We start from the raw sequence: 127,500 nt of genomic DNA on the forward strand, positions 1-127,500 counted from the left end.
TAAAATTGCTGTTCAGACACTGCTTTTCTTTCTTGGAATTCTGTCATTGTTTAATAGAGTTTGGTGTTAGAAGTACTTTTTAACATTGCTTATTTATTATTTTTATCTCTTTCTGGATCACTGGGCCTCGGGGAGCACATTTCGTTCTGTCATGTGTTTCTCTCGCATGTTTGAATGACAAATAAAAGAACCTTGAACCTTGAACCTACTTTTTACTTCAGCCTAAAACCTTTCGGTCATGATCTTTGGAGTTGTACTCTATGTTTTATTTTGTTTTGCAGTGCTGCAAAATGACCAAATAAACTACTACTACTACTACTACGACTACTAGTTGAGTAATTTTTTGGACCACTACTTTGTACTTCTACTCCAGAAATATTTTTTGAAGTAACATTCTCATACGTTTTCTTATGTGAGTATTTTTCCCTGCTCATGATGGAAAAGTGTACCGGTGGCCCCTGCAGCCTGTCCGATCACACCAAGGGCAAACACGCTTAGTCATGGATCTTTGTGCTCGCTGATTGATGCTCCATAATCTATTAAGAGGATTTGAGCTGGTTTGAAATCGCGAGCAGCAGAATGAGCCTTCTTAACGTCAGCGAAGGCCGGACATCTTGGGCAGGAGGTGAGGGCAGATCTGTCGTCGGCAGAATGGTTAGCTCGCTCCGGTCGGACGGGTGCTGATAAGGCCCAAATAAGCAAAATAAGCACCGCATGCAGCAAATGATCAAGGGACATCAGGTGGACACGGGATTAAACGCATTAGTGGTGGTCTGGTGGCAAAGTCATGCTAACAAGGAGGGGCGTTGTCAGATATGGAAGGGGAATATTTAGTGTTAATTGTGTGCTGTTACTTGCCTGGGATGCAGAACACACACTACTGCGATACTTTACGTTTAAGACGTGAGTTTGGTCTCAGTAGGCCCTATTCACGCTCATGTCACAAACCAGGAAGACGTTTGGAAATACACGACGACAAGTTCCAGCAGGTTCTGTTCACGGTAGTAAGTCTGACAGAGGTGACGTTCAGACTGCAGCCTGAAGTGACCCGAATCAGATTTTTTGGCCCCTATGTGACCTGTATCTGATCTTTTAATGACAGTCTGAATGACACAGATCCGATTTTTTTTTCAAATGAGATCTAGGACACTTGGGCTACGTTCAGACTGCAGGGCTTAACGCTCAATTCAGATTTTTTTGTGAAATCCGATGTTTTTAATTTTTAATTTCCAATTAAATGTGACTTGTATGTGACTCCAGTGTGAACATAAAACATCCCAAAAGTGTCTCGCATGTGCACTGGAGGACATGATGACCTCATCCGCAGTGAGCGTGCTCTGTGTTTACAGAAGTTGTCCAAACATGGACGCAGCATTGAGCACCTGGAGATTTTAAAGTTCCTCTTGTACCGGAGCCAGAACATGAACAACTTACTTGTTTTAAGGAGGAGATTGAGAAGGAGAAGGACGAGGTTTTTGGCCTTGGTGTTTTGTGGGACAACATCTGTTGAAAGGAACGTGTGGATGTGGAGACGTAGCCAAGAGTGGTGAGTGGTGATGTGCTTCACTTCAGTGACATGGAGTTCATTAACAATTTTCACCTACTTCAGTGCAGAATAGTGACTTTTGTGTCTTGTTGAGAACGTGTAGGTCGGGTGAATGCGCTTTGACCGCTCAGACTGAAGTCGCATGTCAAAAGATCGGATATGTTTATTTGGGGCGGCAGTAGCTCAGTTGGTAGAGAGTTCGCCCACTAATCTGAAGGTTGGTGGTTCGATTTCTTGACATAAACATCACAGGTTGAGTGGTCAGATCCACTGACCCGCAGGTTGGCTGGTGTGATTCCAGCTCCCACAGATGAATGCTGTTGTTGTGTCCTTGGGCAGACACTTAACCCACCTTGCCCACAGTGTCTGTGAATGTGTGAGTGGTTCCTTGTTGTAAAGTGCTTTGAGTGCCTTGAAGGTGGAAAAGTGCTATAGAAAAATGTCACCATTTACCATATGTATCGGTTTTAGGAGCACATATCCAAGTGACCTGGGTCGCATTTGAAAAAAATCAGATCTGTGTCGTTCAGACTGTCATTAAAAGATCAAATACAGGTCACATAGGGGCCAAAAAATCGCATTTGGGACACTTTAGGCTGCAGCCTTGGATATGTGCTCCTAAAACCGATACATATCCGATCTTTTGACATGCGGCTTCAGTCTGAACAGTCAGGTCACATTCATCCCTCCTACACGTCAGGCTCAAAGTCTCATCAATGGATGGAAAGCGAGGTTAGTGAGTTCATTAATATTTGTATTCAGGCCAAATTGGAGGCGTCTTATCAGAACTGTTTTTTAAAATGTTTGCCAAAGAAATGTCCGAGCGCAGCTACAGACGGTCCTGACTCCAATGTCAATGAAAAATTAAAAACCTGGGAGCCAAATACAAGGAGGATAAAGACTCAAACAAGCAAAGCGGCCGTGGACGTGTAGCCTGTACATTTTACCAAGAACTGGACTGTATTTTAGGAGACAAGCCCAGAGTTTAGGCAACTTCCGTAAACACAGAACACGCTCGCTGCCTTTGACGTTGTTGTGTCCTCCAATGCACATGAGGGACACTTTAGGGACGTTTAAAGTTCACACTGGAGATCACATCCAAGTCACATTTAATTAGAAATGTGAACAAATCAGATTTCACAAAAGAAAAAAATCTGAATTGAGCATTAAGCCCTGCAGTCTGAAAGTTGCCATAATCTTGTGAAAATGGCACAGTTTTCTTCATCTCTGTGTTATTATAGCATTCCGTTATGTTCGGCTTATCAACCATACCTCAGTTTTCATAATTTCCCCCGATTAGAAGAGATGAGGTGCCAAATTCCAGATGATTCCAAACAGCACATATGTCTGCAGTCTTCATTTTACCTCTGATCACATTTACTTCAGTGGGTTTGATCACAGTCGTTCGGTGAGTCCAGTGTCGGGAACTACACCGGAAGTTGTCATCGCATGTTTCCAAATGTCTTCCTGGTTTGTGACGTAAGCGTGAACAGAGCCTATTGAGTCTCCGAGTTCAGATGGGCGTGATTGAGAGGTGGATCAGCCAATCAGGGACATGTACTGTATGCTCCATCTGTATCAAAACAAATATGGCTACGTACATGAAAAAAAAGAATGGCAAAAACGATCACGTAGGACCAAAAAACAAGGACTTTTGTAGAAGATATAAGTCAAACCTATTTTAAAAATAATAATAATATCTATGCATTTTACTGTTATCAAAATATTTTTCCATCTTTCTTGATAAAATCCACTATAAATTAGGGTTAGGTCGCTTTATTTTTACCCGTAGATAAATTTGCTTTGCAGATTTGAGAGGCAGGTCCCACATTTCACATTTCATTCATCCACATTATGTGCAATAAACACGTATAAAAACACAATTACAAAATAAAGTGTTACCGTGCTCCAGTGCAGAATGGTTTGTTCCATAAACAATTAGTTAAATTCATCCATCACGCTTGTCTAAAAACACAATAAATATTAAATATGTTAATAACACACAATCTTAGATAAATAGATTACAATTTATTCATGAGTACAATAGCAGCCGGAACGAAGCTCCTTTTAAAACGATTCGTTCTCGATCTTGAGACTAAACGCCTCTGACCAGAGGGAAGCAGCTGAAACATCCACTGAATTTAGTGGATGTTGCACGTCTCTTAAAATACTCTGGGACATCCTCTGTAACTGTCTCGAGTACTGAGAGTCCAGACTGCTTTGAGAATGGCCAATCACCGAACTCACCCATTTAACCAACTGAATCAGGTTCTTGTTTTTAGCAGAAATACTCCCAAACCATGAGACCAATGAAAACGTTAAACAGATTCCATAAATGTTATAGAAAACAGTGTCATCATGGTTTTCTCTACACGGTAAAAGGACAACTTTCTTAGACAGTAAAGGCGCTGGTGGCTTCTCTTACACACAGCAGAACAATTATCGTCAAAACTCAATTTTGAATCAATGACTGTTCCAAGATACTTATATGAGTCCACACACTCAACTGACTGCCCCTTTATCTCTGTGACATCATACTGAGGCGCTTGCTTTCGAAAGTCAACAATCATATCCTTCGTCTTGGATACATTTAGGTGCAGATATTACTCTTCACACCATTTTACAAAGCCACTCGCAATTATTGCCATTGATTGAAAAAAAAAGAAACAAAACAAGCAGAGAGAAAGTGGCATTAATGGCAGCCTGTGTCAGAATTCTTAAAAGAGAGGTGATTGGTTGAGAGGCTACTCAAGTATATCAAGCTGTGATTGCCTGATAATGACAGGTGACAGAAGGTACAGAAACTAGGGAGAAATCAACTAATAAAAAACTTTACATGAGGATTGGTCAGGTAGGGTACTTTTGAGGTGATTAACATCCCTCAGTACAAAAGTGTCCCTACTCTGGGTCCCACATCCTGGAAAAGGCATTCATCCAGCTTGAATATGGATGCAATTTATTTATTCAGTTGTTGATAATTACAGGGGTCGACTCGCATACTAACAGCTCATAATCCACCACCACCCTGATGCATTGTGGGGAATGATGAGTGAGGTGGGTTATTTTGTTACAAGCTTGAGAGCTGATTGTTTGAGAGGCTACTCAAGTATATCAAGCTGTGACAAAAACTGTTACATGAGACCAAAAAACATTGTGGATTTTTGAACAATAAATAAGTCAAACTTATTTACTTTTATGCAATGAAAATATTTTTCCATCCTTCCTGGTCAGGAATCAGAATGCACTGGATGGTTTGCAAGAACCCCGGAAGTTGTAGACTGCGCACCGGCCAATCAGCTGTGAGCTGTGAAGCCATGATGTCAAACTCGTCGTGCCTGTCTGGGTCCCTTTTGTGGTACAACACAACAGTAAACAAAGCAGTCAAGATGGATGTAGACAAAGACAGACATTCTGTGTTGGCAACGATTCCCGAGATCGAGGATTTAAATTCAGAACAAAGAGAATGTTTGGTGAATTTTATCACGGAGAAAGACGTTATTGCCCTTCTTCCTATGGGATTTGGCACATTACATATGTCACAACCAAATAACAGCGATTGGTTAATTAAAAAAGAACCTGCTTACCGTTGAGGGAACGAATCCTAATGCTTCGAGGTCAGACGGTTTCCATGAAGTGTAACCAGCTGATGAATCAGGCTAATAAAATCCACTATCCACTGACAAATTGACAATTTTTGAAAAGAGAGATCTGTTTTTGCTATAGAAATTTTAATTTATAAAAGAACGGAAATGCTGGCATTACATAAAATTCTATTTTAAGATCAGATTTAGTTCATCTGACTTGGTGGAGGAGCAAACCTGATATCTGTGACGGAGCTTATTTGGAACCATAAAGCATCACATTACCGCTATATTTACATCCCACCACAACAACCCCAGTGTAATAAGATACTTCACAGTGACATCATGCTGGGGGAGTTTTACATGTATCTGTTTTGACAGAATGTTCAGTAGTTGCCATGGTAACACAATGCATGCATTAGCAAACAGGCAAAAAAACAAAAAACTAAATGGAAGCCTGTGATCAATACGAGTTTTCATGGTCCTGTTTAGGAGTTCAACCAAAATGTGAAAGTGACTGACTGAAAAACTGTTTGCTGATGCTGCTTATCTTGTGACTGTAATTTTGTGTGTGAGACGTGTTTAACAGAACAAACCATCTCACATGTTTTAGTTCCAACCAAACCAGCTCATTTAGCTCAGGACTAGAGTGTGTCAGGGAGGGCACATGAAGCTCCACTGCTCCCGTCCCAAACCCAGATGCATGCTGGGAAGGTCGGTCATCTTGGATATCCAGGGCATCCGGGGCAGACCATAAAACCATGTCATCTTCTCTTTCGGAGCTAATTGGCAAATTCAGAATGAAAGTGAAATGAAATGACTGGCCCCGCTGGACTTTGAGGTGTCAGAGCTGTTGTAAAAGGAACGTTTCATAATTGTCTTAGGGTTAATGCAAGACTGATTTATTGATACTTTGCTGCTGATGTCATCAACGTTCCCTGGGGTGTGATGCTAACAGAAAGCACCGCTCTCTTAGAAGCTCTGTTACTCACGTTAGACTTAATCAGAGCAGCACAGAAGGTTCTAGGTCTGTCTCCCAGGACTTTCTTTAGGATTCTTCCCTCTATTCTGTTGGTTAATGCTAGTTACCTTGCGATTTTATGTGTAGGAGTCTTGTTTAACAGCACAAATCATCTCTCCTGTTTTAGTTCCAGACGAAAGTAGGTGTGCGCGCCTGCTGCTTTCTGCCACCAGGAGGCACTTGAGCTTATAAAAGGGCACTCCCCATTAGGGATGGGTATTCAATTACATTTTCTTAATTGATCGGTGAGCTACGAGGTCCCTGGCACCGTCACTGGACACCAAAACATATGTGCCTACTTTGTACATTGTGCACATGGCCTCACACTTGTCTTTAGTGGGACAGACAGTGGGGAATTTCTTATACAAGTCATTGTTAAATGTGCATTTGTGCCTCAGCATGTTGCAGACTGACTGACTGTGTCTGGTCACATGGTAAATGGTCACATTTTTCTATAGTGCTTTTCCACCTTCAAGGCACTCAAAGCACTTTACAATAAGGAACCACTCACCCATTCACACACCAGTGTACGCGGACACTGTGGGCAAGGTGGGTTAAGTGTCTTGCCCAAGGACACAAGGACAGCATTCATCTGTGGGAGCTGGAATCACACCAGCCAACCTGTGGGTCAGTGGATCTGACCGCTCAACCTGTGATGTTTTATGTCGAGAACTGGATTCGAACCACCAACCTTCAGATCAGTGGGCGAATGCTCTACCAACTGAGCTACTGCCCCCCCCCGTCTGCTCGCTCCTTCTGAGTGCACAGAGAGCTACGAGAGCCGCTGAATTAAATGGCCCAATGAAAGATAATGAAACCCCGGACATTTGCATCACTTTATAAAAAAAAAACCTGGACAGCCAGGACAGAACGAAGTAAACGGACATGTCTGGGGAAAAACGGACGTTTGGTCACCATACCATTCGGTTTGTCGATTAAAAATGAACATAATCGACGAAATTCTTAATGATCAATTATCGATTAATCAAATAATCATGCCCATCCCTACTCCCTCTAGCGTCTCGTCCTCTGACCTCTGCGCATATCCGGGTTAGGTTGCCGCCGTGTCGTGTACAGTGCCACTGCTCCTCAGATTGGAGTTATGACTCGTCATGTAAATCTCCTGCGTGTATCTGATGTTCATCATTACAAGCGCCACTGTCGCCCACTGTCCACTGTTTGGTTGGTTCTGCTGTCAGACGCCCTGACTGCTCAGCATTAAGCCTCGTGGTTGAGGAGCGTGTGTTCTGTGGGTCCAGGGTGGGCTTCAGCATGTCATCTGATGGAGCGGTGGCCCCGTGAATGAGCTGCTGCTTTGTTTCTTTCTTTGTTCTGAAACACTCAACTGGTATTTATGTCCTGTAGCGCACTCTTCAAGTCAATCCAACATAATGGTAATAATAAATAATTTCACGTTTTGTAAATCACTTGTCTTAATTTGTTAATTAACGAAACTATGAGCCTTATTTTAGTTTATTAAATTTTAGCCCAGTGGCGTTGTTTGGTTCATTTGAATTTGTATTATATTCAGTTACCCCCACTACTCTGCTTACCACACAAGTCAGTTCTTTAATGGTCAAATTGTGTTAAAATAAAGCTCTGATTAAGGCTACGTTTATATGATGACGGTCTGAACAGAAGACGCAAAAGTGGCATCGCGTCTTCACTTTTTATTACGCGTTTAGACGAGCATTTTTGGGAGGAAATGTGTGTGCATACCGTGATGCAAAAGTGTGTGGAATTGGATTGGGTATGCATGCCAGGTTTCTGTGTACTGTATGTATGTGACGTAAACGTGTACACAATGTGAGTTTTGTGTCTTGGGCAATGTAGATGGAAACACTACGGCGGAGTTTATTCACCTTTTCCACTCTGGAGGGTGGGTTCAGATTTTTGCGTTTGTAAGCCTCAAAAACGCCGTCACCGTCTAAACGAAAGGCACTTCTGATTAAATTGTAGCAGAGGGGGTGGAGGCTAAAAACACAGGTAAGTCTGACTAAAACATAGGACAAAGGCAGTAAAGAGTGGAAAAAATACAATTCTTTATTTAGTTAACAATATTAAAGAGTTCCTTTTACACATTCAAAAAAAAAAGTACACATTCACCACCACAATTTGGAGCTAAAATCTGAGACTCCACTAAACTACACAAATGAAATAAGCAATGTGAAAAAAATAAAGATTAATCAAACCAAAAGAACCAGTTGAATCTCAGATTTCAGGACCCAAAGTGCTAGTGCTGTGCAAACATATATTTAAAAAGTGCTGTAGTATTTTCTTTTATTTTTATGTAAAGAGCTAGGTGCGTGGTCTTAATGCTGAGAATTTAGATGTTTTAAAGTGCAAGGTGCTGCTACATTGCGCTATTCTCTATTGCACACACTACCCCAGCCAATAAATATACACACTACTACAACTACTACAACTACTCCACTAGCTCTACAGATAAAGGAATTTATGGGCGAACTCTGAGATCAGACTTTGTGAGAGAATTCATGATTTATGAGAGAATTTGAGAGCAGAAACAAACAGCAGCAGTGTCATCTGCTACATAGAAATACACTGATGACCACACACGCCATCAAACGCCACCACCCCCAAACATACACCACCCAGAGCCTCTACCTGGATTCTAGGAGAGTACTCTACATGGGGGTTAGGAGCAGCCGCCGTCACCACCGCTTGCTCCAGACCACACTTTTAAACGTAGTAAACAGAAACATTGCATTAAACAAGTTCTAAGAGAAACATTGATAAAGAAACAACTCTGGTACTTACACGCTTCACTTTCACTGGCCACCGAAAGCCCTGACTGCCTCTCCACGGCGTGTGCAACCTTTTCTAATCGCCAATCAGTGACGCAGGGAGCCACACACAGCGACGCATAGGAGGATGTATTCACTGACGTACCACGGTAGGACAAAAAAAACAAACTAGCGCCTGCTAATCACCCGGTTACAAAATATTTTTGTTGTTTTTACCTGCAAGTGTTCTCGTGTAAACAGGCCCTAAGTCTAACTTGAGTAATAGAGCTTCTGAGGCTATGTTCACACTCCAGTCTGAAGTGACCCAAATCTGATTTTTTGGCCCCTATGTGACCTGTATCTGATCTTTTAATGACAGTCTGAACGACACAGATCCGATTTTTTCAAATGTGACCTAGGCCACTTCGATATGTGGTCCTAAAACCGATACATATCCGATCTTTTGACATGCGACTTCAATCTGAACGGCCAAAGCGCATTCATCTGACCTACACCTTATCAACAAGCCACAAACATCACTATTCTGCGCTGAAGTAGGCGAAAATTGTTAATGAACTCCGGACTGCCCCACAAAATGCCAGGGCAAAAAAACTCGTCCTTCTCCTTCTCAATCTCCTCCTTAAAACAAGTAAGTTGTTCATGTTCTGGCTCCGGTACAAGAGGAACTTTAAAATCGCCAGGTGCTTAATGCTCGTTTGGATAATTTCCGTAAACACAGAGCACGCTCGCTGCGGTTGACATCATCGTGTCCTCCAGTGCACATGTGGGACACTTTCGGGCCATTTAATGTTCACACTGGAGATCACATACAAGTTGCATTTAATTGGAAATGTGAACGACCTCGCAAAAACATTGAATTTCACAAAAAAATCTGAATTGAGCGTTAAGCCCTGCAGTCTGAACGTAACCTAAGAGAGCGGTGTCGATTAAGAAAATGTAATCAAATGCCCATCCCTAATGGGGAGTGCCCTTTTATAAGCTCAAGTGCCTCCTGGTGGCAGAAAGCAGCAGGCGCGCACACCTACTTTTGGTTGGAACTAAAACAGGAGAGATGATTTGTGCTGTTAAACAAGACTCCTACACATAAAATCGCAAGGTAACTAGCATTAACCAACAGAATAGAGGGAAGAATCCTAAAGAAAGTCCTGGGAGACGGACCTAGAACCTTCTGTGCTGCTCTGATTAAGTCTAACGTGAGTAACAGAGCTTCTAAGAGAGCGGTGCTTTCTGTTAGCATCACACCCCAGGGAACGTTGATGACATCAGCAACAGAGTATCAATAAATCAGCCTTGCACTAACCCTAAGACAATTATGAAACGTTCCTTTTACAACAGCTCTGACACCTCAAAGTCCAGCGGGGCCAGTCATTTCATTTCACTTTCATTCTGAATTTGCCAATTAGCTCCGAAAGAGAAGATGACATGGTTTTGTGGTCCACCCCGGATGCCCTGGATATCCAAGATGACCGACCTTCCCAGCATGCATCTGGGTTTGGGACGGGAGCAGTGGAGCTTCATGTGCCCTCCCTGACACACTCTAGTCCTGAGCTAAATGAGACAGGAGGAGAGACAGGACCGGGCTGAGAGGTGAGTGTGGATCTCTACTGCCCCCCGATGGCAGTGCTGGAGAAATAAACACTGAAGCTCCATGTAGAAGAGAGATGGGATTAACTATATTGTATTACGAAAGGTCTTTGAGAGTTCAAGCCCAGATTATTATTATATGAACATTATTTGATCATTTCCGTAGCCTTTTAAAGAGAGGATATTTTACTTCTATAACTGCTAACACATATTTAGATCATCATGTTACCTATTATTGTTTTGAAAATGCTTTATTCACCAAAAAACAATGTTTAATTAGTTTCCATTTTTCACGGTTTACCCTCCCTTTGCTCTCCATGCTAAATTATCCCCACTTCAGAGCGCTATCACAACACAGTCAGCGCGCATCCCACTAATGAAACGACTGCACATCAGGTTTGGAAGTTAGAAGTTGTTGTGTACAGTTTTGCATTGTGTTTTTTGTATATTTATGGAGAATTGTCATTGGGGGTGTAGGCCTGTGGCTTGAGCATTGTATAAATATCGTGATATCGTATCGTCAAAGTACTCACAATAATATCGTGGACCATCACAATATATCGAATTACAAGTCTCTTTGCTTAAATTAAGAGTTATGGTGTGGCAATAGAAAAAGACAGAGGGAACATAGACATATGTACATAGACCATGATCCTTTGCTCCTTTGCTCCAGTTCTGTGTAAATCTGTGTATCATTCGTTCATTCGTTTTTTCCATATAAAACCAAAAATAAGAAAATGAAAAAACAACAGTTTTCTTCATTATTTGTCTCCAGAACCAAAATGAAAAAAACGGATAATGATTTGTTTTTTTCAGTTTTCGATTTTGTGTTTAAATGAAAAAATGGAAAAAAAAAAGGATAACGTCCATTTCCCGTTTACGTGACTTCCGTGACTGCAATGCCGGACTTTTGCACTGCATACGGACTGAACCAGAACTGATCCAGGTCCGGGACCAGACCAGAATCAGACCGGGACCAGAGCGGGACTAAGACCAGACCGGGACCAGACTGGGACCAGAGCAGGCCTGAGACTGAGACCAGACCGAGACTGACACCAGGACTGAGACCGAGACCAGACCGGAGGCTCAAAGCTCGGAGTCCGCTCTGGTCCCGCTCTGGTCTCGGTCTGGTCCCGGTCCCAGGCTGGTCCCGGTCTCGGGCTGGTCCCGGTCTGGTCTCGATCCCGGCCTGGTCTCAGTCTGGTCTCGGTCTCAGGATTAAGTCTTGTCAAGGCATTTTAAGAGGAAAAAGTAGCATATTAACAGTTTTGTTAACCTCCACAGAATAGCGCAATAAATATCATGTCGTGAGGTCCAAACCGTGATGATATCGTGTCGACTTTGATATCCTTACACCCCTACATTGTACAGAATCTTAAAATTAACCATAAGGAGGGTTCAAATAGGGCTTGGGAGAGATCGCTAAATTACTCAAACATGCATGGATGACATCTAAATCATGCATAATACCCCATCTTTGTACCCCTTTGTTTTATTCATTTAAATCATTCAAACTGCAGTTACACAAACAAAACAAAATCAAAAGTTAATAGTATGTTGAAGTAAGTTAGGTATAGGTGTAAGGTGGCTGAGAGCTGGACTTTAAAACACAGAAGGTTCCAGGTTTGACTCCCAAATTGCACAGACATTTCTTCATTTTTCTTGCTTCTGACCCAAAAACAAATAAACTCGTCCTCGGCCAAGGTAGTCCTGAGATCTTCGACTCCTTAGATCTGGAGATGGACCCGCGGGCATTGTTCCTTTAAAAAATACCAGGATCAAAAAAGTGTTGTTCACTCCTCTGTTCAGCCCAAACCTATTCACCCTATAGCAGTGTTTCCCCAACTTTTTTCTGGGGACCCATATTTTAAAAGTCACAGACCATCACCACCTAAATCAATACAGTGATCCCTCATTTATCACGGGGGTTATGTTCTAAAAATAACCCGTGATAGGTGAAATTTGCGAAGTAGTCAACTTTATATTTTACAATTATTATATGTTTTAAGGCTTTAAAACCCCTCACCACACACTTTATACACTTTTCTCACACAGGACAGTTACAACCCTTTTTGCATCCTTCTTAAAACTTATTGCTGCTGTCGTCCTTTTGTTATTTTCCTCCTTCTGTAATGAACCGAAGATTAATTTATTCCGTAATGGAGCCCTACAGCTCAGAGTCCTGCACGGGTCCATTTTTGGAGACCCTCACCCAAGCAGTACAACACCACACCTGCCCGTTAACCTGAGATTATATCAAACTGTTGCGCTGCATACGCCACGGGCTGAACCGAGAATAAACCAGGACTAACCCAGGACTAACCTAGGACTGACTCCAGGACTGAAGAGGAGGACTAAACCAGGACTGAACTAGGATTAAAACAGGACTAAACCAAGACTCACTGTCGGGACGGGCTCGGAGGTGAGTGCAGGAGAAAGGACCCGCGCAGAGCTCCACACTTCACGAAGGTAAGCGCGGCCGTCGCCCGAACGCGCTTTGTGGACACCCTACTCCGCGGGCTCGGGGTTCTGTCTCTTAAGTCCAGTATTAGTCCTGGTTTAGACTAATAATGAAATATTCAGCCGAAAACGGTAATCGAGCAGCAGGAAGAAAGTTTGGAGTGAGAAAGCAGAAAGCGGGGATGGAGAACACAGCTTCATGGCAACCGGGAGGGTGCACCATGCAACTTTCTTGGAAGTCACTGGATGGATGTACAAAGCCTGAACTTGTGTGACACTTAAACCATACTGTCGGGATTCAGAAAGGCTGGAATAATTCTAACTGGAACTGATGCTGAGTCTGACAACAGCTACACAGAAGAGGAAGCGGCGCTCTGTTTACCTCATGGATCTATGGTTTACCTCCGGAGGTCGCGCAGAAGTGACATCGAGGATGAAGAATTCAATGGATTTAGTGATTTGGAGTGAGATCATGAGTTTGGTAAACTTATGTTCTGTTGTTTATGCTATAATTATCTGAATAATTTTTCATTTATGTTATGTTAACATATTAACGCCTCTTCAGTCTGTTGTTCTCTGTTCTGTTGTTATTACTAAAACTTGAATTTCAAGATGAAATGTCAGTTCCTGGTCTCTGATTTTATAAAACACATTTCCCCAAAAAGTGTGAATTATAGTCCGGAGCGACTTATAGACAGACATACAGTATATGTATATCCTACATGCAGATCGTGACAATGCAAGCTGAGAGTACTTGACAATGACCCCTCAGTACAAAAGTGTCCCTGCATTCATCCAGCTTGAATATGTATGCATTTTATTTAGTCAGAGAGGTCGACTCGCATACCAACAGATCAGATGCATTCAGTGTGGCTGTGTCAGAATTCAATTTGCTGATTATTTTGTTACACACAGTAACACACACAGCACATACACATTCATACATCATAATGACCTGACATTTCCATAATGGACACTGTAACTACCATCCATCTACATCCGCTCTTGCAAACTCATAATTCATAAGCTCATTACGAAGGGTGAGAATTAAAAAGACTGCATGCGTTCTTTGTGTAATTTCCGGATCGGGAGCAGCCCATTTCTGAAAGTCAAGAGCAGTTTGAGTTCAGAAGTGATTGTTCTTGTTCTAACTTTGACAATTTTTCTCTCGGTGACTTTGAGGAGATGTTGTCCTCCAGTTTAAGAAGTTCAGATAAGTGGAGTGAGGGACCAGGCACGCTGCACTTAACCTAGACTTGTGTAAAAGTGAATGAGTCAGCTACTCCCCTGTGCAAAAAACAGAAATATGTTTTCAGTTTTGTTAAATTGTTAAACCCAATACGCACCAGTCCGCTCTCCAACATCTCCTGACCTAAGAGCACTTAAGACCTATTGTCGCTTAAAGGTCCAATATTACATGAAATTGACTCTTGTGAGCTTTAAGTTTTGTTTCATTCACCGGTTTGAGTAATCCTATATTGTGACCTACATCTCCAAATCTCCAAATCCTCTGTTCCACCTTGTGATGTCATGAAGTCCAGGGCATAGGTTTGCATAGGGATGGTGGGGACATGTCACAGCCAGTATGTGGGGAAGGCACATGATATTTGAGGTATCTGAACAGAGCTCAGGTGGTCACACCACTTGGAACTTATTTCAGGTTAAATAAGTGACATAATTAGTTCTGGATATTATGAGGATTTTAAATGTCTTCCACATGACACCTGATACAAATAAGCAGCTGTGGTTGGACCGTCTCAAGTTTGGACAGAGGATTTTCACCCTCTATTATCTAGTTTCACTCCCTTCTGGATTCGAACTCAACGTAGAAGGGACTCGCTGCTCAGGCAACTAAATTAATTCAAAATACGTATTTAGAATATGTATATCAGTACATGTAAACACGTACATGTTTACATGCACTGGTCACTGGTCACTCTGGTCACTGAGAGCAGGACTAAAACTTCAGAGCTGATCTGTCAAATGAAAGAAAAAACACAGAAAAACACATGACGAGAGTTTTGGTTGGAACATTTGCTCTTTAAAGGTGCAATTCCGCTTTAAAAAGACCATGTACACACTTAAACCTAATGAAAATGATTATTCAGAATTAAACTGATTTATAAGTGAGTGGTTTATTCCAATTTTAAAGCTGAATCAGTTTATTCCTCAATCACGTAAACGTTTATTCTTCTTAAAAATAATTGCGGTCGTTCAGCACAGGCTCCTTCGGTCGTCCTTCTGACGCGATCTGGATGATCCGGCTCCACCAGTCCTGGCTTTGGACTTTCATCCACTGCTCTTTGGATTTGTGAGCGGGATGCGGGAGTGGGCTGAGGTAGAGCAGCCGTTGACTCAGTTTGTCTTCTTCCTCCCTTCTCCGACACTCTTCCCTTCTCCTCCTCAGCTGACAGACCTAAAGCGTGATGAGAGAATTCGCCAGACGCTGCACAATTATCATTGGAACAAAATGCCAAAAAAAAAGTTTGGATCATGTTTGAGTCCGTGGCGTAACGACAAACCGAGATGACAAAAAAGTTGGTAGCAGCTGAAGTGTGTGTCTGTGTTTTCTTCCGGTCGACGTGAATACATTCGTGTCCCTGTCCAATCAAAACCTTCCCCAACCCCAGACGTTGAGCGGAATTAAATAAAGGTGATTTAACGTGTTTTCCATGTAAACTCAACAGAGAACATTTTAATTCAGAACTCATTAATTCAGAACAATTCAGAATTAAGAAAACATCATGTAAGCGTGGCCAATATGTCGGTAAACAACTTTACATTTATTCAATTACAACTGGTTTTATTGCTTAAAAATAGTTTTTTCTCATGCATCTCCATGAAGTAAAGCTTATGATGAACCCTTCACTAGGAAAGTTACACAGCACACCTTCAAGTTTTGGTTTATTTTTCTTTCTTTTTTTTTTTTGTCTGTTGATTTGACTACATTACATTATTCTAAAATATACACGCACAACCTATAACGAAATGTTTACTATGGTATTTTAAACACCTCAAATAATGCATAATACGAGACGGGTAAAGGTCACGTCAGTCTTTAAAGTCAGTGAATCGTGTGTTTTGGTTGGAGTCGTTCTGAACCTGATCTTTGCACAGCAGCGGTGTCAGAGCTGGCAGTCTCTCACTTGGCCTCTGTGTCTGGGCTCCATCCCATAATAGATCCTGGAAGACAGTCAAACCTATAATATCACCCCACGTTCCTGAACCTCGGCCAGAGAGAGAACGAGAGAAGGGAGGGGATATAGAAGAAGAAGAAGAAGGAGTGATAGACAGGGAGAGAGATTAAAGGGCCCATATTACGCTATTTTCTGATCTGTTATAATCAGTGTTGGGAGTAACGTGTTATAAAAGTTACAAGTTACTGTAATGTGTTGCTTTTTGCTGTAACGCAGTAATGTGGCATATTTTACTCAGGACAAATGTCAGTAACGCACGTCAAAATGCATTTTTAACCTGGATTGAAGTGGTGGGTTTGTCGTTTTTCTTCATACAAATTCAATAAAATCACGGCGATATCAGCAGCGGTGAAACGCCATTGTTACGGTTCCGAGTGTCGGGAAGGGCCCGGAGACCCGCCCGTGTAGCCCGTCGGGTGACCGCGGGCGAAAGGACCGATGCAGAGCTCCACGCTCCACGGGGCTAAACGCGGTCGACACCCGATCGCACTTTGTGGACACACTGCTCCATGGGCTCGGGGTTCTCTCAGGGGCGCTCCTAGATTCCAAGTCCTAGATTAGTCCTGGTTTGGTCCTGGTTTAGACCTGTTTTAGTCCTGGTTTAAGTCCTTGTTTAGACCTGTTTTAGTCCTGGTTTAAGTCCTTGTTTAGACCTGTTTTAGTCCTGGTTTAAGTCCTTGTTTAGACCTGTTTAGACTGGTTTAGACCTGTTTTAGTCCTGGTTTAGACCTGGTTTAGTCCGGGTTTAGTTCTGGTTTAGTTTTGATTTAGTTTTGGTTTAGTCCTGGTTTAGACCTGGTTTCATCCTGGTTCAGTTCTGGTTTAGTCCTGGTTTAGACCTGGTTTCCTGGTTTTAGTCCTGGTTTAGTTTGGTTTAGTTTGTCTGGTTTAGACCTTTAGTTTTGGTTTAGTCCTGGTTTTAGTTCCTGGTTTCTGGTTTAGTTTGGTTTAGTCCTGGTTTAGACCTGGTTTCAGGTTCAGTCTGGTTTAGACCTGGTTTAGTCCTGGTTCAGTCCATATACGGCACAAAAGTTTCGCACAGTTATTTTGGTGAGAGTAACTTAAAGTGCTGCAATATTTGTGTAATGTCTTACATTTTAAATAAGTAACAGAGGTGGGACTTGCAAATCATGACTTGGAGTCGAGTCAGACTTGAGCCACTATTTTTAGGACTTGAGACTTGACTTGATAAAATGGACTAAGACTTGGGACTTGACTCGGACTTGGGGCTTTTGACTTGAGAAGCACTTTTACATCTAAATTCTCTCTGTTCTGGCTGTAATGATTCACTCCAAGATCTTGTCAAGACATTTAAAAATTATAAAAATGTATAAATATACCATGAGTTTTTAAGAACAGTTTTGGAAGGAAGGAAAAGAAGGAAGGAAAAGAGAGAGAGTCAGAAGAAAACACAGATGATAAAACTGTGGGACTGAGAAAGAGGGAGAGAAGCAGGGAGAGAGACAGTGAAAAAGAGAGAGACAAAAACGAGAGAGCATGGAAGAGAGAGAGAAAGAGAGAGGCTGAGGCAGAATAATGATGAAACTGGGAGGAGAGGGAGAGAGAGACAGAAAATACAGAGAGAGAGAAAGGACGGAAGAAAGAGATAAGAGAGAGGCAGAGAAAGAAGACAGGTGATGAAACCGTGGGAGACAAGAGAGAGAGAAGAGAGAAAGTAAGAGGAGACAAGGAGAGAGAGAGAGAGAGACCGTGAATGCAGAGAGAGAGAGAGAATGAAGAGAAAGAGAGAGGCTGAGAAAAAGACAGATGATGAAACTGTGGGAGGATAAGAGAGAGAGAGAGGGAGAGAGAAAGTAAGGGGATTCAAGTAAAGAGAGAGAGAGAGCGAGAGAGAGCAAAAAACAAATAGAGAGAGAGAAAGAGTAAGAAAGAGAGAGAAGGAGAGAGAGAGGCAGAAGAAAAGACAAATGATGAAACCGTGGGAGGATAAGAGAGAGGGATAGAAGTGAAGAGAAAGAAGCAGAGACAGAGAGAGAGAGAGAGAGAGAGAGAGAGAGGAAGAAGACAGGAAGGGAATGAAATCATGAAAAGGGAGTGGAGAGAGAAACAGAAAGAGAACAGATGGAAGAGAGAGCGAAAGAGAGAGAAGAAGACAGATGAAGAAACCGTGGGAGGCGAGAGAGAGAAAGAGAAGAGAGAGAGAGAAGAGAAAAAGTTAAGGGGAGACAAGTAGAGAGAGAGAGACAAGAAGAGAGAATGAAAGACAAAGAAAGGAGAGAGAAAGAGAGAGGCAGAGGAAAAGACAGATGAAGAAACTGGGGGACGCGAGGGGAGAGAAGCAGGGAGAGAGAACAGAGAGACAAAAAAGAAAGGGAGGAAAAGAGAGACAGAGGAACTGAAATGAAGGGAGAGAAGCAGAGAGAGAGAGAGACAGACGGTAAAAACGGAAAGAGAGAAAGAAGGAGGAAGAAGAGAGACGCAGAAAGAGGCAGAAGAATACAGATGATGAAACTGTGCAAGGATGAGAGAGGGAGAGATGTGAAGGGAAAGAAGCAGGGAGAGACAAGAAAAACAGAGAGAGAGAAAGGAAGGAAGGAAGAGAGATAAAGTGAGAGGCTGAGGAAGAATACAAATGATGAAACCGTGAGAGAGGGAGTGAGAGAAGTGAAAGGAAAGAAGCACAGACAGAGAGAGGAAGAGAGGAAGGGAATGAAATCACGAAAAGGGAGTGGAGAGAGAGAGAGAGACAGAAAGAGAACAGACGGAAGAGAGGCAAAACGGAAAGAGAGAAAGGCGGAGAAAGAGGAAGAGAGAGAGAGAGACGCAGACAGAGGCAGAAGAAGAAAACAGATGATAAAACCGTGGGAGGATGAAAGAGAGAGGGATAGAAGTGAAGGGAAAGAAGCAGAGACAGAGAGAGAGAGGAAGAAGAGAGGAAGGGAATGAAATCACAAAAAGGGAGTGGAGAGAGAGACCCGGAAAGAGAACAGACAGAAGAGAGAGCGAAAGACAGAGGCCGAGAAAGAAGCCAGATGATGAAACCTTGGGAGGCGAGAAAAAGTAAAGGGAGACAAGTAGAGAGAGACAGAGACAGTGAAAATAGAGAGAGAGAATGAAAGACAAATAAAGGAGAGAGTGAAAGAGAGAGACCGAGGAAAAGAGGGGAGGGGAGAGAAGCAGGGAGAGAGATAACGAAAACAGAGAGACTAAAAAGAGAAAGTGAGGAAGAGAGACAGTCAGAAGAACTGAAGTGAAGGGAGAGAAGCAGGGAGAAAGAGAGAGAGATGGCAAAAATGGAGAGAGAGAAAGAAGGAGAAAGAGGAAGAGAGATAGAAAGAAAGGCAGAGGAAGAAGACAAATGATGAAACCGTGGGAGGATGAGCGAGAAGGAGAGAGAAAGTAAGGAGCAACAAATAGAGAGAGAGAGAGAGACAGAGAGCAAACATGGAAAGTGAGAGAAAAAGAAAGAAAAAGGAAGGAAGAGAGAGAAAAGACAGATGATGTAACCGTGGGAGGATGAGCGAGAGAGAGGAGAAGTGAAGGAAGAGAAGCAGAAAGAGAGAGAGAGAAAACAGAGAAAGGACGGAAGAGAGAGAGGCAGAGAAGAAAACAGAAACTGTGGAAGGATGAGAGAGAGAGAGAGGAAGAGAAGAGAAGGGAAAGAAGAGAGAGAGAGATAGAAAAAACAGAATGAGAGAGAGAAAGAGAGAGGCTGGGGAAGAATACAAATGATGAAACTGTGGGAGGATAAGAGAGAGTGAGAGAAGTGAAGGGAAAGAAGCAGAGACAGAGAGAGAGAGACGAAGAAGAGAGGAAGGGAATGAAATCAAGAAAAGGGAGTGGAGAGAGAGAGAGGAAGAAGAGAGGAAGGGAATGAAATCACGAAAAGGGAGTGGAGAGAGAGAGACCCGGAAAGAGAACAGACAGAAGAGAGAGCGAAAGACAGAGGCCGAGGAAGGAGCCAGATGATGAAACCGTGGGAGGCGAGAGAAAGAAAGAGAGAAAGAGAGACGACGACGGGCTCTTTACATTCATTCCGCTCCCACTAGCTGTTAGCATTAGCACGGGGCGCTCATTACGGCGAGCGCGCCTCCGTACGTTTTAATCAGCGAGGCCAATTACAGTCACACGTCAGCCCATTACAGAGATGTGTCATTAAAGATACATACCAAATTAGAATATGACAAGTACAGCGCGCGCAACAAATGAACATACAGCGTTTCCAATCCATCAGGCCGATTTTGACGTCTGAGAAATGGGATAATAACAGTGTGCGCGTGTGTGATCGTGTGTGATTGTGTGTGATTGTGTGTTATTGTGTGTGATTGTGTGTGATTGTGTGTGTGCCGAGCTCCAGTTGCGATAAAATACGGTTTCTATTAATGGCACTCTGAGATGTGTTTTTACATTACAGAATTAAAATGAAACGAGCTCGAGGTGACGCATCTCTATAATAATAACAATAATAATAATAACTATGTTTACGTGTTCATTTATTTTATTTTTTTCTCAAATTGTCTGTAAATGTCGTTCTGATAATTGCAATTTTCTGTTGTCTTTAATCGCATTTAAAGGGACCGTGTTGCGCTGTTTTCTCGGGGTCAGCTTTATGTTTCCTCAGCTCTATGTTTCCTCAGCTCTGTGTTTCCTCAGCTTTATGTTTCCTCAGCTTTATGTTTCCTCAGCTCTATGTTTCCTCAGCTCTATGTTTCCTCAGCTTTATGTTTCCTCAGCTCTATGTTTCCTCAGCTCTATGTTTCCTCAGCTTTATGTTTCCTCAGCTCTATGTTTCCTCAGCTCTATGTTTCCTCAGCTCTATGTTTCCTCAGCTTTATGTTTCCTCAGCTCTATGTTTCCTCAGCTCTATGTTTCCTCAGCTCTTTGTTCCATCAGTTTGTTTCCTCAGCTCTATGTTTCCTCAGCTTATGTTTCCTCAGCTCTATGTTTCCTCAGCTCTATGTTTCCTCAGCTCTATGTTTCCTCAGCTCTATGTTTCCTCAGCTTTATGTTTCCTCAGCTCTATGTTTCCTCAGCTCTATGTTTCCTCAGCTCTTTGTTCCATCAGTTCTGTTTCCTCAGGTCTATGTTGTCAAATGTCATTCTAATAATTGCAATTTTCTGTTGTCTTTAACCGCATTTAAAGGGACCATGTTGCACTGTTTTCTCAGGATCAGCTCTCTGTTCCCTCATTTCTAAGGTTGTTCTTATTTCTAAGATTTTTCTCAAAATGAAACTCTAAGTCAAGTAATTTTTAATAGCAGTTTTTATAGTTTTTAACTGTAGTGGGCCATCAGCGTCTGCAAGGCCTTCTCTCCTGGCCTAAAAAAATATCTTAATCACAGACTGATGTTAATGATATTATTATTAAATAATTCCAGATGGTCTGTGCTCTTCCTTTCAGAGCTTTTCTGATGCTTGTGCTGCTTCCACACATGCATTTTCATATTATAGCATTTGACCAATCACATTTCAGCCATCATTTGTTGCCAGGTAGAGTCAAAGTCAAAAAAGTGTCCCTGAGGCCTTCACAGTCCGTTCTGCAGGCTCTTGAACACAAATGTCCATGAAACTGTTGCTTCAACCAATCACATTTTGAGTTGGTGTCACCAGGGCCTTTAGCAGATGTACGACGTCACCGGATTCAGACCTGCTGATTGGACAGTCAGAGAACGAACCAGCCAAAGCAGCAAACTGCATCTGTAAGTAGCGACTATGCGAATCGAAATTATTATTACTGTGTATTACTGTTATTAATGACCAGTAGTGTAGTGGGGATTTTTTAAGCGGGGGTACATGATTCCTGACTGAACCAGGAGGACTAAACCAGGACTGACCCAGGATTAAACCAGGTCTAAACCAAGACTAAACCGGGACTACACCAGGTCTACACCAGGTCTAAATCAGGACTAAATCTTGGACATGAGAGAGTGAGAGAACCCCGAGTCCACAGAGCAGGGTGTCTGCAAAACGTGGTCGAGCAAAGGCTGCCCTGAGCCCCGCAGGACGCGGAACTCTGCACCGGTCCATTTCGCCTGCGGTAACTCGCGTCTACTCCGGGCCCGTTCCGACGTCCTGGTTTAGTATTGGTTTAGTCCTAGATTAGATCTGTTTTAGTCCTGGTCCCTCATGTCACACGTCACTATAGGACAGTACTGGTGATATCAGTGTTCCCGCAGCACTTTATAGGTAAAGTGGCCGCCTTTACAAAAAGTGGTCCCCACCTTGACTACGTCCCTCGGAACCATGTGAATCCTCACAAAAGTACAGTCTTCGCATTGGCGTACACCCCGCTTCTCACTTCTTCTCCATCCTACCACTACTATTTGTTTTTAATAACAGGCTCAGTGTAACTGATGACCAAATTGGGATAAAATCCGATGCAAATTGATTATAAAGGAAATGTGGGAACAAAAATAAATAATTAAATAAATAAAAACATAGAAATGAGGGATCATAGGCTGTGGGAACATGGGCACGCTCCCGTTTTCTGATCTATGTTGTAATGTTGTTTCTTCGTCAGAAACGTGCCTGGAGTTGTGTTTTGTTTGATTCACACAAGCTTGTTTTTTTTAGCTCTTTCAAATGGAAACACTCCACCTTGAGACGTCATGAAGTGGTACTTTTCAAGTTAACACCTACCTTTTACCTTTTCAGTAGAGACTGGAAATTCCAGAGCTGAAATTACACAGAGGGATTGAAATTGGATTTCCTCAGAACTCCAAATGTGCAGTTAAAAAACTAAAAACACACACATACCACATACATAGACATGGAATATACCATATTTTCCAGGCTATTAGACGCGCTCTTAAGCCTCCAACCCCATCAAAAAACGACCGCGTGCCCCGCAAGCCAGAGCGCCCTATACACGAATCCACTCGGGTGTCCCAGCACGACTTCAGTAAACTACAAAGCCGCACCACCCGCAGCGCACGCAAACACACACGGAGCAGACAGCGACCGCGCAGCAAAAAACACCCACAGTCATATTCATCACTCCACACGGACGAGGAACGGAGGAACAAACCGAAAAAGTGAGTGGAACGTGCCACTCTGAGCCACAGCTCAACAACTGAGTCACTGCGAACACGCCGACAATCCGTTGGTCCCAGACAGCACCCTCCCTACACGCCACAACTGAACAAAGCCCAGAGTCACCGTGAACTCGCCAAACAAAGTCCCACTGACCCATCCAACTGTTGTGTTTCATTTAAAGTCCAGTGCGGTTTATTTGTGAAAAAAGTTCGAAGATAGACCATTTAATGACAGTGTGCCTAATAATCCAGAGCGCCTAACAACCTGGAAAATACAGTACATAGATATCAATAATAAATAAACTACACTCAATATACAGACAGACAGAGTGTTTTCTGTTCGAGAGAGGAACTTCAGCCTAAATCTGCAGGGTTTGTGTGTTAAACATGTGTGAATGAAACAAAACACAACTCCAGGTCTGTTTTTGATGAGGTGGAAGTTACTGTACTCGTAATTTCAACTGTATATTTAAAAATAAAAATGTATAAAAAATATCACACACTTCTTTGGTTACACCTGTAAGATATCTCATTCTGTTACATTTACCTTTATCTTCCTTGTATTTGAAGAGTTCAGTTGTTCAGTTGCTGTTGCCTTGTCTTTTAAAAGGATTGCAATTGATTTTGGCACCAACTTGCCTGGAGCGGTTAGATGTCAGACTTGTTAAGAACGTTCTCCCAGGTGCAAGACAGCAGGTATGTCCCCTCGTCCCGGTTTATGAATAAAAATAGAACAAAATCAGGGCAACACAGCTGACACATCACAGTAACTTCACATGAAGAAGAAAACTGAATGGTTTCATTTCATTTCAGTTAAAGGTGCGTTGTGTAACTTTTCTGATGGAGGGTCTGTCAAATTCTATTTTCCGTGGAGATGTTATTGCTTTGTCTGGAACATGGTGCAGTGTGGTACTTAACCTTTCTATCTTCATGGAGACCAAAGCAGACTAAGTTACAGGTCAGATCTGTGGAAGGGCAACACCGCTCACAGTCACAATCCCTGTTTTTCTAGGACAGGAATCTCCAATTGGTGGCAACCAAAAAGTTACATAAGGACTAAAATAAAAGTGTGTTTTTTTTTTTTTGTTTGTTTGCTTTTTACGGAAGCCGAGAGGGGTCACAACAAACGCAAACGCCACAACAAATACAAATGCGACAACACAACAAAAAGCCACAACACACCAAAAAAAGCCACAAGGGAAATGACCGCGGGACTCTATTTTAATGCAAACGCCACAACACAAACGCAAATGCCACAACACATTAAAAAGCCACAACGGAAGTGGCAGTGGGACTCTATTTTCTGACGGACCGATCAAGCGGCAAGTGAAGAAGAAGAACTACAACGTGATACGAATAATGATAAAACAATCAATTACTTTTACTTACATTTCCAACTTCTCCGTTCCTTTACTTTTCACATTGTAGTTCTTCTTCTTCACTTGGCTTTTTGATGTGTTGTGGCTTTTTAATGTGTTGCGGCATTTGCGTTTGTGTTGTGGCGTTTGTATTAAAATAGAGTCCCGCGGTCATTTCCGTTGTGGCTTGTTTTGGTTTGTTGTGGCTTTTTGTTGTGTTGTCGCATTTGTATTTGTTGCGGCGTTTGCGTTTGTTGTGACCCCTCTCGGCTTCCGTAGTTTTTGCTTTTTTGTTGATACTTTGCAGCATTGCCATCAACTTTCTCTGGGGGTGTGATGCTAACTGTAGGTACTACTTAATCTGAAGGTCTGTGACACAATCTGACATGAAAGAATTAACTTAATAGAGCACACACTCACACTAGGACTATAGAACCGTGCTGGGCTCAAGCAAAACTGTGTAGGGTTCTATGGCCCACACTCACTTGCACAGCCAAACTGGGCCACAGCCTGATGATGTCATTACACGGCACTGTTTGTTTACATATGCTAATGCTTTTAGCTGAGAAAAAAATCCAGTGGCAGAAATATCTATTAAATAATGAGGTTGATGTGTGTCCTTTTATGATACGTGCTCCTCTGTGAGTTTATGGAGATAAAAACAGCGCAGAGCAGTGATGACATCCGGAGACGAGAGGCAGATAAACCTCTGTCACAGTCCTTACTGAAGGTGAGTGCGGGTTTGCCTTATGTTTTGGAGAAGATTTTATTCACTGTTTTCCTTGTATGAGTAACAGTGGTGTACCTGACAGGGCTCGTATAGTTAAGTCTTGTGCGTGTACATGAGCTCTGTGCAGTGCTTTGGCCCACCTCCTCCAAACGGACCAAAGTCCCAACCATGCAGCCCCTGAGCATGGTTCCATTGCGCTCACACTGGACAAATATACCACGCTTTAGGGCGGTTCTGAAGTCCTAGTGTGAGTGCACCCTAAAACTACAACATGTGAGATTTGTGCGCTTAAACAAGTCTCTCACACATAATTGATCATAAGCTCTTGAAAATGTATTGCTTAAATCCATTTTGTGTTTTTCCTTGAGTTCACAGACTATTTAAAAACTTTTTTAACGGCGTGTGTTCAGGTGTGCATTGCGTCACAGTCAGTGTTGGGAAGGTTACTTTTAAAATGTATTCCCCTACAGATTACAGATTACATACACCAAAATGTAGTTTGTAACGTAATCCATTAAATTACTTAAAGTGAGTAACGTAATCTGAATACTTTGGATTACTTGATTTGCTGTAGAGAAACAAAGACGAGGATATCGTAACATAAGATGTTTTGTCTGATAAAAGAAAATAAAAAGCCCAGATTTTACTGAACCAAATTAAAAATATTATTGATAGAAGAGGAGGAAACACGTCCAAACAGCATGGTTTAGTCCTGTTAAATCCTGTTTGAGACATACTGTAGTTTAGACCTGGTTTTAGTCCTGGTTTAGTCCTGGTTTGGACCTGGTTTAGTCTCAGTTTAGACCTGGTTTTAGTCCTGGTGTAGACCTGGTTTTAGACCTGGTTTGGACCTGGTTTAGACCTGGTTTAGTGTCCGGCAATGAGTGGAACTACTATTAAAAAAAAAGAAGGGATATAGCCCAAAATGTGAAAACAGAAAAATACTGCTGTGTAATCCATTTATTTCAACAAAGTAACTAGAATCTAATTACCACTCACTGAAACAGTAACTGGAACCGAATACAGTTACTCATAATTTGTACTCTGATTACGTAACTCCGGTACATGTAATCTGTTACTCCCCAACACTGGTCACAGTGGTAACTACTTTACATTTCTCCGTTAGAGACGCATATAGAACACCCCAGAGTGATGTCACTGCTAAGTATCCATTCTGAATATTCTTATTACACACACAAAAAAATAAAACATTTGGTGTTACTGTGAGTGGGTTTGCATTTCCACAAACTTGATGAGTTGGCCTTGGAGAAGAGCGTCCACCTGCTTGTTTCCATGGAAATGTTCCTTTGGCTATAATATTCCACATTATGGCATAAAACATATCTATCTCTGTGGAAAAGTGGTGGTTTTAACTTCTTACTTCTCTATCTATATCCAAGAAAGACAATCTTTTCAGGCGTCAACTGTCATTTTAAAACGGTGTAACTTCTCGGTGATTGCACTTCACTTTAATGACTCCATCAGAACAATACTTTGGGACTTCTTCATGGAGATAGACACATTTTACGCCATATGGTAGAGCATTTTATCCAAAGCAATGAAATTTCCATGTCAACAGGCTGGTCACGTTTGAGTTCAGTTTGTGCACTGCAAATTTCTCTGATCTGGCCAAGAATTTAAAACTTATATCAGGTTATTCATCTTGTTCTTAGATTTATTATCGACTTAATAGCTCAAAGACAGCTTAATTCTAGTCTAGAGGTAGTTTATTATAAGATAACTTGTCAAGTAAAATAATCTGTCCATGCAGCAAGATAATCTCACTATCTTTAAGTCATTTTCTGATAGATTTAAGTGTTTATATCTCAAGTTTTTATGCAGAGTGGAGATGCGTGCACAGTAAATATGCATGTTTTTCAAGGTTTACACAAAAAAAAAAAAAACATCCATAATAAACATATATACTTATTTTAGATTTCTTGAGAAAAGTTACTATAAAGACACCTTTTCACACAACTTTCCTGAGTCCAATCTCCACTTGGCGATCAATAACAGCGTTAGATCGTCGCCCCAGCTTTCCTCAGAGAAAAGATAGACCCAATGTAGCCATCTCACCATCCCTCAAATACTCCAGAGCTCAAATACAACAGGTGAAGCGCAGGTGAGGGAGAGAGACAGAGAGAGACGAGCGGCCGATCAATACCAAGTCACTGAGTCGTCCTAACTGGAGCAGACAGTTAATTATGGCATCTAAGAGACACAGATAACAGCATCAGAAGAGCACTGAAGATCCACAGAAATGCCTTTGACTCGATGTTCAAGTGAATCTATACCGACGGCGATGAGAGGGGCCGGCAGTAATGGACTCTGTCTGGGGGATTCATTATCCATCACAACGTCCTCGTAAACCACAAAAATAAGGTTATTAAAGGCGTTCTACCTGTTTCTTAAAAATGTAAGCGGCTTATTTGAAATGGTTTGCAGCAGCCAAAGTTATTCCTCACTAATTGTATGAATTCCCAGTTTAAGTAAGTTAGTAATGCATTAGGCCCACTATCAGAAATACAGGGTCCCAAAAAATTTGATATAATTTCACAGGCCAGTAATTTTGGCAATTCTTGTTGAAATAACCTCAAATTTTGACAGAGCGTATAGAAACAGATCAAGATTTTATATTTAATGTTTTATTTTTGTTCTGGTTTCAGGATAGAGAAGTCATTTTGCGTCATGGAATCTGCTCACACACACTCACCCAAAACTGTGCAGCCTTCAACGCAATATTTGGAAAAACTTCCCCAACTGGCAAACAAATTTGCACTACCAAAAATGTAAAGAGGAAGGCTGATTATGCAGGACTAAAGGATTACATATGTGTGTGAGCAGATTCCAAGACGCAAAATGAACGGCATGGCTCAACCCGAAAGCAGAACAAAAATAAATAAATGAATTAATAAATTAAATATAAAATCTTGATCTGTTTCTATACAGTCTGAAGTTATTTCAACAAGAATTGCCAAAATTATTGGCCTGCGAAATTATGTCAAGTTTTTTGGGACAGCCTGTACTTCTACAGTACGTTGGATGGATCAACAAAGCCTGGACTTCAGTGACACTGAAACCATCCTGTCATGATTCAGAAAGGCCGGAATAATTCTAACTGGAACTGATGCTGAGTCTGACGACAGCGACACAGAAGAGGAAGCGGCGCTCTGTTTACCTCCAGAGGTCGTGGAATTGCCATGGATATATAATTATTTATTATAGTTCTATGGCAGTTGCTCAGAAGTGACACTGAGGATGAAGAATTGAATGGATTTAGTGATTTGGAGTGAGATGGAGAGTTTTGGTAAACTTGTTCTGTTCTGTTGTTGTTTATTTAGTTATCTGAAGAACTGTTCATATGTGACGTTAACAGTCTGTTGTTCTCTGTTCTATTATTACTAGAACTTGACTTTACACAGGAAATGTCGGTTCCTGGACTCTGATTTTATAAAATAAATTTCCCCTCAAAAGTGCGACTTATAGTCCCGTGCTGCTTATATATGTTTTTTCTTCTTCATTATGCATTTTTTGGCTGGTGCGACTTAGACTCCGGAGCGACTTATAGTCCAAAAAATACGGTATTTCTGTTGACTCCCTATTGAGACCCAAGGACATGCTATATCACAACAGAAATCTGCAGTTGAAAATATTCATTTTAGCTGCCCCTTATCTCCCTTCTGTATTAAATAACATTGGCCAATAGAACGCTGTGATGTCATCTGAAACCAAGCTTGGAATGGTAATCTGTACAACCGGGAAAATGCCCCAATTGCCTGAATTGAGCGGGAGCGGGATTGTTGATCCGATGGTGGGCCGTTCTGAAAGAAAAATGCCAGGGCCGAATTTTGTTCCCAGTCCGACCCTGTCTGAAACCCAGCAATTTTAAGCATTCTAATATGTTTACAATATATTTTTTTCCATGTACAAGAGCAACGTTTGTCTTCCTGCAGTACAGATATACAGGATAAACTGGTCTTGCAGTAAAAAAAAAGTCTGTCTGCACCTATTTAGAAAGTGCTTTATTGTCTGATAATCAGGAAGTGCACATTAACATGCTATTTGTTAACACAGCTTTACTATCACGGCAAAAGTCTGGTCTCTGATAGTTGGGAAAAGCACTTCTAAACTCATCACAATGAAAAATTCAGAACGCAGAAGGTAAGTGATGAATAACTTTGGACCACTGCAAACTGTTTAAATTGAACTAGTTCTGTTTTTCATATTTTAAAGACGGTTAATATGAGGCACAGCGCCTTTAAGTGACTATTATGCAAATTTTTACAATCCCAATAAAATCACGCTCTTGGATAGTCCTCCCCTCAGGCTTTGTACTCTTACCTGCTGTTGTGTTAACGATATCCAACCCCATAATCTCGAAATTTGGATGCCACCCAGGTGAGATTATAGGGCCTCTGCCTTGGGCCATTTTTATATTATTTAAAAATTTACAGAGCTGCATTCCTGACGGCTCTGAGCATAAAACGTGGGAGGGCATGCTGCAACTGGCCAACCTATAGGCTACGAAAGAGAAGAGATGGAAAGCTTCTGTGACATTTAAAGAAAGTCAAACCTGCACGGGAAAACAGTTGACGCTGGGCTAGGAGATCAAGCAACAATGAAGTTAGCTGCTTGTTTTGCGCTGATAACAATCGCGCACGCAGGGTTACTGAGCAAAAGGGAAACCTGCCAGGAGATTTGCGACGCCAGCCAATGCCCGATCCCGCCTCCGGTTTGCTACTACGGACGCGTTAAAGACTTTTGCGGATGTTGTGTCGTCTGCGCGGCCGGAGAGGGGGAAGACTGCAGCGGGTTGGCCTGCGGAGAGGGGCTGCGGTGTGAGCGGAGGAGCCAGGAGAGGTCGGGGGTCAGAGTGTGCGTCTGCGAGTCCAACGGGGTGGTCTGCGGGAGCGACGGAAGGACCTACCCGAGCATGTGCAGGCTACGGGCGGAGAACAGGAGAGCGGAGATGGAAAACGTGCCGCTGGTCACTGTGGTGCAGAGGGGAGAGTGTCACATGTCAGGTAAGCTGGAATTCAAAACACAGGCTGGAAGATTTTGTAAAACTGTGAGCTGCTATTTTTTATTTATTTTTTTTAAGTGGAGGGCACAGTATTGGAGATTCTGCAGTCACTATGGTGCAGAGAGAAGAGAGTAGTAAACATTTTGTTAGCTATATTTTCATATATATGGTTACTGCAATTGTGGTAACATTTGTCTTAGAAAAAAGATTACCGTATTTTTCTGACTATAAGTTGCTCCAGAGTATAAGTCGCAACTGCCAAAAAAATGCATAATGAATAAAGAAGAAAAAAAAAAAACATATATAAGTCACACCGGACTATAAGTTGCACTTTTTGGGGGAAATTTATTTTATAAAATCAGAGACCAGGAACTGACATTTCATCATGAAAATCAAATTCTAGTAATATCAATAGAAGAGAGAACAGCAGACTGTTAACATCACATATGAACAGTTCTTCAGATAAACTATAACATAAACAACAGAACAGAACAAGTTTAACAAACTCTCCATCTCACTCCAAATCACTAAATCCATTCAATTCTTCATCCTCGGTGTCACTTCTGAGCAACTCCGTGATGTCCAGAGGTAAAAGGAGCGTCACTTCCTCTTCTGTGTAGCTGTCATCAGACTCAGAATCAGTTCCAGTTAGAATTATTCTGGCCTTTTTGAATCCTAACAGGATGATTTCGGTGTCACTGAAGTCCAGGTTTTGTTGATTCATCCAGTGACTTCCAAGAAAGTTTCATGGTGCATCCTCCCGGTGACACAAGTTTCTCACTCGCTCCAGACTTTCTTTCTGCTGCTTGATTACCGTTTTCGGCTGCATATTTTGCTACTTGCATCTTGTAATCTGCAAAATACAATTTTGGGGGTATTTGGGTTCAGTCGTCTTTATAAGTTTGTTTAAATAAAAAAATAAAAAAATTGTGCTACAGAAATAATGGTGTGCAGAAATGACAGTGGTATAGGAGTAATAGTATGATAGGAGCAGCAGATACAGAGGCTAGAGCGCCCTCTCGTGGATATCAGTGTGAAAATTTTAATAAGTCTTACCAGAGTATAAGTTGCAGGAAACACCCAAACCATGAAAAAAGTGCGACTAGTTCAAAAAAAAAAAAAAAAAAAGGTAAATGTGTTAAGTGTAACTTTTTTTTTATTTTAAAAAACACTGATGTTTAATTTGCAGTTCCTCCAAATGAGAACAGTCACACTTTGAACCCATTTCCCGTGATGTTGTTGTTCTGTTGATCTGTTCTTCTCAGAGTCACCTTGTGCACAAAGCGCAGCTTAAACTGTAAGCCTGAGTTTAGCTTTGGTCAGACTCAGGTTTATTTCTGTCATTAAACGAGTTGAGACCATAGAACTGGTTGAGACTTAAACTGTAGATGGAGCTAGTTTCAGCACAGGATTTTAGGATAAGCCTGGACTTGTTAAGTGACTTCGATGGAATACCCCCCTAGTATTGAATGTACAATAACTAAGATGTTGAAGACCCCTGGTTTAATGTCATACCATGGAACATTCCAGACAAAGCAATAACTCACTAACCTCAAGACAAGCAGGTGATGGAACCTTCCACCAGAAAAGTTGTGCAATGCACCTTTAATTAAACAGATTCAGTGAAAATAATAAACTTGACCAGTCCTTGGACCTTTACCTCCCACTTTCTAATGTCAGACTAAGGCTGCATTCAGACTGCAGGGCTTAACGCTCAATTCGTATTTTTTTTGTGAAATCCATTTTTGCGAGGTTGTTCACATTTCCGTTTAAACGCGACTTGTATGTGACTCCAGTGTGAACTTTAAACGGCCCAAAAGTGTCCCGCATGAGCACTGGAGGACACAACAACGTCGACCGCAGCGAGCGTGCTCTGTGTTTTCAGAAGTTGTCCAAACATGAACACGAGCATTGAGCAATTTTAAAGTTCCTCTCGTACTGGAGCCAGAACATGAACAACTTGTTTTAAGGAGGAGATTGAGAAGGTGAAGGACGAGGTTTTTGACCATGGTGTTTTGTGGGGCAGTCCGTTGAAAGGAACGTGTGGATGTGGAGACGTAGCCAAGAGTGGTGAGTGGTGATGTGCTTCGCTTCAGTGACACCGAGTTCATTAACAATTTTTGTATGACGAGAAGAACGTTTGTGTACATCTGTTGATAACATGTAGGTCGGATGAATACGCCTTGGCCGTTCAAACTGAAACCACATGTCAAAAGATCAGATATGTATTGGTTTTAGGAGCACATATCCAGTCGCATTTGAAAAAATCGGATCTGTGTTGTTCAGACTGTCATTAAAAGATGAGATATAGGTCACATAGGGGCCAAAAAATCGGATTTTGGTCACTCCAGGCTGCAGTGTAGCCTTGGTCAGCTGTGTACGGTCTGTATCTTATTATAAAGCTTTTTATTGTCTAAGAATACAGACGTGCGTGGGTTCTAGTTTTTGTTTAAAACAGTTATAAACTCATCGAGGTGAATTAATAGGATGCTCACAATGCATAAGGTGACTTTGGACCTATGTATTTTCTACATATGGAATAAATCAGGTACAGTACAATACACGACATGCAGTAGTTTTCACGCCTGTATGTTCAGCAGAGTACAAAACCCTCATTTCAAATCCTCTGACTTTGCTTGAACCTTCCCAAGGCCCTTCCTCTCTTTCTCTCTCTCCCTCTCTCCTCTATCTCTGTCTGTTTTTATAATGCATTTTCACTTCTCGTGTCCTCCCGCACACAAGAACAAATCCGCAATCGACGGCAGGTGCACACAATCACCGCGCGGCATCAAATATAAAAGAGGAGGAATAAAAATGGAAATGGAAAATCCCTTTTAGGAGCCGGGGCGCTGCGTGCTGCTGTTGTCATGTCGTTTAAGGCACACTAAAAGTTTACAGTGCCACCAGATCCAATAAGAGGAGTCTATGGGGGGAGCTTTCATTGAAAAGAGTGGGCAGATGGGGTTAGCTCGGTGCATATAGTGTTTGTTTAGTGCATAATACGACTGTCAATAAAGCGGATACCCAGATAGCTAATCAATGCTAAAACTAGTATGAAAACTAGATACACACTTGAGGTACTGATACTGAAATAAACAGGACAATACTGGACCTTTCTTCAAGAGTCTTAGTCTAGGAGTGTAATACCTAGTGTTGTAGTCAAGACCGCACTAGTCGAGACCAAGACCATAGTCCAATGAGATTCATTTGGTCTTCCGATATTTCACGTTATTAGGTTCTTTTTTCAGATCTAGAGTTTTGTTTCACGTGACCAGTCTGAGGAAGACCGCTAGTGAGCAGTCGAAACTGTCAGATATGAAACAAAACTCTAGGTCTGAAAAAAGAACCTAATAACATAAAAGAGACCAAGACCAGTCCGAGACCACAGGGTCCCAAGACCAAAACAAGACCGAGACTTTTAAAGGTCAAGACCGAGAAAAGACCGAGACCAAGGTCAATCGAGACCAAATCGAGACCATCTCTGTAATCTTCTATACTTATTTGTTAATTTGGTACATATACGTTGTTAGAATAAATAACTAGGCTTAGCTATTTTGTATAAACACTTCTATAGTTCATAATTGTACTGAGGTCATTTGAAGATAAGGGCTCTGATCACAGCTGTGAGACGCGTAGATATACCGTATTTCCCGGGCTATTAGGCGCTCTGGATTATAAGACGCACTGTCATGAAATGGTCTATTTTCAAACTTTTTCACAAATAAACTGCACCGGACTGTAAACGAAACACAACAGTTGGATGGGTCAGTGGGACTTTGTTTGGCACATTCATTGTGACTCTGGGCTTTGTTCAGTTGTGGCGTGTAGGGAGGGTGCTGTCTGGGACCGCGTGTTCGCAGTGACTCAGTTGTTCAGTTGTGGCTCAGAGTGACACATTGCATTCATTTTTTCGGTTCGTTCCTCGCCGGCGTGGAGTGATGAGTGTGGCTGTGGGTGTTTGCGTGCGCTGCGGATGGTGCGGCTTTGTAGTTTACTGAAGTCGTGCTGGGACACCCGAGTGGATTCGTGTATAGGGCGCTCTGGATTGTGGGGTGTGCTGTCGTTTTTTGATGGGGTTAGAGGCTTAAAAGCACATCTAACAGCCCGGAAAATATGGTATGTCAAGACAAATGCATGATATTCCAATCTGTCTAATAGCAAACTAACTAAATAGAACAAGAACTACTGATAGGGATGATGTCATGACTTGTTACTCAGATAACACCCGGATGGAGACTGATTGGACTGTGCAACATGCCAAGAGGTCTGTGCACCAACGAAGAGGCGCTAGGTCTAACCACAGTAGCCTCCCACTATAGTTTGCGTATAAAAGTCATTGTATAGGTGTAAAACATTGAATCTCTGCATGGGAATGTCAGCACAGACTCCTTGTACAAGTATGACTTTCTAATATTGGAATAAGTAAATTATCTGGACTTTATTTCTGTTTCAAGTGTATTTTTTATTTAAGCAGAAACTAAAGAACACATGAGGAAAAGGTTGTTTTCCTCAACAATATCAATGTTTCTATAGATCTATTTCCATTTGATCTAATTCAGGGGTGGGCAAACTACGGCCCGGGGACCAAATGCGGTCCTTTAATCTTTTTAATCCAGCCCGCCGCACTTGAATAAATTATAATAGTAAACGTAATGCTTTGTAATGATTTTCAATTGAAATTCAAGCATGTGTTTTCTACATATCCAATGTTATTTTTTTCTCTTAATGAGGCGGATTACCAAAACTCTTCATACATCTGCTCCTGGTCCGGCCCTTCCACCAAATTTTAGAACCTTTTGTGGCCCACGAGTCAAAAAGTTTGCTCACCCCTGATCTAATTAATGTTCATTTAGGCTTAATATAAGACAAGGAAACTATACTACACTTTACACCCCTTTTTTGGACCCTCACCCACAGTTTGAGAAGCCCTTCTTTAATCTGACTTCCACTGGCACTTTACAGAAAACTGCTTCAAAGTGAAGAAAGTGGGTAGGTTTTTTAAACCTGTTCTTTCATGTTCTTAACTGGAGTGACTTTCTTTTACTGGTTTTATTTAAAAGCCTCTGCACATTTTCCAAACCAAACGCCCATTATGACAAATATATGTAAATGGATTTGTGCACTTTTATTAGGTAAACTTCAACCCACATATCACAATAGGGCCACTCTATGCAGGAGTGGCGCGCTGACGTGAGGCAGGTGGGCAGGTAGCATCATGTTTTAAAAAGTTTAACCTGCCTTGAGATGAGAGCACACGCTGTTGCGGACAAGATGAGCGCTGGTTCCCTGTGTAGTGGTTGGCTACGCAGTGTCCGCGGGCTCCAGACGAGCTCACAAACTCCGGTGAGAATCCCTGTACGCTCCCGCAGACCGGTACAAGTAATGGCCGTAATAAAATACGATCACACTCGTCCGGTATCAGACCCCGAACCCAAAACAAGACCAAGTCCAAGTGCCTTCGAGACCGAGAAAAAATCGAGTCCAAATGCGCACGAGTCTGAGACAAGACCAAGACCGTAAAAAAAATGATCTTTAAGCCGGTCTCAACACAAGTAATACCAAATAATGATTAAACTCCTTTTGTTTTGTTCGAGACTCAATAGAGGCTGAAGGATATAAATAAAAAATCCAGAACAAAATATCAAATCGTGAGGTCCAGAAGAATTGCTAAAAAGACAAGAATACAAGAATCAAGAATGTTTGATGCAGAATAAAAAATAATGCCTTTTTTTGTGGAGAAAATGATGGTACTTAGAAAATGACAGTCTTTGCGATTTGCTTATTAGTAACTGATTGAAGTTGACCTTTTGATTTGATTGGAGTTTATCTTGCGTCCCTACTGTAGCTGTCGGTAATGTCAGTGTATTTGTTTTCATGATAATAAGTCTGATAATTATTATTATTCTATCACAGTGCTGTCATTTTGACCTTAGAACTGCTCTTATGACATCTGTGTCCGGGCAAAACAAATCTGCAGCTAATTGGTCAAGTGTTTGTTAAATCTAAAGATGCAATGATCCGATTCTGGTACCTAATATCGGGACAGTTTTCTGGATCAGATAGTATAGTTCTGTGTCGACTCAACGCGCCTTGTCACCGTCGTTTTTGATTTATGCATCTGCGTCGAAGCCTACGTTCCACAAAGTCATTCACGTGATGCAGACGGTTTGACGCTGGACCGTAAACTGGCCTTAAGATGAATAAATCCCCATTTTACAAGTGGGATTCATAGATCAATTCAAATAGATATAATATAATAGGTGGGATTTGGCTGAGGCACCTTATAAAAGTAAACAGTTCACATGCAAATAAAATAAATGCACAAAAAACACAACAGTGAATAAAAAAAAAAAAAAAAAAAAAAAAAAAAAACATTCAAAGCTCTCATTTAAAGGACCAAATTAAACTCATTCAAAAAGCACACAGAAAAAAATAGCCTCTTTTCTCTCAGTTAGGTCCAATGAGCTCACAAAATTTGTTCCAGTCATTCGTTCAAGTGTTATGTTTGGTTTTATCTTTAAAAAAAAACAACATTTGTCCATTCGAGACATATGAACTTCACGAGATCACGTGTTTCCAGTCTGGTTTGGAGCTCCACTTTCCCTCTCGGCCACTGTGCTGACTGTTTTTTTCGTCCGCGAACCAGGATGTTTGCTCTGCTCTGACCTCTAGAAGTCGTTATTCTCCATGCGCACCTCATTGTCAGTGCAGCGCGTTTGGTTACAGCGACTCATTTTATCCAATCCAGCACATTCACACGGGTTTTGTGAGGTCGCCATAGCCTAAAGTGTTTTATAAAGGACCGCTCATACACACTGCACTTGTTATTTTTGCTAAACTCTGAAAATAATCGAGACTCAATAGAATTCTGAATAGCCCTTAATGCACAATAATGACAATGGTACATAGAAGAAAAAATGTATTAGAATAAATAGTTTGAAAGTATGTCAGACTGGGAAAAGTGTATATCATTTATGTAGTTAACTCAAGAAAGGATGTATTGATAGATTGCCCCAGATGCCCTTCCTTATATGACTTCATTCAGGTTAAAGGACTTATGGCGCTGTTTTCTGAACTATTGTATTTTCCGGGCTATTAGGCGCTCTGGATTATAAGACGCACTATGGGACTCGACTTGGACTTGAAGGTCAATGACTTTAGGACTTGAGGCCTGTGACTTAAGAAGACGTGATGCTTCTCCTAAAAAACATATACCGTATTTTCCGCACTATTATGCGCTCTGGATTATAAGGCGCACTGTCATTGAATGGTCTATTTTAGAACTTTTTTCACAAATAAACCGCACCGGACTTTGTTTGGTGCGTTCACGGTGACTCTGGGCTTTGTTCAGTTGTGGCGTGTAGGGAGGGTGCTGTCTGGGACCGCTGGATTGTCGGCGTGTTCGCAGTGACTCAGTTGTTCAGTTGTGTCTAGAAGTGGCACATTGCACTCGCTTTTTCGGTTCGTTCCTCCGTTCCGTTCCTCGTCGTGGAGTGATGAGTGTGTCTGCGGCTGTTTTTCGCTGTGTGGTCGCTGTCTGCTCCGTGTGTGTTTGCGTGTGCTGCAGGTGGTGCGGCTTTGTATTTACTGAAGTCGTGCTGGGACACCCGAGTGGATTCGTGTATAGGGCGCTCTGGATTGTGGGGCACGCGGTTGTTTTTCGAATAGGGTTAAAGCCTTAAGTATGGAAGCCGAGAGGGGTCACAACACACGCAAACGCCGCAACAAATACAAACATCACAACACAAACGCAAATGCCACAACACTACAAAAAGCCACAACACAAAAAGCCACAACACATCAAAAAGCCACAACGGAAGTGACCGCGGGACTCTATTTTCCGAAGGACCGATCAAGCGGCAAGTGAAGAGGAAGAAATACAATGTCCCGTGGTCACTTCTGTTGTCGCTTTTTGATGTGTCATGGCTTTTTAATGTGTTGTAGCTTTTTAATGTGTTGCAGCGTTTGCATTAAAATAGAGTCCTGCGGTCATTTCCCTTGTGGCTTTTTTTGGTGTGTTGTGGCTTTTTGTTGTGTTGTCGCATTTGTATTTGTTGCGGCGTTTGCGTTTGTTGTGACCCCTCTCAGCTTCCGTACTTAAGAGTGCGTCTAATAGCCCAGAAAATACGGTATATTATAATCTTGCCTCGTCTTCTAAAAAAAGGGTGTGACTTGGACTTGAGTCAGACTTGAGTCACTATTTTTTGGACTTGAGACTTGATAAAATGGACTAAGGCTTGGGATTTGACTTGGACTTGAAGGTCAGTGACTTAGGACTTGACTCAGACTTGAGGCCTGAGACTTGAGAAGACTTGATGCTTCTCCAAAAAAATATATGTTTTTATAAAATGCTTTTCTCTTTACCGTTGATAAATGTGGTGCTGAATTTTACAGAACAAACTGGAACATGTCCCTCTCACTTTGTTACTTTGGATGGAACTGAAGTACTGTGATGTGGTATCATCAAATGTACTACAGTAATATGCAGTACAACACAGTAAAACAGAGGGAACTACATAGAACCTGATCCTTCCATTTCAGTGCAGACGACATGACAAAATAACTGTTATTAAGCACTTTTAAATCTGAATTATTTCTGTTCTGTTCTGAGATTGGCAATTCTAAGGCCGAAATTATCCAAATGATTCTTGTGAAAGTGTTTGGAATTTAAGTGAGAGAAAATGTCCAAAGATAGCACTCCGGCAACAAAAATAACCGAGGCACTTACTCACTACATTGGATGAGCAGCCACTTTCAGTCGTGGACAATATTAGGTTGCAACGTGTTATAGATGTTCTAGAGCCCAGATACGAGCTGCCCAGTCACCGCTTCATCACAGTTGCATAAAGTGTTTGAGGCTGTGAAAACTCACATTAGGTCAGTGGTACATGACATCGAGTCAATAAGCTTCACGACTGATATTTGGAGTAGCAGCTACGTTGGCTGTGCTAACTATGCATCCAATTTTGTAATGATCAGAGTAAAAATAAAGTCTGCATTTCCATTTTCTGTCATTGTATGTTCATGGGGGTGGGGGTTAAAGTATCGGTGTTGGTACTCAGCAGAGGTGGGACCAAGTCTCAAGTAAGTATAAGTCTTTGACCTCAAGTCCAAGTCAAGTCCCAAGTTTTAGACAGAGAAGTCAAAGTCGAGTCTCGAGTCACTGACCCGTAAGTCCAAGTCAAGTCCAAGTCGTCTGCTTTGAGCTTCAAGTCATTTCAAGTCTTTAAACCAAAGTACCAAATATAGCTTAGATTTTTGCAATTTATATAATTTTTTAACAAAATTTTATTTATATAAGAGTTGTAAAAATAATATTTTTCCTTTGTATATACCTTGTCAAGCTTTTAGTGTGAATCATTACAGTCAGAACAGAAAGAATTCAGATTTGCAGATGTGCTTAATAACAGTTATGAAGGATCATGTTCTATGTAGTTCCCTCTGGTTTACTCAATTGTACTGTATATTACTGTAGTACTTTTGAGGATACAACATCACAGTACTTCACTTACAACAAGTAAAAAACAGAGAAGTGAAAGGGACATATACCAGTTTGTTCCTGTAAAATTAATCATGCATGTATGAACAGTAAAGAAAAAAGTATTTTCTAAAAATATACCATATTTTCCACACTATTAGACGCGCTCATAAGCCTCCAACCCCATAAAAAAACGACTGCACACCCCGCAATCCAGAGCCCCTATACACAAATCCACTCGGGTGTCCCAGCACGACTTCAGTAAACTACAAAGCCGCACCACCCGCAGTGCACGCAAACACACACGGAGCAGACAGCGACCGCACAGCCAAAAACGACACACTCATCACTCCACGCCGACGAGGAACGGAACGGAACGGAAACGCGAGTGCAATGGCACTTCTAGACACAACTGAACAACTGAGTCACTGCGAACACGCCGACAATCCAGAGGTCCCAGACAGCACCCTCCCTACACGCCACAACTGAACAAAGCCCAGAGTCACCGTGAACGCACCAAACAAACAAAACCACTCACCCATCCAACTGTTGTGTTTCGTTTAAAGTCCAATGCGGTTTATTTGTGAAAAAAGTTCGAAGATAGACCATTCTTTGACATTGCGCCTTATAATCCAGAGCGCCTAATAGCCCGGAAAATACGGTATATATTTTTAGGAGAAGCATCAAGTCTTTTCAAGTCACAAGCCTCAAGTCCCAAAGTCATTGACCTTCAAGTCCAAGTCGAGCCCCAAGTCTTAGTCCATTTTATCAAGTCAAGTCTCAAATCCTAAAAATAGTGACTCAAGTCTATACATACAGAAATGATTATACTTGAATCAGTTTTCAAAAAATTGGTATTGTTGCGTCCCTAAACTCCAGGTATGTTTCTGATGATGAAATAACATTGTAACGTACAAGAGAAAACAGTGTAATATGGGCCCTTTAAAAACAGACATAATTATTACAGAATTACAGACAGTTTGGAGCAGCGTCAAGGAATTAATTAGACCCTTTATATTTTCAGTAACTAAAACAAAATCCTTATTAAACCTAAAAAACCTAGCGCAGTCTTGCATCCCCAAAACGTTTAGTCACGTCGTTATTTCAGTTATCCACGTTGCGCTAATCTCCATTGACAGACATAGTTTTAGGATTTTAATTCATTATTCCAGCAAATCCCGGTTCTCTGCTTGAGTCTGACAGGTACGAGGCTGACCTGCTCTCACCCTGACCTCCGCAGCAGCCTGTACACCCCCCCTTCCTCCCCTCTCCTCCCCTCTCTTCTCACCCCAGGCGCAGTGCATTGTGGGTAAAATGAGGGCGCCCCGTGACTGTGATCGTGTGGAGGTGTCAGACCTGTCAGTGCGTTACATCAGCTCCCCCTGCCGCTGTGAGAGCTCGAGTCGGGAGACAGCCAACACCGGGCCGTGTCTAATATATTATGTGTTTGTGAGTGAATGCAACACTGGAATTTGGTTATTTTCTAAGCAATACTCCGTGGGCTTTGGTACGCCGTGTCAAAGGTGCTTAGCTACAAAGTTGACCTATTTTTTTTGTCAAGTTTTACTATGTAACTTTTTGGTTCAGGTCTAAGTCATATTTATTCTCTTACAGGTGGTTTAACTGCACAAAAATACATAGAAAAACAAGCATTCTAATTTTGATTTGACCTGTAATTTGATGAAAATGATGTTTCTTTGCCTCGAATATTCCAAAGTCCGGTATTTCTTTTCTAAATTGGGGTATTGGAGACTGTAAATGTGATTCATAAATAAACCTTCAAGCAGACCTTAAATGTAAAATGGACTTTTTTAGAGCTTTTAAACACGTTATACCTGAAGTTGTATTGGGAGTGATTTGTGCATGTTTGAGCCATCTTTAAACACTTATTTTTAAGATGCCATATTGCCAATCATCTCCATTTTCGGCACATGCTCTGTACGTATTTTGATTTTATTTTCTTGATTGGTGAGACATGTAGGATTTTGCAGTGTAGTGTATAGGGATGGGCATTCGATGAAATTTTCTTAATCGATCGTCGGACGAATTAACGATCGATTATCGATTAATCATTAAAGTTTTTATATTAAAATGATCATTATTATTACTATCTGCACTACTAATCTGCATAAATAAATTCAACTTTATGACATATAAACCGTAACCACTCTAGTGCCACATCAATCCGTTTGACATTATTAATTATTAATGTGTTTAATTCAGTTTAGCGCAACTCTCACAGAAACGAAACTTAAAACCGCATCGCTAATTTGCATAAACTAAGCGAAGATAAAACTACAGCTCTTGTGCGCTGATGTGGTCAATTTCTGTCGGATTAAAAGACATGACTCAGGTGAATACAGGTTAGTGTGACCAGATTTGCGTTTGTCAAAACCAGGACACCGTACGGGGGGAGGGAGGTGGGGACTCGTCATCGACATTGTGCGACTCTCACCTGGTAAAACTTTTTCCCACTGGACACCGAAACATATGTGCTGCTTTATACACTGTGCACGTGACCTCCCACTTGTCCCGAACGCAACGGAAAGTGTGGAATTTCTTGTAGAAGTCATCGTTAAATACGCATTTGTGCTTCGGTACGTTGCAGACTGACCGAATGTTTGTGTTTGCTCGCTCCTTCTGATGCAGAGAGACACATGTACTGTTTGGTCACGCTACACACAGCAACCTACATTCGGTTTGTCGATTAAAATTAACGTAATCGACGAAATTCTTAATGATCAATTATCGATTAATCGATTAATCATGGCCATCCCTAGTAGTGTAGTCTTTTTGGGTCAAAAAATGCTGCTCACTACAGTGACACGCAGCTATCTATCGGCAGTCCCGATAGGTGAAGATTATTTCAACAGACAGATGATTTGTTTCTTGTTGTTTTAGATGAATATAGGTTCTTTAACATCATCTCTATTGCAATTCTAGAATTCCAGATTTTTATTGCTTGAAAATAGCTTTAAATACTGTTTGCAGGTTTGCCTTTTCAAAGATCTGACTTGTAACTTGGCCTGATGATGTCTTGTGTGGGTCTCCATGGAGATAAGTGCAATCCCATACTGTGATGTAAATATACGTGTGGGATGAGATCCTCGTTTTGGAGGATATGGAGTTAATATTGTGTCTAAATGAAATGGGAAACAGTCCCAGCGCTTGTAGTGCTTTCCATCCACTGTAAGAAACTTAAAGTGCTTCACATCAAGGAATCACCCAGTCACCCATTTACACCCTGGAAGCAAGATGGGTCAAGTGTCTTGCCCAAGAGAGCCACCCCCAAGCTGAGTTACAACAAGCTCTTTTGAGAGGCCATAAGCTCAGCTCAGACTGCAGAGACGGGCGTGAGGTCGGCTTCACCACTCACCCTGATCCAGAGAGGGGCCAAGAGGAGTTCACTGTGCTGTAGGTTCATTGTTGAGTTCACACTGACCCGAGCACACCGTGATCCAAAGCACTTCTGCGGTGACCTGACTAGTGGTCATGTGAAAAGTTTTTAGAGAGAGAAAAGTTAAGTCTTACTTTTTTGTATGCGCTGACAGCTCCATGCAAAAGACCCTGAACGGGAGGTTCAGGACATTACGTTCACGGTTTGTCCTTTTATCCACATGTCCTTGAATATTCAAAAGACATTTTGTTGATTCTCGAACAGCAGAACCTTGTAAACAACATCTTGAATGAGCACTCCATATTCAACAGTGTGAAAACCTCGTCATGTCAAATTACAATATAAGCTTTTTATGCGCTTACATTCAGCTTCTGCAGGCACTCCAAAAAATCAAAAGAATTGTCTTAATTAAAATCAAACAATTACATATACTGCTTTTCATAATAAAACATTCAGTTAATTTACTAAAAAATAAGGTAAATGCTCTATTTTCTGATCTATGTTATAATGTTGTTTCTTCGTGGAAATCATATTTGGAGTTGTGTTTTGTTTCAGTCACATGTTTAACACAGTCAAACTTAAATTCTTCTCTTAAACAGAAAACTCTGTTCCACATTGTGACAGTAATAAAGGAAGTGTTCCACTGTCTTTTTAAACTCCATACACCTCCACTAGAATCATTTGGGTCATTTCAGGTCTGGAATTGCAGAAGGTAAAGGGAGCGTCAATTTAAAAGTGACTAAACATGAAGACGTTGAGCAAAACACATGTACTTATATATTACAGATATATTATAAAATAGCTCTTAATTGCCATTGTGCTCTATCTGCACCTGAGTGTTTTATTGTTCAAGAATCAGAAAGTGCGCTGTAGCATTCTAGTTGTTTTTAACATTACCATGACAGCAGAACTGACTTGTATGTTGAATCATTAGGAAGCTTGGAATCAGAACCACTGCAAACAGTTTAAAATAGGCCTAAACCAATTCTGTGTTTCACTTTTTAAGACAGTAAAAACCAAGGACAGCACTTTTAAAATCAAAATGATATGATCTTTACTCACCGTATGGTAACAGTCAACGATGAACTCTGCCAGTGCTGGAAAGTAATGAAGTACAAAAGTAAAAGTACAATCCTTAAGTACAAATTTTAGGTGTCTGTACTTTTTACTGAAGAAATTTGGACAATGGCAGTGAATCCTTTTTACTTTTTACTTTACTACATTTAAAAGCTTGTATCTGTACTTTCTACTGGCCCAAACTTTGCCAAAGAGTGAGTCAAAATGATCGACCGCTCTGAGATGTTTGTAACAATTGAAAAAGCCGCTCTGAGTGCAGTTATTTCTCAAATAAATGGAAAATTACGCATCTCGGTCTGCGTAATTGCACATCCGTTGCTATTTTTATTTGAAAGATTTATTTCACTCAAACTGTACAAATCCAAATGTAATAAACAAGATGGTGGAAGTGATGTGGCTCTGTGACCTGGACTTGACACCAGCTGTTTTCCATGACTGACACCAGGAAAGTAAAGGGACAATTGCACTTTTTTTGTTTTGAGGCAATAAGGATATTTTTAGTTTACTTACAGACTTGATATTTTGCATTTTTGTAGCTAAGGCCCTAAATTAAGCATTTTTTAATGTCCAAAAAGTTGTTTATACATGTTTACTGTGTGTGTGGTTTTTTTTTTTTAATGAAAGAGTCTGAATTTTATTTATTTATTTATTTCATCTGTATTTCTGGTCCTGTAGCTTTTATTACAACCATATGACACAACTACAACATGCAGATTGTGAAATAACAGGTTGTACTGAAAAAAAGGATGTATAACACTTCATTAGGGGGTAAAAAGGAAAGTTTTAATAGGAAAATTAAGAAAAAAATCCAGGCGAGGAAAAATCTACTGAAATTGTCCTTAGGTCTGGAAGGGTTAAAAAAAATGTTGTACTTCCTCTGCCACTGAAGTCTGTCAATACACAGATTAACAAAAAGACTTAGTGATACTTAGTTGTAGCCGAAGGAGCTTTCTGGGTGGTTTTATGGCTGAAATAATCTCCTAAATAACCAACACGTGTTTTGACACATGGCATCGCATTCGGCTGTAAATCTTGATCGAATTCACTTCGTTGGTTTGCAGTGTATTTTGAAACCGAGCAGCACAGCCGTATCGCAGACATGACTCGGCGCTGAAAATGCTGACTCATGTTTTGTGGCTTGCAGAAGGGGGACAGATTGAGGTCACAATATGGACAGACAGACACATCATTACTATGGGCTGTTATGTAATCAGAGGAAGGTAGTAGTATTTATATATGAGATATGTATGTTTATGTAGTAATTTTAAAGATCCAATATTACACAAAATGGACTCTTGTGAGATTTAAGATGTGTTATAATGTTGTTACCTCATTTAAAACAGACCTGGAGTTGTGTTTTGATTCATTCACACGTTTGAATAACCTTCTATTGTTGTATTTTCTGGGCTATTAGATGCGCTCTTAAGCCTCCAAACGCATCAAAAAAACGGCCGCGCGATCCACAATCCAGAGCACCCCATACACGATTCCACTCAGGTGTCCCAGCACGACTTCAGTAAACTACAAAGCACGCAAACACACACGGAGCAGACAGCGACCACGCGGCGAAAAACATCCGCAGCCACACTCATCACTCCACGCCGACGAGGAACGGAACGAAGGAACGAACCGAAAAAGTGAGTGCAATGTGCCACTTCTAGACACGACTGAACAACTGAGTCACTGCGAACACGCCGACAATCCGTTGGTCCCAGACAGCACCCTCCCTACACGCCACAACTGAACAAAGCCCAGAGTCACCGTGAACGCACCAAACAAACAAAACCACTCACCCATCACACTGTTGGGTTTCGTTTAAAGTCCAGTGCGGTTTATTTGTGAAAAAAGTTTGGAAATAGACCATTTAATGACGTGCGTCTTATAATCCAGAGCACCTAATAGCCCGGAAAATACGGTATTTAGTTCATCATCCAAGTGATTGTAGTGGAGGTTTATGGAGTTTAAAAACACAATGGATCGCTTCCTGTGTTACCACATGACATCACAAGGTGGAACAGTTATGCAGGGTCTGTGTGTTAAACATGTGTGAATGAAACAAAACACAACTCCAGGTCTGTTTTTGCTGAGGAAACTACATTATAACATAGATCAGAAAATAAGTGTAATATGGGCCTTTGAACTTGGGGTCTTGACGAATTTTGCAACTAATGATTCTTTAGTTATTATTTTGTCAATGCTTTTTACTAGCGGGGTAACGATATCCAAGTCTCGATATGATATCGTCACGGTATGAATCTCATGATACGATATTTATTGTGATATGGTGTGGAGGCTCATGATTTGGGATGTAACAATATCCAAATCTCTCAGTACAATATTTTCATGATATACATCTCATGGTATGATATTTATTGTGATATTTTGTGGCGGCTACTATGCTACTTTTTCCTCCTAAGATGCCTTGACAAGACTTAATCCAAAGAACTAAGACTTAAAAGTGTTAGAACTGTTATTTCTTTATCTAGTCTTCACTGAAATGGTGCAAAGGATCATGGTCTATGTAGTTCCCTCTATCTTTTTTTTTTTAGATGTTTCTGCACCATAACTCTTAATTTAAGCAAAGAGACTTGTGAGTCGATATATTGTGATGGTCCATGATCTTATTGTGAGAACTTTGACGATACGATATCACGATATTTCAGTTATTGTTACATCCCTAGTTTTTACTTCACCTGTTTCTGTTTGTCTCACATTAAAGCACCACTGGGTTCTGAAAGTACATTTTCAAATTTTTCATACAGAGTTTTTGAGAAATCCAAATATTTGGCAAAAGGCAAAAGAGAAACTAACCAGTGATTTGGTAACTTATGTCGAAGGCAGTTATTTTCAGTCCCAAAACATAAACAAGTATTTCAAACTGAAAATTTAGCCAATTTTTTATCAGTTTAGAAAGTTTCAAATCTATATCTACTTTGGTGGTCCACAAAGCATGGTAAAAAATAAATTTCAGATAACCTCAATTAGAAACCTGCATGAGGTTTTAGCATCCAAAAGATGATTTAAGAAGAAATTTTGAAGAAAAAGGAGATGTTTTAGAGGTTGCTCAAACTGCATGAATTTTCCTGGAAATTTATTAATTTTGCATTTACAAGTAACTTTTTATGGACTTTATGGACTTTCTAAGTCATTTTTAATGCAAGTTTCAGTTTGTGTTTGCAGAATAAAATGACAAATTATTTTAATACACCTTATTTATTTTGCTGGTGTATGTTATAATATAGGGCAATTTTGAGTAGCCTCTAAATATTAATTTGCATAAAATTTTGACCCAAATATTTTGGTCAGATATGGAGGGTTCTAATCTAGTGAATCTAAAAAAAAAAAACTTAAAAAAAAACCCCCAAATATCTACTGTATGTTAGAAAAGTCCACACTGAATTCTACAATTACACAACGTTGTGATGTAGGCTTATACATATAGTAATATATAGTACAGTGACATAGTATTTGAGTCATTTTAAAGGTGGTGGTGTAACTTTGCTGGTGGAGGGTCCGTCACCTCCTGGTTTCTATGGATATGTCATTGCTCTGCCTGGAATGTTCCACAGTACGACGTTAACCAGGTCTAACTTACATTTATTTAATTACAGGTGGTTTTATAACTCAAATACTCAATAATAATAACTCAAAAATACTTAGAGAAACAGACATTCTGACTGTGAGTGGGGTCGCCTCTCCATAAATCTGACTTGACAAATGTAACTTGTTCTGGTTTGATCGCCATGCTGTGGAACATTCCAGACAAAGCAATAACATCTCCATGGAGAAAAGTGTGTGACGGACCCTCCATCAGAAAAGTCACACAAAGCATCGTTGAGTGTGGAAATGTGGAGTGTGATGTTCTTAAATGTAAGAAAGAGAGAATTCATGGTCTGGTGTAAATCAACTCTTCTTTCGTGTGTCTTTACACATTAACCCTGTTAAAATAAACCATTAATCTAAACTAATATTATAAATGTGACTTTTTATTTTTATTTTATTTGCCTTCTGGTACAATGGGTGACTGAATGGACGACCAGTGTGCATTTATAGAATTATATGAGTTTTTACTGTTAAAACATATTGTGGAAAACATGCATTCTTACTGGGACTGGGGTAGCCTTTCCATGGATCTAACCTGTCACTTCGCTTGGTGACATCTCCATAAGATAAATGCATTAACGCTACGGGTTAGACGAGATACAATTTCCACAAAACGAGACACGTGATTGGAACTATGACAATGATACAAGATGAGATTTTGACATTCTTTATAATAAATAAATTGTACAGTCCAGTTTCTAATTTTGGCCTCACCATTTTTCCATACTTTTTGGGACAACTTCTCATACCTCACCAGTGCTTAACTCCATTTTCTTATCCAATCCAAATGTAAATGGGGGGAAAAAATCTCACAAGATAATTTTCAGCATGTGTGCACAATCTCATGGCAATTTAGTCTTGTGAGATCTTGTCCCATCGCTAATTAACGCCATACGAAAGAACATTCCAAGAAAATCCAATTTATCTCCATGAACACAATCAAGTAGCAGACTCCCCACCAGAAAAGTGAGCTACGTTCAGACTGCAGCCTGAAGTGACCCAAATCTGTTTTTTCGCCCTTTTAATGAATCTTTTAATGAATGATCTTTCTGAATGACCAGCGTATCCCCACATTTGAACGTCAGGTGATTTTTAGTTTTTGTAATTCAGTAATATTATTTTATTTCCTGTCTTTGTTTAAAGGTTATTATTAGGATATTTTTGTTTCTGATCATGTTTATGATTTTTTAGTATTAAAAGGGGGATCCAATTATTTCTATTAGTCGAGAAACAGCAGTTTTTGTTTGGTAATTGATTTGGGGGAGGAGTCTCGTACTATAAAAGGGGACTCCCATCTGCACAGAGGCAGTAAGTGTTTTGAGGAGAGCTGTGTGCACCACAGGCACCAGCTCAGGAACTATTGAAAGACTACCACAACCTGTAAATATCTATATATCTTTTCCAATTTTTCACTGTTTTTGCTCACTTCTGTAAATAAATTCACAAACACTATTTTTGACCACGCCATATTATTTCTTTTCATTAAAAACAACCCACAACACTACCCCAAGTTGAAGACTTTTTTAAGACCTTCTTAAGACCACTTAAATGAAAATTAAGACCAACATCACACCCATTATGCAGGCGAAAAACACCAGATTCAATTCGAATAATGACCAACCAACTAATGTATTTTTCGGACTATAAGTCGCACTTTTTTCATGGTTTGGGTGTTTCCTGCAACTTATAGGTGAGTTTCATTGTTGACAAAAGTGCGTGTTGCATGCTGGGAATTATTTTGGTCGGCGGCAATAAACACTAATTCAACATGACGGACGGAGTGAGAAAGCACGTAAAGGGTATTGATCCTGGTTATTTATCCACTCTAACGGCAGAGGACCCAAGATGATTTGACCAGAAATTGGTCATAAGCATCGATGGACGACAAATCACCCTTTTCAACCCTGACAAAGCCTGGACTAAACCAAATTTCTAGTCAGAATCGCCAAATACCTGGACAAATATTCACTTGGGCGATATCCACAATGACTTGGTGGAAACTCCTGGGTCCATTCACAGCAGAAAAGATGAAAACCTCCAAGAGTCTCTATTGTTGATGTTGATTTTGTTTGTGAACTTTTGTTGTGCATTAAGTTTACCATTATCATAAATACGCGAGGTTACGCACTGTGTTTGACCACTGTTTCTTGCCTCCGACCAAAATATTTCAGCATGCACGGGCAATAACCCACCACTCTTGGCTGCGACTCTGCACCCATGTCATTGTTCTTCCACGTTCCAGTAACATTGACTCATTGCTACAGCCCCACAAAACGCCATGGCCAAAAACCTCGTCCTTCTTCTTTTCAATCTCCTCCTTAAAACAAATAAGCTGTACATGTTTTGGCTCAGCCCGACAGCAACTTTAAATTCACTGCATGTGACGCCGTCGTGTTCTCCAATGCACATGCGGGAGACTTTTGGGGCGTTTAAAGTTCACATTGGAGATCACATATAAGTCGCACTTAATGGGAAACGTGAACGACCGCACAAAAAAATCCAAATTGAGCATTAAGCCCTGCAGTCTGAATGTAGCATTAGTGCACTTTAAGTACAATCCACATCTCCTCTCCCCACCTGGCTGCAGTCACGAGCCTTGGCATGTCTTTAAAAACGCGAAAGTGAGAAGGAACGGTGCACTCCACAGGGCTGGCTGCCTGGGGGGAGCGCATTGTTGATTTGTCGGTAGCGCTTTCAGAGGAGAAAAAAGAATGAAAAGCTTGGGTTTGTGCCAACAGCCTCTGGCAGTACCCACACATCATTTGCATTTAAAGCCGTCGCCGCGGAGACAAGTTTATTTGTGCAGCTTAGTAAACACGGCATCAGTCACCGGGAAGCGGCCATTTCAGAGGAATTACGAGGAAAAAAATGGATGACAAAAAATGCAATATTTGATCAAAGCCTGCTCATCTACTTTCAATTGACTTTACGCGCTGGAGTCCCTCTGCCGGCAGCTCTGTGGCGAAGGTGGATTAGGCCAAGTTTCAGTCCATGTGCTAATCTTACCATACGCACTTAAAGGACCTATATTATTCTATTTTCAAATGTCTTATAATGTAGTTTCATCATCACAAACAGACCTGGAGTTGTGTTTTGTTTCATTCACATGTTTAATGCACAAATCCTGCATAATTACTGTATTTTCCGCACTATTAGGTGCTCTGGATTATAAGGTGCACTGTCATTGAATGGTCTATTTTCGAACTTTTTTCACAAATAAACCGCACCGGACTTTAAATGAAACACAACAGTTGGATGGGTCAGTGGGACTTTGTTTGTTTGTGGCGTTCACGGTGACTCTGGGCTTTGTTCAGTTGTGGCGTGTAGGGAGGGTGCTGTCTGGGACCAACGGATTGTTGACGTGTTCGCAGTGTCTAAGTTGTTCAGTTGTGGCTAGAAGTGGCACATTGTACTCGATTTTTTGGCTCGTTCCTCCGTTCCTCGTCTGCGTGGAGTGATGAGTGCGGCTGTGGGTGTTTTTCGCTGCGCGGTCGCTGTCTGCTCCGTGTGTGTTTTCGTGCGCGGCGGGTGGTGCGGCTTTGTAGTTTACTGAAGTCGTGCTGGGACACCCGAGTGGATTCGTGTACAGGGCGCTCTGGATTGCGGGGTGTGCAGTCGTTTTTTGATGGGGTTGGAGGCTTAAGGCTTAATAGCCCGGAAAATATGGAAGGCTGAGTTCTTCTCTCAAACTGACATCACAAGTTGAAATGGAGCATTTTGAACATGTGTGAATGTAACAAAACACATCTCCAGGTCTGTTTTTGAGGAGGTAACAGCATTATAACATGGACTAAAGCTCACAAGTGTCAATTTTGAGCAATGGATTAAATTAGACTCAACTTTAACATCATTACACATGTATAAATACCTAGTAACAAAATGTGGTTTAGCATCAAAAGTACAAGGAGCAGCAAGTGTGATATTTACAGAATGTGCAGGATATACAATATAGACAATGCATATTACAAAGTAGATTGTAGTGAATATCTGCAAATAAATATGTCAGTATGAACAGGAGGGAATTAGGTATAATATACACGGGGATATAAAAGCAGATGTAGTGTAAACAATAATACAATTTACACAAAAAACTTTACTAGAATATGAACAAATATACAGGTGTGCAATAGAAAATATAAATATGTATGACATATCTAAATGAAGCAAAATACATATATGAACAGGTGCGCTGTAAATAAATACATATAAAGTGATGTGTCAGATGTAATATGAACATGTAAACATGATATGCAGACATGTACAGCATTGGTGATATGTACATGTAGTTTGGATGGAGGGATTGGACAGTGGACAGGGACATTCAGTGTCCGTGTGGGAGATGAAGAGGGAGGGGGCGAGTGGGTGACATGGTCGGGGGACATGTGCGTTCAGCGGGGGATAGAGTTCAGTAAGGAAACAGCTGTGAGTAAGAAACTATTCCTGAGTCTGCTGGTTTTAGTCCGAGGGCTTCTGAAACGCCTTCTGGAGGAGATGGAAAAGTCTGTGGTTGGAATGTGAGAAGTCCTTGCCCGGCGCAGGCATCGCTTCTTCTGGACGTCCTCAATAGCAGGTAGTGGAGTCCCTGTGATGCATTGGGCAGTTTTCACCACCATCTAATATAGTACATTTAAAGTGCACACGACAAGGTTACACTGTGCATTTCACCAAAACATATACCGTATTTTCCGGGCTATTAGATGCGCTCTTAAGCCTCCAACCCCATTAAAAAACAACTGCGTCCCCTGCAATCCACAGCGCCCTATACACGAATCCACTCGGGTGTCCCAGCACGACTTCAGTAAACTACAAATCCGCAACACCCGCAGCGCACGCAAACACACACGGAGCAGACAGCGACTGTGCAGCAAAAAACACCCACAGACACACTCATCACTCCACGCCGACGAGGAACAGAACGGAGGAACGAACCGAAAAAACATGTGCAATGTGCCACTTCTAGACACAACTGAACAACTGAGTCACTGCGAACACGCCGACAATCCAGCGGTCCCAGACAGCACCCTCCCTACACGCCACAACTGTGTTTCTCTTGTGTTTCGTTTAAAGTCTGGTGCGGTTTATTTGTGAAAAAAGTTCGAAGATAGACCATTTAATGACAGTGCGTCTTATAATCCAGAGTGCCTAAGAGAACGTAAAATACAGTATTAACATAATTTTATTCATGTTTTTACTAAAAATCTTGCCTTTTTTTTTAGATTTTTGTTTGGGTGAAGTTTATACTTTTAATCCCTGGTTGGGCATGGTCGCCAGATATGAAATACAATTTAATTCTCAGCTGTTTTCCCCACAAACTGCCTCTTCACTAAAACAAATTTTGACCATCTCACCAAACAAAGTCATAATAAGAAAACCATGCAACCCTGTCATATGCACTTTAAGGCTGACCAATTTATCTATTAACTCCCCTGCAAATTTCCAGTTAACCTAAAGCTAATAGAGATGCATGTTGTTTTTGTGACTTTGAGACTTTTCCTCCACCACATAAATGAACGTGTTGGTGTATAGTAGTTGAGTGTTGGATAATTCTCAGAAAGTCAGTGTCTTTATGTCTGTTGCAAGGATATAATAAGTTTTGCAATACACATAAACAATTGTAGTCTCCAAACAGTCTTCAGCTCTTCAAACTTGATATCCCTGATTGGATTATAAAGAGTATATTGTGCTAAATTGACTTTTTGAGCAGTTACTCAAATGATATTACTGTTCCCTTATTTAAAAATCCCAGTTAAAACTACTTGACAACAGTTAAAGGCTGCGAGGTTAATCATATCTAATGGAAATGGTAATAAAATTATAATCAGCAAATGGCAAGCAAAGGCTTCAATTATGTAGATAATACATTATCATCTTCAGATAAGTTTTCCATTTGCATTGATTTTAGTTCAGATTTCAGACCTCTGCAAACATGTACGGTTCTGTTCAGTCTTCAGTCTTGTGACCTTTTGTATTGTTGCCTTTAAACATGCTCTTGAATACCTTTGCTTTAGCATCTCATGCTTTTAGAACTTATATAGTTATTAGGGGTCTAACAATATCCAAATCCCACGATACGATATCATGTGCATTTTGGGGTTGCCAAAAACAAACGAACGAAAGATATGGGAAGGGAATAGAAAATATGGAAATGTAAATTTGATTTGACAGCTTTAAAAATGTAAATACACACATGCAAACACTGCACTGAGAAACTCTGTACTACACACACCCTCCCCAATCCCCAATCCCCCCTCACCCTTTATTATTATTATTATTATTATTATTATTATTAATTTTTTTTTATTTTTGTATGCGTGTTAAATTTGTGCATCAAATTTGACAAATTATAAATAAATAAAAAATAAATTAAAAAAAGATACAATATCATCACGGTATAAACCTCACGGTACAATATTTATTGCGATATCATGGGAAAGCTCACGATATGGTGGGGAGGCTCCTGATTAGGGATGTAACAATATCCAAATCTTTCGGTACGATATTTTCACGATATACATCTCACAGTACGATATTTATTGTGATATTTTGTGGAGGCTTACAAACAAAACTATTAATATGATACTTTTTCTATTAAAATGCCTTGACAAGACTTAACAAAAAGAACTAAGACTTAAAAGTGTTAGAAGTGTTATTTCTTCTTATAGTCTGCACTGAAATGGAGCAAAGGATCATGGTCTATGTAGTTCCCTCTGTCTTTTTTTAGCTATTGCTGAGAGAGAGAGACTTGTAATTTGATATATTGTGGTGGTCCACAATACTACTGTGAGAACTTTGACGATACGATATCACAATATTTCGGTTATTGTTACATCTCGAATAGTTATAGATTAGAACTTAATAATGATCATGTATAAAACCAAACATTATTTTTTATCTTGAGCACTTTCCATACTTAAATCTGGTATAGTGCTTAATCTTCTGGCAGCAGAGAGATTTACTATAGGGAAAAACTCATCTAAACTAATAGGAAATATGCCCTGATGTTAATGTAAGCATGCAGTAGTAATGAACGGGATTTGATGATAGAAATGCACAAAGTCTGACAGTCATTAAAAGACTTTAAAAAGGCACAGGGTTTCTACACGTGTTACAACAATCTTGGAAAATTTCTAATTATCTGAGCCTCAGAAACAGCGGTCTTTTTACATTGTGTCAAGTCCAACTCCAGTTAGTTTGTTGAGATAACAATGATTTTATTCTGCAATATATATCTAAACTAGGGATGGGCATTCGATGAAATTTTCTTAATCGATCGTCGGAAGAATTAACGACCGATTATTGATTAATCATTAATGTTTTTATATTAAAATGATCATCATTATTATTACTATCTGCACTACTAATCTGCATAAATCAATTCAACTTTATGACATATAAACATAACGACTCTAGAGCCACATCAGCCTGTTTGACATTATATGTGTTTAATTCAGTTTTGCGCAACTCTCACAGAAACTAAACTTAAAACCGCATCGCTAATTTGCATAAACTAAGCAAAGATAAAACTACAGCTCTTCTGCGCTGATGCGGTCAACTTCTGTTGGATTAAAAGACATGATTCAGGTGAATACAGGTTAGTGTGACCACATTTGCGTTTGTCAAAACCAGGACACCGTACGGGGGGAGGGGGGTGGGGACTCGTCATCCACATTGTGCGACTCTCACCTGGTAAAGCTTTTTCCCACTGGACACTGAAACATATGTTCCTGCTTTGTACACTGTGCACATGGCCTCACACTTGTCCCGAACGCAAAGGAAAGCGTGGAATTTCTTGTACAAATCATCGTTAAATACACATTTGTGCTTCGGTGCATTGTAGACTGACCGACTGTTTGTGTCTCGTTCCTTCTGAGTGCAGAGAGACACATGTACAGACCCCTGTTTGGTCACGCTACACAGCAACCTACATTCGGTTTGTCGATTAAAATGTTACTCGACGTAATCGATGAAATTCTTAATGATCAATTATCGATTAATCGATTAATCATGCCCATCCCTGATCTAAACACAGATATAATTGAACTGTACAAATGCATGAACTTCCTCAACTTGGGAGAACTCGTTGTCACCTTAAAAACCTCCACTTCACAGCGGTCGGCGTGTGTCCATTGATATAATGTGCTCCTCCCTGCATAAAGAGCAAAACATCTTCAGTCCCATGATCCGGTCTCTATAGAAACAGGAGGTTGGAGCTAGGGGCCAATTAATCGTTTCCTTTAAGGGCCCTGCTTTGACTTCGATTCTTTTTAAGAGTGTCATTAAAGCGAGCCAGTGACAGCCTTTAAGTAATATGGACTTTTACCGACACACAACGTCTAGACACAGATGTAAAAGAGACCAAAATTGGCTGACTTTCCATTATGTTGTCATCTCTGCAAAACAGGTCAATACCAATTATGACGTCCGTTTTAGCACGTAATATATGACCTTGCCTGCTTTAAGGGACCCATTAAGGCTTTTAAAATTGTACCGCCCAAAAAGATATGTATTTGACCTAAAATGTGTCACTTAAAAGTTGAAGTTATTTAATAATGTAGCAAGGAGACAATGAAGGTGATTCTCAAACAGCCATTTTCGCGAGCTTGTCATTTTAAAAAGCCTAAATGAGGTTTGCAGCTTCAGTCCAGACTCGGAAATGATATATTGTTAAATTTGCAAAGAGAAAAGGGTCTGTCAGCCTTTCACTTCGAGAATACTAGCATGGATGAGTAGAAACTTTGTTCGACAACTTGGAAAGCCATTCAGAACCGAACATGCAAACTCAACAAAAGGAGAGACAGTTAGGAGGTCTGGTAATTGAACTGTGTACCCTCTTGCTGTGAGGTGAGAGGGGAAATCACTTTGTTGTGATGTTACCTGGTAAATTGATTGTGCACCAATGAAAAGTTTGGATACTTTTTCATTCATATTTCTTGTTTATTTTTATCATTATTTCCACTGAAGATTCTCATTGAAGACATCAAAACTATGAGTGACACAAATGGAATGTAGTAAACAAAAACTAAACCAAAAATAACTCAAAACTTAGAAAAAAAAAGAAAAAAAAAAAAAAAAATAGTCACCCTTTGCTTTGATCACTGCTTTGCACTTTTGGTATTTCTCAGCTCATTGAGAGAAGGCCAAGTGTTTGGAGTGTTGTCAACAAAGCAAAAGATGGATAATTTGAGAATGTGATAATATAAAATTTGAAAACATTTAGTTGGCTTGTTTAACTAATCTTGCTTCATATTTTTGATGTCTTCCATAAATGGATGCAGAAAGTACTAAGCATAAAGAAAAAACAAAACATTGAATTAGAGTGTAACCAGACATTTGACTGGTTGTGTATATTAGGGCACGATTTTTTTTTTTTGTGGCCAATATTCCAATAAAATGTGAGTTGGAGGTGCTGATAACCAATATATTAAAAAAAAAAAAAAATTTCTGCCTCTTTACATCATATTTAAAGACAGGAGGTCGGCATTTTTGCATTCTAGCCAGTAAAGAAAGTAAGTAAACTACCGCTATCATGTGAATCATTCACAACTCTATGTTAATGTGTGTCGAGTAACATGTGTAGAGCCACCATAGTCCCTTAGCTAAGCACTAACCAATGAGAAAGAATGAAAAGTGTGTTGCAAATGTGCCCAAAACCGACACATTTGCGACACTCACTGCTCACACAGGCACCTCTCAGATCATAGGTCTGCACTAATCAGTGTCCTTTTAATCTTGACACAAAACCATCTGGTCCATAAAAATAATATAATCCAGCATGTTGACAGCAGCTGTGTGTTGTTTCTCTTCTCCGCACTTGCACTTTGATATAAACAGCAGTAGTTTTGTTTCTGGCCTAAACTGTGCTGAAGTTCACTTTTATTTATCGTCAGTTTGGTGGATCAGACACAAGAGTGTTTAAACACAGTTACAAGAGCGTTTAAAGCAGCGCCTCAGTGTTGTGCACATGGATCTATGACTGTGTATGGGTGTAAACAAGAGCACATGAGTGATGTGACTCTGGGGTGCGTTCAGGGGCAGTACGGCATCACAGACACATTACTATACATATATATATATATATATATATATATATATATATATATATATATATATATATATATTATATATATATATATATATATATATATATATATAGTATATAATACTATATATTAATGATGACTCCGCAGATAAATATTGATGCGGCGCCACATATTAGGACATATATCTGTGTGTAAATTGGATTAAATGAACATAATATAGAGAGTCTAAGCTTTCTAACACATATAACATGCCCACATGCACTATATCGGCAAGATTTAGGCCGATAGCTGATATGTCTCCAAGTGTCCATATCGGCCGATAATATCCAGCCAACTGATTGTGTATGAAAGGTTGAATATGCGACTTTTCTGATAGAGATAGATAGAGATAGTTTGTCACTAAACAGCTGCATCTGTATTGGATTTATTCAATAGGCTCTGCACACAGTAGCATGCAAGCTAGTGTACTGTGTCTCAAAGATAAAGCATAAAATAGAAAATAAACCAATGAAACATACTCATTAATATAAGTAAAGTTGTTTACTTCAGTTGCTGCATTGTTATAGTATTTATTATGCCTACAAATTAGCATTAGCATTGGCATTGAGACACAAACATCTCCTTTTCTAAACACAGACGTGTCCCCCGGTGAAGTCTTCACCTCTTCTGTTTACTCTTTAACATCCTCCCACAGCGCTCTGTCCACTCTCTCATTTTTAATTGTTTATTCATTTTAACAAAAAGTCCATAGAGATAGAATTACATTTGCAGAGACAATTACAGACATATTTATTTCTAAAAATCCTTCATAAACATAATATACTCTTAGTACTGTGACCATGCTCGCCTGTCCTTAAACGTGACATGTAACCTCATTACTGTGTTCATGGAGATGGATCAGTTTAATGCCGTACTGTAGAACATTTCTGGCAACGCAACTATATCCTTTTTCCATAATGACAAGCATGAGGCATATTTTCACCAAAACAGTTACATAATGTACCTTTAAAATCAATCCTTGTATCATTCATTCATCGTTCATTCGTTTTTCAATATAAGACCAAAAATAAGAAAACTAAAAAACAAATGTTTTCTTCATTATTTGTCTCCAAAACCAAAATGAAAAAACGGATAATGGTCAGTCTGGTCCCGGTCTCAGTCCTGATCTCAGTCTCGGTCTGGTCCCAGTCTGGTCCCGGTCTCAGTCCCGATCTGGTTCCAGTCTGGTCCCGGACCTGGTTCAGCATCACAGTCACATAAGTCAAAACGGGAAATGTCCTTTATCCATTTTTTCCATTCTTCATTTAAACACAAAATCGAAAACTGAATCATTACCCGTTTTTTTCATTTTGGTTTTGGAGATAAATAATGAAGAAAACAGTTGTTTTTTCGTTTTCTAATTTTGGGGTTTTATATTGAAAAACGAATGAACGAATGATACACGGATTACAATCTTTTGTGGTTAACAATTTTATAACTGAATAGGAAGGTACTCTCTACACAACAGCTTGGGTTGGTCTGCATTTTGTGGGTTCTCTTGAAAAAAAACAACAACAAAAAATCATCAATGTATTTTGGGTTAGTCAGCTCCACCACACATTTGCCATAGTTTATACCACTTTCGATAATTCTCATAAGTGATAGTGATTTGTGTATGTTCTTGTACAGGTCTGGAGACTCCCCTGAGCATGCGCTACAGGTTTAACTTCATCGCAGACGTGGTGGATAAGATCGTCCCAGCTGTGGTACACCTCGAGCTTTTCCAACGGTAAACAGCAAATCAGCACGATCACTACAGTACACTTTATACTTCCATGTATCACAGGTTTGTAGATTGTGTGTGCTCTTCTTACTCTCAGGTGGAATCCTATACTCCTTAAATGTATAGTACTTTTCTAGTGGTGGTGTTTTTTATTATAATTTTTGTACTGGAATCGACATATGATCAGTATCACGTCTATTCTGTATTGAAATTGAGTTTGAAATTATCAAATCATATCGTGATAACACTTATGTCCATGTGACGCCACCGGGTCGTTACAGTTCAGATCCGTGGAGAGGTGATCCTGTTCGTATTAAGAAAGCATACAGTTTTATAACAACTAAATACATGTAATTGAACAAAGCAAGATAGTATTTTAATTCCACACTAGGGCTGGGTATCATTAAGAAGTGGCCGATACGATACATACCTCGATACATAGGCCACGATACGATACATATCTCGATTCAGTGCACTTTTGATTCGATACGATACATTTCAAAATGATTCAATAAGGCTCAATTAAAAATAAAGGCTAAATGATGGCTGTGATACTAAAAGTTTTTGTTAAATCACTTTTTGTGCAAAGTTAAAATGAAAAAAGCCCATTTCACTCATCAAAACAGTGAATATGTCAAATGTGTTGCCTGAACAAGTTTCTTTTGTCTAAACAAGCAACAAAACTGTAGCGCTGTAACAAAATAATTTAGTAAAATATACCAAAACATACCTTTGGCGATATATCAATACAGCAGCCCAGGATATTGATACCATATCTTCACATTAAACCAGTGATACTCTCTCTTTTTTTTTTTCACAAGAGCCACACTGGAAGAGCAAAATCAAGAGAAGAGCCACTTATACCAAGTCACCTTTACAAATGTGCATTTCTACATATAAATTGGACAACCCTAACCTTAACCCTCCCACAAATAAGAAACACAGTCAATACATTTTCAGTTCAAAGATTTACCTTAATACTGGGATGAGTGGAAGCTGCATGCATGTCCTTCACTTTCTTCATAGATAGTAGATTTATATAGTCAGTTTTCTTAATCGATCGTTGGGAGAGTTAACAGTTGATTTTCGATTAATCATTAACGTTTAATATTCAAATTATCATCATTATTATTACTATTACTAATCTGTATAAATAAACTCAACTTTACAACATATAAACCATAAGCACTTTAGAGGCACATCAGCCCGTTTGACATTATAATGTGTTTAATGCAGCTTTGACACTTTTGTTTACGTTTCACAAAAACTAAACTTAAAACCACATGATTCATTTGCATAAATTATAAGCGCTGGAAAAAAAACAGCTCTTTCCTTGTGAGCTGATGCAGTTCAGTTTCTGTCGGACTAAAGGACACGACTCAGTGGAATATGAGTTCTTTCTGTGACAGAGGGATGATGATGATGATGATGATGATGATGGTGAGTCTGTTCTGTTTGTATATTGTGTTGGAGATGGTTCAGAGATGGTTTTCAGAGATCAGATGTGTGCAGGTCATACAAGTGCAGGTCATAGGTGTGCAGGTCATATGAGTGCATGGTCATATGAGTGCAGGTCATACAAGTGCAGGTCATACATGTGCAGGTCATACGAGTGCAGGTCATACAAGTGCAGGTCATACATGTGCAGGTCATACGTGTGCAGGTCATATGAGTGCAGGTCATATGAGTGCAGGTCGTACGTATCATGAGTGCAGGTCATTCGTGTGCAGGTCATATGAGTGCAGGTCGTACGAGTGCAGGTTGTACGAGTGCTGGTCATACGAGTGCAGGTCATATGCGTGCAGGTCATACAAGTGCTGGTCATATGAGTGCAGGTCATTTGTGTGCAGGTCATATGTGTGCAGGTCATATGAGTGCAGGTCAGTACGTATCATGAGTGCAGGTCATTCGTGTGCAGGTCATATGAGTGCAGGTCATACGTGTGCAGGTCATATGAGTGCAGGTCATACGTGTAGGTCATGAGTGCAGGTCATTCGTGTGCAGGTCATATGAGTGCAGGTCATACGTGTGTGCAGGTCATACGTATCATGAGTGCAGGTCATACATAAATATCTACAAAAACAGGCGTTCTAACAGTGAGTGGGATTGCCTCTCCACAGATCTGACCTATAACTTGTAACTGGTGTGTCTCCATGAGGAAAAAAAAAAAGTTTAATACCATACTGACCCCCCACCAGAAAATTTACACAATGCATCTTTAAAGACACAAATCAGCTCACCTATTAGTTCCAGCTAAATCACTTCTTTCTCTTCAAATTAAAGTTTAATTTGACTAACAGGGTTTTAGACAGAGCAGTGCCTTCTGTTAGCAGAATTCACTGAATGTTGTGGTGTCATCTCCTCATCTCCACCCTAACCACTCTCTCTGCATGTCTCTGTAGGCTTCCCTTCTCCCCAGATGAGGTGTCGGTCTCCAGCGGCTCTGGCTTCATCGTGTCGGAGGACGGCTGGATCGTCACAAACGCTCACGTCCTGTCCAACAAACAGAGGGTCAAAGTGGAGCTGAAGAGCGGTCTCCAGTACGACGCCGCGGTCAAAGATGTGGACCAGAGGATCGACATCGCACTCATCAAGATAGAGCCTGAGGTAACAGCTATACTATATGTTATTCATGTTTTCCATCTGGGCGACATGGAAACACAAATTTGTGGAAAAATTAGTTGGTTCCAAATGATTCTAGAGCAGCTGACTCAATGGTAAGATTATTTTGGAGATTTCTTTAAAGGTGCACATGTAACTTATTGGTTGGAAGCTCAGAGTTTCAATGGATGTGTCATTGTTCTACCTGGAATGTTCCACAATATGACATTAAATAGACCTACCTTACATGTATTCAATTACAGGTGGATTTATAGCTCAAAAATACCTAGAAAAACAGGTGTTCTGACTGTGAGCAGATACGGACTGAACCGGGACTAAAACAGGACTAAACCAGGACTAAACCAGGATTAAACCAGGTCTAAATCAGGTCTACATCAGGTCTGAACCAGGACTAAACCAGGACAGAACCAGGACTGAGTGTTCGCACAGCCCGGAGGTGCGCCCGTGTAGAATGTTGGGTGATAAGGACTGAGACTGGAACCAGCCTGGGACTAGACCTGGACTGAAACCAGGACCAGATCGGGACTCAGACCAGGACCAGACCGGCTTAGTCTTTGCTTAGTCCTGGTTTACTCCTGTTTTAAGTCAGTCCTGATTCAGTCCAGTATTTCAGTTTAAGTCACGGAAACGGTCATTATCCGTTTTTTTTATTATTCATATACAGTCGTCCCTCACTATAACGTGGTTCACCTTTTGTGGTCTCGCTGTTTTGCTGATTATTTTACTGCAATTTTGCATGTTTTTTTTAACAGCGTTTGAACCCGCATTGTGCTCTTCCCCCTGTGTCCTGATTGGCTAAGGGACTGTAGACCATTGTCAATCAGTCTCTTCCGTGCTGTGTCTCCTGTACAGTACAGAATGTGACAAATGACAAATTTACATACATGTTCGATCTCTAGCAGTGTGATTCTGAAGTGCAGCACGATGGGGCAATTGCCGAGCTTACCTCTGTGAGGTGCGGAGCTCTCTGTCGGTCCTTTCTCCTGCGGTCACCTCCGAGCCTGTCCCGACAGTGAGTCCTGGTTCACTTCTGGTTTACTCCTGTTTTAGTCCTAGTTCAGTCCTAGTTCAGGACTGATTCCATGACTACTCTTCAGTCCAGGAATCAGTCCCAGTTCATTCCTGGGTTAGTCCTTGGGTTTAGTTTTCATTCACTCCGTGTCGTATGCAGCGCAAAAGTTTGATATAATCTCGGGTCTCCAAAATGGACCTGTGCAGGACTGTGGACTATGGACCCGTGCAGGACTCTGCTCTGTAGGGCTCCATTACGGAATAAATGAATCTTCGCTTCGTTACATAAGGAAGGAGGAAAATAAGAAAAGGACGACAGCAGCAATAAGTTTTAAGAAGGATGTAAAAATGGTTGTAAGTGTCCTGTGTGAGAAAAGTGTATAAAGTGTGTGGTGAGGGGTTTTACAGCCTTAAAACAGGTATAATCATTGTAAGAACATAACCCCCGCGATAAACAAGGGACCACTGTAAACACAAAATCGAAAACTGAAAAAACAAATCGTTATCCATATTTTCATTTTGGTTTTGGAGACAAATAATGAAGAAAATAATAGTTTTTTCATTTTCTTTTTTTTTGGTTTTATTTTGAAAAACAAATAAACGAATGATACACGGATTTAGGGACACAGTTAACTTTAAGAAATTTAAAAGCAAAGTCTTACATACAGTTCCTAAAGTTACTAAAGCTGTATTTTTTAGAACATAAATATAGTTGTCAATCACCTCACAGCACTAGAGTCCACTTGTCATTCACTCCGCGGGTTAAGTGACGGTGAGACGTCGCTGTAGTCATAACTGCCCTAAATGACAGATATGTGGCTATCATTCCGCTCCAATGGAATCCTCGACTAACGCTCACGTCTCACTCACACATACACTTTCTTGCCCAAGGACACAACAACAGTACGCACTTGTCAGAGCCAGGATTTACCTCTTGAGCCACTATTGCCCTGCACTGAAAGTACTTTGAGTGCTATGTAATTATTATTTTATTTCCTATTCCACACTACAACTTTTCTGGAGGAGAGTTTGCCAGCTACTTGACTCGAGTAATAACTCACGGTGTTATTGCTCTGCCTGGAATCTTCCACAGTGTGATATTAAACCCCAGCCACATCGGACAAGACGGCCAAGTTGTTTATGTTATAATTTATGTTTTCTTTCTCAAGACCATTACCCAATTAGAAAGCAGAAGAATCCGGGTATCATTCGTTCATTCGTTTTTTCAAAATAAAAACAAAAATGAGAAAATGAAAAAACAACGATTTTCTTCATTATTTGTCGCCAAAAACAAAGTGAAAAAACAGATAACGACTTTGGGGTCAGGACGAGGACTGAGACCAGAACTGAGACCAGGGACTGAAACTGGGACCAGACTGGGACAAGATGAGGATTGAGACTGGGACTGAGACCAGGATGAGACTGGGACTGAGACCAGGACCAGACCGGAACAAGATCAGGACTGAGACCGGGACTGAGACCGAGACCAGACCAGAATCAGACCGGGACAAGATGAGGATTGAGACTGGGACTGAGACTGGGACCAGACCGGGACTGAGACCAGGACGAGACTGGGACCAGACCGGGACAAGATCAGGATTGAGACTGGGACTGAGACTGGGACCAGACCGGGACTGAGACCAGGACGAGACCGGGACCAGACCGGGACAAGATCAGGATTGAGACTGGGACTGAGACCGAGACCAGTCCGGTACTGAAACCGGGACAAGACCGGAAATGAGACTGGGACCAGACCGGGATAAGATCAGGACTGAGACCAGGACTGAGACCAAGACCAGACTGGGACTGAGACCGGGACCAGACCGGAACAAGATCAGGACTAGACCGGGACCAGACCGGGATAAGATCAGGACTGAGACTGGGACTGAGACCAGACCGGGACCAGACCAGGACAAGATGAGGATTGAGACTGGGACTGGGACTGAGCCCGAGACGAGACCAGGACAAGATCAGGACTGAGACCAGGACGAGACCGGGACTGAGACTGGGACCAGACTGGGACTGAGACCAAGACCAGACCGGGACTGAGACCGGGACTGAGACCAGGACTGAGACTAGGACTGAGACCAGTTTAGTCCTGGTTTAGTCCTGGTTTAGTCCTGGTTTAGTCCTGGTTCAGTTCTGGTTTAGTCCTGGTTTAGTCCATATGCGGCGCAAAATTCCAGCATCAGAGTTTAAGTCTCGGAAACAGGAAATGGCCAATATCCGTTTTTTCCCTTATTCATTTACACACAAAATGAAAAAAATGAAAAAACTTTTATTTATATGGCTTCATGTTTTCCGCTTCCAGCATTTTAAGACACAGGAAACACACTGGTCTTTCCTCGTTTTCCAGCGTAGTCTCAATGAAGCTAAGCGCTACATACGCTTCGTCATATTGCCTCGTCTTACCTTTCGTGAGATTGTCGTTTGTTTCATTATGTCTGTCTCCGTGTGTGTGCTTGATGCAAAAAAACAACACTATACTGCCAACTGCTGTAGTGGATGTGCAATTACATTTTATTTTATTTCTAATACAGCAAAAAAAAAAAAAAAAGAAAAAAAAAAAAAGCATGTTCCCTGAGGTCACACTCGCCCTCCCTGGCTTTGTGCCCAACTATTTGAGAAGGACTGGCATACACTGAGAATGAGAAGAATGTTTATGTGCTACATACTGTATTTTTCAGAATATAAGGCGCTCCAGAGTGTAAGTCACAAAAGACAAAAATTAGTAATTAAGAAGAAAAAAACATATACGTCACACCAGACTATAAGTTGTACTTTTTTGGTGGAAATTTATTTTATAAAATCAGGACCAGGAACTGACATTTCATCTTGAAAACAAGTTCTAGTAATAACAATAGAACAAAGAACAACAGACTGTTAACGTCACATATGAACAGTTCTTTAGATAAACTATAACATAAACAACAGAACAGAACAAGTTTACCAAACTCTCCATCTCACTCCAAATCACTAAATCCATTCAATTCTTCATCCTCGGTGTCACTTCTGAGCAACTCCACAACCTCCGGAGGTAAACAGAGCAGCACTTCCTCTTCTGTGTAGCTGTCGTCAGACTCAGCATCAGTTTCAGGTAGAATTATTCTGGCCTTTCTGAATCCCGACAGGATGATTTCAGTTGTCTTTATGTTTGTTTAAATGTTAAATTGTCAGTGATATGGAAAGAATGGTGCGTTCGACTGACATGATACAGACAGGACAGTGGCTCTTTCTCTTTCTTCTGCAGCCGACATGTGCAGTAGAGTGCGAAGTGACAGTACAGGAGCACACAAGCCTAGAGCCTCTTGTGGCTGTCAGTGTAGACATTTTATCATATAAGTCACACCGGAGTATAAGTTGCAGGAAACACCCAAACCATAATAAAGTGCAACTTATAGTCTGAAAAATACAGTACTATATCTTTAAATTCTTCTCATTAGCTGTTCAATAAAATGATGCAAATACTACCTGCCAGTATACAGCCCATATGGTTTTGGTAAATGCTCTCATTTTATAGCACTTTTACACCTTCAAGGCACTCAAAGAGCTTTACATAAAGGAACCACTCCACCATTCTCACACGTGTTCATGTACCAGTGTACACAGGGTAAAGTGGGTGTCTTGCTCAAGGACACAATGATAGCTATCTATCATCTATGAGAGTTGGAATCGCACTGCCAAACTGTGGGTCAATGGACAAACACACCAACTGAGTTACTGTTGTTTATTAGAGAGAAAATATGAGCACCTAAAGAATCCAGAAACAGGAGAAAATATGCAAACTCCTCCACGCGATTAGGAAATGAACCAGAAACCTTCTTGCTGTGAGGAGAGACATGAATATCAAATTTCAATAAAAAATCACCAAAATATTAGAATTGTGTTAGTTCTGTGTGCGTACGGCTGGCACCCTTTACCTCACAAAGCCGCAGGTTCGGTGATGATGATAACACCAGATGGCTCTCCACAAATTTGGCATTTTATTTTCTGGGATGACTCAAGAACTTACTGTGATGTTGCAACATTAACCAGATGTTTGGGGCTCCAATCATTTGCACTGCTCAGAGGCACTGCAAAAAGTCATTTTATCTGTCCTGGTTCCTCACTAAAATCACTTTCTACTTTCTATGGCTTAGTAGCTGTTGGTGCAGCTACGGAAAGCGGTGTGGGTCAAACAGTGTGTGCAATAATGATGCGTTCAAGTACAGCGGCAAAGATGGAAAATATCTATGCATACAGATTACTGTTTAAAGATCCTGTATTACACGATTTTCTATATATCTAGTTATAATGTTGTCTCCTCATCAAAAACATTCCGAGTTGTGTTTTGTTTCATTCACATATTCAGCACACAGAAAACACTCCTTCACTAGAAATGTTTGGATAATTTGGATAACAGTACTGGGAGTAACACGTTATAAAAGTAACGAATTACTGTAATGTGTTGCTTTTTGCTGTAATGCAGTAATGTGGTGTTACTGGGGAAAAAAGTGGTAATATTTTCCTCAGTACAAGTCAGTAACGTGCGTCACATTGCTTTTTTAACCAAGACTGAAGTGGTGGGCTTTTTGTTTTTCTTCATACAAATTCACTAAAATCACCACGATATCAGCAGCGGTGAAACGCTGGAGATGCAGCAGCATAGACCGTGATCGCGAGCGAAAGGACCGGCGCAGAACTCCACACTCCACGGAGCTAAAAGCAGCTGACACCCGATTGCACTTGGGGGTTCTCTCAGAGGCGGTCCTAGATTCCAAGTTCTAGTCCAAGATTAGTTCTGGTTTAGTCCTGGTTCAGTCCATATACGGCGCAAAAGTTCATCATCTTCACACAATTATTTTGGTGAGAGTAACTTAAAGTTCTGCAATAGTAATGTAATGTCTTACATTTTAAATGCAGTAATATAGTAATTAGGGGTGTCAAATTATCGCGTTAATTGCGATTAATTAATTACAGTCATATTTAGCGCGTTATGTTTTTTAATCGCGTTAATCTCATTTTTAATCTCTAACTTTACTGTTTCTGTATGTGAGTTGCTTTACTATAAAACCTGTTTTTATGTGTTGTTGGGACAACAACACACACACAAAAAAACACATTTATAAATTTTTTTATTTCGGTAATTCCACTCATTGCCGGAAACCCACACAGAACGCGCGCAGTAAGAGCGATGTAAACGTCATGTTCACGTTGGCGGCGTCAGTCGCACAATGGACGAGGTCGAAGAGCCAGTAGAACAGAGGCAGCAGTGCACAGGTAAAAACACATTCGTGTCTTGGAAATTATTCTCCTGACGTGAAATATAAAAGAAAATAACAAATATAAAATCGCCTACAACTTAAATGTCACTGGTGAAAACAACCTGCATAGACTCATGATGTCTGCACTACTGTCCTATAGTGACCTGCCACATGAGGGGACACGCACACAAACACACACACACACACACACACACAAACAAACACACACCTTCATCATCGTCATTAACCTGAGAACACGCGGACCACGTTTCCTTCCGTAGTTACTGCGTGGACACCGACGGTGCTCCCGTGAGCCGCGTACGTTTTCTCGCGTACACTGCGTAAACCGCGCTTCCTCCTGTGCACCTCTAAACCAGAACTAACACCAAGACTAAAACCGGGACTAACCCAGTCCAGGACTAAACCAGAACTAAAACCAGAACTAAAACCAGGTCTAAACAGGTCTAAACCAGAACTAAACCAGAACTAACACCAGGACTAAAACCAGGATTAATCCATTCCAGTACTAAACTAGGACTAAAACAGGTCTAAACCAGGACTAAAACCAGTGATCTCATATATAAAGCATTTCTCTATCAATAATATTTTTAATATGGTTAAGGAAAAACTGGACTTTTTATTGTCTTTAAGTAGACAAAAGTTATTATGTTCAGATTTCCTCGTCTTTGCTACTTTACAGCAAACAGTTTCTTATTCATGGAGACTTGGGCTCAACAGCCAATTTGGAGAGATTTGTTAAACAATAAATGACTTTATAAAGTCACTTTTTTTGTTCTATATCAGTCTTTTGATCTGCCACAATAATGTAATAATGAATTTAAATGAAAATACCTCAAATTGAAGCTTTTCTCAGCTATTTTTTAGGTGAGATTAAAAAGAGATTAATTAGATTCATTAATTACAGATCATAATTAATTAATCTCTCAATTTTTTTAATCACATGACAGCACTAATTGTAATGTAACAAATGACTTTGAAATGACAGAAACAAGTCATAAATAACACATCACAGTTTTGAAGTAACTTGAACAACAGTGTTGGATAATAAATGTATGTTTTATTGTAAGACATGCAGAGACTATTTCATATATGACGGTACATTTGTTGGTCCGGGTCTACTGTATTTTAGAACATACATCAGGAAAGGCTTTAGTATTCAAAAAAGGAACATAGAACAGAATGCGAGAAGGAAACAGCGAAGGCGTGCACACGAGCAACAAAACACAAAGCAGCTCAGGAGCAACTTAAATCAGCCATTTGTGACCACTGAAAAAGACAGAAGCACATTCTGGACTGGGACGGAGCAAACATCACTGGGACAGAGGAAAACAAACATTATTGCGGGATTAAAGAGGCAATCAAAATATGAAAATGTGCCCATGAGACGATAAACCTGGATGAGGGGGCTTTTTTACTCTCACACACCTGGGATATTGTCCTGAGGAAGTGGGACTGCAGGTGGCGCTGTCGTCCTGCCTCCACCAGTAGGAAGACAGCACCAAAACCTGTTTAAATCAACTGAGCGACACGTCACAGCAACATCATGTGACCACTCTGAGGAAGACTCTAGTGAGCAGTCCAAACTGTCAGATATGACAACAAAGTCTGAAAAAAGAATCTAATAACATAATTTATCGGAAAACCAAATGAGCCTCGTTGGACATGTTATAGTTGTTTTCCACTCACCATTTATAATAATAATAATGCAACAATTTTATATTACGCTTTTCTGGACCCTCAAAGACACTTCACAGAACATTATTCATTCACGTCACACTCTGTGGTGGTAAACTACTATTGTAGTCACAGCTGCTTTGGGGCAGATGGACGGAACCACCTTTACTCACACACACCACTTTCATACTAGGCACTGTGGGTGAAGTGCCTTGCCTAATGACACAACAACAGCTTTCGCAACTGGCGCCCCCCTGTGGCACCCGATTTTCCCGGTGATTTCCCATCCAAGTACTAACCAGGTCTAGCCCTGCTTAGTTTCTGAGATCTGATGGGATCAGACTTAGACAAACTGGTATGGCCACAGTTTACTCCAGTTTATATTGGGGTTCGGTCAAGTGGTAACGGAGGGAAACAGGGGCAGATTTTTTACATTCAAATGTCTCTTATTCAGAAACTAGAGGGACTATTGAAATAAGTAAAGTATCAGAATGTAGGAAAGAGTTACACTCCAACAGGGTCAAGTTAAACCTGTGATATTCTTTCAAGTTGTTGACAAAAAATTTTAAAAAACTCATGTTGGTAACGGAGGGAATGAAATATGCAGCACTTTTTGGGCAATAAATCCAAACAGTGATAACTCTTGGTTCTCACTTACATATCCTTAACAAACTGGTTTGAATATTTGCTTCATATAGTTTTCTACCATATATATATATATATATATACCTCTTACTTTTTGAGTCATGAGATTTTTTAGTAAGAAAGGTCATGGTAACGGAGGGAAAAGTAACGGAGGGAAAATTGTGCAAACAAGTAGAAGGTGCATGATTTTGCATAATTTGTCAGTTTTTTTCTTCCGAATACTTTAATATTACTTCAAAATGAAAGGAAACTATTTCTATAAAATATGTCAGTCCTTCCAAGCAAATTTTTATCATTTTAAATAATTTTATTTTTTTTTTAAATCCTGTACCTTCATCAACAGTTCAAAGATGGAATAACACAAGATATGATGAAATACATCCATTTATTGACATGATTTGCAGGTCTTTGTAATTTGGGAAATAATTTTTGTTCCATGTTTCATACATGGTCTGTTTAAAACATATGGAACTTTAGAACCAAAAATGGTACAGAAAAAAGGTCAACAGTTTCATAAACTAGAGTACATATGTATCTGTTCAATACTTTTTTATATCAGATGCATTAACTTGAATTTTTGGCCTTGCTGTTTACTTCTGCTTGACCGGGCCCATTGGTTGGTTGTGTTTGGAGTGATTTGTGCATGTTTACGTAATTGCTTATTTCCAAGACGCCATGGCATATGCCCACAAATCTGTACTTATTTCGTTCTCCAATTTTATTTTCCTAATCAGTGATACACTGATTCACATTCAGCCGTGTCACGTAGACATTTTGGTAGAAATGAAATAAATTACCTATGTGCATGTACTAGTATCCAGAGGAGATGCCGACAACCTCACCGCTCTTTGTTGTGATGACATTTACTATTACCTATTACTACTATTACCACTGAGCCGTTTTTTTAACGGAGGAATTCAGCAGTCTTGTTTCTTTTATTAAGTCATTTTAAGATGAATATCGCAATTCAAAGTTTGCAAATGATAACATAATGATCCACAAGTGTCATAGATAATAAATATATAACAGACACAAGCACTAACAAAACCTATTGCTCCATTACACTGCATTATTAATCTGCAGACAGAGTTAGAAAATGTTATCTCGTTCAAATACATGTTTGTACCACATTACAGGAAACCAGGTCTTATATAACACGTCAAATGTGATCTTATTTGCATAACCATATTTGCATATTAGAATCATGTAAACCAGTTCTAACCCCGAATGTAATCTTACTCCTATACCCCTAGGCCCATATACTATTACATTACATTCACGCACACCACAGATTAAGAATCATCTTTTTTGCTTCAGCTCGTGTCCATCAGTGACAGATAGAGAATGTGTTGGCACTATCTTTAAGTGGCACATTCCTGGGTGATAAGAGCTCACAGCCCCAGCACCCGAGGACATGGGGCTGGGATAAAACTTGCATTAAACCTGCCACACGATTATAACAGACAGGAAGAGGCTTGTTAGGGCTTTTTTTAGATTTACAACACTTTTCAGGCAAATTTGGAGGTGAATCAGACTTGGCGTGTTATGGAATGTTTGGACATTGAAACCATTGCGTGTTGTAGAGTAGCCAAAAATTGTACTCATTATAATATTTCTCAAGTTCACGTAAGCAGTGTTGTGGAGTAACGGATTACAAGAGTACAAATAATGAGTAACTGTATTCAGTCACAGTTACTGTCTCAGTGAGTGGTAATTGGATTACAGTTACTTTGTTGAAATAAATGGATTACAGGGAGGTATTTTCCTGTTTTCACATTTTGGGCTAAACCAGGACTAAAACCAGGACTAAAACCAGGACTAAAACCAGGACTAAAACCAGGACTAAAACCAGGACTAAAACAGGACTAAACCAGGACTAAAACTAGGACTAAAACCAGGACTAAACCAGGACTAAAACCAGGACTAAACCAGGACTAAAACCAGGACTAAAACAGGACTAAACCAGGACTAAAACCAGGACTAAAACCAGGGCTAAACCAGGACTAAAACCAGGTCTAAACCAGGTCTAAACCAGGACTAAACCAGGTCTAAACCAGGTCTAAACCAGACTAAAACCAGGACTAAAACCAGGACTAAAACCAGGACTAAAACCAGGACTAAACCAGGACTAAAACCAGGACTAAAACCAGGACTAAAACCAGGACTAAACCAGGACTAAAACCAGGACTAAACCAGGACTAAAACCAGGACTAAAACCAGGACTAAACCAGGACTAAAACCAGGACTAAACCAGTAAACTAAACAGGTAAACCAGGACTAAAACAGGACTAAACCAGGTCTAAACAGGTCTAAACCAGGTCTAAACCAGGACTAAAACCAGGTCTAAACCAGGTCTAAACCAGGTCTAAACCAGGACTAAACCAGGTCTAAACCAGGTCTAAACCAGGTCTAAACCAGGACTAAACCAGGTCTAAACCAGGTCTAAACCAGAACTAAAACAGGACTAAACCAGGTCTAAACCAGGTCTAAACCAGAACTAAACCAGGACTAAACCAGAACTAAACCAGGTCTAAACCAGGTCTAAACCAGGACTAAACCAGGACTAAACCAGGTCTAAACCAGGACTAAACCAGGTCTAAACCAGGACTAAACCAGGACTAAACCAGGACTAAACCAGGTCTAAACCAGGACCAGCCAATCAGCAAAGAGCCATATATTCAGTGTTGTCAACAATTCCCGAGATCGAGGATTTAAAGCCGGAACAAAGAAAATGTTTGGTGAATTTCATAAAGGGGAAAGACGTTATTGTCCTTCTTCCTACAGGATTTGGGAAAAGCTTACACCAGTTAACCCAGTTAGTGGCGCATTACATATGTCACGACCAAATAGCTGCGATTGGTTAAATTATTAAAAAGTACGGTATTTTCCGGGCTATTAAACACGCTCTTAAGCCTCCAACCCCATCAAAAATGACCGCGCGCCTCACAATCCAGAGCGCCCTATACACGAATCCACTCGGGTGTCCCAGCACGACTTCAGTAAACTACAAAGCCGCAGCGCACACAAACACACACGGAGCAGACAGCGACCGCGCAGTGAAAAACACCCACAGACACACTCATCACTCCACGCCGACGAGGAACGGAACGGAAGAATGAACCGAAAAAGTGAGTGCAATGTGCCACTTCTAGACCCAACTGAACAACTGAATCACTGCTAAAGTGCCGACAATCTAGCGGTCCCAGACAGCACCCTCCCTACACGCCACAACTGAACAAAGCCCAGAGTCACCGTGAACGCACCAAACAAAGTCCCACTGACCCATCCAACTGTTGTGTTTCGTTTAAAGTCCGGTGCGGTTTATTTGTGAAAAAAGTTAGAAAATAGACCATTTAATGACGCTTTATAATCCAGAGGGCCTAATAGCCCGGAAAATACGGTACCCGCCTCCCGTCAAGCGAACGAAATCTAAGGCTGCGAGGTCAGACAGTTTGTACGAAGTGAAACGAAGTCAAAACCGGCTTTTAAATATGAAAAAATTGGATGGAAGGACTTTAAAATAAATATAGCCACCAAAATGAGTTCTACATTCTTGCCTTACAGAAAGTGAAGTTCCAATCAAATTTTTAATTTGTAAAAAAGCAGAGGAGAAGACATTACAAGTATGACAGCTGCTAATTGCATTTTATTCTGATCTGATAGGTGTTGGGAACAGACTCTGGCATTGTGCTTTCTGCCGCGTTTCTATATGAGAACATTGTTATCCAACTTGTCGATAAGGCTGCGTTTGTGTTAGAGACGGTGTATTACTCAGTGGAAATGACGGTGTTAAAGCGTTTTACTTCTCTTCAAGGACGGCACAAGGTAACAGTGTTCTGAATGTGAAAACCTTGAGCGAAATAATTATCAGTTAGGAAAAACATGCGCTTGTATTGAGACTGTGGCGGATAAATACATATTGCCGCGCACGGGTTTGTTGTGTCCTCGCAGATTCTTCTATTTTCAGTTATGTCATTTATTTACTGCAGGTCTTACTGTGGTTGACAATTGCACTTTATTGAAGTATTTATAATATTTAGTATAAAAGAAATCTTCACTGTAGCTCAATAAAATTCTTCTCTTTCTCTGCTCTTTTTGAAATCATTCAAAAAGAGGAATTTAAAAAAGAATTTAAACTGACCAATTGTAAATGACAGTGTGAGCCAGGGCCATTGCTCAAACAAAACTACAACTGAACCTGAGTTGCTAGAGTTTTAACCTGCAGCCAGAGGACAGATAGAGGTTTTTCTCATTCTCAGAATCCAGTCCAACTTTATTTGTGTAGCACATTTTATAAACAAGACAGTTTCCAAAGTGCTTTACATTATACTTAAAAAAAAATTAATAAATCAGCAGAATTGTATTCCAACCATGAGAGAACTAATAGAGTCAATCAATAAAATAATAATCATAAAGTCAATTAAACCAAAATAATAAAATCAATGCATAAAAGCAGTACTAAAAAAATAAAAAGATAAACATAAATAAAATAAAAGTCACAGAGGACCACACAGCTCATGCATTGTTAAAAGCCAGAGAATAAAAGTGGGTCTTAAAGGAATAGTTCGGATTTTTTGACATAAATCTGTATGGCATCCCCGTCATCAGTGTTGTGCATCCACACTGACTTACCCCCCGAAAGCGTCCGGTGAGCCGAGATACTGGCCCGTTTTGGTGCTGAGGAAAGTAGTTCGGCAAGTTGTGTGGGGACTGTATACTAAAGCGTTTTTCTCTCAAAGCAATATTTGTTCAAAAGAGTGATACATTTGCATCACAAAACCATTGTCGCCGATAAAGTCAGATCTCATAATCGCTTGGCGCTATTTTCTCTCCGTACGTACCACTGCGCGCGGCCGCCAGGTGACAGCCGCGCACCGATCCATCACTTTCTTCAGTTGTTCGGCAGTGTTTACATGCGCAGACCGCCGCCACGCGAGAGAGCTAACGAGAGAGCTAGAGCCATAAGTATATGAGCCTGGTTCACTTTGTTTACTGCTCGGAATGTTAGCGACAACATGTCTGATTATGACACCGACAATAAAGACTTTGCCTTTACCACAAACCCAAGGGGAGATCTTTGTGAACCCGAATATACTGATGCTGAAATTCACCAGATGGAGTTAGAACGAGCAGAGAGAGAGAGAAAAGACAGAGAAGTGGTACAAGTTGAAGCTGGAGCCGTGAGAGACCGAGTGAGCGACAATCACCATCACGTCATTTATAAACTCATATACAGCGAACATAGAGCCGACACTGTGACTGAAGTATGGACGACTAATAGAAACATAGAATCATTCACACGTCCACGTAGCTGCTGCCAATAGTGTACGTGACATTTACAATAGTAATAACAGTCGACTTATAAAGTTACGTTTTGTAGAAGCTTCACTGGTGATATGACACGGAGTGATTTACTGCACACAGAGTTACAGCTGATTCTTGAGTCTGTTCTCTTGTAAACACAGCGGCACTTCTTCGTTCTTACCTGGTTTCGTTTCCACATTGAAGCCAAAGACAAGAAGCCAAAGTTTCCTCAGCGCAAAGTCCGTGACAGGAAAACGGTGAAATGTGCGTGGAGATTCAGCCAGATTTTTGTTGTTACAGCCTGGAGAATCAAGAGTTCGCACCATTTTTTAGATATATTCATATGTATCTTATACAAGCTCATATACTTATGGCTCTAGCTCTCTCGTTAGCTCTCTCGCGTGGCGGCGGTCTGCGCATGTAAACACTGCCGAACAACTGAAGAAAGTGATGGATCCGTGACAGCCGCGCGCAGTGGTACGTACGGAGAGAAAATAGCGCCAAGCGATTATGAGATCTGACTTTTTTGGCGACAATGGTTTTGTGATGCAAATGTATCACTCTTTTGAACAAATATTGCTTTGAGAAAGAAAAACGCTTTAGTATACAGTCCCCACACAACTTGCCGAACTACTTTCCTCAGCACCAAAACGGCCAGTATCTCGACTCACCGGACACTTTCGGGGGGTAAGTCGGTGTGGATGCACAACACTGATGATGGGGATGGCATACAGATTTATGTAAAAAAATCCGAACTATCCCTTTAAGACGAGACTTAAACTCTCCACTTTGGGGACTGTTGGGACGTGGGGAGGGCAGAGTGTTCCAGAGTTTGGGGCCGGCCACAGAAAAGGCCTTGTACCCCCTGGTTTTAAATCTCGTATTAGGCCTCACGAGCTGGAGCTGCACATCGGACCTCAGAGCACATACGGGGGTGAGGTCCAAGATGTACTGTAGGGCCAGTCTAAACCATTCCAGGGCAGGCCTGGAAACGTATATTTCATGTTTTCAGGCATTTATAATCACAATCGTGCATACAGTCACTTTGGAACATTCTCCATGGAGATGGAGAACTGTGGTTTGTGGAGATGCACGCCCTATCACCGTACGCATGGATGTGCATTTTTTATCCAATCCTATCCACTTTATTTATATATCACATTTAGGGTTGTCCTGATCACGAGCCGGCTGAACCGAGCCGGACTCGGACGTTATGTTCCTATCAGGTATCGGATAAATAATATACATATATAACACACAGCGCACAACAGTTGTTTTTTTTTGTTTTTTTTTTAATAGATTGTGAAGTGTCTAGTCTCAGATCTGATTTCTGTTTGTAACTGATTAATAATTGTATCTGAACTGAAATGCACTGATTTGAAATGTTTAGTAACTATCGTTGTTGATGTTTTGTCTTGTAAAGAGAAAAGTGAGCAGATAACGTAAGATGACTCTTCTTTCTGCTCCTTTTCATTCATTTCTTGTATGTTTGATATTGTGACACTGTTGATGTCTTTTTATACTTGTACCTGTAACTTGGTCTGGTTTAGTCCCCATGAAGACAGAAACTGTGAAACATTCCAGACAAAGCAATAACATCTCTATGGAGAAAAGCATTTGAGGGGCCCTGCGCCAGAAAACTTACACAATGCACTTTTAAACCTAAAAACTCTTGCCCCTCTTTCTGAAATAACAACTTTAAATTCTACCACAACCACACTCTATCCACAGTAACCTTTTTCTCCTCTCCCCCTCCAGAGCCCCCTGCCGGTGCTGCGCCTGGGCCAGTCCTCAGACCTGCGTCCCGGGGAGTTCGTGGTGGCGGTGGGATCTCCCTTCTCCCTCCAGAACACAGTGACCACAGGCATCATCAGCACAGCGCAGAGGACCGGACAGGAGCTGGGCTTTAAGGACTCAGACCTGGACTACATACAGACCGACGCCATCATCAACGTGAGCCAAGAGCACTCACTGGCATCTGATTTCTCTTTTCCTCTTTCCTTGCTTCCTCTCCTTGACTCTGCAGGAAATGGGTGAGGAAGTCCCGCCCGCAGACGAGACACAGCAAGGAGAAAGGATCTGAACTCTTCACCAGTAAAGTTTGATTCTTTTATCTGATGTCACCTCCCTCAGGTTTACTCCTTCATTCCGTGGTTTTCTTTGGAACACCACGTACAGTTGCAATCAAAATGATTCAACCCTCACTGTAAATTAGGTTTATTGGTAAAATGTACAAACTAGCTAGCCTGATTCATCAGCCGGTTTTACTTCGTTTTACTTAGTACAAACCGTCAGCCTTAGATTCCATTCGCTCAACGTGACGTATGTAAAGAGACGCTAATGGGGTTAACTGCTATATTAAGCTTTTCCCAAACCCTGTAGGAAGGACAATAATGTCTTTCCCCTTGATAAAATTCACCAAATATTCTCTTTATTCTGGCTTTAAATCTTCGATCTCAGGAATCGTTGACAACACTAAATATATCACTCTTCCCTGATTGGCTGGTGCCCGAACTTGCACTTCCAGGGTTTTTGCGAATCATCTATTGTATTCTGATTCCTGACCTAGTTGCTGGAGAGAAATGAAATTGAGCAGAGGCACTAGGTGGCACCAGCCTGGCTACAAACTAGCAGCTGTTTACAAAAAATAAATCAAACAAGACAATTTAAATAGCTCAACACAACTAATATTACAAGTGGTTTCTTCAAATTCAGCACAAAATGCTACTTTTAATGACTACTGCAGTCTCAAAATGATTCAACCTCTTCATGACAAGCATGTAGTACTTAGTAGAGCACCTTTTGCTGTTATGACCTGCTGCAAACGTGATGCATAAGCAGACACCAGCTTGGCAGCGTTCCTGAGGAATCTTAGCCCATGGGCAAAGGCCTCCAGTTCACTAAAATTCTTGGGTTTGTGTGCTGCAACCATCTATTTCAAATCTCACCAAAGATTTTCAATGGGGTTCAAGTCGGGCGACTGTGATGGGCCACTCTAGTATCTTCCAGGACTTCTTCTTTTAGGTATGCTTGGCATCATTGTCCTGTTGGAAGGTCCAGTGATGCCTAACCTTCAGTTTCCTCACAGACGACATTTTCTCCCAGGATTTCCTGATATTGCATTTTCTGCACTATTAGGTGTTCTGGATTAGATGGTGCACTGTCATTAAATGGTCTATTTTCAAACTTTTTTCACAAATAAACCGCACTGGACTTCAAACGAAACCCAACAGTTGGATGGGTGAGTGGTTTTGTTTGTTTGGTGCGTTCACGGTGACTCTGGGCTTTGTTCAGTTGTGGCGTGTAGGGAGGGTGCTGTCTGGGACCAACGGATTGTCGGCGTGTTCGCAGTGACTCAGTTGTTCAGTTGTGTCTAGAAGTGGCACATTGCACTCGCTTTTTGGGTTCGTTCCTCCATTCCATTCCACTCCTCGTCGGCGTGGAGTGATGAGTGTGGCTGTGGGTGTGTTTTGGTGCGCAGTCGCTGTCTGCTCTGTGTGTGTTTGCGTGCACCGCGGGTGTTGCGGCTTTGTAGTTTACTGAAGTCGTGCTGGGACACCCGAGTGGATTCGTGTATAGGGCGCTCTGGATTGTGGGGCGCGCAGTCGTTTTTTGATCGAGTTGGAGGTTTATGAGCGCGCCCTATAATCCGGAAAATACGGTACTTGATTGAATCCATCTCGCCCTCCACACACTCCAGGTTTCTAGTGCCAGAGGAAGCGAAGCAGTCCCAGAGTGTCACTGAGCCGCCACCACCATGCTACACTGTAGGCAGGTTGTTCTTTTCAGATATTTGAGTCGTTCTATGTCCAGCACTCCTGATGCAACTCATTTGGAGAAACCACTTGTAATATTAGTTGCGTTGAGCTATTTAAATTGTTCTTGTCTGATTTCTTTTTTGTAAACAGCTGCCAGATTGTACATTTTACCAATAAACCTAACTTACGATTAGGGTTGAATAATTTTGATTGCAACTGTATATGACACATTTGAGTGACAGCAGAAAAATGGAGGCGCGAGGAGAGGAATCAAGGAGAAGGAAGCGAGGAAACAGAAATGAGACATGACCACTGTGATATTCAAGGTCTTATTGTGCATTATTCAGGCATTACATTAATTTATTCATTTGTGTATTTGTTAATTTATATATTTATTTTCAGTTACTGCCACAGTATAAATAATAACAGACGAACTAGGGGCCTTTTCCCTGCAGATCTTCCTTGGTTTACAGCTATCATGCCTCGTTGCTAAGCGCCAGACCCCGCCAAACCAGCAGGTGGGATGGGGCGAGTACCTTCAACCTCGCTCCTTATTGGGTCTTTGGTTGCGCACTTGGATTTTCAAATATGGAAGTTGTTTGGAAACTAGTCACCGATTTGGCACAGTTTGGCACTTCTTCAATTTAAGCTGTTTAACTCTTTTAAATGTCTCTATTCTGTGTTCCTAAGCTAAAATTTGTGTATAAAATTCGACAATTTCAAAGATTTATTCTTGGAAATACAAAGAAAAATTATCATATTTGACCAGAATCATCAAAGTTGGCTGTTTTAATTCTGCAGTCAAACTTAAAAGTGCATTGTGCCTCTTTTCTGGTGGAGGGTCCGTCAAAAGCTTTTATTATTGCATTACTGCTTTGTCTGGAATGTTTCACAGTATGATTTTAAAGCTTTTTACATACATGGAGACCAAACCAGACCAAGTTACAGGTCAGATCTGTGGAGAGGAGACCCCGGTCACAGTCAGAATGTCTGTTTTTTTAGGTATTTTTGAGCTATAATTTAATAAATGTAAGACAGAACTGTTTCATGTCATACTGTGAAACATTCCAGGCAGAATACTGATATATCCATAGAAACAAGCAGGTGATGGACCCCTGATCAAAAACTTACAAGGTGCACCTTTGGCTCTAGTCTGATTGATCAGCTGGTTTCACTTTATAGAAACCGTCTGACCTCACAGCATTCAAATTCGTTCACTCGACGGTAGGCAGGTACTTTTTTCATTTAACCAATCGTTGTTATTTGGTTGTGACGTATGTAATGCGCCGCTAACGGGGCTAACTGGTATATTAAGCTTTTCCCAACTCCCGTAGGAAGAAGGACAATAACGTCTTTCCCCTTGATAAAATTCACCAAACATTCTCTTTGTTCCGGCTTTGAATTCTGGATCTCGGGAATCGTTGCTAACACAGAATATATGGCTCTTCGCTGATTGGCTGGTGCCCAAACTTGCACTTCTGGGGTTTTTGCAAACCGTCTAGTGTATTCTAATTTCTGACTTAGTCGCAGGAGAGAAATTAAATTGAGCAGAGGCACTAGGTGGCACCAGCCTGGCTCCTTTAGCTCAGCTCTCTTTTCTAACATTTATAAACAGTTTAAATGCTTAATTTTCACAGACAGTTTGCAAGTTTTTCACAGTAAAACAGATTTCATGAGTAAATTTGATTGAATTAATCTAAAAAATTTGATTTGACGTATCCATGGTTATTATAGCGATTTCAGCCTTTGTGCCAAACTGCCAAATCGGGTAAGATTCCAAATTGGGCAATGACTGCTTCATTTGGTTGCAAAAGAATACTATATATGATTTAAGCTTTGAAACAAGCAGCTATTGTTTTAGCCTCATTTACACAGCTTCACTTCTAAGGCGACCAGCAGTGTTGAGCAACTACTTTTTTTCTTAATTTAAATCTCCAAAAAGTAAAATACCAATGCACAGGTGCCCCAAAGTCTTCCCAGAACACCTGAATTATTTATAATATCAGACCTTTAATATCACAGCCTGGTCACAAACAAACAATGTCACAAAACAGTCACAGTCAACTTCCCTAATTCCATTTTTTTGTCTTCACAGTATGGCAACTCCGGCGGCCCTCTTGTCAATTTGGTAAGAGGATTTATGTCTCATGTCAGAGGGATAATACCATTCATTTGCATTTGGGCTGCGGTGTGATGGTGCTGCTTGTTTTATTAATGGCGGCGAACGCTGGGGTCATGTTTCTTGTCAGTTCGAGTCGCTGTGGCAACATTTCTCGGCGCTGATTAGAAAGGCCCTTTGCATAGCGGCTGTATTTTCAAATTATCTTCACCGTGCTTTTATTTATCAAGGTTGCAGCCCTGAGCATCTGCGAACATCGACTCCCTCGTAACGCGCGGTGAGTCGTGTTCCAGTGTGGAGGCTTTGGGTGTGGGCAGACGGGCAAAGATTGAGCGGATAACAAAACAACTGAAACGTTTAAGTGTAATTATGACCCAGTTAGAATGCCTATAAATACTTGGACGAAGTAGCTGATAAATATTTCCTTTGTTTTTTTGCCAGTTGTGGAGTATGTTCATTTAAGTGGTTGGGTTGTCAAAAGTATCAAAAATCAGACAGATACCAATTGAAATCTATTCCAAAATTGGATATCTACAGTATACTAAAGTTGGATAAATCTAAAATGGGCCAAGATTAAAAAAAATGTGTGTATATATATATATATATATATATATATATATATATATATATATATATATACATATACAAGTATCTAAGGTATCTATACTAAAATTGGATAAAACTAAAATTGGCCAGATGTTCATGTTCATGTGTTTTTATTTGGTCAGTGTTTAACTCATTACATAGCAAAAGGAGAAATTTAATTTGTCAATTGAACAAAAGTTTATTTGGTCGAATACGTTTCGCAGGTTCATCCAAGCTGCTTCTTCAGTTCTGGTCAGTCGCTGGTGGACACTTCCTTATATCTGTCTGCAGGGAGGAGCTAACTACAATGAAACTACTCTGAAACTAACACACCTACTTGTTTACAGTTTCTGTTTATTTGCTAGACCTATTCATCTGTCGTGAGTGTGGGGTCTTATCATAGATCTATTAAAATAACTGGATAGGGTATTGCTGCATGTAGCTGCCTCGAGTTGACGTAGTGGTCACTCACTGGTACTACAGCGGAAAAAATCCCGAGCTGAGAGAAGATTTTTCTCATAGAGCGCAATGTAATCACAAACTGCTCGTGTTTGGCTGACAGGGCACTTACAACTTTCAAAAATGTCGGATTTTGTTGTGATTTTTACCTATTTTTAGATCATAAACTTTTTCTCAGCTCAAAATCCTTCAGTTGTCTTAAAAAACGCTTTATAATCGTTCGCTCCGGCTACACTCTGGTCCGCTCTAGCTCCTCTCGCTCTGATTGGTCAAAGTGATCACGTGATACACGAGTCCATGCTCCGTGCGTGCTTTCGCGTGCATTCGTGTGTGCCCACAGGAGAAAAGACACTACAACACATGCTCGGTCCACCCACATCCACCGGAAGTACCTAGCCGGGCTAAAGGCTAACCTGGGATCATGCTCCATTGAGCTCAGCACGTTGACTTGAATGGTCGGCCATTTTCGAACCTGGGGGCTTGGGTCTTATTAGCATAACCATTCAGGGCCATAATGGAGCTTTCACACCTCTGGGCCTGACCTGGCTATTGTTTTCTTTGTTTTGATTTAGGTTTGAGGATGGAGTTGTAAATTATTTTATTAAACTATTTGGATTTGCGTGTCATGTGACTTAATGTTTTGGAGACCATACTGGAGGTCAAGGTTGGGGTTGATCCGGAAGGTGTATAATTTAACATAAAGTATCAAAAATCAGATACTGATGGATAATCTATATCAAAATTGGAAATGTATACTTAAATTGAGTAAAACTAAAATGTGCTAAGATAAAAAAAATAAAAAATACAGCTAAAACTAGTCCTGAGGTAAGAGGTGCAGAGTGGACATAGTTGGCCTTGGTCCAGCAAGGACTAAAGATGGAAATCAGCTTTGGTTACAATCCTGCATGTTTACAAGTATTTTTGTATCTTGTCTTTCAATGTGTATTGTCCCTTTAATAAATAAATACAAATACAGTTCTAGCTTCTTTAGGTGCAAACTAAGAAAAAAATCAGCGACGAGGGACAAACAAGGTAAAAGTAGTTAACTGCGCTTCTCTGAGGTACACTTACGCTCATGGAGAACTAGAACCGTCTGTGCCCCAGACTGAACTTGTAGCCGTAGACCGACTTGTGAGCACCACCAGCAATGTGCGCTGAATACTTACGCACGAGGCAGGATCCATCTGTGTTCTGCATCGTGGTGCTCTTCCCAGATGCTAAAATGGTCACCTCTTTTATTCCCAGATGGTAAATTGGTCACGTTTTTATACAGTTTCCACCTTCAAGGCACTCAAAGTATTTTACATCGAGGAACCATCCACCCATTGAGACACACGTTAACGAACCGCCAACCTTCTGATCAGTGGACAAACACTCTTACCAACTGAGCTACTGTTGCGTGGGTCCAGTTTGTGCCTCGTTGGTCTTGCCGTTGGGCCTGCCGTTGGGCCTGCCGTTGGGCCTGCCATTGTCCCTGCCGCAGCTCCTCCGTGCTGCCCTTATCCCCATTAAACCAACACTCTCTTTTGGCTTCTGTCTGTGCCCACGCCTACTGTGTCATTAAACTCACTCTGGGCCCACATGCCCACTAGAGCATGGAAACATGACCGAAGTCCGACAGAGACGGGTTTTGACAAATATTTAGAACTTATATTTGGGCTCGGGTTGGACTCGGAAACATCAGTGCAAAAGCTGTTTCCTGTCTACAGTAAAACAACTCACTTTGAGACTCTTAAGTGTTCAAAGATCAGACTCTGCACTTCTAGTTTAGATACAAGTCCAAATTGTGTTATTATTATTTGTGAAATGTGGTGCAAAACTTCAGATACGTGATGTTTAAAGCATAAAAAATTGGCAGTAAAGTCCACAGGAAGTAGAGCCACTATTGTGAAACTGCACCTTCACCTCGATCTGTGCGCTGTGTGGATGTGTCGCCTTTTTACTTTTAACACCTCAAAATGGATTCACAGCTTTGTTTTATGGACTGGATGTCATTATTTGCAGAGGACAATTTCTGTGGATAATGTGGATAAGATGCTGCATTTTAATTTACCACTTTACGAAAGGTGAGGAATAAATGTCGTATTATTTTCACTATATTCTGAGTTTGTGTTTTGTGTCTCTGTGTCCGTTAGAGGAACACAAACAATATCCTGAGTGTGTCATTAATAGGCCTATGAAAATACTGTGATTTTAACCGTGTCGGATTCAGACTCAGATATCTTAATGCCTATCGGGTTCGGCTTGGATTCGATCTCTGCTCTGTCGGACGTGGGCCGGGCTCGGACAGAAAAATTTGTCCCGATTCACATTCTAATGCCAATGTATCCTCCCTCCAGTCCATCTTCCCGTCTCATGCCAGTTTAATTCTCACGCCGTGGACAGGTGAGCTGCTTACCCACCAAAAAAACGTCCTGTGGGTCATCCTCGTAACAGGGGAGGAGCTTCATGTCCATTCCTAAAATACACAAGTCAAACAACGCAAGCAAGAGGATAAAAACAAATGCAAATATGAAACAGTTGAACCTTTATTTAACAAAAAAAAACAAAAACAAAAACACCCAAACAAACAGGGTAATTCTTATGTAAAGTAAAGTGCTTTGTGCATTTGTGGGAAAGATGTCTCTACTCCTCCTTCTTCTTTCACAAACTACATCCCCCTCAGCGACTCGAGTGGACTTTTATAGATATCAATGTGACTTCTGCCAGGATAGAAATGTCCCATCTGCCCTGGAAATCAAACCCTCTACTATTTGAACCAAAACCCATTGGTAGCTACACAACATGGCACCGTAAGCTTTCACATAACAGCAAACAGCATTTCCTTGGTCTAATATTGTTGTATTCTATTGACGGTGTTGAATGTCTGTGTGACAGGACGGAGATGTGATTGGAGTGAACACATTGAAAGTAGCAGCGGGGATCTCCTTTGCCATCCCAGCAGACAGGATACGCCAGTTTCTCACAGAGTCGCACAACAGACAGCGCAGTGGTGAGTCATGAAAACAGCACCGGTATGAAACTACTTTAAATCTGAGCAGATACTTTAAAAACAAGCAAACAAACAAAAATCTGGAGGCAAAAGTGAAGTGGAACATAATGCGATTTCAAGTATGAAAACTCAAGATGGTTATGGCGAATGGAAACACTCACATACATCCAATCCAAGTCAATGTTATTTCTATAGCACATATATTATAAACAAGACAGTTTCCAAAGTGCTTCATATAGCAATGTAAAATGTTTAACTCTAAAAAGATCAACTGAATTATGTTTGGAACAAAAGGAACTAATACAATCAATAGATAAAATAATAATAAATAATAAAAATAAAGACACAGAGGACCACACAACTAACACAGAGAGTAAAAGTGGGTCTTACTACGAGATTTAAAACACTTCACTGTGGGGGCTGTTTGGACGTGGCAGGGCAATGCGTTCCTATCGATTTGAGCTTCTAGCGCTACTGCGTGTGCGCACAACCCCCAAGCTGCTACAGTTTAAATGCCGTCGATTTGAGCTCCCGAGGCAGAAGTGGAGTAATGAGTATCAGTTTTGATTAGTTTTTATTTCGAGTTTGTGCCAAGAGAGACACAATAATCATGTATACTAGATGTATACTGTAAACAACAGAAAAGCACATTTATCAAAAAGGTGTGAGAAGATGAAAAACTTATATTAAGCCACCCCTGTTCATTACGTAGTTTCAAAAATGATGTGGTTGATCACAGAACTTTACAAATGTTTATATATAGCAAAATAAATGATACTCTATGCATACTAAATATACTTTCAACCAAAAACACACATATACATATATAATACATACATATATACACACACACAGTACAGTATATATATATATATATGTATGTATATATACAGTATATACAGTATATATAAAGATTTGTATGTTTTAGTCATAGACTGATTGAAAAAACGTCACCCCTTTCTCTGTAAAATCTGCTGTGAGCCTCGTCATTTTGATCTTAAAATGTTCATATTGTCCTCCTCTACTGTGACCTCTACTGATTTATTCCCTTGTAATCACAGGGAATGCTCCATCGAAAAAGAAGTTTATTGGCGTCCGGATGTTGACGCTCACACCATCGTAAGCGTTGTCATTATTGTCATTTTAAAGTCACTTGTATTCACTAAATTATGTGTTTTTTTGTTTTGTTTTAGTCTGGTTGATAATCTGAAGATGAGAGACAGCTCATTTCCAGATGTGGACTCGGGGGTGTACATTTATGAAGTTATCCCAGGCACTGCTGCAGCCAGGTCAGTCTATGGTTCTCTTTGTAAACAATGACATTTTTTCCCCCCCAAATGTGTGATGAAGCCATAGAAAACAAAGTAGGCAACAAAAGAAAAAAAAATCTGTCAAGGAGCCAGAAACAGATTTGATGCTATAACACAGTAGCGAAAAAGACAAAAAAGACTCCAAAACAAAAAAGACAAACAGACTCAAAATGTATGCAGGTCCTCTTTAAAATATTCTGCCAAGGAAAAGACATTGAAAACATCCTAAGAAAGCACTGGTACATTGTGAACGCAGATCCATCACTACAAAATGTGTTCAAGGAGCCTCCTCAAGTAGTGTACAAACATCTTTAAACTTCAGACAAATGCTAGTAAAGTCTGATTTGATTCTTCCCAGAAACAGGACATTTTTAGACCCCCTTTAGAAACTATCGCTGTGGGTCATGTACACAATTTAATTTTACATGTAAATAAAAATGTCCTTTACCTTTTAAAATGCCCCTGTGGACTTGGTTATGTAGGAAAAACATCTGGAGCACTAAAGACTTGAATGGATGGTGGATAAATCTTTTCTATTAATCTTATGCAGCTGTTACATGACTTTAAGAAATCCATGTAGACATCAAACATACATTCACAGATGGGCAATTATTGGAACTGTCTGGTTTAGAAAAAAAAATGAAATCAAATTAATTACTGTCTCTTTGATGAATCTTTAACATCTTGAAATGTACTTTACTTACATAAATTCTTCCGTACCTCTTACATCAGATCTCATTTGGAGAAGATTACCCAAAATTCCACCTGTGGGAAGTGTCAGTTTCTAAGCAACAGGATCAGAAATAAAGTGAAATAAACCAAACCTGTTGCCTAGGTATAACTCATTGTTTATACTTTGTGTACACAACTTCAGTGAGTCAAATGAAAAGTTAATGACTTTTTGTTAACTTGGTTTGACAAAGTGACTGCAAAAGGCGGAACTGCATTTGTTCTTTCTTTACATAGACAGGTGACATATACAGGAATAACAATAAAAACAAATATTATACTTTGTGAAAATCAGCTCCTACAAATCCGAGGCCATGATGCTCAAAAGGAAAAAGGTGACTTGCTCTCTCCAAGTGGGTGGAGAGGCCCTGCCTCAAGTGGAGGAGTTCAAGTTGAGATACTTGAACTTGAAGTTCAAGTATCTCAGGGTCTTGTCCACAAGTGATGGGAGGATGGAGCGTGAGATTGACAGGTGGACCGGTGCAGTGTCGGCAGTGATGCGGTTGCTGTATCGGACCTTTTGCCAGAAGGCAAAGCTCTCGATTTACCGCTCAGTCTACAAGAATGTAGCTCACCTATGGTCATGACCTCTTGACCAAAAGGACGAGATCACGGATACAAGCAGCTGAAATGAGTTTCCTCCGCAGGGTGGCTGGGCGCTCCCTTAGAGATAGGGTGAGGAGCTCAGTCACACAGGAGAGGCTTGGAGTAGAGCCGCTGCTCCTCCATGTCAAGGGGAGCAGTTGAAGTGGCTCGAGCATCTGTTCCGGATGCTTGTCCCATGTCCCACAGGGAGATGTTCCCAGCTGGCCTGGGAACACTGTGGGGTACCCCCAGAGGAGCTGGAGGAAGTGTTTGGGGTGAAGGAAGTCTGGGAGTCCCTGCTTTGACTGCTGCCCCAGTTAAGCAGAAGAAAATGGATGGACGGATATCATGAATTGTTTCTATAGTTATTGTCATTTAAACCTGTCATTCCATGTTTTAAAACATAAAACAATTACTTTTTTCTAATAATAGACGTGTGGTTCTGGCTACAGGGGTGATAATTCAATTAACAAACCTCAGGTGGATTAAACAGCTTTTCCCCATATGTTAACAGAAGCATGCAGTGGTAATGAACATGATTAGATTGCAGAAATGCTCCGATTTTGAAGTACAGACTGTATGGATGTATAGAGACCACTGAGCTTTCACCTGTGAATACTGAGAATTTCAAAATCACATGTTTCTATGGCGCTTACTTAACTTACTAACCAAGGATTCATCAAATAAGCATGAATAAAGCAGAACACAATCTGAGGTGTGATTTTCAAGTTTGAAAGTTCAGAAATGTTCACTTGAAACTTCAATGAAATGGTTGTTCCCTTTCTCTACAGGCAGCCGCTCCTGTAATGCTTCTACATGTACAGTCACATTTCACATATTCACATCATTATTATCAAGGCTACAAATCCGCAAGGCAGGTGTCATGTGTTTTGCCCAAAGACACAACAACAGCATATACGGTAATCCAGGAATTGAACTGCGGACCTTGGTAGAATAATGTTTCACTGTCATTGGATGAAAGTTACATATTTGAGTGCAAAAAATTGCCTTAAATTGCATATCAATTCAATCAAAATCAATTGCTGACCCCATTTAAAATAGTTTGTCTTTTTTTTTTTTTTTTTCTAATAATAATATTCAAAAATGTGCATTAATAGGGTCAATATTTCTTTTTGTTCTGTTTTTGTGTGTTTGTGCTGGTGACTCTGGTGCATGTTATGAACTTGTCGGCACAGTCCATCGCTCTGTCTGAATACCTGCTGTGTAAATGTTAGTCATGTTAGCAGGACCACGCTTTGATCCCTGAACAGGCAGCATTTAGTCTGTCCCACAGGATTCGTACCCCCAACCTCTGGACGTGAACAAACCTGCCTAAAGGTCACCAGTGTTTGCCTCCAAGCTGCAGCTGGAACACTCAACAGATGTGACGTTTATCTGTGAATGATGGACTGCAAATATCTAGGAATGTCAGGCTCAGTTGGTTTTACACTTAATCATTGTTATAGATGTCACACTCACACCTTAAGAACTCTAGAAATAATAATATTCTTTTTCTTTTTTTTTTACTGAAAAAACAAACAAGCATGGTTTAGGTTTAAGGCAAGCGGGGACAACATTTTACTCTGATGATGTTTGATGTATTGTCCCTTTCAAATCTGAATCAGTGTATCATTCATTCATTTGTTCAAATAAAACCAAAAATAAGAAAACGAAAAAACAACTATTTTCTTCATTATTTGTTTCCAAAACCCAAAAAACAAACAAACAAACAAAAAAAAAAAAAAAAAAAAGGATAACGATTCATTTTTTCAGTTTTCTATTTTGTGTTTAAATGAATAACGGAAAAACGGATGACAGCCGTTTCCCGTTTCCGTGACTGAAGGGACTGAACCAGGACTGATCCTAGGACTAAAACAGTACTAAAACAGGACTAAACCTGACTTAGATCTGGTTTAGTCCTGGTTTAGTCCTGGTTCAGTCCTGTTTTAGACCTGTTTTAGACCTGGTTTAGACCTGGTTTAGTCCTGGTTTAGTCCTGGTTTAGTCCTGGTTCAGTCCTGTTTTAGACCTGTTTTAGACCTGTTTTAGACCTGGTTTAGTCCTGGTTTAGTCCTGGTTTAGTCCTGGTTTAGTCTGGTTCTGTCCTGGTTTAGTCCTGGTTCAGTCCTGTTTTAGACCTGTTTTAGACCTGTTTTAGACCTGGCTTAGTCCTGGTTTAGTCCTGTTTTAGTCCTGAGTCCGTATGACAGGACCCCAGCGTTGCAGTTCAAGTCATGGAAACGGGAAATGTTTCAGATTATCCTTTTTTTTTTTCATTATTCATTTAAACACAAAATTAGAAATTGAAAAAACAAATTGTTTTTGTCATTTTGGTTTGGGAGACAAATAATGAAAAAAAATAGTTGTTTCTTTGTTTTCTTATTTTTGGTTTTATTTTGAAAAATGAATGATCAAATAATACACGGATTAATCTGACCTAGAGCCTTGTGTCCTCTGCTTTTGTCCAGGGCCGGGATCCAGAACCAGGACGTGATCGTGTCCGTAAACGGGCAGGAGGTCCAGCGCACACAGGACATGACGGAGAAGGTCCAGAACGCTGCTGCTCTGTCCCTCACCATCAGGAGAAGAGAGGAGGAGATCACTCTCACCATAGTGCCTGAACAAACTGACTCTATATGAAAAGACTCTGAGTACATGCACATCAGTGTCCTGGTTATGATCAAGTCTTTTGAGTATCTCAGTTTCTTCATGATACATGTATACACAATCTCCCAGTTTCAGTGTCCCAGTTAGGAAAAAGCGGGATACTGCAGCTAGTATATTCCAATAGTAACCGGGATACTGTGGCACAGTATCCTGGTTACTGCAACATAAAGATGAGTGCACATGAGTCCAAAAGACAAACAATTTCTGTCTTTTCACTGCAACAATAGCGACATAAATAAAGTGACCATACATGAGTGAAATGTTAAATAAAGAGCTGCACTAAACCTGCACCGTACAATCTTCACTCATCTGATCTTTGAAAGTTAAACATGAACCATCTCCTGTACGATATACACACAGAACAAACTCACCATCATCAGAACACCCCCCCTTGTCACAGAAAAACACAAATATTCCACTGAGTCGTGTCTAGAGATGGGCATTCGATTAAATTTTCTTAATCGATCGTCAGGAGAATTAACGATCATTATCGATTAATCATTAACGTTTTTATATTAAAATGATCATCATTATTATTACTATCTGCACTACTAATCTGCATAAATAAATTCAACTTTACCACATATAAACCGTAACCACTCTAGAGCCACATCAATCTGTGTGACATTATAATGTGTTTAATGCAGCTTTGCGCAACTCTCACAGAAACAAACTTAAAACCGCATCGCTAATTTGCATAAACTAAGTGAAGAAAAAAAAACAGCTCTTGTGCGCTGATGCGGAATACAGGTTAGTGTGACCAGATTTACGTTTGTCAAAACCAGGACACCGTACGGGGGGAGGGAGGTGGGGCCTCGTCATCGACATTGAGCGACTCTCACCTGGCAAAACGTTTTCCCACTGGACACCGAAACATATGTGCTGCTTTGTAAACTGTGCACATGGACTCACACTTGTCCCGACGGGAACGGAAAGCTTGGAATTTCTTGCACAAGTCATCGTTAAATGTGCATTTGTGCTTCGGCACGTTGCAGACTGACTGACTGTTTGTGTCTCGCTCCTTCTGAGTGCAGAGACACATGTACAGACCTGTTTGGTCACACTACACACAGCAACCTACATTCGGTTTGTCGATTAAAATGAACGTAATCGATGAAATTCTTAATGATCAATTATCGATTAATCGACTAATCATGCCCATCCCTAGTCGTGTCCTTTAGTCCGACAGAAGCTGAACCACATCTGCGGCACAAGGAGCGAGCTGATTTTATCAGCGCTTATAGTTTATGTAAATGTTTTGTTTCTGTAAAATGTAAACAAATGTGATCAAAGCTGAATTATTTTATCAAATGGGCTGACGTGGCTCTGTAGTGGTTATGGTTTATGTTGTAAAATTGAGTTTATTTATGCAGAAGATTTTAATGAAGAATCTGCAGTGTAGAACTTGTACAGTGTTTGGAAACGTTCGATTTGATCTGCGCAGTGGATCACAGCTCTTTACCGCTGGTTAGGAACCTCCCGAGCTTCCTATGTTAAAGGAGCTCATTTGCTCTTGCGTATTTGTAAGATTGTGTCAAGAAACCGGGATACTCCATTTGATCATGTACACAGGGATATTCCAGTTTCTCAGCATGCATGTTATACACAGTATCTTGAATACTGCCATAACCGGGACACTGAATCTGCAGGTATACGCACTTATTGATATTTTGAGATGTAAATTTTTATCATTTTGGCACAGCAAATTATTATATACAGACAATAATATAGTAGCCTGAATAACATGAACAATTTCTTTTTGTTTTTTGTTTTTTTCTTATTGTCGGTGAAAACTCTGTTCAGAATTATAGCCTAAGATACAAATATTTATATGATGATATATGTTATGATATATGAAAAGTCTAACAAGAATGTTATATGTAGAAATAGCTGGTCTATATCACTCAGGATAAAATACTTGTGTACAGAGTATACAGAGTACTTGATACAGCTTATGATACGTGTATTTGTCTGTGGGCATTTTAAGCTAACTGCAAGAGGCCAGTAATGTTTATATAGTACAGTGGTATGTCACGTATAATGTCTCATCAGCACGTTATTGTACAAAACTGTAAATTATAAAGACTTAAATAGTAAATATGTGTACTTGTACTTTTATTTTTCAGTATATTTCATGTGTTACAAGAATATTATGGGCATTATGGGAAGAAAAGTTGAAGAAAGACTTAATTCACAATGAACAAATAGTTTATTAAGAATGATTAAGGCTTAGTAACTGCTTAATTAATACCATGACTCCTCAACCCAACTCCTTAATTAAGTTACTAAACCTTTAATTTTGAAGTCCATAAATATAACCCAATATGTCTCCATAAATGAGGTAATATTCAAATCAAATATAGATTTTTCTAATTACAAACACACACAAAAAATGTACTGAGAACATGTTTTGGCTCTAAAGTAAAAAGTAGAATGAGCCTCACATTAATCCCTTAGTTTCAATGCTGAAATTCAGTTGGTTCAAACCTAAAAGGCCTCTCTCGGATCTGAATGGTCGCTCCCTAAACCTCAGCCCCTGCAGCATCATGAGTCAGAGCTAGTGCAGCCTCTGCAGCTCAGGGAGGGAATATTAACATTAACGCTGTTTATAATCACCTACAGAACATAAAACACATGAACCAGGACTAAACCAGAACTAAACCAGGTCTAAAACAGAACTAAACCAGGACTAAATCAAGACTAAACCAGAACTAAAACAGGACTGAACCAGGACTAAACCAGGACTAAACCAGGACTAAAACAGGACTAAACAGGACTAAACCAGACTAAAAACAGAACTGAACCAGGACTAAAAGGACTGAACCAGGACTAAAACAGGACTAAAACAGGACTGAACCAGGACTAAACCTGGTCTAAACCGGAACTAACACAGGACTGAGCCAGGACTAAAACAGGACTAAAACAGGACTAAACCAGGACTAAACCAGAACTAAACCAGGACTAAAACAGAACTAAACCAGGACTAAATCAAGACTAAACCAGAACTAAAACAGGACTGAGTCAGGACTAAAACAGGACTAAAACAGGACTGAACCAGGACTAAACCTGGTCTAAACCGGAACTAACACAGGACTGAGCCAGGACTAAAACAGGACTAAAACAGGACTAAACCAGGTCCAAACCAGGACTAAACCAGGACTAAAACAGGACTGAACCAGGACTAAACCAGGTCTAAACCAGGACTAAAACAGGACTAACACAGGACTGAACCAGGACTGAACCAAGATTGAACCAGGACTAAACCAGGACTAAACCAAGACTAAAACAGAACTGAACCAGGACTAAACCAGGACTAAAACAGGACTAAACCAGGACTAAAACAGGACTAAACCAGGACTAAACCAAGACTAAAACAGAACTGAAACAGGACTAAACCAGGTCTAAACCAGGGCTAAAACAGGACTGAACCAGGACTAAAAAAAAACTGAAACAGGACTGAACTAGAACTAAAACAGAACTAAACCAGGACTAAAGCACATCTAAACCAGGACTAATCTTGGACTTGAGAGCGAAGAGAGAACTCCGAGCCCATGGAGCAGGGTGTCCGAAAAGTCGCTCCGGTTTGACATTTAAGTTGTCGCTATTTTATATTTGTTATTTTTTTTTGTGGACGACGTACCCCCGCGTACCACGCCCACTCCACCCCTGGGCCTGTCCGTATACTGCGAACGAGAAAAACATGTATGTTTCCTTAAGGCTCTGGCAAGTCGGGCTGATTATAAGCGCACAATCTTTGTCCAGCTCCTGTAAATCTTTCTTCATGCTATTAAGGCTAATTATGGACGGTGTAGTCATTATAAAGTGTAACAGAAAATTGCCCTCTGCGTTGGCCCGATCCTTTTATTTATGGCTTTTCCCAGATACTTTGATTATAGCTTTATTTTCTATTCTGAGTGGAGTTAGCAGGTTCCTTATGGTGAGCTGGACTGTCTCATTAGCAGGTAGCCAGCAGCAGTGTCTGTGAGCTGCACTAAATGAGCTATAGCAAAGAGCGCTGAACTGGAGACTATTAAAAATTCCCTTTTTTTAGTCCAAGTCCCTTAGCAGCCTACCTCTACATCAGCCCGATAGAAATGCATATAGATTACACAGTTTGAGAAGGGTCGCAGTCGGGACAGACGCCGAGAGACATTGACAATGTAGTGGACCAAACAGAAAGGCAAAGACAAGGTAGAAAAATAAGTTTAAATTTAATAAAGCCAAAAAAGATATAATTTAACAAAGGCTCAAATTAGGCAAATTATTAACAAAAAAGCTGGGCCCAACTGGGGTAACTCAAAATCAAACTGAACAGAACAAAACTAACCCAACCAGACAAAGGAACAGGAGTGTTTAAATACCTAAGGACCAACTAAAAGCTAAACACAAGAGGGAGGAATTACACTAATTAACTAACTAAACCAATAACTTAATCAAAGTAAACAAAAAGCAAATAATTATAATACAGAAAATAATAAGTGATAATAATGTGACCTTAACACAAACTAAACAAATTAACTTAGTAAAACAAACTAAATAGTGCCCCCCCCCCCTTTGCGTCCTGATGGTCTCTCCCAGGGTCCTCCATCCGGTGCTCAAAAAAACAAAAAGAACAAGTGTAAGTAAATTAGACTTATATTAACTAAAATGCGTGCACTCAAATTAGAACATAAGTCTAAATAACGAAATTAAATTATGTGTAGTGTAATTAACTTAATGTAAATAATAATAAAAATTAAATAATACTGACACTATGGAGTGGTGGCAGAGGTATCCACCACAGACAAGAATGCAGTGGAACAGATGTTTTATTTATTTATTTATTTTATTTTATTTTATTTTAAATCTGCATTTGCCCAGCCTGGAGTGTTCCAGAGTATGACATTAAACAGCTCTACCTTACATTCATTCAATTAGAGATAGTTTTATAGCTCAAGAATACTTCAGAAACTGACATTCTGACTGTGAGCGGGGTCGTCTCTCCACAGATCTGACCTGTAACTTGGCCCGGTTTGGCTTCTATAAAGATAGAAAGGTTAAGGCTACGTTTATATGATGACGGGCCGAACAGAAGATGCAAAAGTGGCGTCGCGTCTTCACTTTTTAGGGCCTGTTTACATGAGAGCCCTTGTGGGGGAAAAAATGACAAAATATTTTATGGGAAGTGCCTTTTGTTTAGATGGTGATGGTGTAAAAATGCAAAAATCTGAAACCACCCTTCAGAGTGGAAAAGTTTAATACGCTCCTTTTCGGTTTATACTGTTTCCATCTACACTGCCCAAGACACAAAACTCTGGTCAGATCTGCTCATGCCGCGTACACGGTATGCATGCAGATTTCCTCCTAAAAACGCTCGGCTAAACACGGAATAAAAAGTGAAGACGCGATGCCACTTTTGCGTCTTCTGTTCAGACCGTCATCATATAAACGTAGCCTTAGACGAGCAACCAGAGGTGACGCAACAGTGTGTGGAATTTGATTGGGTTTGCATGCCAGGTTTCTGTGTACTGTATGTATGTGACGTGAACGCGTACGAGACGTGAGCAGATCTGACCAGAGTTTTGCATCTTGGGCAGTGTAGACGGAAACGCTACAGCGGAGTGTATTCAACTTTTCCACTCTGGAGGGTGGTTTCAGATTTTTGTGTTTTCAAGACCCAAAAAACGGCATCACCGTCTAAAGGAAAGGCACTTCAAGTAAAATATTTTGTCGTTTTTACCCGCAAGCATTCTCGTGTAAACATGCCCTTAATACCATCCTGTGAAACATTCCAAACGAAGTAGTAACTCTCCTAACCTGATTCATGAGCCGGTTTCACTTCGTAGAAACCGTCTGACCTCGCAGCATTAGGAGTCATTCGCTCGAGAGTAGGTGGGTACTTTTTTATTTAACCAGTTGCTGCTGCAGTTGGTCGTGATGTATGTAATGCGCCAAATCCCGTAGGAAGAAGAACAATAACGTCTTTCCTCTTGATAAAATTCACCAAACATTCTCTTTGGTCCGACTTTAAATCCTCGATCTCGAGACTCGTTGACAACACAGAATGTCTGGTTCTTTGCTGATTGGCTGGTGCCCGAATTCGCACTTCCGGGCTTTTTGCAAACCGTCTAGAGTATTCTGATTCCTGACCTAGTCACTGGAGAGAAATGAAAGTGAGTGGAGGCACTAGGTAGCGCCAATGTAAGGTTCAGCTCTTTAATGTCATACTGTGGAACATTCCAGGCAGAGCAATGACATCTCCATAGAAACAAGCAGGTGACGGACCCCTAACCAAAAAGTTACAGAGTGCACCTCTAAAATAAAGCTAACATTAAAGTCTAAATAACAGAACACTAGAGCTTCAGACAGAGCAGGGCCTACAGTTAGCATCACACCGTCGGGGAATGTTGAAGACTTCATCTGTAAAGTATGAATTATTCAAAAACACACGGAAAAAGAAAAAAAGAAAAATCTTGACATTTTAAAAGTTGGGAGAAAATATAAAAAAGATAAGTGCAGATGTAATTACTCCTCTTTGTCAAATAACCATTAAAAAATGAACTCCACTCGCTCAATAAAAACAGATAAGGCAAATAAATACAACCGTGAAGTTTTCTGAAAGATCAATATTGTATACAGTATCGTAAGAGTCCAGGGGGTGCAGGGTAATTATTTTAGTTTGTATTGCATTTGGAAATCAATAGACTGAAAAAGTTGTTTTAACTACAGATACAAAACCTGAAGGAAAAAGTGTGCAATTTGTAGAAACAATATATCTGTATGGGGGCTGTTACTATGAGTCTGGGGTGGTATGTACAGAGGTGGGCGTCGTAATGGGCTATTTTTCATTGAGTTTGTATTTTAAGTAAAATTTGAATTGTACTTTTATAAACTCATAGTATTATCTTAACTTTAAAAGGTCCTATATAATGCAAAATGGACTCTTATGAGGTTTAATCCATGTTAGAATGTTGTTACCTCCTCAAAAACAGACCCGGAGTTAGATTTTATTTATTGTCATTGTATGAAATACAACGAAACTTCAACAGAGCAGATGTGTAGCAGTAAAAATGAACAAATATACACACATCCTCACATCCATACCAATAAAAAATATTTCATAAATAAAATAAATAGATTATTGCACTGAGTCCCTTCAGGTCTTTTATCTGTGCCTGTGCCCCTGGAGCACGTCCACTGCTCGTGGGTAGAAGCTGTTGCGCAGCCTGTTTGTGCGTGTGAGGGGAGTTTGAAGTCTTCCTGAGGGGAGAGTGTGGAAGAGGCAGTTCCCGGGGTGCGTGGGGTCCTGCAGAATGTTGGAGGCCTGTGTGTGGAGACATGAAGAATAGATGGTGGCCGGGTTCGGGAGTGAGGAGCCCACTACCTTTTCAGCTGTTCTCACCACTCGCTGCAGGTCCTTCTTTTCAGCAGCTGTGCAGGCTCCGTACCATGATGTACAGCAGTACGTCAGAACACTTTCGATGGTGCACCGGTAAAAGTTGGTTAGGAGCTTCTGGGAGAGCCCGTTCTGGCGGAGTGTTCGTAGAAAAAACAGTCTCTGCTGGGCAGGCTTTATAATGCTGATGGTGTTTAGGGTTGAGTTGTGTTTTGTTTCATTCACACATGAAGTGGTAGATTTTAAGTTAAGTTAAGTTCCTTTTACCTTTAATTCAGTAGAGACTGGCAATACATGCATCCCGAATTTTGGACTTCTGGTCATCGCGCAATGCATACGGGGAAGAGTCCTACGAAAAAGTGAGCATCAAGGGATCGGGATTTTGTTTTGTTGGCGCTCCACATACAAAATGTTCACTACAAACTCAGGATGATTTCTTAGGCAGTCAAAGGTTACCTTTTTGGTCCTTCCTGTGGACCAATATTGCCCATTGCCTTTGCCTTTCAGTATTTTTCTATTCCACTGGGAAGGGAAACGGTTTGAACGGAGGTTTGCAGTCACGCAAATCTGATTCCCTTTTGCAGTTATGGAGTTCGCAAACTTCAGAGCCCATTTTCCTCTGTTAGGATCCAACAACCACACAATTACGATGCTCGAATCCCAAAACTAAAATATGACAATATCAGAACCAGAAACAAAAGTGATATGGTTCAAAAGACTTGAAAAGATCGACTTTGACAATAGACGCATCCCACTGGGAAAACAAACATGGCGTTTGGTGCTCACTTTTTCAGAGGATCCTTCCTGGTATGCATTGTGCGATGACTGGAAGTCCGAAATTCGGTATGCATGTATTCCAGAGCTGAAATGATCCAAATGATTCTAGCAAAAGTGCATAGAGTTTAAAAACACAGCGGAGCACTTCCTGCATTACCACATGACATCACAAGGTGGAACAGAGTGTTTTCCGTTTGAGGGATAAACTGAGGGGTGTACAGTTCCTCAGTCGTCCAGGTAGAATCCATAGCAAATGAAGAAATTCAATTTGTCAACTGGACAAAAGTTTGTTTTGGTTGAATATGTTTTGCAGCTCATCCAAGCTGCTTCTTCAGTTCTGAAATAAACTTTTGTCCATTTGACAAATTGAATTTCTTCTTTTGCCATGGATTCTACATGGACGACTGAGGGATTTTACACACATCTTAAAAAACAATCACCGTTGGACTGGTAAGAAAGATGAAAAGTCCAGAAAAGTTTTCTTCTTTTGTCTAAATCTGCAGGGTTTGTGTGTTAGACGTGTGAAGGAAACAAAACACAACTCCAGGTCTGTTAGTGATGAGGAAACAACATTATAACAGATCAGAATTTAGACTGTGTTTTAGGTCTTTTTAAACTCAACACACCTATAATAGAATCATTTGTATAATTTCAGCCCTGAAATGGCCAATCTCTCCCGAACTAAAGGTAAAATGTAGCTGTTATAGTTACATTTACAAATGTTAACTTGAAAACTACCACTTCATGACATCACAGTGTGGAACAGAGCATTTTGAGCTTTGGAGATGTAGACAGACTAATAATAAAGAATTACTCAAGCATGTGTGAATGAAACAAAACACAACTCCAGGTCTGTTTTTTAAGAAGGTAACAACATTATAACACGACTTAAAGATGATTGCGTAACTGTTTTGGTGGAGGGTCCATCAAATGCTTTTCTCCTTGGAGATGTTATTGATTTGTCTGGAATGTTTCACAGTAAGACATTAAACCTTTCTATCTTCACAGAGACCAAACCGGACCAAGTTACAGGTCAGATCTGTGGAGAGGCGACCCACTCACAGTCAGAATGTTGTTTTTCATGGTATTTTTGAGCTATAAAATCACTTGTAATTGAATAAATGTAGAGCTGTTTAATGTCATACTGGCCATGTTTACATGATTTTTTTTTTAAAATTTAAAATTAATTGTTCTGAATTAAACAGTTCTAAATTAAAATATTCTCCTTTACATGGAAGTTTACATGGAAATAATAATTCTGATTTCAGGTTTACATGGAAAACATATTAAATTGCTTTTATTTAATTCAGCTCAGCGTCTGGAGGTGGGGAAGGTTCTGATTAGACAAGAACACAAAGGTATTTACGTCTTTGGGAAGAAAACACACACTTCAGCGGCTTTTTTGTCATCTTGGTTATGCCACGGACACAAACTTTTTCGCAGTCGTTCTGATGATAATGAAGCAGCAGCTGGAGAATTCTCTCATCATGCTTTACGTCTGTGAGCTGAGGAGGAGAAGGGAAGAGCGTTGGAGAAGGGAGGAAGAAAACTGAGTCAACGGCCGCTTTACCTCAGCCCACTCCCACATCCCGCTCGCAAATCCAATGAGCAGTGATCAAAGTCCGAAGCCAGGACTGGTGGAGCCGGTTCATCCGAATCACGCCAGAAGGTCGACACAACGAGCATGCACTGAACGACCAGAATTATTTTTGAGAAGAATAAACATTTACATGATGGAGAAATCAATTTATTCGGCTTTAAAATCGGAATAAACCACCCACTTACTAATTCCGAAGTAAGTGGGTGATTTTGTCCAATTTTATAATCATTTTCATTAGGAATTAAGTGTTTACATGATCTAGATCAGGGGTGTCAAACTCATTTTGGTCCGGGGGCCGTATCCAACCTACTTTGATCCCAAAGGGGCCGGATCAGAAAACTCATGTCATATAAACCCCAAAAATAACAATAAGTTCAAATATTTGTGCAGAGAAACGCAAATCTATTACAGAAATCTTTTTTAATTGAAGAACTCTTTCTTTTACAAAATATTATAATATTATGAACAACCTGAAACGTTAAGAAAAATCCAATTTCAACACAATGTTTTAACATGAACTTGTGTGCAAATAGGAATGTGACCAGGACGGATAGAGCGGCTGGATTGCAGTGAGAAACCGAGAACAGATGATGGAGGCAGGTTTAGTGTGGTCCACAAAATTTTTAATTTCTTTTTCCAAAATTCCCAAAGTGCCAGTGCAGAAAACAAAGTGCGGTGCAAAAAGTGCAGGGAGGATATGGAGCAGCAGGTCTCTCCAGCAGCAGAACATCAAATGGTCTAATTAGGCGCCTTATATACTACTGGATAAAACCATTAAAACTCCAAGGGGTGTAAAATAACATTAGCTGTATAAAACTAAGTTAAAATCCTCCAATAAAATACCCATAGCCAAATAAACTATACAAAACCCAAATACAAAAATAATAAAACCCTAAAACTAATTCCTAATAAAACCCAACGTGAATATCCCAATTAAAAACGAGTGCTATTCCCCCCCCGATGTCCGCCGTGATGAGTTGGCCCGGAACTCTTAAAAGGTGTCTGGTTCCCCGGGAAATCTTTTCGCCAGACACCTGGACAGAAGACACGGGTAAGTAAAAGCACTAACAAATACCAAACATGCACGCACATACCACTCTCACACTCTAAAATACCCACATGGCACACACGCAAACACACACAAGACACAACTCATTTAAAACACGGCACATATATTGCACACTATCCAATTGTAACTTTTGGTGTATCTCCGCAGACCGGCGGCCGCCAAACCCGGAAGTGCCCGTCCGACCGGCCCACGTGACACCCGACAATGTTTTCAATAAATATATATATTTTTTAAAACAATACAAATGTGTGCAATTCTTAATATGTTAATATGTGCAAATTAGCGTATCTTATAAGTGCTGTGTGCTGTACTGTGCAATGTAAATATATATAAAGTGCAAAGTGAATGAAAGTGCATGTGTAATTATTACGTAACGAACAGGCCGTTCGTTACAAGGAACTAGAAAAGCAGTCAGAGAGCGCAGACCTCCGCCAAGGACTACCCATTTTTTATATAAATTGCGATAAAATCAGTCTTCTGGATCAGATCCGGATCAGCCTTTGGAATATGAAAGAGGATCCCATTGTCCATCCCTGAGTCAAATTTCATGGGGTTTGGTCAATAATTAACCGAGATATTGAGAAACATTGGCCCCATTTACCACAATGTTAACTAAAATTTCAAAGTGATCCAGAATCCAGGATTTCTTCCGGATCACCCCCAAAATGAAATCAGTTCTTCCTTTTCACATTTCCAACAAATCCTGAAAATGTCATCAAAATCGGTCCATAACTTTTTGAGTTATGTTGCTAACAGACAAACAAACAAACAAACAAACAAACAGACAAAAACAGACAAAAACAGGCAAAAACATAACCTCTTTGGCGGAGGTAATAAGTCAATTTTTCTTGGAAAATCCTGCACTCGGTGTCCACTTTTCTAATTTTGGACATTTTGTTGATGAGGGTGTCACAGTCAACAGTCAAAACGATCGTCCTTTAAGAGCGTTTGGAAAGAGACAAGTCTTCATTTGTGCTGCTCTGGTGGGAGGGGCCACGTACAGAGACGCTGGAGACGCTGATATGATAAACAACGCAGAAAATTACCAATATTTTAATAGAAAATATAATAAAAATATTTTAGTAGAAAATCACCCAAGGGCCAGATTAAAGGTCTTGGAGGGCCGGATCTGGCCCCTGGGCCGTATGTTTGACACCTGTGGTCGAGATAATGGAACCCCAACCACAAATACACAATGCACCTTTAAAGCTCAGGAGTCAATCATGTGTAATATCACGTGTCATGTGTAATAAGACCTTTAAATAATTGATCGCTATGACAACGCTCCTAGATTCTCATTATTCTGAAACCTGCAGATACATAACCCTGCTCCGTACAGTACATTTTAACGGCTAAATCTCGTCCGCCATCTTTCCACCGTGCCCTTAAGCCTTTTTATTCCTCCTTAGGTAATGATCCCTACTCCATATCTGAAAGAGCACATAAAGTTTGAGTACCACAGACTCAGCGCTTGAATGTTTAATGCTCGACCCGTTTCGACATCGGCAAAAGTCACTTGGCGTAATGCAAAATCAAAATACACTTTCGCTGAATAAATGAGATCCCTGTCCCATGCATAAATGTAGAAAGGTGAAAGATCTGGTACGTGGCGAGGCTTTCAGGTTACTGGAATTTACTATGACAGTTAAAAAGATCTTTAAACCATCTCTAAATCATAACATGTCACCAGGTCTATGGTTTGTGGTGAAGGTTAGCTCGGGGCAGTTGTAAAAAATAGTGAGCGGTGATTGATAGAGACTGCAGGACACGTCCCCCCTCTAAATATAATAGAAAGTTCATAAACGGGTTATTAAAGGTGTATTGCGTAACTTTTCTGGTGGAGGGTCTGGAATACGGTTGTCAAAGGTATTGAAAATCAGATACTAAAGTTTTTTATCGAAACTAGATACTCATTTACGCAGGTATAGACACTAAAAACATGTGCCACACCAGGGGGGGGGGGGGGGCCTGATGTATGTTCATTGTGAGATCAGTGGAATGTTTTTTAAGGTTGTAATGCAATATTTGCATTACTGTGTTTACCCCCATGCAGCCCAACACACACACACACACACACACACACACACACACACACACACACACACACACACACACACACCACACACACACACACACACACACACACACACACACACACACACACACACACACAAACACACACTGTGATAATTTTCTTTCTCACTCTCATACACACACAACACAACAGTCAAGTTTATGGAAACAATCATCATTTCACTTGATTTTCTATGAAATAAATGACCTTTGTCCAACACTTGTGAGGAGATTGTGTGTGGGATTAGTGTCATATTCAGCCCTTGCAGGTTACAAAGTTTGATATGTTTCATGCTGCACATATTTACCAAAGATCTTGTAACTGTTTTCACTGTCATATACAAATCTTTTAAGATTCATATGAAACATGTTAAAATGGTGTATGATTTGTCTACACCTTTTCCATACGGTAAACTACTCTCATTAATGTCATATTGAGAGAAAATCAGATTGCTCTGAGGCCTTGCAAAGCAAATGTTTGGGGGCCCCTCCAGGTTCGGGGGCTCTAAGCAGCTGCCTATTTTTGCCTAATGGTAGCGCCGCCTCTGCACCTTTAAATTTAAATTACATTCATTCAAATCTATACACTTGCAGGTTTAGCAGGTGTTATTTTGAAGGTACATTTTCAAAAAGTCGAAATCGAAATTAGAGCTTTTTCTAACGCAATTTACATTTTCACCCATTCAAATCTTTTACTTATAACACATGAAATTAGAGGACAAAAGTGAAAGCTGAAAACTGTCTCCCACCAAATGAGAGATTTCACGATAATGAAATCTGTGGATTGTCTTTTGAATAGCCATTGTTCTGCCGCCTTATCTCCAAACCCAAACTTCCCCAGACTGTCTCGATGTCTTCATAATTAAAGTATTAAAGTTCGTCATTGGATCATTTGATAAAGATCTGACTGATGCGTTTTATGCCAGCTTCTGTTTCAACATTTTTATTTCCTTCCATTGTCAGTGAAAAGTCCCAGGTATCAGCTTTAAGGTTTTGAGTGATAACATCTGCAAACTACAAAACAAGTTAATGGATTTTTTTCTTTTTTAGAAAAGTTAACTCCAAAAATACTAGTTTAATCATGATTTGCTGGTTATTAAAGGTTCAAAAGAAGTTAAGAAGTTAGATTGTAGACTGAAAAATGACGAATGAATTTTAGTTGTTGTAACTGTATAAAGACGTGGACTAAAGGAGTGTGACGTCATCCACAGCCTTCAGCTCCAGTCAAATGAAGCTGATCAAGGCTACAAGTTACAAGAATAACTTTGGAGCCAAGTTCCATATTAGGACTAGGAATTTATTTACAGATAAACAGTGAAATAAGAAAACACCAGGATCATGTATGGCAACTGGTTTAATATGAACATTTTAAGACTCAAATAATCCAGTAGTTACAGAGAGGTGTGACATTTTTTCATTACAAAGTGAATTAGAGCCAGAATTGATGGAGCCGGAAGTGCGCCCATGCTCACTTCCTGTTTGGAAATGGAGTGACCAGATGGTGGCAGTGTTTAAGTGTTTAAGTGGGACAAAACATGAAAATGAGAGACATCTTGTTGGATACACATGTATATACCATATTATTTGGACTATATGTTGCCATTTTTTTCATGGTTTTGGCTGGTCCTGCGACTTATATTCTGGTGCGACTCATACATGAAAATATATTTTTTGATATGTTCGTTATTTTCACACTGAAGCCACAAGGGGGCGCTCTAGTCTTGTGTGTCAGTATCTGCTGCTCCTATTACTCCTGTACTACTGTCACTTCACTCTACTGTGCATGTCTCCTGCAGAAAGAGCCTCTGTCCTGCTGCAAGTAGTGAAATATGAAGCCTAAACAGTAATCGAGCAGCAGAAAGAAAGCTCATCACGGGCTAAAAGCTAGATTTTTGGCAAAGTTGCTCAGAAGTGACACTGAGGATGAAGAATTCAATGGATTCAGTGATTTGGAGTGAGATGGAGAGTTTGGTAAACTTGTTCTGTTGTTTATGTTATAGTTTATCTGAAGAACTGTTCATATGTGACATTAACAGTCTGTTGTTCTCTGTTCTGTTGTTATTTCGTAGAACTTGACTTTCAACATGAAATGTTGGTTCCTGATCTCTGATTTTATAAAATAAATTTCCCCCAAAAAGTGCGGCTTATACTGCAGTGTGACTTAAATATGTTTTTTCTTCATTATGCAGTTTTTGGCTGGTGCGACTTATAGTCCAAAAAATACAGGTACTGTGTATTTTTTGTTTTTTCATTGCATCTTCACTCCCTATTTGAACAAGACACCTTAATTAAAAAAAATAAAAAATCCTGTATTCTGCTGCATTTTGGTCAATATTTTTGCTCATATCCAGGAAACAATGCAATCAAGATTTCCTGATTCCTAAATTCTAAATAAACTGGACTGAACAGCTTTGCCATTTGTGCAGTTTCAGACTGTGCATTGTCAGTATTTTCACAAAAAAGGCTCATTCTGCAGTGGGTAAATGCAGAGAGTTTATTCTGATGGAGTCACAGGAAGTCAGTTAAGTTGTCATATAAGCAGTATCTTAAAGGTGCACTATGTAACTTTTTTGGCTGGGGGTCCATCACCTGCCTGGAATGTTCCACAGTATGACATTAAACAGCTTTACCTTACATCAAATCAATTAGAGGCGCTTTTATAGCTCAGAAATACATAAAAACAAGTGCTCTGACTGTGAGTGGAGCCGCCTCTCCACAGATCTGACCTGTAGCTTGGTCTGGTTTGGTCTCCATGAAGATAGAAAGGTTTAATACCATACTGTGAAACATTCCAGACAAAACAATAACATCTCCATGAAGAAAAAGCAACAGAAAACATTTAAAAAGTAGAAATTTTAAGGTCAGTCAGTATTAAATATTGATATCGGCCAATACCAACACTTGAACCGATACATAACCCGTTTCTAACAATGCTGACGCTGCCAAAAATATCTTCTTAGTCACTTTCAGTTCGCATAAAAAAAAAGAAAAAGACTACAAGACTATAACAAACCCATGACCCCATTACCAGTTCGGAGTACAGAAATCCGCCTCTCTTAAAAATCAGCAGTCAACCTCACCGTGTAACTGAACGGACTTTTGACTTCTCCCATTTCTCGTTCTCAAACTGGGGAAATTTCATGTGATTAAGTGAAATCAGCTCGGGCCTGGTGTGTCCCCGAAGAAGGCCCCCGGAGGTCCCCTGGGTCCCCTTTGCACGGAGCCGCTCTAAACTGCGCAGATTAAAAGCTGAGAGGCAGGAGCCGGGTCCCTGCAGTGGTCCCGGAGACGCTACGCTATCTGACTGACAAGCAGGTGTGAGCCCAGGTCATTTATAGCAGTCGGTACTAACGCGCCAACGTGTGATTTTCTCCGGCTTGTATAAATGGATTGTTTTGAAACGAATGAATCAATCGAGATATTATAAACATTTTGATACGCTCTAGTTTTGGCGTCAAGGTAAATTAGAATTAGAGTAGATGGTCTGCGATAAAAATGATTCTTAAAGGGCTCATACAATACAGTATTACGCTATTTTCCTGTTCTGTTTTAATGTTTCCTCATCACAAACAGACCTGGAGTTGTGTTTTGTTTCATTCACACATGTTTAACACAAAAACCCTGCAGATTTAAGATGAGTTCTTTTCTCAAACAGAAAAAGCTCTGTTTCATCTGCAGAGGTTGGGACTTGCAAGTCGTGATTTGGACTCGAGTCAGAATTGAGTCACTATTTTAAGGACTTGAGACTTGACTTAATAAATAAAATAGACTAAGACTTGGGACTCAACTTAGGTCTGTGACTTGAGAAGACTTGATGTTTGTCCTTAAAAAATATATGTTTTTAGAAAGTACTTTTCTCTTTACAGTTGATAAATGTGGTGCTGAATTTTACAGAACAAACTGGAACATGTTCCTCCCACTTCTCTGTTTGTTACTTTGGATGTAACTGAAGTACTGTGATGTGGTATCATCAAATGTACTACAGTAATAGTACAGTACAATACAGTAAAACAGAGGGAACTACATAGAACATGATCCTTCCATTTCAGTGCAAACTACATGACAAAATAATAGTTATTAAGCACTTTTAAATCTTCATTCTTTCTATTCTGACCGTAATAATTTACACTAAGATCTTGTCAAGACATTTAAAAAGGAAAAAAACTGCATTTCTACAACTCTATTTTTAGGACTTGAGACTTGACTTGATAAAATGGACTAAAACTTGGGACTTGACTTGGACTTGAGGCTTGTGACTTGAGAAGACTCGATGCTTCTGCTAAAAATATATGTTTTTAGAAAATATTTTTCTCTTTACAGTTGATAAATGTGGTGCTGAATTTTACAGGATCAAACTGGAACATGTTCCTCCCACTTCTCTGTTTGTTACTTTGAATGTAACGGAAGTACTGTGATGTGGTATCATTAAATGTACTACAGTACAATACAGTACAATACAGTAAAACAGAGGGAACTACATAGAACATGATCCTTCCATTTCAGTGTAAACAACATGACAAATAACAGTTATTAAGCACTTTTAAATCTGAATTCTTTCTGTTCTGACCATAATAATTTACACTAAGATCTTGTCAAGACGTTTAAAAGGGAAAAAAATTGCATTTCTACAACTTGATTTTTAGGACTTGAGACTTGACTTGATAAAATTGACTAAAACTTGGGACTTGAAAAGTACGTTTTTAGAAAGTACTTTTCTTTTTACAGTTGATAAATGCGGTGCTGAATTTTACAGGAACAAACTGGAACATGTCACTTCTCTGTTTGTTACTTTGGATGTAACTGAAGTACTATGAGGTGGTATCCTCAAATGTACTACAGTATTATACAGTACAACACAGTAATATACAGTACAAAAGAGGGAACTACATAGAACATGATCCCTCCATTTCAGTGCAGACTACACGACTGCACTTTTAAATCTTCATTCTTTCTATTCTGACCATAATAATTCACACTAAGATCTTGTCAAGACATTTAAAAAGGAAAAATTTACATTTCTACAACTCTTATATAAATACTCATATTTAAATATACCATGACTTTATAAGTACAATTTAGTTTCACATTCATATAGATTGCAAAAATCTGGTATTTTGGTTTAAAGACTTGAACTGACTTGAAGCTCAAAGCAGACGACTTGGACTTGACTTGGACTTATGAGTCAGTGACTCAAGACACGATTGGACTTGCCTGTATTTGACTTGGGACTTGACTCAGACTTGACTGGAGACCAACTTGAAACTCACAAAACGACTTGGTCTCACCTCTGCCAGTCTGTGATGACATGTGGTAATACAGAAAGCGCTCCACTGTGTTTTTAAACTCCATACTCCTTCAATCATAGAATCATTTGGATCATTTCAGCCCTGGAATTGCCCCTTTAGTGCCCTGAAAATTAAAATGCAATATTCCTGTTAAAAAATTCATAAGACTAAACTCATATTTAATTTAAATAGCTAAAAAACATTCCCATTTGATATAAATACATACTTCTTGTAAAGAGGCAGAAATTAAAAAATGCTTGTTAAAAATGAACCGAAATCCAAAATTAAAAGTTGCCCAAAGCTAAAATGAACGCAAGCCTTGTCATTCATTTTGGTCAAATTCATAAAACTAAACTCATATTTAATTTAAATAGCTAAAAAACATTTTCATTTGATATAAATACATACTTCTTGCAAAGAGGCAGAAAATCCAAAAATGCTCGTGGAAAAAATTAACCAAAGTCCAAAATTAAAAGTTGGCCAAAGCTAAAATGAATATGAGTCTTGTCGGGAGTGTAATGTGTGAATGAAACAAAACACAACTCCGGTTATGTTTTTGAGAAGGTAAGCCTCACAAGAGTCCATTTTGTATAATATAGGACCTTTAAAGCCACATTATGTAACATTTTAGCCATTAAAGAGAATAAAGGCATGTTTTTTGTTTTGTTTTGTTTTTTATTTTGGTTGTTTATTGCACAGAAAAACATACATCCTTACAGCGAGTGCACTCAAATCTCCACAAACTTGACTGTTACTTGTTTCCTGCTTGTTTCCATGGAAATGTTATTCCTTTGGTTAGAATATTCCACAGTATGGCATAAAAGTCTATCTCCACTGAGAAAAAAAGTGGTTTTAACATTTTATTTTCATGGAATCAGGCAGTTGCCACCTCCAGAAAGTTACATTAACAGTAACCACATTAAAAATTGGACAGTAATTTTCAGTGGTGGAAGGTAACGAAGAACAAAAGTAAAAGTACAATAAGTACAATTTATAGATATCTGTACTTTAAATACATTTTACAGTGGATACTTCTTACTTTTACTTCACTACACTTGAGAGCAGGTATGTGTATTTTCTACTCCACTACATTTTAGATCTGGACTGAAAAGTAAGAAGTACTTAGTTAAACTTTGAGCAAACCAGAAACACAATGACAGCTAGAACAATCAAGACATCATTTGAATCACTTAAAATCAGCTGAATTCTTTAACAAAATCACCACATTTGATGCTTTAATTATTCTTAAAATATCTACAAAATACTTTAACTTTTTACTCTTAAAGTACAATTTTAAACAGGTACTTCAGTGGTTTTATTTAAGTACATTTTTTTTCTATGTGATACTTTAACTTGAGTAAAATCTTTTGCCCTTGTATCTGTACTTTTACTTAAGTAACAAAACTGAGTACTTCATCCACCACAGTTTACGAAACACAATTGTATACAAGTAAATGAGCAAATGAGGTGGTTCCACTGCTCTTATATTTACTTTAAAATCATATATTTTTTGGCCAAATGCAGCAATTTTGGACATTTTACCTGAACAAAAATGGCAGATTTTGACAGTAACATCCAGGAGACATTTTAATGACTGAAGCCTTTGACCACCAACTTAAGGAAAGCTCTCCACTGTGTTTTTAAACTCCTTCAATCATAGAAACATTTGGATCATTTCAGCTCTGGAATTACCCATTTCTACTTCACTAAAAGGTAACTAAAGCCGTTAACTTTAAAACTACAGCTTCATGACATCACAAGTTGGAACAGAGCATTTTGAGCTTTAGAGATACAGACAGAGCACCTCTCTTACATTTACTTTTTAGTCATATATTTTTGGCCAAATGCAGCAATTTTGGACATTTACCTGAACAAAGATGGCAGATTTTGACAGTAATATTCTGGAGACAGTAGTTTAGTGAAGCGTTTGACTACCAACTTAAGAAAAACTGATTTCAATTTTGCAAAGAGTGTATCTTTTTTTTTTATATTACCAAAAAAACCTACAATATTTTAACATGAAACGATAAGAAACAGTCTTACATTTATAACAAAGAACAAGTATAAAAAGTCTCTTCTATCCTTTATATTCTAACCATTGAATTTTTCCAACCACAAGATGTCACAATCCAGTAGACCTCTATTGAGCAAAGACAATAGACATTATATACAGTATATTACAGTATATCCCGATATCTTACATACATCTTTAAAGGTGCACTACATAACTTTCTTGGTGGAGAGTCTGTCATGTGCTTGTCATGGAGATGTTATTGCTGTTATTGGTGTTCAGTGCAGGATTATCAGGCCGTGTTACAGGTCAGATCTATGAATGTTTTTCACTGTACCGTATTTTTTGGACTATAAAGCGCACCAGATTATAAGGTGCAATATCAATAATTTTGAATTCTCTCGTCTATTTTCATACATAAGGCGCACCGGATTATAAGGAGCATTAAGAAAAACAAACGGACGACACTTGAGACTGATCCTTAGCCCAGGCGTCCACGATCCATTGGCGTCTCCCTGTCTTGGTGAATGTGTTTTATGAATGTAAACGAGGGTGAATAATTAAGTTTTTTTTTTTTTTTCCAAATATACCTTGAGTAATAATGTGTTTAATACAGCTTTGCGCACATTTGTTTACGTTTTACAGAAACAAAACTTAAAACCACGTGGTTAATTTGCATAAACTATAAGCGCTGAAAAAACTGCTCGCTCCTTGTGCACTGATGTAGTTCAGCTTCTGTCGGACTAAAGAACACGACTCCGTGGAATATGAGTGTTCTTTTTGCGACAAGGCGACGGCTGCAGTGTGCTTTGAGTTGACGCAGAATTATACTTCGCCCTTTACTCCACGAGGCTCCTGACTACGGTAGCCTTAATGCTCTGACAAAGCGGTGTGGCTTCATACTAAAACATTTTGAGAGATATATGCGCTGTGTACCACTTGAAATCGGTTCGAGTTCAGTGAGCACAACTAGAATAATACATAAGACGCACCGGATTGTAAGGCGCACTGTCGATTTTTGAGAAAATTAAAGGATTTTAAGTGCGCCTTATAGTCCAAAAAATACAGTATATATTTGTAGCCATAAAAACACCTGTTAAATAAATACAAGATCCACACGCTTAAAGGGCCTGATCGATGTTATAATGTTATTTCCTCATCAAGTTGTGTTTTGTTTTATTCACGTTTAACACTCAAACCCTGAGTATTTAAGCTGATTTCTTCTCTCAAACTGAAAACAGTCTAATTACCTTTTACCTTTCGATTAGTAGCACTAGTAGTGGAGCACTTCCTGTATTTCCACATGACATCACAAGGTGGAACAGTGTTTTCTGTTTGAGAGAAGAACTCAGTCTAAATCTGCAGGATTTGTGTGTTAAATGTGTGAATGAAAAAAAACAACTCCAGGTCTGTTTGTGATGAGGAAACAACATTGTACTATAGATCAGAAAACATGAGTAACATGGGCCCTTTAATGCCATACTGCGGAACATTCCAGACAAGCAGGTAGAGGACCCTCCCCCCACTAGAAAAGTTACATACTGCACATGTGTATTTGTATGATATGTGGTCATTCTTTACATAGTCCATCATAAATAGTCCCTTTGACAATATTTACAGCACAAAGCCTCATCAGTAAACTCAAAACCTCAAACCCTTTACTTGGTTTTCAGTGCGTTCAGTAGTACGTGCACCAGTTGCTGTAGTCGCTGGGCATCAGACCCCCGGTGATGAGCAGGATGAGGTCCACGAACCACCAGATGCCCAGGCCTCCCAGGGTCAGCAGCTTCCCCACGGCGGTGCCTGTGTGACCCAGGCAGAAGCGGTCCACGCCGAAGCAGCCCAAAAAGAACGAGTAGAGCAGCGTGGTGATGAAGTAGTGACCCGTGTACCTGGGAATGACAAGGGAAAGATCAATGGTGCATTCGTGTGAGCTCGGAAACTCTGAAGGACAGACTTTCGACTCGGGAAAAACTCAACAAGTGTTTCAGTCTGTTATTTATTTATTGCAGCCCATGGTTTTACACAAAGATGCACATTTAGAAAAGAGTTTACTGGGATTATAATAGTATATTTTAGTAATTTATTACCCAAACTTTAGAAGGAAATGTATGTAAGATTTAGATTTGCAATGTCAAACCTAACCAGTGTCCTCAGATGTGTTCAAATATAGCTTTAACTGAACTAAAAATCTGCATTAAAATTGTTTAGTTAGAAAAACATGTTATAATTTGGTGTTTTGGCTATCAAGACCATGATCAAAACAGAAAGCAGATTGAGCCGCATGTGGGTCTCTCATGTGGGTTGCCAAATCCACTTGGTTTAAACCAGAGGTGTCCAAACTATGGCCTGAAGCCAAATGTCGCTCTCAGACAAATTTTTGTTGGCCCCAACCTTCTACTAAATTAGCCCAAAATGATCATAGGCAATATTTTTTACTGCAAATTCAAGTATCTCTATCACTGTAACCTGAGTAACATTTTATTGCATTGTGATTACCTCGATACGTAGGCCCTGATATGATACATATCTCGATACAGTGCATTTTCAGTTAGATTTCAAATACATTTTTTACAGTTCAATAAAAAATAATGGCTAAATCATGGCTGTGATACTAAAAGTCTTTCTTAAACCATTTCTTGTGCAAAGTTAATATAAAACACACCCATTTTAATCATCAAAACAGTGAAAATGTCAAATGTGTTGCATAAACGAGTTTGCTTCCTCTAAACAAGCCACAAAGCTGTAGCACTGTAGAAACAAAATAATGTAGCAGAATATACCAAAAATATTCTTGGCGATAGATATATCAATACAGCAATCCCCGATATCGATACTGTATCATCACATTGAACGATACAATATTTTTCCACATCCCTAATTGTGATACAAATCTAAATTAGTGTAGCAAGACTTTTTAAAGATGTGAAGGTCTGAACAACTTGCTGTATTTTTTTTTCCTCCTTCCATTTAACATTGCACTGCAGCCCGGTTGAGTAAACAAAAAAGTAGGCTAATGAAATTAAGACCTTTGTGAAAAAAATAAGACTTGGACAGCATAATTTAAGACTTTTTAAGGCTTTAATTTAGGAACATGAAATTTAGGCCTTTTTAAGACTTTAACTCTTTCCCCGATGAAGACGACATTTGATGACCCCCTCTTGTTTCTTTAATGACGTGTTTTGACACCTCCGCTGTATCACTAAAGATGTGATTTGACGAACAATAGAAATGGTTCCGGTTTTTCACATGTAAACAGAGGCTGTGATAGGTGGGGGCCACTACAACCCATACTAAGCTGACTAGGATTCAAGGATACATTTTTGCGAGAAAGTAGCCTCAGTGAGCTGTTATAAACCTGTAAATGAGTTAAATCACATTTAAACATCCATAAGTGAATAGTTCAGAGTCTAAGGTTTCCAGAGATACAAATATGTCTGTGTTTCAATTACGTTCATGAGTGTGAAAATCATTTATAATCACTTGTGGAAGTCTGTTTTCTTTTATGCAGTTATGCTCTATGTGTAGCCATAGTAAAGTATGTCTGGGTTGCTCCTCATAGGCGTCCAAGGGGGAAAGAGTTAAGACCCAGCAGCTACCCTGTGTATATATTAGGGGTGGGCGATATCTCGATATTTTAAACATATCGAGATATTTTTTAAACTCGATATGGAATCTGACATATCGTATTTATATCGATATAATGCTTATATTCAATTTTGATTTTGCTGCTTCGTTTGTTTGCCTTCTCTGTGCGTGTCCCCGCCTCCCCGATTATGTTCGCTTGTGTCTCGTTCACTCGTCACTACCGCCGTGAACGCCGAAAGTTGGTGCCAGTGAAAAGCTTTTAGCACCACAAAACTTTTCCACCATTTACAGACAAAACCATTAAACAGCACATCCTCATATTCCACCGAGTCGTGTCCTTTAGGCCGAAAGAAGCTGAACCACATCAGCGGCACGAGGAGAGGGCTGTTTATGCAAATGAGCCATGTGGTTTTAAGTTTTGTTTCTGTAAAACGTAAACACATGTGGGCAAAACTGCATTAAACACATAATAATCTCACATGGGTTGAAGTGGCTCTAGAGTCTTTATGCTTTATATGTTGTAAAGTTTAATCATGTAAAGTTTATTAGTGTAGAAGATTTTAATCAATAATCTGCTGCAGTGTAACTTGTACAATAGTGTTTGAAAACGTTGGGTTTGATCTGCAGTGGATTGTGGGAAACCTCAGAGCTCTTTACAGTGGTGAGGAACTTGGATCTAATAAAATAAAGAAACTTCCAATCTTCCTCTGCTAAATGAGCTCATGGTCATGATTATTGTTTGGATAACAGAGTTAATGCAAAGATGAGCTTGAGTTGAGTTGTTTTATTTATGGATGAAAATAAGGCAATATGTATTATTTCTTTTATTTTACAGTTAAATTATTATTTATGTAATTAGGGATTCATTTTTGTAATCTTAAATGTGGCAGAAGCACTTTGTTCCTATATGAACTGCCTCTTTGCACTTCAATTAAAAAAAGACCTTGTGGAATTTGGCATATTTGTTTTTGCAGTTTTCAGTTTTAAGGGGTTATTTTTCCCGTACGGATATCGAGATATATATCGTATATCGAGATATAGCAAAATATATCGAGATATATATTTTTGATCCATATTGCCCAGCCTTAGTACATATGTCCTCTATCTGCATGTTTAGATAGTAACATGAAGAGCACGGGCTAAACACAGTTCCTTTAATTGTTTCTAACTCAACCTGACCCTGACCTTAACCTGCTCTATACTGCTCTACATTAATCACATCCTCGCTCTTAAACATCATCTCTTTGAATAACCACCACGGCAAACTGTCCCTCCAACAACAACATTGATCTACCCACAATAAACAGGCTTTGTAATGTCTGTCAACTAGGGGTGGGCGATATCTCGATATTTTTAATATATCGAGATTTTTTAAAAACTCGATATGAATTCTGACATATCGTATATATCGATATAATGCTTATATTCATATTTTGATTTCGCTGCTTCGCTTCGCTTGTTTGTCTTCTCTGTCATCGCCGCACCGCGAAACCTTTCCACCATTTACAGCCAAGGCCTTCAGCAGCACATTTCATATTCCACCGAGTCATGTCCTTTAGTCCAAAAGAAGTTGAACCACATGAGCGGGACGTGGAGTGCGCTGTTTATGCAAATTAGCCATGCGCTTTTTAAGTTTCGTTTCTGTAAAACGTAAACAAGTCTGCGCAAAGCTGCAAAAAATTAAAATTAACACTATAATCTCAAACGGGCTGATGTGGCTCTTGAGTCGTTATGCTATATATCTTGTAAAGTTTAGTAATGTAAATTCTATTTATGCAGAAGATTTTAATTAATAATCTGTTGCAGTGTAACTTGTACAATAGTGTTTGGAAACGTTGGGTTTGATCTGCAGTGGATTGTGGGAAACCTCACAGCTCCTCACTGCTGGATAATAACATGGATCTATTAAAATAAAGAACATCCTGAGCTTCTTCTGCTAAAGGAGCTCATGGTTATGGTCTGGATAACAGAGTTAATGCAAAGATGAGCTTGTGTTGAGTTGTTTTATTTATGAATGAAACGAAGGAAATATGTTTTATTTCTTTTATTTAACAGTTAAATTAATATTTATGTAATTAGGATTTTTTGTAATCTTAAATGTTCCTATATGAACTGCCGACCTCTTACACTTTAATTTAAAAAAAAAAAGGACCTTGTGGAATTTGGCAGATTTGTTTTTGCAGTTTTCGGTTTTAGGGGGTTATTTTTTCCTATACAGATATCGAGATATATATCGTATATCGAGATATAGCAAAATATATCGAGATATATTTTTTGATCCATATCGCCCAGCCCTACTGTCAACTGAACATTTAACCCTTGCTTTGCCCACGTGTCTCTTGTCACTGGTTCTATACGTCCAGCCCCTCCTTCTCTCTCCCTCTTTCTCTCGCCTCTATGCTTTTTCATTACAGATTAACCTTGTGAACTGACAGCTTTAGAGATGCCAAGCGACAATACATGAGAAATTTGTCTGGATCTAGTGAAGCGCCGCATACACAAGCAAACACTGCCCCCCGGTGGAGATGTGCGGAAGGTCGGTTTAATCAAATGCGATTCTAAAGTAATTTCTCTCTCTTTTCGTTAGTGAACAGATAAGGATTCAATTAAAAAGGTGTGGATGGCTGTTTTAGATTAAATGCAGCAGAAAGGGAGTGTTTCGCAAGTAAATCTTTGCTAATGAGATAAAAGGAATACAATATAGTGAAGAGTATAGCTGCTCTGGCAAGGTTTAATTTATAAGACTAGCAGACGTATTGATTATAAAAATGTCAAGCTTGACGTGTTGATAATATGAAAAAGAAAATGCACAATTCAGTAACTATAGATGACAGTGTCCAAATATAATCACAAAACAATACAATAAGTAAAATTAAACTTTAGTTAAGCCACATTTAAATTGAGACAGTGGAAAAAAGTCACTGGCACTGGTGATTACAACACATTTTGATTTGTGCTTACCAGACAGATTATTGTTAGAGATTATAATACAATTTTGTGTCATAGGCTTTGCACATTTAGGGGGTGTTCTTAAGGCTGTAGCTATAGTTTATGTCTACCTCCAAACTTATTTTATTATTCATTTAATTTATAAAAGCATGGACAAGATGTGTATGTTGGCAGTAGTTGCTGTGAAGCAAGAAACTGTAAATGTGTGTTAAAAGTCATAAAATGTGACAACCTAATTTATATATTATATCGTTTAATGTGATGATACAGTATCGATATCATGGGCTGCTGTAAATATATATCGCCAAGAGTATTTTTTGGTAGATTTTACTAAATTATTTTGTTACAATGCTACAGTTTTGTAGCCTGATTCATCAGCCGGTTTCCACGAAGTGAAACCTCGCAGCATTCAGATTTGTTCACTCTACGATAGGCGGGTACTTTTTTTTATTTAACCAATTGCTGCCATTTGGTCGTGACGTATGTAATGTCGCCATACTATGCTGGTCAATTAAGCTTTTTCCAAATCTTGTAGGAAGAAGGGCAACAAAGTCTTTCCCCTTGATAAAATTCACCAAACATTCTTTTTGTTCTAGCTTTAAATCCTCGATCTCGGGAATCGTTGCCAATACAGAATGTCTGTCTTCATCTACATCCATCTTGATCGCTTTGTTTACTGTTGTGCTGTACCACAAAAGGGACCCAGACAGGTGCTTGAGTTTGACGTCATGACTTCACAGCTCTTCACTGATTGGCCAGTGCACAGTTTACAACTTCTGGAGTTCTTCTAGTGTATTCTGCTTCCTGACTTAGTTGCTGGAGAGAAATGAAACTGAGAGGAGGCACTAGGCAGCACCAGCCTGGTCAACAGTTTTGTTGCTTGTTCAGGGGAAGGAAACTCGTTTATGCAACACATTTGACATTTTCACTGTTTTGAGGCTTAAAATGGTCGTGTTTCATATTCACTTTGCACGAGACTTTTAGTATCACAGTCATGATTTAGCCATTATTCTTTATTGAAATGTATGGAATCGATTTGAAATATATCATACTGAATTGCATCGAATCATAAGCTCACTGTATCGAGATAGGAATCGTATCGTGGCATGCATCATATCAGCAACTTCTTAATGATCTTAATGATACCCAGTCCCAGTAAAAAGCATAAATTGTCTTTTTAACAACAGAACTATTCTGTTTAGTATTCCTACACTTACTAAATGAATACGTAATAATATTCATTTAGTAAGTGAACAATGGTTAAAAGTCTCTGCTCTAAAATGTGCATAGAAATGTAATGTATTTCATCTAAATCAACAACAAATTCAACATTAGGTATTATAATGGTATATATGGAGGATTTAAAAAAATAAGATAAGGTAAGATAATCCTTTAACACAAAGAAAAGACATCTACTGAACATGAATGCAAACGAGACCAAGAATAAACTAAAGTATGGCATATGAAGTATCAGTGTATCATGTGTATACAACTGTCTGTGTTTCTACTGTGTGTCTAGTATCTGACAGCAGGAGACTCGGAACAGGGCTGGACTTGTGTTCCTTACAAAAAGACACATATTGATCGGACTGACCTGGACCCAACCGTGTATCTGAGCTAAATTTGGACAGATACATTACATAAGCAGCTCTTAAAGTTAAAATAAATCAGATGTGTACGCTCTGCATCTAATTGCAAGTGTTTAGTCCAAGTCTAGGGTGAACAGATTTTCTAAATTAAAAACTGGGACACGCCTGGTTTGGGGTGGTGGATAATAATAAAATTGTGAAAAGAGCACGAAATTAAGAAGATTATTAGGCAGTCGCTTCATTCTCCACTGACTTGTAAATCAGTATACGACATGAGTCTTTTGGCAGTTTTCACGCACAATTTTCTGTATTTAGATAAAATAATCTAAAACAATCTTTACTGTAGGCAGGTATTAAACTGGTCAAAAATAGGGACACCTGGGACATTTCTTGTATAAAACTGAGACGAATCAATGGTTTTGTATAAATCTGCTGGGACAGGGGACACAGGGCTCAAAACTGGGACTGTCCTGGGTAAATAGGAACATCTGATCATCCAATTAGAAGAGTTTTAATGTACAAGTATCAAGAAGTGCACGGTAGCATGCTAGTTGACAACACTGTGGTCTCTGAAAGATGTGAAAAGAAAAGCTCCTAAAAAGATGTGAAAAACTCCTATAAAGTCATCATGGTGAATAGTTAGGATGCTCTGAATTCCTGTCAACAAATTTGGATAGATATACAGTAAACCATAGAGATATACCGTGATAAACGATAATATTATAATAACTACTTTATGCCATTGACACGATAACAATAATACAACATAATCTCAGTAAAACCAATTTTACATAGATAGGATCATTCAAAAAGTCTGAGCTGCAACAAATACTGTATTTTTCGGACTATAACGTGCACTTTTTTTCATGGTTTGGGTGTTTCCTGTGACTTATACTCCCGTGTGACTTATATGTTAAAATTTTCACACTGACAGCCCCGAGAGGCTCTAGTCTTGTGCGCTCCTGTACCACTGTCACTTTGCTTTACTGCGCATGTCGGCTGCAGAAGAAAGAGAAAGAGCCACTGTCCTGTCTGTATCATGTCAGTCGATTGCACCATTACCGTATTTTCTGGGCTATAGGGTGCGCTCTTAAGCCTCCAAACCCATCAAAAACGACTGCGTGCCCCGCAATCCAGAGCGCCCTATACACGAATCCACTCAGGTGTCCAAGCAGACAGCGACCGCGCAGCGAAAAACACCCGCAGCCACACTCATCAGTCCATGCCAACGAGGAATGGAACAGAGAAAGGAACCAAAAAAGCGAGTGCAATGTGCCACTTCTAGACACAACTGAACAACTGAGTCACTGCGAACACGGCGACAATCCGTTGGTCCCAGACAGCACCCTCCCTACACGCCACAACTGAACAAAGACGAGAGTCACCGTGAACGCCACAAACAAAGTCCGACTCACCCATCCAACTGTTGTGTTTCATTTAAAGTCCGGTGCGGTTTATTTGTGAAAAAAGTTTGAAAATAGAAAATTTAATGACAGTGCGTCTTATAATTCAGAGCGCCTAATAGCCCGGAAAATATGGTACTTCTGTATCACTGACAATTTAAAACTTAAACAAACATAAAGACAACTGAAACCATCCTGTCGGGATTCAGAAAGGCCAGAATAATTCTAACTGGAACTGATGCGGAATCTGACGACAGCGACACAGAAGAGGAAGTGACGCTCCGTTTACCTCCAGAGGTCGTGGGGTTGCTCAGAATTGACACTGAGGATGAAGAATTTAATGTATTTAGTGATTTGGAGTGAGATGTTCTATTCTGTTGTTTATGCTGTAATTATTTGAAGAACTGTTCATATGTGACATTAACAGTCTGTTGTTCTCTGTTCTATTGTTATTACTAGAACTTGCCTTTCAACAGGAAATGTCGGCACCTGGTCTTATAAAATACACTTTACCATAAAAGTGCAACTTATATATGTTTTTTTTTCTTCTCCATTATGCATTTTTTTTGGCTGGTACGACTTATACTCTGGAGCGACTTATAGTCCGAAAAATACGGTAAATAGCAGAATTAACCAATAATCAACCATAGAAGTTAGAAGTTATTCAAACCTGTACAGCTCAAATCTTATTGTATTACAACAAAAATACCCCATTTTTACAGAGAAAATGTACACACAATAAAGACTGAGCCCCAAAATACTGTTGATAATATTGATCCAGATTTCATACATTGAAAGATAAGTCCTGTACTGTAGTAATTATCATGGCAGGCCTAGGGATAACTTCGGACCACTGCAAACTAGCTCTGTTTTCACACTTTTAAAAATCAGATACAGCACCTTTACCAAATATTCCAAGTCACGTATGCATAATTTGAAACTCAGTACGCATTTACAACTGCCTGTTTTAGGGTCCCTCTAGTATCTGACAGCAGCACTTGTCCAAAAACTAATTGCTGGAGCGGACTCGGGCTGGGGCCGGACTTGTGCTCCTTACAAAAAGACACATATTGATCGGGGTGACTCTGCGCCCTTTCCTGTGGCGTGAGCATCATCCTGACCGCTGCTTGTCTAATGAGTGGACCTCCCAGGCTCACTACACCCGACACGGCGCGCGCAGAGCTGCATTGATTTAACAGGGAGTGACCTTTTGTACCGCCGGCAGGGTCATCTCAGGTTACACCCCAGCATATTCCGAGCTAACTTTTAAACTGTGTGATATTATTGGTCTACCACTCTAGCAGAATATGGTTGGAATGCAGCGTGTACAAAGTTTTACATTACAGCGGCCAAAAAGTGCTGTCCAATATAAGGGATTTTCTTAAACACATCCTGTGCCAAAAAGTATATATGATGGAAAATTTTATTCTAGCAACTGGGAAAAGGTTTTTAAGAGTGAATATGAATGAATAAGTAAATACAGGGTTCCTACAGAAGTTAAATTCAAGTGTTTATAAGACCTTTTTAAGACCATTTATTGACAAACTTAATACCTACCGTATTTTTCAGGCTATTAGATGCGCTCTTAAGCCTCTAACCCAGGGGTGTTCAAACTTTTTTCATGAAGGGCCACATATGTAAACACAGATGAAGCAGAGGGCCAATCGAGGGCCGTAGACTGGTGCTCAATACGGTGAATAATTGAAATATGTGCATATTTAATTTGAATAGCATGAATAAAGACTGATGACTCATGCTAAGATCCTTAAAACCACACACTAAATATTAATTTATCAAGGTAGATTTTCCAAAAACTTGCAGTAAGAAGTAAATTTTTAAATGATGTAAGGTAATTTGGGCCAATTCACCTGGAAGCCTGAGGGCCAAGAAAAATTTGTCTGAGGGCCGCATTTGGCCCACGTGGCGTAGTTTGAAGATGCCTGCTCTAACCCCATCAAAAAACGACTGCGCAAGCTAGAGCGCCCTATACACGAATCCACTCGGGTGTCCCAGCACGACTTCAGTAAACTACAAAGCCGCACCACCTGCGGAGGACGCAAACACACACGGAGCAGACAGCAACAGTGCATCGAAAATCACCTGCAGCCACACTTATCACTCCACACCGACAAGGAACGGAACGGAGGAACGAACCGAAAAAGCAAGTCCAATGTGCCACTTCTAGACACAACTGAACAACTGAGTCACTGCGAACACGCCGACAATCCGTTGGTCCCAGACAGCACCCTCCCTACACGCCACAACTGAACAAAGCCCAGAGTCACCGTGAACGCCACAAACAAACAAAACCACTGACCCATCTAACTGTTGTGTTTCGTTTAAAGTCCGGTGCGGTTTATTTGTGAAAAAGTTCGAAAATAGACCATTTTATGACAGTGCGTCTTATAATCCAGAGCGCAGAAAGTGCAGAAAATACGGTATTTCACGGTCTATTTCATCGACCTAGGGACAAAGAAAAAAAAAAAGCTTGAATTTGCGTTCATTTATTCCTCAAACACAGGAATATTGGGAGTAGAAAGACTCTTCCCCATAACCCCAGGATGAAATGTGTCGCTCGGGAACGTAAAACCAACATTAAAAAAACAAAATTTGACTGAAGTCGTTTTTTTTTTTTTGAGTTCTGGTGAGACTTTCTTTGATTTTACGCACTTCTACTTCACTTGTTGCTTGTGTTGCTGTAGCACGTGATCTTCAGTGACGTGTTTGGAGGATTTTGACCTGTGTACTAAATTATTGGTTCCGCTGCTCTTTATTTAGGCTATTTATATAAAAATGTAATACCTATTTCACAGCCTATTTCATTGACCTAGGTGCAAAGAAAAAAAAAAAATCTTGAATTTGCGTTCATTTATTCCTCAAACACAGGAATAATGGGAGTATAAAGACTCTTCCCCATAACCAGAGCATCAAATATTTCACTTGGTAACGTAAAACCAATGTAAAAAAAGCAAACAAAAAAAACGGCATTAGTCAAACTTTGTGTTCTGCTGAGACTTTCTTTGATTTTACGCTCTTCTACTTCGCTTGTTGCTTGTGTTGCTGTAGTGCTTGATCTTCAGTGACGTGTTTGGAGGATTTTGACCTGCTTTCTAAATTATTGGTTCCGCTGCTCTTTATTTAGGCTATTTAACCAAATAATGGTGGTTGACAAATTAAACTTCTGAGGTGCTATCCACTATAATGAATCTTAAACATATTTCTGTGTAAAAAGGTATGATGGAAAATTTTATTCTGTCAACTGGGGAAAAGTTTTTAAGAGTGAATATGTATGAATACGTAAATACAAGGTTACTACAGGTTTCTTCAAGTTAAATTCAAGTGTCTATAAGACCTTTTCAAGACCATTTATATAAAAACTTAATACTTATTTCACGGCCTATTTCATCAACATAGGGGCAAAGAAAAAAAAAAGAACTTGAATTTGTGTTAATTTATTCCTCAAACACAGGAATATTGGGAGTAGAAAGATGTAACATAAAACCAACAATAAAAAAAAAAATAATAATGGCATTAGTCAAACTGAGTTCTGGTCAGACTTTCTTTGATTTTACACGCTTCTACTTCGCTTGCTGCTTGTGTTGCTGTAGCGCGTGATCTTCAGTGACGGGTTCAGAAAATTTTGACCCGGGGCTGCATTGAGTTCGAAATTATTGGTTCCGTCACTTTTTAGGTTACAGGTTATTTAACCAAATAATGGTGGTTGACAAATTAAACTTCTTAGGAGAAATGCGACATGGAGAAGTTACGTACTGCGCAATTTTTAAGACCCAGATATAAAAATTCTAGACTTTTTCAAGTGTTATTAGGGTATTATTTCTAAATTCATAAATTCAATTCATGCTTTTAAGACTTTTCAAGACACTGTGGGAACCCTGTAAATAAATAAATAATAAATAATTAACAAAGGAACAAAGGGGTAATGAAAGGAGAGGAGAGGAAGAAAAAGGAACAGGGAAAGGAAAAGAGGAAGGAAAGGAAATGGAGAAAAAAAAAGATTAATAAACAAGAATATTTATTTTTTTACTTTTTTTATTGTTTATTTTGTTTCCCTCCCACCTTTACTGTCTTACATCTCTTCTGTTATTACTCACTTACTCATGCACACACACACTCTCACACACTCTCCCTCCCATATTAGAAGAAAATAAGCCATTCTCATTGCTCGTCACCCCTTCAAACCTTGACGTATGCTCTCCCTATCCTCGTCAAGTCAAAATGTCTACATGAATATGAATATGTTTCACTACTGTCCAAGTCTAAGTCTAAGTCTTTTAATGAGCACTAGCAGAATATGTTTGTGTTGCAATGTGTATAAACTTTTGCATTATACCGTCCAAAATGTGTTATCCACTGTAATGAATCCTCTTAAACATATTTCTGTGCAAAAAGGTATGATGGAAAATTGAATCCTGTCAACTGGGGAAAAGTTTTTTAAGAAGTGCAAATACGTAGTGGCTTCCTAAACCAACCTTAAAGAAGCTCGGGAAGATCAGAGCAGAGAGGGTTCTGGGGTCGTAGCTTTGTAACACTGATACGCTGAGATCCAGAATGTGTTTTTGTACATTTATTAACAGACAAACAGCTATCACAGCACAGCAAAGAGGCTGGATGGAACCAGTTGGACTAAAGATAAGTATAGATAAGTAGCCCACTGAAACCACACGTGAAACAGTCTGTCACCAGCCTTGGCGTCATTATGGACAGTAATTTTAAATTTAACAAACAAGTAAATGTGGTTGTAAAATGTGGCTTTTATCATTTATGGTTTTTATCTAAAATTAAACCTTTTTTATCTTTTAAAATCATTTGAACAGGCCACACATGTTTTTATCTCCTCTCGTTTACACAACTGTAATGCACTTTTGTCCGGCTTTAGCCACTATGCACTTTCTCGCTTACAGTTGGTCCAAAATTCTCCTGGGCAACTTTTAACTGGACAAAAATTCTACACTGTGTGCTCTGGTCCAAAGCAAAAAAAAAATCTGATGAAGGCTTTTTTTGCCGAAACGTTATTTAAAAAAAAAAAGCTTTTGGCCTTCGGCTATCTGAGTGTGCTGGGGTTTTTTTTTTCACTTTTGTCTTGCTGCTCTTTGCATTTGCAACTCTACAAAAATTTTGGTATGCCTTTTCTGTTTCTTTTGATTCAACTTTTTACTGAAACCAAAAAACATGAGCACATTACCGCAATTTTAGCCTTGTTGCACTCACTTCCAGTTCATTTTAGAGTTGATTTTAAGATTTTATTGTTTGTTTTTAAAGCTTTGCATGGACTGGTCCCACGTTACATCTTGGACCTCCTCCAGATTTACACCCCCGCGCTCACGCTAAGGTCCAAAGGCCAGCTCCAGTTTGTGGGGCCTAAGATGAGACTTAAAATCAGGGGACAGGACCTTCTCTGTGACTGGCCCCAAACACTGGAACGCTTTGCCACCCCACATCCGAACAGTCCCCACAGTGGAGTGTTTTAACTCTCATCTTAAAACCCAATTTGATTCTCTGGCTTTTAACACCACGTGAGTTGTGTGGGCCTCTGTGACTTTAATTTACTTACTTTATTCTCTTTATTTTATCTATTTTACTTATTTACTGCAATTTTATGATTTTATGGTTTTTACTTTTATTTGATTTTACTAATTTTATTGTTTTAGGACTGGTATGACCAAATTTTAGCAATTTACCTTTTTATTGTCTTCATTTTATGATCTCTTTGGAAACTGCCTTATTTGTAAAATGTGCTATAAAAATAAAGTGGATTTAGACGTGGATTAGTGGCAGCCAAAAAAATTACAGCTACCCAGGCCTGACCTTCAGCAAACCTGAGCCACAGGTAAGTGCATGCTCTTACACTCCCCGCACCTCCTCTGCACCGGAGCAACACACCCACAACCAGACACACAGCGCACCAGTCCTGTCTCCTACAATATGTTTTGCTACTGTCTAAGTGTAAATCTACTCCTCCAGGGAATGTACTCTACAGCCCAATTCATGGTCGTGTGTCAAATCGTTTGCATCTGCGTTGCCTTGAACCCCCTCCGCAGAGCGTCTGCATCGACGGAGGTGCAACTGCGAAATGTCTCTAACTACGTGTTGAAACGATGCAGACAGGCAGGGAAAGCGACGCAGACAAGGGCTGTGATTGTTCTCTCTACATACATCCACTTACCCGCCTCATTTTGTGTGCATGAACTCACTCCTAGCCCCCTAACGTTGTGGCAGTGAATAGATGCATCAAGAATTTCGGCCTTCCGGTCATTGCGCAATGCATACTGGGAAGAATTTTCCAAAAAAGTGAGCATCAAAACGCCATGTTTGTTTTCCCAGTGTGATGTGTCTATTGACAAAGCCAGTCTTTTCTAGTCCTTTGAACCATATCACTTTTGTTATTGGTTTTGATATTGTCATATTTTAGTTTTGGGATT

General features: G+C 39.9%; 2 protein-coding genes across 2 annotated transcripts in view; one reads left to right on the plus strand and one right to left on the minus strand.

The window, feature by feature from the left end:
• The first annotated feature begins 29,855 nt into the window (after positions 1–29,855).
• htra4 (HtrA serine peptidase 4) lies at positions 29,856–91,314 on the plus strand. The gene is made up of 9 exons (XM_020931030.2): positions 29,856–30,261; positions 59,524–59,623; positions 62,020–62,224; positions 77,896–78,090; positions 81,991–82,023; positions 85,936–86,050; positions 87,112–87,169; positions 87,244–87,339; positions 91,143–91,314. Exons 1-9 carry the CDS (start codon positions 29,856–29,858, stop codon positions 91,312–91,314), a joined length of 1,380 nt encoding a protein of 459 aa, XP_020786689.1.
• Positions 91,315–109,543: 18,229 nt separating this feature from the next.
• tm2d2 (TM2 domain containing 2) overlaps positions 109,544–127,500 on the minus strand; it is a 25,694-nt gene continuing 7,737 nt past the window's right edge. Inside the window, exon 4 of the mRNA XM_020931031.2 lies at positions 109,544–113,423. Coding sequence (XP_020786690.1) covers positions 113,210–113,423 — 214 coding nt within the window. The 3' untranslated portion in view covers positions 109,544–113,209. The remainder of the gene's footprint in view (positions 113,424–127,500) is intronic.

Source organism: Boleophthalmus pectinirostris, unplaced genomic scaffold, assembly GCF_026225935.1.
Source record: "Boleophthalmus pectinirostris isolate CB_2022bp ecotype Guang Dong unplaced genomic scaffold, ASM2622593v1 HiC_scaffold_4, whole genome shotgun sequence".
NCBI classification, from domain to species: Eukaryota; Metazoa; Chordata; class Actinopteri; order Gobiiformes; family Gobiidae; genus Boleophthalmus; species Boleophthalmus pectinirostris.

Bases quoted from the DNA above. Each gene is read 5' to 3' on its own strand.
- htra4 (XM_020931030.2), top strand. From the start codon at position 29,856: ATGAAGTTAGCTGCTTGTTTTGCGCTGATAACAATCGCGCACGCAGGG. The intron at 62,225-77,895 runs GTAACAGCTATA...CTCCCCCTCCAG, and splicing joins TCATCAAGATAGAGCCTGAG to AGCCCCCTGCCGGTGCTGCG. The intron at 86,051-87,111 runs GTGAGTCATGAA...TTGTAATCACAG, and splicing joins GCACAACAGACAGCGCAGTG to GGAATGCTCCATCGAAAAAG.